This window comes from Vollenhovia emeryi, unplaced genomic scaffold (genome assembly GCF_000949405.1).
Source record: "Vollenhovia emeryi isolate VEMERY1.0 unplaced genomic scaffold, V.emery_V1.0 DF939135.1, whole genome shotgun sequence".
NCBI classification, from domain to species: Eukaryota; Metazoa; Arthropoda; class Insecta; order Hymenoptera; family Formicidae; genus Vollenhovia; species Vollenhovia emeryi.
In genome coordinates, this window is record NW_011967231.1 from 1,219,606 (window position 1) to 1,340,262 (window position 120,657).

Below are 120,657 nucleotides of genomic sequence, written 5' to 3' on the forward strand. Positions count from 1 at the left end.
ATGATGCATACATTGAACCCCTATTTTTGTGTAAATAAATTGTAGAACGAAAAGTACAGATAATTTTTGACTCACCCTCGTACATATTACTTTTCATATTTAATGCTCGCACGTTTTTTGCAAATAGGCAAGCGGATAAAACATGAACCTAATCATAGCTTAGAATTGAATAGTGATATTATTATGAATTATTTATATATGTTATAATATATTTATATATTATTTTCCTCTATAAATTTTAATTGTATAATACTTTTTTAAACAGTATTCTGTACATGCGTATGTGTGTGTATGTGTATGTATGTCTGCGTGCAGTGTTATATGTGTGTATAATCCCATTACATTAATATGGCGGTGACAGAGTAAAAAAGCTAGCAAATATGGGTTCTTATCAATAATTTACTTGTCTTGGGTATGCATATTTATAGTTGAATGATAACTGAGTAGTTTAGCTAACAGTAGAAATAAGGATTTTTAGACTAACGACAGGTATAGTAAAATAGTTGGAATTGGATTGACTAATGTCTAATTGCATGGTATAATAATTGGTGCGATTAACAGATATTTGCACGTTGCCACGGGCGGAGGGTACATGCATGGAGAAGCAATCTCGATGGTACTTTGATCAATCAGAGAATCGCTGCATGCCATTCTATTACACCGGCTGTAATGGCAATAGAAATAACTTTGAATCTAGAGATGCATGCGAGTCTGATTGTCCGCCTAAAATGGGTAAGATTTTATTTTCTCCACGTCCCTTTTGTAACATCTTTTCTTGCATCAAATGTTGTTACTCTGCCAAAAGCACGCATTCTTGTTGCATTCTTCATCACGTTAATGATACAAATTGTCTTTTTTAACTGTATGACGGAGAAAAATTCAATTTAATTTAATTATCATTGAGAGAGTAGAAGTTACATATAACCCACGGCGATATTATATCGTGTATAACACTTTGCAATTCTTTTTATCATATGTAGAGAAATTATATATATATCAAAAAGTATAAATAGTTGCATAAATTTCTCTCTTTCTCTTTATTTCTCTCAAGTTCGATAACATAAAAATTGATTATAATTATAGCTTATGCATATATTATACATACACGATAAATTTATTTCATACCAAAACTTTGGAAATTTATTATTATATTAATTAATATATCGTACTTTAACGTTTTAATGAAAAAACTAAAAATTCTTAATGTTTTTTACCTTTTAGTAATCAATAGCATAGCACAAGTACAATTTTCTAAATCTATGATCACAGAGCAAGATGTGTGCCTCCTGCCTGCTCTCCTGGGAGAGTGTCACAACTACACTCAACGATGGTACTACGATTCCTATGAGCAACACTGTCGACAATTCTATTACGGTGGCTGTGGCGGGAATGAGAATAATTTCTTGACCGAGCATGACTGCACCAACAGGTGTGAAGAAGCCATGACTACACTGCCTCCACCGGGACAAGTCGAGTTCCGGCTAGGTGAGTTTTGAATAACTTTGGAAATTGTTCACGAATAACGATACTATTATCAAATATCGTCTATTATCAAATAGAATTCTGCTTCCTCCCCGACGAACACGGTCCCTGCTCCGATAATCAAGTCAAATGGTTCTACGATAGTCGTGATGGCGTTTGCAAACAATTCCGGTACGGTGGCTGCCAGAGTAACGGCAACAATTTCAACACTCGCGAGGAATGCGAGTATCGCTGCGGAGAAGTCCAAGGTACGTAAGCCGTAAGCATGAAAAGCCGCAAAATAATAGAATCTATGAAAGCATTAAAATATCAAAAATTATATTTACAAGGGAGAATTTTGAAGTATATAAAGCGAAATTTATTTGTTAATATCTTTATTTAATTCATGTATTACAAAAAACCCAGAAAAGGTATTGTAAATGTTCAAAGAAAAATTGCAAAATTTTCAGATCCTTGCATCCTACCAGAGGTGGTCGGTCCGTGTAACGGTTTCGTGAAGCAATTCTACTATGACAAACGTTCAGATTCTTGCTACGAGTTCGAATACAGCGGCTGTCAAGGCAATAAGAATCGCTTCCAGGATAAAGAATCTTGCGAAAGCAAGTGTAAGCGGGGGACGGCTGTTACTCAAGCACCAGCCACGATAATGCCACCAAGTGGAGAACCGAAAAGTACGATCTGTTTGGCACCAGCCGATCCTGGCGATTGTGATAGCAGTATTACCGCGTTTTACTACGATGCCCAACATCAGATGTGCCAGGCGTTTATTTATGGCGGATGTGGTGGAAATGCCAACAAATTTCAAACCGAAGAACAATGCGAGCGGCTCTGTGGAAAATTCCATGGACAAGGTAAACGAACTCTATCTATGTCGCCATTTTGTTTGCAATAAATCTTTTCAAAATAACAAATAGAAAAGGCCAATGCAAGTCTAAGGCAGGTTGTGGATAGCCTTTCCTTGTAATTTTATTAAATTGTGAATTCTCAATAAATCTTTTCAGTTAAGTACCAAGTACTGGAGAGAGAGAGAGAGAGACAAATTGCTTATTCAATAAATATGTAAAGATCTAATCCCGAAGATTTACGTTTAAAAATTATTGCATAGCAATTGTCTTCATTTTTTTGCTACGTATCTTTTTACAAAACAATTCTTTAAAAAGATTAATTAATATGATTAAAATTAAATTAACGGTCTCTTTCCAGATATGTGTAATCTCGCTATGGACTCCGGCCCATGCAGAGGCGCTTTCCACAAATATTATTATGAGCCAAGTTTACGCGCCTGCCATGAATTCATTTATGGTGGATGCGATGGTAACGCTAACAGATTCAGTACAATTTCCGAATGCGAATCTATTTGCATACATCACGAGGAACCTGTACCTCCCGGAAACGACACCAGTGTTTCAAACTTATGTACGTATATTTATCTTATTGTCTCTTTAACATTTCTCGAACAACGATTCCTTCAAGCTATTAATTTTTCGTAATTATGATATTTTCGTCGAATTTCTTGTCATAAAATATATAGATTGTATAATAGTGTTTATGATGATGATTCAGCGATCTGTAAAGAACCAGTTGATAGTGGCTCTTGCACGTCCGGTTCCTGGAAGCGATTTTACTTTGACGAGGAACGTCAAACGTGTCGAGCATTTATTTATACTGGATGTGGTGGCAATCGCAACAGATTCAAGACTTTCGAATCTTGTATTAATACTTGCCTTAGGAGTAAGTTCAGGATACGAGGGCGCCAACAAGTTTCTTATTTTCTTTTTATTATTGCAGACATATAGCTTTGTTGCAGTGTCATCATCAATCATCATTTGTGTACATATAATCTCCATATATTGTTGTACATTTAAAGGCTTTTCTCGCTTTTTTCGCAATTTTTATTAAAATTCGTCGATTAAATTTAAATACATATTTTAAAACAATATTTACAACGGAACAAAAATGTAAAACATAGATAAAACTTGTATATATAAATTAATTTTCGACAAATGCAATAATTAATAAGGCATAATAACTTTTTAACACTTTGTATGTATTTGACATTTAGTGCAAATCACAAAATTGGAAACATAGAAAGTTTTGTACATACACAAAAAGTTTTAATATTGCAATGCCTATTTCTCTTCTTCGCTGTATGCTAACGCGCTATCGTATTTTTCAGCAATATAAATGTGTCAATAGCTTTTCTTTCCTTACGATAAAGTTACTCCTGCTTATGTTAAAATTATTCCTCTTAAGAAAATAAAAAAAATTGTCTATTTTTCATTACAGCGAGTAACGAAATAGATGTCGATTCGAATGATACGAAAGATCGGTGCGCAGAAGCCAAAGAAGAGTGTAATATTATCCGTTGTCCGTACGGCAAGGAGCAATATGTGGATTCACAGGATTGTGAACGCTGCCGTTGCGTCGATCCTTGCAGAACAAAGATCTGTCCTGAGAGTACTCGATGCGCCATTACGCTAGTCGCTACGCAAGACGGTACAGAATACAAAGGCGTTTGTCAATCGAGTAAGCAAAAAAATAGTTTTATATTAATTATTAATTATTATTAGTCACCGCCTTATGAATTGTTGACAAACACTATAAATCTAATATATAATTGCAGTTGTTAAACCTGGTCGTTGTCCAAGAGTATCCAACAGCACGAGATGTGAGCAAGAGTGTGCCACGGATGCAGACTGTCCCGGAGAATGGAAATGCTGTAACAGTGGCTGCGGTACGTCCTGCCTGGAACCCGCACCGGAAGAATCTTTGACAACGACATCACGGCCGACTGTTACCCCGCCGCAATACGGTGGTGAACCTGCGATGATTCAAGGACCCAGAGAGTCTAGTGTCAATGCGCAAGAAGGTGGCTATGTCACGATGACATGTGTCGCACTAGGAAATCCTAGACCAAATATCACATGGAGAAAGGATACTACATTGGTAACTCATATTACTGTGTATTTTAAGTGCGCTAAATAAGTACTTTATATCGTAGAAAAAGATAACAAATACGTTATCAAAATTTTCCGCTAGTTTGAATTATTGAAAATATTTTATGAATATCATCTATTTTAGATTGGACCTTCGGAGAAAAGACGACGTATACTACTCGATGGATCTCTTCAAATCATTAATTTATATACTTACGATAGAGGAACTTATGTGTGTATCGCTGATAACGGTTTAGGGCTGCCGGTAAGGTCGGAGTATCACTTGGACGTCACAGGTATATAAAGAATCCATTTATCTTGCAAAGAATGATCTCTACTCATTATAACTTTAGATAGAATAGCATTAATCGGTTATGGGACTGGCACTAATTTGGTCGTAATTGGTCTTGTTAATGAATGTCTGTGAAATGCATTGGAAAATATTGGAATAGATTTTTCTATTTTCATTTAACACTAATATATTCGCTGAGACATTGATTGTGGGTTTGCGTTTGAATCAAATGCATTTCGACATAACATGAAGTGAAATTAATAATGTCTTGTAGCATTAGTTATAAACTGAATGTCAATTAGTTTGCGAGTTGTATGTGGTGACGGTAAAATTAACATTTCTCCTTCTATCGTGCATGCTCCTTTTCTTGGACGCTTTAGAACCAAGCGAACTTCCCGTTGCCATCATTGGGGAGCCCGATACTCGTCTAACAGTGACGATGAACTCGCCGATAGCTCTGCATTGCTATGCCATGGGATGGCCAAGGCCGTTGGTCACTTGGTGGCGTGGCGACCAAATGTTACCTCTAAATTCAGACAATTACGAGCAAGACACCGATTACACTCTTCTGATACGCTCGGTAACTCTACCCAGCCTCGGCATTTACACCTGTCAGGCGTTTAATGGCGTCGGTACACCGGCCTCTTGGTCGGCGACCTTGCAAGCAATTGGACCCGTCTACAATGTTAAACCCGAACAGGAAGAATACACCAAATATCTCGTCCAGCCACCGAAGAGACCCACTACTGAAAAACCGCAGTATCCTTACAGACCTACCAGAACGCAATCTCCCGAGCACCAGACCTATGCTCCCGTTTATTCCTCGAGACCGCCTTACATCCCTCAGGTCATTCCTCTTGTGACCACCACTGAGCCTGGTAGCGCTAAGTACAAAGGTGAGATGGCTCATACTTATGTTTCTAGCTAATTGCATCGTTCATTGTGACAAATTAATTTGTCGCCTCGTTACTTTACCTCTCGTAAAGTTTTCACCTCGGTAAAATAGACTTTTCTTCCATTACACCTTTTAAATAAAGATTTTTTCAATTTCTTTCTCTGCGCGCCACAGTCACAATGACGATGTAATTGAATTCTTGGTTTCTTTCTCCTGCATGTACGCTTAGTATGGAATTTATTCACATTGCATTGCACTATCAGACTGAGACTGTGTTAAGGTAACGTGCTTAATGACAATTTCTAATATATTTTAAGAATTTAATACAATTAACAATGTATCCATATCGTTAGAAGAAAATGAAACTAATGTAAGTATACTCCAAATGGATTTCTCACATGATCATGGAGAGAGCTTTTTTTTATTTAATATTTATTAAAGAAAACTTTTTTACACTTTAGGAATATTAATAAACGTTATTTCTTTCACTTAGTGCCAGTCAAAGTCAACGTATCGGCAGGACAATCACAGTTCCCTGAAGGCAGTGACATAAGCATCGCTTGCACCGTCGACGGTTATCCTCTTCCACGTGTAGCTTGGTATAAGGACGATGAAAACACACCTATTCAAACGAACAATCGAATACAGATTTCTGGTAAAGCTATAAGCAATAATGCCGTTTATAAACATAAATATCTCTTTGTAAATATTACAGATAAAATTTTCTCTAATACAAATGTGTGTTAATATAAATCATACATTTTTATTTTCAGATCTCCATCGACTTATTATCAGCGATGCAAATCAGGAGGACTCTGGCCGATATCGATGCGAAGCGGACAATGAAATCTCTTCGCATTCCGATAGCGTTGATATAACCGTAGCTGGTAAGTGGCTCTGATATCAATCAAAACTTTACGTAGTTCTTAACAATTAACATGCGTTTAATTAATGTGACTGATTCTTTGAGATTATTGACAGATTATTTCTAAAGGATGCGTAACTAGCATGCATCATTATATAAATTGATTGTCATTAATATTTCGATTCTTGCTTAATATTGTGTTTCAAGACCAAGATGAAGTTATCGATGCACAGATCGAAACGATGTCGACCGACAACTCATTTCTCGTTGTGTTTTGTGTGATTGATTCTTTCAGGTATCTTCATTCATCCCCATTGCCAAGATAACACGTTCTTCGCCAACTGCGAGCTTATCGTGACTGCCAAGTATTGCACGCACAAGTACTACGCCAAGTTTTGCTGTCGATCGTGCACAGAGGCCGGTCAGCTGCCGGCGAAAGGACCTCATCTCGACAACTCAAGAAGAAGAAGGAGATCTATTCTGCGAATGCTCGTATAAGATATGAACTTTTCGGTATTTCCGACACACGTGATAGCACATATCGATTCTGGATCGTGGCCGGCGGGATTCGCGATAGAAAAAGAAAAAAGGTAAGGAAAGGAAGTGATTGCGCGTACCTGCCCTATCGGACGTGCCGGATAATCGACTTGTTAAATCACTGCCAAAGCCTTAGAGCGTTTATACATAGATATAATGTGTGTATACGGTTCCCATCTAACAAATAAGCGTCCGAAAACGATATCGCGCCACTTGACCCGCGCGATCTTGTTCTTCGACGTTTCTATCCATGTATATACGATCTGACGCTGAATCCTAGTCCGACGGAGCCATATTAGGCGGGGTAATTAACTTGTTCTTAAGAGACCAGTGGAAACGTCGCGACCGCGACCGCGTATCTTCCAAATGATATCCCGCATTACCGAAGTAACCCAATGTCGACTGATTAAGCGCGTAATTTTGCGGCTCGTATTATACGAATACGTGGGAGACATTGTTTCTGACTGGTGTTCTTTTAAGTATATATTTTATGTGTGTGTCGCCATAATAACTGTACTTCAGGTTAATCGTAGAATAATTGCCATATCTCACAGCAGCGTACCCGCAATAATATAAATTTCCGTTGTCAAGTCAACACAGCAAAGCTTTCTTGCACCGTCTTGAGAATACAATCTGAAGAGTCCTCATTGATGCGAAACGATACAGCCATTCCTTTCTCACGCGGCATAAAGTTAACGAGCACGATATGAGAATGGAACGATATACAAAGCTTTCTTGCATAGAACAGTTATCTAACAATAAGTCGAGTGTTGTCCTCGTTCATTGAACGCACTGTATTGCGTAATTAAAAAGGAACTTGTACCTATTTGTACTAAGCGTATGCGCACACGTTACGTTGTATAATATAAATAGTTTATTATGCAATATGCCATTTATACTCTATGATATTGTTACTACTTGTTTCTTGCATTCGCACATGCGATCATAACGCGTGCCGGCCCCAAGATAAACTCGTTATCTTTCGTTATCATAGAAGTTATATACATATATCATTCTTTTTCTCTAGGGAAAGAACGCTTAACACCTTAAGAGTTTAACACCTTAAATGTCGATAGCAGACACGTCTAACGAGACAAAGATAATGAAGAAGCATTAACATTTATATTCAGTTGAGAATTAAAATTTTTGTTATCGTCTCCAAAGATAAAAAAAAACTTTCAAGTGGACATGTAGCTTTGATTCGATGGACATTTAAGGGTTCTACTTCCTTTCAGATCAATTTGAACTGTACGTACTAAAATGTTTATCCGGTGAACACATGAAATTGAGATTGACTGTAAATGCCCGTTTGAGACTTCGTTATCCAATAACAACTTTGAAAGTAAAACTAGGTAATTTAAACGTAAAGCTTAGATATGTGCAAACGAGAGACATGTAATTCTATTTATGCAAGTGACGCGTAAATGTCGATATAATTTCGCGCTTGACTCACTTAATATTCTTAAATTATGCGTCTTATCGCAACTTTCATCTGTCGTGACACGCATGTACAGCCAATCTGCTAGTTTGTCCAATCAACTATTTTCGTGTACAAATTTGCTGCAATTTAACATTCGTTCCTGAAACATTTTAATCGTAACTATTAATTGTCCGCTATCGTAAGGCTGCGTTTGGAAACATCGCCCGAGTGTCCCAGTGTATCATCTTATCCTTAGTTAAACATTCGGTGAGCAACAAGGATGAAACAGTAGGGCACTTGGGTACAAGCGCAGCCTTATCGACATTCACGATGTATCAGGTAGATCGTAGAAATACCGATTAAGTTGACGATCATAAACGGGAAGAGAAAAGGTACCAAAACGCATTTATATACACACCGTAAGTGTAAGTCGTAAATCGAGATCGTTATCGGTCAGAATCGACGTGTCGCAAACCTCTAGGACAACTTCGGATTGTTCCGCACCCGCACCGAGTCACAGTAAAACGCAGTGCCTTATTAGATGACCTTCGAAAGGATTGAGGAAAGAGTGCTGAATATATACGACATCTCGTTAGTGTAAATAGCTGCCACACACCCGCGTATTTCTTTCCAGCATGACGTCTGTATCGTATCTATATAAAAGTAAATATATAGATTAGATTCATCCGGAGAGCATATTCGTTCAAGCACGAGCAAGAATAGTAGCGACGGAGATATTAAGTACTCTTCTCCTCTGTATTCTTCTTTAGAAATGACCAAGAGACATGTAAAACCGTTGTAGCGAAAAGTACCGTGTAGCGTAGTAATCCATTTAATTCGATAAAGCGGTCTAGTAAATGATATAGACAGTCGATGTTGATCAGTCGTCCCCGGAGATTCGCACTTAATTGCAGAAAAGAGAAACGGATAGAAGAACGAAGGAGTGCGAAAAGGTAATTGCGTTGAAAATCGTAAGGCACATCCTAGGTGCTACCCGTATTAAATTCGTTCTATTGTAAATAATTATTATTTACATCGTGTGATTCGAGGCATTTTGTAGCCCCCGAACATGCCCCCCCGTCATTTCACGTATAGATGTAATTTTCACACAGCGTTTAATTTCACGTTATCACTACGTGTACCACGAAAGGGTGACATATCTTGTACAGTAAGTACCGATGTCCGTAGATGCGTCTAGCAACGTTAAGATTACATCATGAACCCTTGAGACCGCGAACCTCACGGATTCGTTGGAACTTACCTCGCGCATTAATGACGTCGGTTATCGATAATGATCCGCTGTCTTCCTCGACACATCGACAAAGTGTGTCGCACTCGTTTCCTATCTTGACGTTGCGTATTTCATCGCGCGATCGATGCTACAAATTTCGACACAAACTCCTTGTAGAAGAAATTTGCCAAAAAAAGAGAGAGAGAGAGAACCACGATTCGTATCCCTCATGCGTTATTATCGATAGAGGTATAGAGCTCATCACAACAGTGCTACCGTAAAGTCTTAGCAGATGTAATTGTAATTGTAAGTACCATAGGTAATGATTAACATACATATATATAATTTTAAAATAAAGGTAGATATAAATATACGAGAGAATGCCATTATCTACGATTATTGTATGGACAATAATAATACATAAGGTCCTTAAATATATACGATTACACTGTCAAAACGATTGTTAATTTGTGATAACAAAAGACCAATCAACGAGACCATTCATAAAGCGAGTCTTTTTTTCTAAGGCGATAATACAGTAAAATTGTCTCTCAATATTATAGCGTTATTGTAATTCTGTGTAATAGTAACACAAAGGATTATTTTAATTAAGGATCTAAAATAATTATTCTGATTAAAGTCTTGGAAATTAAGAAGTCAATACGTGAAATGAGGCAGTAATTAACATACGCAAAGTCAGTTTTTCGTTGGTTCGTTGCGTGATTTCGGCATGCGATTAGGACGCATCAAAAAACGCTTGTGCTGCTCCTCGACTCTGACGGTTCTCTCTATGCGTTCCGTGGCGATGCGTTCGATCTCCGCGAACAGCTCGCTGTGCACGTCTATGCACTGACGAAAATCTTTACGATCTAGCCGATACACTTCGCAGACGTCGATCGCGACGACACTGGCTACTCTTCGTTGATCCGCCACTAACAGCGCGATCTCCCCGAAATGGGCACCGTTGTCCAAATGGCATATCTCGAAATAACAAAGAGTTAAAATTTCTTTTTCGCACTCTAAATAAACTCGGTATTGGATGTTCGAGGAACTAACTTCCTTTCCAGTTGGCGTTAAAACTGCAACAGTTCCGAAGGACAAAAAGAACATACAATCACCCTGACTGCCAGCTTTAATGATTACGTCATTTGGCAAATATAACTCGAATTTTAAGTTTTTCACTATTGACTGCAGTACGTTTCTTGGCAGGTTCTTAAAGATTGCCACGCTCTCGATCAATCGTCGGCAAGACTGAAGTGCAATCTCTTCGCGTAGCGGCTCTGTGGAAAATCAAAGTTTAATTTTAACAGTTCTTATTTTGCTAGGAAAACTTTATACTCCGTTTTCCTCTTCTTCGCGTAACATTTTGTTAACCTGTCAGATCTGATAAAATCCGTTTACTGCGAAAGTAAGTATTCTTGAAACGACAATGATAATAAGCTAGGAGACGCTTCTCCATGTGTGGCAACAATTGCTTTTGTCTCGTGTATGCTTTTACTTGATCTATTAACTCGTGAAACTTTGATTCGGATGATTTTCTCTCAGCTTTGATACGAAGGAACATAACTAAAAGATACAACGATATGCACAGGAAATGTCTAATAATGATTTCTGATAAGAAGATACGTAGATCTTACCCAATATGTAGCACACAATGAATCTGCCGATAATCATAAGAATACTATTGAAAATGATGGAGCCATTTGTCTCTGGTACAAACGGGCCGTAGCCACTTGCTAGTATATTTTCCAGTACGATAAATGCGGCGTTTTTAAATTTGAATATGAAACTGTTGTCCTCCAATTTCATCATCCAACAATCCCCGCATTCCTTTTTACATACATTATGAAGTACATTTTAATACTTGCATCCTTTAAAATATAAAAATATGGAAATGATCGCGTAGCTCGGTATTGTTGATGTGCTTACCGTCGGCGGGATGTTCATAAAGTACATGAGCAAAATCGGTATCAAGTAACACAAACAGGAGAACCAAAAGATTAAGTATAGCCCTAGCAATAGGGTGGTGGTGCATAATTCCCAATAAAAGTTTTTTATTTGAAAATGCTGAAAAAGTTGGTCGATATAAATGCGTCGTACGCCTCAAAAAATATGAAGGAAAATTACCGTAAACAGATAATGAATGTTTAAGTTATAAGTGTAATAGCGTGTCAACTTGAAGAGAGGCAGGAGATTAATTAAAGTAACGATATAACGAGGATTATTTCCAGGTAATCTTCGCCACTGTAGCGTCACATAATTATACGGAAAACTCGATATAATGTCCGGCACAAGAAATCCTTTCAGATAGGACCTGCGAAAAAATACGTATTTAGTGGCATCGAATAGAAATTAATGAAAATAATGAAAGAAGCAAAAACTTAATAAAATGTAAAATATCTCACGTAAATATTTTAGAAGGCTTCAGCTCGATAGACATGGTTTTCTTGTCATAATATCCCGTGACACAATTGAGGATTATATCTACCCAGCACATCACATAAATTGGGAAATTCACTGTATCCACACGAATTGATTCGTAATCCATTATAACGAAGCAAATCACAAAAGGTATCGTAAAGAAGGCAATTGTGTATACAGCCATCATCAAAATATCCCATATTAATCTGCGAATTTTCTCATTTAGCGAAAGAACAGTGTGTTTTTGTCGCACATAAGGTAAAGTCATTATTTGCAACGTCTTATATATAATTTCTGTTTTATTCAACACGTGCCTGGCGTAACTGAATGGATGTATTATCCACCAATATTTAGACTCAGCATGCCTTATTTTTTCAGCAGAGATTGCGGCCATGCTGTCCATATACAGATAGCATTTTGGAGTACGTTTGCTAATACCACACCAGGTTGTCCAGACATTTCTGAAAGTCAAGGGTTTTATACCCCCAAAAGGAAACTTACTTTCTCTTTTCAACGATAGTTCACATATATGCTCGATCATAATTGAATAGCAAGAATAAGAAAGATTTCTTATCGATGAGATATCCTAATGGCACATAAGGTTAAATTATTGTGGTTATATATCGAAGGAAAATTTCTATTGTTTTTTCGAATTCTATTAGCAGCTATCACTTTATTTCAAGTAACAACATGATATTTAAAAAATATCTGACAAGCTATCTTAAGAAATATTGACGTAACTAATCAATAAAGACCCAAAGAGTTTTATTAAAACAAGTAACAGTTACGCTGGATTTAGTTTAAGTTATCAGTCTTCCCGGGGGCATTTTCTTGCATCTTTTATTTTATTTTGTAAATGTTTTAAAAAAATATGAGTCGTATTACAGCTGCGTGTACATATTTCTGATCTGATTACGTAAATGATCACGAATTTCTTGAGGCAAGATTTCTTTGTGAATATAAATATGGAAATATGTATATATAATATTATGCTATTGAGGTTTATAATATCTAGAATATTTTTCTATCACGTTTATACTGTATGTAACTATAATTTTTGTGATATAATACGATTCTATTAAACTAGAGGTTCTCAATTGTATTTAACGATAAAAAGCAATGTACATATTTCAGACGTTTAAATTCATATCTTGTGCATACTTAAAAATATTTTCTAATTGCAAACAAAAAATTCGTATAAACCAGAATACAATTTTGTCAGATAAATAATAATTTGTCTAATGAGGCTCGCATTCAATTACATGTATTAATCTTGTTAATCTAACATTATTCGTATGGTTTTTTTGTTAGTGTAATTACTCGCGTGGGATGTTACATCTTAACATGACAAATCAATCTTTATTTTTCTCTTTGAAAATTTATAATTAAATAAAGATTAATAATACTTTATGTCTTTCAGATAAAGATAAGTGCAAAGTTTTTCTTTAAATTTTGAAACAATTTGTGCAGCATTCAATGAAAACGATTTTATCCTGCGAATTTAGTAAATTTCTAAGATGTATTTTACACGCGAGTAATGTAGGGTTAAATGTGAAAACCTCTAGATTATTCAAGCAATTTATGTTTCTCCATTTTGCACATGTATACATGTTATACTAATGTAACATTGATACTACGATATATAAATGCGCTATTATCTTTTGGGATAATCCGCGATCCGATAACTCGTTACATTTCTTCTGAGGTTCACTGGATGTTTCCCTTTTCTTAACATAGAATATTACAAAGACCACTACTTGGAATGTGATCGTATTTACCGATTGAAGCGGTTGATTATCACTCGTTATATTCACTGGATCAATCGAGCGTAACACGCGGATTACATAGTACAACATCCATGCGTCGGAAAGTCGATATAGTTGAGTAACATTAATTATCAAAATGCATCAACTTGTTCAGGGATACATGACGAAATGCAGCAGGAACACATTATTCAAGCGTCTCCCTTCGAGCTTTAACCAGGATTCGAACAACGGTCAACAATCAGAGTTCTGGTCACACGTATCAAACATCAAACATCTTTTAAATGTCAGTCTCTCTAATTTTACTTTTCACACGGAGCGTGAAAACCTTTACCAAACATTGTAAATTGTCCTTCGTGGATGTATCACAGTGCGCGGTATTTTCTTGCGAGGAGTTTTGTGCGGGGAATCAGCAATCTTAAACATCGATGCCGAGCAATTCTCGGCTGTCGGCCTTCAAAAAACGGCGACGTAAACTGCGACGACGAAACTCCCTCCATCAGACGGACGCGCGTTTCATCCGGAAACTGGCAGAAGTCGGGGGTGGTCGGTAGCCCTGATACCCGGAAGGATCCAGCAGCTCGGAATTTGCTGGGCCTAGGCAGGTGCAGGAGCATACGCTCACACAGTCGTCCGTGTCGTGCATGATTGGCACGTGGCCGGCCAGGAGCTTCCCGTTTACCGCCACAACCTCGCCGTCCAACGTCAGAATGTGATGCGAGGCAGATTGCATCTCAGTGTCGTCGCGACGTGCCTCGCTGGATTCCCTAAAGAGTGACGTGTTTCACAGAATATTAGTCATTAATATTTTTTCACTTGTAGGTGAAATAATTTGTTTTCTATTTACGTCGTCATGAAGCGCAATACGAGCAAATTAATACTAGCGGCGACTACGGCCAAGCCAAATAGGATGAAGATCAAACTCAAAATCACGTATCCAGGTTTCTTGGAGAGCGCTTGATCATTCTGCAATGTGATTCTTCGCATTATTATCTGTAATATTCCATTACTTGTTCCCTCATCGTCAGCCGAACGTTATTTACCTGGAGAGCGACATAATCGCCGAAACCTATAGTCGTGAGCGTTACAAAACAGTAATAAAAGCTATCGAAATAACTCCAGCCCTCGTATCTCGAAAATACTGCAGCGCCTGTCGTAATAATTATACTCGACAGCAGACCGGTCGCCAACATGAGATTCATCTCTGTGGCTTCGGTTTTCTGACACCTGAGATACGTCTTTGCTCGTCTGATGACGACCGACGCAAACTTATTCAATCGTTCGCCGATGCTCTGGAACATCACCAATCCCAGAGGAATTCCCACCATTGCGTACACCATACAAAACGCCTTCCCCGGTTTAGTTACAGGAGTGGAATGCCCGTAACCTTAAAGAAACATTTTTTTACATGTATATATTAAGATTTTATTAAGATTCTCTCTCTCTCTCTCTCTCTCTCTCTCGTCTTGTGATTTTATTTAAATTATAAATATTTCGGTACAAAGCATAATTTTTAATTAAATTTAGATTTATTGTCCAGTTTCTAGAGCGTAATAAATTTAAAGGATCTTCGAGAAGACAAGTGTGACTCACCGATCATGGCTAATACTAAAGTGGCGAAGTAGAAGGCACCCGCGAATTTCCACTGCGGCCCCGCTTTATGTGGCTTGTTTTCTATTATTACAATTTCGACCATCTTGTAGTCCTCCGGCGTGATATTGTATTTCTTCATCATATTGCGGCGTATCTCTGCGGCGACAATTATTTCCCGCCGCGCGGGAGTGGCGGAAATAATTAATGGTCAATTATCGGCGAGCTTAAAAGAAATATTCATCGGCTGTAGCAGCGAAATGAGACTCACCCGAGAGAAATTCCCACCGTTTCCTCTCGGTGTCCGATTCAAGGGCGTCGAATACCGCGGCGCCAACGAGAAGATACGTAAATGTGCACACCACCAACGACAAAGTTCTAACATTCTGTCTCTTCATTTTCGCCGTTTTGTCCTTGTGAAAGTACCGCGCGCCTAAGCGCGCTACAGGATAAAAAATTCAGCGATCACACTCTCAACGAGTTTCCCGAGATTTCCCCTGACAGTAACATTCCTCGCGAAACGCGACATTTATGCAGGATACCACTTTGCGCGCAGCGTATAAATAAACATTTATTTTGCACCGGAAAGACGAACGCAGAAAATTTATCTCGCATAATAGGTGGAACAATCGTCGGAGAACTCGAGACGCCACGGTGCACAGTGTTCGCGAGACAACAAAATCGCCGCACGCTCTTCGTCCCGAGCACCGAGTATTGATCGCGAACGAGCGAAGGGAGTCTGCGGGGATACGCCGCAGCTGGCTCGTTCGAAAGTACACGTAGGGACGATCGCGGACCCCGGTGGTAAGGTAACTCGTGCTGATGTCGCAGACGAGCGATAACTGCGGCGACCGTGTGATAATCACAGCGGACGCTGAGGTCCAGTAGTGCTGTCGCGTTTTCGCCGCGACAGTAGCTGCGTCAGTTATGCACGGACCACCGATTGATGGAAATGCGAGCCTGACCAACTTTGGACAAAGCGAGACAGCAAATCTACTGCTGATAACTCAGCAACTTGCGTATTAACTTACCCGCAAATTTAGTATACGTATGCATATTAATTTATATCTTTTACCTTAATTTAAGTTGGTTTAACTCACTCGGCAGAAGACATTTATTAGACTTGTGATTACAGTTTTTTTTAATCTGAAACAGAGTAACAAGAAGTATTTCTCTGTCCTTGATAAATAAAATATTACTTATTGGAAATGTAAGGAAGCTATATAGTATAAGATATAATTTCGTATAATCCAGATATGAGATTTTACTCGTCGGAAAGAAAAGCTTTTCTGAATTTAAGAGAGAGAGAGAGAGAGAGAGAGAAGGCGGAGGGGAGGGAGGGACAGAGAGAGGGAGAGTAAGTTGATAAAGAAATATATAACTCTTATGTTTTTCCTATCTTATTTCTAAATTAGGTTTCTTATAACATTTTCAGGGACACTGTTGAAACTCTATAAAGAAAGAGAGACGAAACAATGAGAAAGCTGAAATATTGATATAAGAAGAGGTCATTATTAGAAACTCTGTCGGACATGGAAAAGTTTTCCACGTCCACTCATGACGTTGACAAACGCGTTAATAGACCCTCAGAAATGATTTATGGAAATATAGACTTACTATAAATATAAGCTGTAATAAATTATTGAAATAATTTGCCGTTGATACCTCGATTACGCATTTTCGGAAGAGAACAGTGTTAATTGCCGTCTAATGCAACGTCACGATGATAAATCAATAGAGTGAGAAAAAAGATTGTGTCTCTTATTTTTGCGACGGACAAAAATAGCTGATAGCTGCTGGTGATGAGACCAGAATTCTTCTTAGCAAGAGGGGTGTCATATATCAACATCGACCGGTGCAAATGTTTGATGAAGAGAAAGCCTGTTGGAATTATCACGGAGCTATAAGTAGAAATATTTTGCGCTTGAACCGACAGCAAGCAAATCTTAACATACGAGTCGTTTTTTCCTTCAAAATAAAATATAGTTTTTGAAATTTTACGTCTTTAGAATTGGAATATTGAAGCCCTGTAAATTCTGAAATAATTCTAAGTGATTAAGTAAGTAGATATTGCTTTTTAGTACAAAAGTTATATAAAATATGTTTATTGTGTTTTCCAAAATTGTCTAAAAACTCAGTAGTTACAAAATCAATATTTTATTCACAATTATAATATGTATTATAATTGTAGCATAGATATAGAAGTAGCATAGATCGTCATAAATTCAAAGAATAATTTATAATTTCTTCCTAAATTAGCGTAACGTATTAAAAATGAACACAAACGAATTTCTGGTAGTTCGAAAAGGATTTCTTAGAAGTAGGTATGTATAACTTTTGTCCTCATCGAAGTAAATTGAAATTGTTTAGTACAAAGAATACCTTTTGCGTCGGAAAAAGAGCACAGAATTGGTGGCATAAAAACGAATTCTGCTTGAACTCTTAAGAGTATTTTTAGAACAGAAATGAAATGGGAAAAGAATTCATTTCACAATTTGGGAATTTGAAAGGAATTCTTTTTAGATTCTCTGTGCTATCTAGGAAATTATGTATAAAATATTATGATAATTTTTTCAAAATCAGATAAATTATGTAAATGGTACTGTAAAGTTGATAAAATTTTATCTACTTTACATATTCCTTCAATTTTCCATTTTAACGAGCGTTTTAGTGTCATCTGCAGCAATTTCACAATACTGTGCTGCACCATGTATGTCATATGCAGGAGTTTCCCCGATCCAAGCATATGCAATCTCAGAAATTACAATAGCACTTTCGTGTTTCCCTAATTATTCGATACAATTTAAGCGCGCATATATGTATAAATTTACACGTAACGCCTTGTCCTGCACTATATACCTAATATGAGAAACAATGCATAATGAAAATTTAGCTTCAAAACAGGAAATATTATAATGAAAGCAAGTAAGTTAATATTTGCTGTGTATACAATATAGAAGTAGATTGCCTGGGTCAGTTTTTAATTTTCATAAACTTTGTTTTAGATTAATTACACATAACATAATGTCTACTGTTTTAAATCGCTTCCTGGCCAGTTTATCTCCAGTGCCTTCTATCATAGATAACAAACGGTAACTAAACTTTCCATATAATTGTATTAAGCCAAATGGCGACGTAACGAGATAAGTACCCGTAGATTATATTTTGCTCTGATAATTAAACAGATGAAGTTTTAATTGCCGCTAGCAATTTAACGAATTAACGCTTCTACATCGGAGTATCATTACGTCTGTTTTGTCTTGGTCATCTAACCATAGGTCGATTCGAAACTTTTTCGTCTAATGTGATGCCTCGAGGTTACTCGAAACAATCGATTAGCTTGCATTGTTGTAGGAAATTGTTTCTTGTTTTAGCTTTCAATTATCTGAAGCCTAATTTACAATGTGCTCTCCGCACCTAGAAACATTCTATTGTATATAAACGAATCGAAACACTTAAAAAAATTGTCGACAGTGTACGATTGTACAGTGTATAATGTACAATTTATCCGCTTGCGCAAATGTTTTAAACGTATTTACTGACTACAAAGTAGAATGTTTCTAGACGCAAAGAGCACATTGTAGATTAGGCTTTGTAACAGAACACACAAGATCTGTCGTTTCTCGGGCGAAAGACGTTAAACCTGTGAGAAACGCTATGAGAAACAAATGGATTCTTATAATACAGATTAATTTCTGAGAATGAATTGTACAACGATGCATTACATTGTCGTCTCTGGGCGCTGTATTATCTACGTGTATGTTCCGGAAGTTCAGAGTTTTCTATCTCAGTGTACGATTTCTTACAATTAAACAGAAATACTTGTAACTCTATCTATAATTCAATCATGACGCGTATGATAAAATATTAAATTTTGTGAACACTTCTAGGACACGGCGCCTTTGTAGAACTGTAGAAACTTGTCATTGTAATAAAAGAAAACAGAAAAAGAACAGACAGCAAAGGGAATTAACTTTCTACGGTATACAATTACGTCGTTTTTCATCTCTTTGTCAGCGTATACGAATTCTCGTGATTAAAATAGAAATACTTGTGACTCTATTAATAATTGAATCATGACGCGTATAATAAAATATTTAATTTTGTAAACACTTGTCGGACACGGAACTGTAGAAACTTGCCGTAATAAACGAAAAAAGACAAAGAACAGACAACAAAGAGAATTACTGTCTACGGTACACAATTACGTCGTTTTTCATCTCTTTGTCAGCGTATACGAATTCTCGTGATTAAAATAGAAATACTTGTGACTCTATTAATAATTGAATCATGACGCGTATAATAAAATATTTAATTTTGTAAACACTTGTCGGACACGGAACTGTAGAAACTTGCCGTAATAAAAGAAAGAAGAAAAGGAACAGACTGCAAAAAGAATTACCTCCCACGGTACGCAATTACGTCGCAATTTTTTTTTTCCACGAAGCATTCTATTTGCCTCAGCCACCCCCATGATGCGCCAGTAAATCTCACCGTGTCGCATTACGGTACGGGCGGAATTTGTTAAGACGAGTAATTGATTCCGTATCTTTGTGTTGACTGTATGTCCCTGAATCTCTGGGTATGTTTGCACCACCAGTATGCAATAAATCGGGACTTGTCACGTGCCTGCGGATAAGTTGCTCAAGAAGCATACCAGTAACTCAAGGCTGTATGTAAAAATTGACTTTTAAAGAACAATTTAAAAAATTATACATGATCTTTCTTACATTATACGTGTAGTATTTTATATGCATGTATTTTGAAACTACCAATATCGCGACTACATTCATTGTTTTTCTGCGAAAATAAAAGAATCGAAGAACATGATTCAATTTTTATTTCAGGTCGGTGCCAACTATGTAACGAATGTAACCGCATGTTCTTGCGACGCGAATTTCCCGTGCGGAAGCAGAAGAGAAATATCATTATGAGATAATGGCGTCATCAAAGGGAAAAACGGGAGACCGACCGGTGAGAAGGCGAATAACAAGACGAATATCACGCCCTGACACTCGTTCCCAAGTTAAATCGGTACGCCGTAAACGCGCGCACACTCCATATCGACGGCAGCCATACAATTCCGTCAGCATACCTCAATTGGTCTATGAACTCCTTACCGTCGACAAATATAATCAGGGTAATACGACCGAGACATAATAATATGATTAACAGCAATGGCTGCAATAAGTCCAATAAATTATTTTGACATACTCTTAAGGATCGTCTACAATAGATGAAGTAAGCCTGGCGTCAGAAATAAGAGTAGGAGTAGAGAAATAAACCATTTCCATTTCTTACTCCTACTTCAGCTCTGACGCATACTCTCGGCGAATTAGAGCGATGTTCGACCAGTGCTATAAGTATTAAAAAAATTATGCCTGTACTTTAGCTTTTACACTGAAAGGTAAAGGTTACGGTTTTCTTACTTCTTACTGCTTGCTTCCAATATAGATGGTCCTTTAAGCACCACACGAACTTTTCAGCTCGAAACCAAGCACATTCCATAACATCTAACGTTAAGTTTTCTAATTGTATAATGTATTGCATGCAATCATAATCGATACTGGATAAAACATTATGTCATTAGCTAGAAATAACCTAAAGATACCGATTTGTAATCTAACATTGTTTCTATATATCTGTTGTTGCAGAAGCAAGACGCTTTCCGTCTCCGGAACGCTTCGAGGCACGCTCTCGAAGAATGCAGAATTCTCACGAGCAGCAAAGGCTCCCGTATGGGGCAGTCGACCATCGCGAGGATTCGGAATCCGTGCAAGTGCCCGAATACACAATAGAATCCAGACCTACATCCGTCGATAGTCTCACCGAAGCAACGGATGCTGCAAATAGCTCGGCGCCGACGAGTTCCGCGAATAGCAGCGTGTCAAATGTCTCAATGGAACCAATCAAGCTGGCAAACTCGCTCAACAGCGCCAAAGCGCTTTTCAGGAAGAGATCCCTGGTACAGCTCATTAACAGTTACATCAAAGCTGGCATCGAAGAAGGTGCATTTTTCAATGGAGTTTCTCAGCCTATATATATATATATAGCGGTAAAAGTAAATGTTGAATAATATAATAGCAGCAAAACTTTAGATTGCTCCTCTCATAGAGACCTAAAGACACTGCTATAACATAATTGTTTTCACGTTAGAAGCTCGCATAAATCTCCTTTGAGGGATTTACGAAGATAAATGAAATAAAATAATTTATCTCGTTGTTTCCCTCTTTCTCTCCCAGGCCGTTTAAAACAAGCCAAATGATTTAAAAAGCGTTTGCATACAATTTTAGAAGCAATTATTTTGAAAAGATTTTAAGAGGCCCTTTCTTCTTCTTTTTTCTTCTAACAGTTTATATAATAAACTGACAATTTTTGCGCGGAGCACACGAGTAGGTGTAACCGATGACTCCTAGAACAAATGCATCAAACGAGGGCGTTTCGAGTAGACAGGCTCGTTTGATACGTTTGTGTCACGTCAATTGTCATTACATCGCGTTGTACGTAAAAGCGCTGCTCTTAAGAGCGACGTCAAAGTTCACAAGTGATGACAAATGCAAACAACGAACGATATCCACATTGTAGGAAAGCGACAGGCGAAAAAGTATATCCGCAAGGCGCTGTCTTTCGGCGTGAGATCAGGCTACTTGATCCCGACCGACCGACAAGGTAGCATGCTCCGCGTGTGCCCGACTCTGGACACACAGTCTTGGAGATGGGGACCGACCGACGCTGAGTCTCGACAAAGACGACGCATTGCTCGACGAGGGAAGACGCATTTGACAACTATCGCCGATCGAAAAGCAATGCGTCGCGGAATTCCACGAGATCAATTGCTTCACAGCGTGGGCGACAGGCGGACGGATACGAAAAGGAGAAACAGAACGCGTCTCGCTAAAAGTCCTGCCAGAAGCTCGAGCACGCGGGAGAGCCCTCCGAGAAAATCGCCTGGTAAATCACGCGAGAGAAACAAACGGAAAGCTTCCACAAAGAGGAACAGGTTTGTTAATTATTTTCTTTTGAAAAAGACATTTATTGTATCTCTTCAATTTGACGTTTATAAAAGTTAACGCGAAACGATTGCTTTTTTTTCAAAAATTGCAATATTGCAAAATTAAATAACTACTTCTTATAAATCCGTTTCTAAAAATACTCTATCATTATTTCTTATTCCATTGTATTGGACAGTGACTTAGCGAGCTTAACTGTATTACGAAAATGGATTTAATAGACTTTAATATAGTACGGACGTTTTAATAAGCTTAAATGCATTATGAATGCCTTAAACATGAAAAGCGAGAAAAGATTAAAAAATGTCACAGTGACGTTAAATTCTCTTTTCCTCGCTGTATTCATGTGACGCACAGCGTTCGCGATATTGTTTTACGTATTACATTTTGCCGGTGCATATCTGTTTAATAAAGAAAAATTAATTTGCTTGCGTCGTGCTTGTTTTAGCAAAATTAGTAATGCGATCAACAATAAACGAGAACAGCAGCAAAAAGAAGACAACGATAAAAATAAGAAGTCAGTCAAGAGGCGACGAACGTCCTTTTCCGCGAAACGTGCTAAGAATGATCACGAACCAGTTGGGGAAAGCTATAAAGACGTTAGCGGAAGAGATCGTGATCAATATAAAAGCAATGAGGAGAACTACAGACCTGAAAGACGAAAGTCGACGTCGAGTCAAGAGGATGAATCAATGGAGAAACGAGATACCGAGGCAAATATCAACGATGACAGGATAGAAAGTAGAAATTCCAACGATGAGGACAATGACAAAAAATCTGATGAAGGGAGTGTCGAACGTGACATGAGCGGCAGAACGGCCAGAGAAATAGAACATTGAAGAATTAAACGCCGATCTCTCGAATGAGACGCCTTTTTTTATTTAGAAACGAAAATTTCCTTTCTTTCATACTCTTTGTCTTTATAAAATATATTTCTTAGATGAAATTTTGGGATTTATTCGAAATTATATTTTCATATCGCAAACATGTGTCGTCGTTCTTTTCATTACTACATTTTATATAGACTCAAGAGAAAAAAACATCTATTCTGCAAATATTTAATTTTGTTAAAATCTTTTCAGGGACTATTCCAGGATGTGTTCTTCACGTCTTAAAAATAAATTAAATTGATAACGTTCTACTGATACAGTAATACTAATGAATCGATAAATAAGCAATTACAGTTGCTTTCGAATATTAACAGGGATTCTTTAGGTTTAATTTTAATTATATATTATATTCAAAACACGGGGATGATTTTTTTTTCCTTTCGAATGAAATTCGTCCAGCGCTTATTCCAAATTGTTGCAGATTTAATTAAGCTTGGCAAAATACTGCTGTCACAAACATTTTAATGTTCCTCTTTCTGTTCCTCTCTTCCGTCCCTTTTTCTATCCATTAAATGTGTCATAAACCCGCTTATCTTTAAAAACCAACAAGGTTAATTATTAGCTTTAATTAGGTTAAATATTAGTAAAATTAGATAAGATTAAATCCGCTATTCGAATTCAACTCGTAATTGAAACAAATATCATTGTATAAAGTAGATAAAACTTCTGCGACAGGTTAAAGCCAAAGAATTATCGCGTTTGATTTCTTTATATACATATATTACTGCATGTGATTTATTAAAAACTTAATTAGGAATTAATCGATTACTCGAACGATAATTGTAAATAATTTTAAACAAAACAAAGACGAGACGTGAAGAAAGTTCCGACGGGAGACGATGTCATTGTTTTTTCCTTTCAATCTTCAACATTTTGGATGATTTTAAACAAAATTCGTACCACGATCAAGTGATAATCCAGGAAATTCAAAAAATTAGTAAAAAATATTTAATAACTAGGCAACAAATCTTTCACGCTACCTGAAAACCAGAAGAAATAACAGAATTTTAACGGTAACCCCAAAATGGCTCGCATAAAGAAGCATCGGGATACGCAAACCCAAGAAACGAGTGAGTAATTATTTCGATACGTTAAAGGAATATTGATTACTTCTTGTAATATCTTCAAGCATTTTTTATTATCTAAAAGCAGCAAAGACACAGATTTTATATAAATTTCAATTTATAATTCTTTAGTTTAGTTATAAAGTTTAGCTATATAAAACATTATTCTTAGCTAAGTTGTATTTAAGATGCAATCTCTTTAAATTTTCTATTGTAATTGATAGTATATCTGATGCCAGTAAATCATCACATTAGTATTAGCATAGTGATGGTGTGCCACAGGCGTACATTTTTATATTTTAACTATTTTTTTATTGTATAATACGAAAAACAGCATATAAAGATTTATGCGAAATGAAAATAAGTATATAATAATAATTTATTCATCATAATGTAATCTAAAGAGCAACGTCGTCGCAAGCCGAACATTCCCGAGTTGGTCTACAAGTACCTTGCTGCGAACGAAGCTTTTGACGATACAGAACATCGTCTCGTAAGCAAATGCCATTCCTGCGGCCAAGAGAAACATCATGACGAAGTCATAGATTCTCCTTCGCAAGTTGTCAACAGGGGCATAGGTTACAGAGTAAGGCCAGGACAGCGCAAGGATAGTAGTAGAGTTTCAAAATTGCCCAAAGTCAAGCGACGTCCTATCTCCAAGGATCTGCCGAGCTCGTATTTGCAAAAATGCATAGATAGTGAAGGTATTAAAATTAATTTAAACAGTATAATTATAAATCGCTATACAATACACAAATTGGATTAACAAAGTTATACAATTATATACATATACATATTCATATGTAATATAGTGTTTTAAAATTGCAAAGAATGATAAAATAGGAAACTCGAGAAAATGTTATTCAAAGACAACTTTTTACTTCAAATTTTATAAATATTTTTTGATAGATACAAGAAAGGCAAAAAAGTATATGAAAAAAGCGCTGGACTTTGGTGTCGAGTCCGGTTACCTCATCCCTTCCGATCCTACGTATAGAATTCTACGCGTGTCCTCGGACTTAATGAAAAGCGATTCGCGAAGAAGCAAAAGCATTTGCGATACGGCTCTCTCTAAGAATCGTAATATTCCGACTAAACTCGAGGACCTCCAAGTGCAAGAGCAAAGGAGGCGGCGAGGAAGGCGCGGAAGGCGTAGTCGAAGATCAAAAAGTGGTTCGAGGACGCGTCGTAGAAGCAGAAGGGGGAGGAGAAGGAGCAGATCTCGTAGCATAGGACGTAAAAGGAACAGCAGGTAAATGTCAGGCATAACATATAATTCGGAATAATTATCAAAAAGTTCAAGAGCGTACAAAAATTCTTTTAATTGCAATTTAAAAAAAATTATTGCAATCCAAAATGAAAAAACGATAGAGGACAACATGAAGTTGAGATCATTTCTTGAATAGCAACTCAATTTTTTCTTACTTTGGAGCAAATTTTTGAAGATAAATTAAAAGTGAACGTAAATTTACAAATGTATGTAGGTGGGCTAATAACATACAGCATAATTCATTAATTTCTTTACACACTTTATTAATTACTTGAATACAACAGTTTTGAGACGGTGAAACGGTAAATAGGAAAAAAAAGGATGTCTATAATATGATATATCTATCTAGTTTACGTTTCTCCAATAATAAACCCATCGTTATCTACGATCGATAGGAAATTATTTTTATCTCCGCATAATTGCTTCTTGTTAGGCGAAATAATTAGAATCTAGCGTCATAATCGCTCAGAGTGGTCGCACTGTGAACTACAGTGTAGGTCTAGAAACTCGATAAAACGGTCAAAGGAATTTCCAGCCCGCAGAATCCCGAAGAGGTTGTCGAGGATAAGGCGGACGATTACGAGATGGATGAGAACGATCCAAAGAGCAATATTCACACGGGCGACATAGAAAGGGAACCGAAGACCGTTCGATCGAATCAACCTGACAAGGAGCGATCCACGGAGAAAGTTGAGGAGGATGGCTCGGATTTATCCCTCGACGAGGATGAAACTGATGACGAGATGGCGACCAAGGAAGCTGACATTACCAAATCATAGTTTTTCAAAGTTCAATTTAAATGCAATTTCTGTAAAGCGCAATCTCTTCTCCATTTTATTCATCCGATGCTTTAGCAAATGATTGACTTTGTATAAAATTATATTATTTATCTACGTTTTGATGTTCGTTTACAATCTAATAATTACACGTATAAAATGTAATGCATATAATCACGTGGTTAGTCATGTGCAATATACGTGCTTCAATAAACCGATGTGTATTCACATCGTATAACAAAATTGTCATTTGTTGAATCTCGAGATGCATTAGATTGTATTTTAGAACTAGAATTGAGAAAGATGCTGAAAATTTATAGATCTTAAGCTTTATGTATTACTTCCCTTTTCTAAATTTATTGCCAACATCCAAAGAGCGATTTTACGATTCCGCAAATTTACACGATTGCTTGGAGAACGTCCCTTTTGCGAATTCAAGACTTTAAGTGGAGGTGAAACTTTCTCTGCGAGATCGTAAGATACCTTACAAAGATACCTTACAATATGGAAAACAGGAAAAGCCCAAGCTGGCAGGTTGCGATAAAATATCAAAATGTCTATTATATCAAGATAACATTTAAACATTTTACCAATAAATTTTGGATTATGTCCTTTCTTCATATGCTTTTGTACGAATTGGAATCAATTCGGCCGACAGTCCGAGATAGATGGGTAGGTAAGTTTCCGAAAAGTAATTCTGGCCTCAGAGTAAATAGTAAACGAACAGATGTCAATTACCCAATTTTTGTACTCTTAACGCTTATTTATGTTGCAAAAATGGAAGTTCTGCAGGATTTACCAAGTAGCTAATTATCATGTATCAATCATGTATTAATCACGTACTGCCACTGCGCAAGATCTCTTTTAACGAAGTTTTAACAAGTTTAAAGAAATACGTATTATATTTCTCCAACAAACACTTTTTCTATAATTATCTAAATATTTTTCTCAAATTAAACTTATGTGAAATGGGTATTATTAGTATCCACCTGCATCAACTAGTGGATACGAAAATCGTTAGATCCCCTTGAGTTACGTAATTTTGTGCACGTCGCGTCGACCGGAAGCTACATGCTGCGAAGCCGACGATATGCTACAGAACTTGTCATAGATACTATATAAAACTTTACGTAAGTCTACCTTTCTCAGATTACGACATCACTCTCATTCAACTGCGCTCAGAAACTTCCACTTAGGGTGTTTCCGGTGCACTCGCCAGCTGAACAATTGCATTGTAACCTTGGCCAACTCCTAAGTTGTTTTCCGTGTGATTTCAAAATTGCAATTTTATATACTAAACTTCAATTATATTCATATTTACTGACTATTTACTGACTTCAATTGTATTCATATTTACTGACTATTAATAGAGCGATGTATATTTAAAATTATAAAAATGTCTTTTTAGGTAAGTATTGTTTTTTCCCTTTAAGAGATTTATACTGCACAGTTCACTTCTTCTTCTTTAAATGGCATCTGCCTTCAAATGAAGAACAATAGGTACGGCCTGCAGTTCACTTGAATACTACAAATGCTTCGAAGCGTTTTTCTTCTCCTTCTTTCTTTACTGAAAGAAAAGAAAAGAGGAATGCTTTAAATTTGTAGTGGACCGCAGCTTTAATTAATGATACTTTCAACTATGCCGATTGGCTCTCTCTCTCTCTCTCTCTCTCTCTCTCTCTCTCACTCTCTCTCACTCTCTCTCTTGACTAACTTCATGCTGAGAGAGTATCCTTTTAATCATAAATTCTTTAGAAACTTTCAAGACAAAAATTCTAATACAAAAATGTCGAGGCTACAATAGTTTTTAAATAATAAGCAATTACATTTCACAAATGACAGGCCTGAGATTTCGCGCGCTCAGGTACGGCGATACAACAAGTGATAAAGGTGTTTCTACGAATATCGCCCTTTTTAGCATAGTGACAACTTTCACAACAGACTTAGCGATTCATTCTCGAATTAATTGTTCCTCTTATTATAATATCTTTAACCATTTCTTTTGTTAACTTTGTGTAACGTCTTATTAATAAAAGGGAGGGGTTCACTATGATGAGCATCTTGATCAGACTGATATCCTTCGATTTAGTCGATCTCCGATATTCTGAGTGAACTTGGAATTTTCAGTTAGATTCAATCTAGTCTCCTGCCTCTCTTTATCCTCAAGTTTTCAAAATAACCGGATCATCGTCTTCCCAAATATTTTTTGTCCCGTTGAACGGTGACTTTGGTTCTCGCTCGCTCGCGAAACACATAGAAACACTTTTATCACTCGTCATGTCGCCGTGCCTGAGCGCGCGAAATCTCAGACCTGTCATTTGTGAAATATAATCGCTTATTATTTAAAAACTATCATAGCCTCGACATTTTTTTATTAGAATTTTCCTCTTGAAATTTTCTAAGGAATCTGCGATTCAAAGGATATCCGGTGGTTTTAGTACACCCTGTATATTTAACAGTTTGTCAATGTCAAATTACGTCTTCTTACGTTATGTCTTCTTCGCACGAAGAAAATCTTAAAGAAGATTATAAATAAATATATAAAAATTAAAACTAAATAGCGCGCGCGAAGCGACTATATGTCTTTGTTCTTTTTAAATAAAGTATTTAATATCAAGCAATTTATATTGTTATTAAAACAAAGAATTAAATAATTTATCTATAATAAGTTAAAATCTGCAATTAGGTAATACAGTACATTTATACACGTCAACTAAATTGAGGCAAAATCTCAGTAATTAGAATTTAAGAAACAATGATTTTTGTTTCGAAACATTTTCTCGATTGAACGGAGCCAATCGTTATCTTAAGTAATACTAATGAGCCCGCTGAATTATACACAAAATGTATAGTAACAGTCACTTCCCAGCGAGAAACGAGTCGTCGATCGACGTCGAAAACGATAGTGAATCGACATCGAAACGTGAAAGGTGACGTCGATTCGACATCGGTCGACGAGGCGTCCCTCGCGCGGAAAGTAATTCGAAATATTAGATACAGAATTTTCAACAGATTTTCAATTCGACGATACAACGAACTCGCAACGGTCGTGTTTGTTTTTCCCCTACGCAGTATCACGCGACGTTCCGCGTGCCATTGTGTACGCGAAGGTCGCAATCATTCGCTTGCCGAACCTCGGGCCGGCAGGCCGCGTCGAGGGTCGCTCCGTGCGTCGTATTACTTTTGCGTTATCAGTTTCCGAGACGCGATCGCGATGAGCGTGGGGCTAAAACGTTATTATTTCGTACACGTTTATCAGTAACAAGTAACGTTCTTCGAGTTATTATTAAGTTTCTGAAACTTGTAATGAGAAACGATTTGCACATTGAGGCGACGGCTCTTTATCAACGTAGATACTTGACGAGAGTAACTCGTCTAGAGTACGAATGTAAACCGTGGTACTTTGCCGCGATTATACGTACATACATCTCGTTTACGCATCGCGCTTTGAATTATCTGTCGATTTCGTAACCTGTTTGTTATTTTCGGTAAAAGAGAGAGAAATTTGATGTGCCGTTTTAGTGTTTTACGTTGTTCGCTGTGATTCGTTCCGTCGTACTTCGCAGTTCGTACATGCAGACAGTAGAGAAAGTTGCTTATTACGCGTCGTTACATTATACCTTAAAATATGATCGGAAATGTGTGTCTCAGTTAAATGTTACAATTAATAACGACTATTAATGTGTACATCGCAGTGAATGGGGATTGTAAAGTATCGTTTGGTTGCGGACTAAATAACTACTACTTTACCGCAGATGCTTGGATTCCGATGTCCGCGTCGCGTTTTAAATCGCTAATTTAAAAGCTTTATCTATTGCTATTTCTCAATTAAAAACGTCAGATCACGTGCCAGTTAAATGCGCGACGGAATATCACACGATATACGTTAATAATACTTGAAGTACTTGACGGTATTTCACGTCATTCGGGAGTGTCACGAGAAATTTCGCGCGAGTGTAATTAATTATTTTCGCGAGTGAATATTGTGTGAGTGCCACAAGGAAATCTAAGAGGAGGAGGCGGTTTGGGAGGCATCGGGCGATAGCGGAGCGATCCTGAGGTGAGTTTTATATACTTTATATATGATTTGCAAAATTAAGCACCTACTTCCCGTTTGTCTTATCTATTCAAACAATTGGAATAAGTTACAGACAAAATCATACTCTGAAATTTTGCGAGTTTATATTCGAAATAATAAGAAGACGTTTTTAGAAAGAAAATATAAAATATGTAATATGATAATTTCGATTTTAAATAATTATTCTATAGTAATCGTACGTCTATATTTTACCGCTCAACGTAGTTTACGACGTTGGCTCCAATTCCGCTATTACGCGTCGTATCGGTGAGTGATAAATTACCTTTTATGTCAAATTGACGTAATGGATCTATATAAAAATTGCATTAGGTCTACACTACGTAAGGAATACATTGGAATTTAAGATGGAATTTTATATACCCATACTTTCCCCAACTCAGTAAATAGCATGTCAATTACCTAAAACACGGCTCTTTTGTTGGAACAGTACGGTCGATAATCGATTTAAGTTTTGATATCGCAAGTTTTGATAGCGCATCTTTTTTAAATTACCGTAAAGAATTTACTACGAAGAACATCACCTCAGCCAGGGTTTAAATAATAAGAAGTTATATCCTGTTATATTATTAAATAAATTCTTATTTTTGAGACTGAGCTTTACGTTGCTTTGAGACTGAGCTCTACATTCAAATATAAACTCGCAAAATTTCAGAGTATGATTTTGTCTGTAACTTATTGCATCTACGTGTCTCAAACTGGTGCGCGAAGCACATAAAGTTGTAAATTGAATTTAGACGTTTAATAAACTGCAAACGATAAAAATACACGGTCTAAACGACAAAAATCTGATTTACAATAGAGACGACTTACTTCCATATACAATATATAATATATAAAATATCCGAATTTATTATTTATTAAATGCATAAGCACGCCATATCGTATCGTAAATAGGTGCAGACATTTCTCGTCGTTTCAGTCCTCGACGGTTGCCTTCCAAGATAAGTTTCGTAAATCGGATAAAATATTAAACGGGATTCACACAAAGTTTTATATATATCTCTTTATATAAAATCAATATTTTTTGCTCACGAGGAGAAATTAAAAGTTCCATTAAAGAGCATAATTCGATTATACCTGGCGCCCGTCCGTGCGAATCGCATCTACGAATTGCACTGGTCCCCATCCCCGCGGTTACAAAAGCCGTTAAGAGTCGCGCGACCTTGACTAGCCCGTGAACCCCAATCCGAAAATTTACGGGCGATCGCGCACATTCTTTCCCCTCGCCTTTCTTTTTATTCCCCGCGATCCCGACGAGGCGCCGAACCACCCTCCGTGCCGTTAGGTTCACCATCGTCGCGCATATTACGCTCGCTCCTGCTCGCTCTGCCGCCTGTGCGCTGCGCCGCGCCGCGCGATGCACACACGAAGGGGTGAAACGGATCGATCGCAGGGCTGCATCGCGTCTCCTCGACGACGACGACGAGACGCAACGCGGAACGTTTTCCGCTTCGACACGCCCGGCACGTCGTCGACACCGACGTCGCCGACGTCCCCGTCGTCCCCGTCGTCCCCGTCGTCCCCGTCTTCCCTGTCGTCGTCCTCCTCGTCGCGATTACCCCCGTCGTCGTCGGTCAGCGGATAGACGGATAGACGGCCGGCCGACGATTGTGCATCACGTGGACACGGAATTCACCCCGATGTCTTCTAGCTGCTCGCGGGGTGGTTGAACGTCACGGTCGCGACGACGACGGCGACGGCGGCGGCGACGGCGGCGGCCGATGTTGGCAGGCGCGCCCGCACACTCTCCCTCGATCGTCACTGGAGAACGATAGAAGAGCGACGGCGGGCTTCAGTCGGCACGCGGCGTCGCGACGCTAACCAACCCGCGTGCATCGCGCTAGATGTGTGTACTCGTGTGCTCGTCTCCTAAGCCCGGGACTTAGTTAAACAGTCAATTTTTCCTGACACAAGTCGCGAGCCTCGATTGTCGATTGATCGAAGGGTGCAGGATCCGAAGGCATTAAATACAGCGGAAACGCAGCATCCGCGACCGTTGAATCGCCGACCCAATCTTCTCTCATCGGTAAGTCTCGCTGACACTTACTCGGCTGCTCCCGACTGAAATGACCGATGAAACTGTTGATTGTAGCGTGTAACAAGTCTAATAATAAATAATAGCCAATTTTGTCTTTCGCGTAAATTGTGCTTGTGAGAAACGTCCAGTGGTCTCGCAAGCTCGGGCCTTCGCAGCTGGACTTTGGATCGCGTTTCTCGAGATCGATCGGATAAGTTGAAGCTTGGCGAGAAAAGTCGTTGTATCGTTCGCCAATTATTTGCATCAACAAACGCAGCGTTTCTTTGTAAAACGACATAGCCCGACGAGGCCACGGGTACGCCCATGCGTGAGGTCAATACAGTACATTCACTTGTATTATAAATGCAAAGAGCGCAACGATTAAACGTTGCAGGAATAATTAACACGCCGTACACATCAAAGAGAATAATTTTGTTATATTGGAGACGCTTTTGCGTATAATTAAAGGCTCGCGCGCGCGTCTGTGCTTCAATTAATTGTTTCTCCAATCGTTTTAAGATTAATCGTCTCCTACCTTCGCCTGCTAATCAACCCCCGTGTTTCGAGCAGCAAAGTGGCACATTGACAACTGAGACGTTATTTTAGCGTATTTTACATCTACACCGCTTCCTCGGTGGCGATTATTAACGTTGTCGTTAAATTTTCAAGCGTATGAATTTAATTATTTTAATTTTATAAAAAAATACTCCAATTTTACAAATGCATTCGAAAGAAACAATCGTATTACTTGGAAATGCAGAATAAACGACACGTTGCTTGTCTCACTTGCACCTTACGAGAAGCGTCTCGAAGTAAGGGCCTCGTCTTAGGGAAAGCTAAATTCGATTTCGCGTGTCATGCCTAGCCTTTCTTTCCGAGTGATTTAGTAATAACATCTGTACGACCAACTGTTCGTGTACGGGCACGTTTTCGTTTCTTTCGAAGATGACGATCATCCAATTTCGAGAGCCTCGTAGAGAGGAACACGAGAGGAATACGAGAGGATCGATTTGTCATGGCAATTATTCTCGCGTGGATATTACGGACAGTGAGCTGGCGCTAAAGGAGAGGAATATGCATTATGCATTGTTAATCTAGGCCGTAGCCGGCCTCGCCAATTACCGCGCAGACACCGTTCCCGCACGCTACCGGGGTGATAACATTGAATTTCGTTTTCCGAGTTCGACATCGGACCACGTGATAACATAACACCTGCCACTCGCGCCGCGATGACACGTATTTCTGACACGTTCCAGTAAGATGAAGCGGGTGTTCCCTCGCGTGACACGCCGCAATTTCCATATGCTAATTTAATCAAGTGTGCCAGAGAGTAATTTTTTATAGCAAAAAAAAAAAGAACGATGTCTTCAACTGTAAGAGGATAATTGCGTAACTGCACGACTTCGCAACATAATAGCGTGCTCTCGTCCATCGATTTTATCGAAACATTAAATTTCCAAAGTGGACACACGTGGTCTTTTTCAGACGTACGGCGTACAATTTAATCGGAGGGTTTTTCCACGTACGTATCACGCGACAATGTCCCGTTTCTCGCGCGAACGTAGTACAGCATGCGCTAACGAATCAGCAGGCGAGATAATATAATAATTATATCGCGTCTCTATCTTGTTCTCCAAGGAAATCAAATTTTGGGGTCGAAAGAGCGTGGAGTGTATTGTTACACGTTCAGAATTATAATGGCGAGTGAAGGAATATTACATTTAATTGGCACTAGCTTGAATTACTCGACGCTGTCCGGGCTCGCAAAGTATCAAGGGAATGAAATCGAGGGAGGGGTTGGGGCGTTCAGGTTTCGCGGTAACATATATTTTTCGCAGGGTTCCTACAAAGTGACTATGCAAAATTTGATCCAGATCGGCCAAAGGGTTTAGGAGTTAATAGGAAACACACACACAGGCATTCTGTTTCGTGTATATATGTAGATTATCGCGGTGTAGAAAAAAAAAACACTGTCCCCTTGGATGCATTCTCTTTTCTCCGTAATTAAACAGTCCGATTGCGTTATCTACGTTATCGTTCAATGTCATCTTGTACACTTGGTACGCCTTATATGTTTTACGCGCTATATATGCCTTCCTGATGCAATTGCCTTTACCTCGCTGCCTTACTGCCCTGCCACTAAACACAAAGACGCATACCGCTGTATCTTCCCTTGAAAGAGAAAAATAGAGAGCTGCGAGAAAATAATTTCTTTTTCTAGAAAACGCGCTTAAAGGGAAACGCGCCAAAGGAACTTGAAACCGGTAAATCTGAAAAAAAAAGCAGTTACTACATTCACGGATATGCGCATTTGCCAGTCGATATATAGTATCGTACGGAAGAGTCGCTTTGCAATTTGTTAACGTCTTATTTAAAAAGGAATGCACGAAATTGTAGACGTGCCGGTCTGTTTACGCTCGTTTACGCTTTCCGTTTCCATGATCTGTTTCATCTCATTTTTAAATTATGCCCGTTCTGTTACTCCAACTTTTACTTTTCCTCTGTCGCGATCGATCATCTCTTGATGCACGCGTAAGAGCTGCAACGATTCATCATTCACTCCCAGTCTGCACCTGCGGAGAGATAATTTGCTTCCTTCTTATAAAACTTATAAATAATTCTGCATATTATTTGCATTGCCGAAAAACTTGCGCCAGATAGTTCGGTCTATTTCTAGTTTAACATTACATTAGATTTAAATATTTACGAGAAAAAATGCTGCCACTTTAGAAATCTATGTCATTAATAATCTACAGATTATAGAAGTATATCTTGAAGTTATCTTTCTGTACCTCGTACGTTAAAAGGTTAGATTTCGCTTCTCCAAGAAAATAAAAGAGCCAGAAAATTAAATTAGTTTGTGGATAGAAAGCAGAAGAGCAAAGTAAAAGGTCGATGAAAATGTGCCGTTTATGATAACGTACGAAAGCCAGTCGATCGATTCTAACGGCATCGACGAAACACGCAAAAATAGATGGAGTATAGTGAAAATAGAAATACGATCTTTCTTATCGTTACGTGTAAAGAGCAAACAATGAAAAAACAATGAGAGAATTGACGTTTTTACGTCGATATTTTGTGCGGGTGCATGCATTAATCAGTACGGAACATCAACAACGTGCGTATTTGCCCTTTGTTAATCTCATCCTTTCACATCGAAGCTATATTGGTCTCGGTCCATTTTGAAAATTGTTGACGTTTGATAAAATGAACTCTCAGTGGAGCGCGCTAACAGCTCCGTTAGATATACACGTAACACAATAGCGACAGACGCTTCAAGAGAAAGAGGCAGTGTCGTCTCTACTTTAATCTCTCAGGGTACATAAATCTTCGAATTGACAGACGATATCCAACCTCACTCCAAGGTTGCAACCTCCGATTTCCAAGCTTTTAAAGAGGCGACAGAACGTACTGCACGCGATGGAATTCTCTTCAGAGTTTTCAGGTTTTTTTTTCTTAATCAAGAGCCCTAGTACCATTAGGAGAGTTAAACCGAATTTTATTTTGCGGATTAATTGCTGATACAATTACGTCTGAAAATTGAGAAAGTGGATGTTCGGCAAACGCTCTCGTAATAACGAATTTGCAAAATGCTTTTTCGTGCCGTTTGTCTCCCACGATAATACGAAATCAATTATCCCCAATAATAATGCGAAATTAAAATTTCATCCTACATTCGGAAACTTTTTACTCCATCCCGTACAAAAACGTGCCGCGCATTTATTCGCGGTGTAATTTAAATAAAAACTGCAACTCCCTGAAATTCAACCTACGTGAAATTTTTTTCTCCCAGCGTGTCGAGCGTTTCAAAGGGTGACGGTGTCTACGTTCGATACTAAGGGGGTATTGCTCCACTATAAACCCAGATTCTATTTTTGGCCACGTAATCTAGCCTTTAGACCGCGCATCATACTATTCACAGTATTCACGTGGTCGCGCGAATGTGTCGCATATTTTTTTAAATCCAAAGTAGAAGATCCGTGATCCACGACTCTCGATCGCGGGGCTCGGAATGATACTTCGCTATTTTATCATCCGTCTCGAGAGAACCCGAGGAGATCGAGTGTGTATAAAAGAGCTCCTTGCCTTTTCCTTTGTTACGCCCACTTTGCCTTGTTGTCTCAAGCGATCTAAAAGCAAAAGGCCGACGTTGAATATCACGTCAAAACGCATTTAATGTGTTTATCAATGTTATATATCGCGGAAAAGCTCCTAGACTCTTGTGAAAATTCTCAAGTAACCAACATCGTACGCCTTTAATGAAAACGACATTAATTGTGACGTAAAAATTTATCGGATGGGCAAAATGAAAAATCATTTTATTGAAAGTTTTATTACGTACGGAATTCCCGGCTACTTTTAATACTAAATTTCCGCGCAATTACTTATAAATCTTCAAATATAGAAAAATTATAAAGTGCATTAAAAGATACGATGTCCTGGGAACGATTCAAAAAGATAAAAGGACTTTGAGAAGAAATGAATGTTAGGGAGGAGGAAATCACGCCGAATAGCCCCGTCGAATTACGAATCAGTCGATGGCATAAATCTTTCACGCGCAAATAAAACGTCGATTCAATGGCGCGGAAAAAAAGTATGTATTAGACATTACGAACCGATATGTACTAAACAGTATTTCTATCGAGCGAGACTTTTGATTCTTCTTTAATTTATCCATTCGATAGCGTGATTTGCAATGGCTGGGAATAATCTTCATTATTTAAATTCGACGTGTAACTATACGGGAGCAAATTATAATAAATTAGGGCAGAATGGACTTTCTTGTACTCTTAAGATAATGTACGTTTTTAATCTTTGTCTTAAAGTAACGCACAATAACTGTCTTGTAACTTAAGAATACAAGACAGCCATTCTGCTCAGACCCTTATAATAAATGAGATACAATTACATATAATAAATGAGATACAAATTACATGGGCTTTAGAAGATGTCGCTTACAACGTAACTGTAAAAATGAATAAAAGTACTAAATATTTAAAATCGTGCATGCGCGTAGCGCATTCCACTTTGCGTTTATAAATAATGTTCTGAATTTGGAGCGCACCGTTAACATTAATAATAACACTTTACCCGAGTAGTTTGCGGTCTGCCCATTGGTAATGCAAGAAGTAGAAACTATTAACGTTAACAGCGTGCATAAACGTGTAACTCAGACTGCCATAAGCGAGGATACATGGCAAAAATTACTTCCGACAATAGCCCTTTCCGTAGTCTACTTTAGTTATAGACTATTCTGAAACTACGGCGAACTCTATAAATGTGCATAACAGCGACATATACAGCGAACGGTTGATATAATCGTCACCCAAGTTAATGAATAAACTATAAATAAACTAATATTGAAATATCGAAAAATGTCATGTATAATATAATTATTTGCTTTCCATATCGTTATTATACAATTTCAGAAATTCTCATAAAATAGCAATACGCGAATTATCACTTGACATTAAAAAAATGAAAAGAAGAAATACGTTACGTTGCCGATATTGCGATGGCAGATCTGTGCATTTCACATCGCAGAATTCAGTGTAATCGTAAAAACGGTCAAACATAAAAAGACTCGAGTTGATCGACGTATGAGGCATTGAACAACGGTCGCGAGAACAATGGGAACAAGTAGCTTTTATTATTAGCTTTGTCGCCTACATCGGTTTTCCTGCAAAATGAAAGTTGATCCTTACGGCTAAGCCCGCGCTCTCGACCCTCCTACGTACCATCCTTTTTTTTTTCTTTCGCAAAACTCACAGATGCCGTAAGAAATTACGCGACTTAACGTCAGTGTCAATCTTGGAGAAACATCTCGTCGACTAATCCCTAATAATTCTCCATTACATGGAGAATTACGCCCAGTTATCGGAGAATTCCATCCAGACGCCACTTGAATTGAAAGAGAATCAAATTTCTCGCCCGGCAGAAACTCCATCTCCACTACATGTCGGTACGATGCATAACACTTTTCAGCAACGAGCTGGTGTTTGCGCCCGCAAAAGGGGATTTGTACCGTATCGATTCGTGATTACACGGCGATCCTCGATATAGAAACTTTTGCAAGTGCTGTTATCTCGTCAGATCGTTTCCGGAACAATACAGCATTATATGGTAGCGTGTTTCCCCCGTATTGTATTATATATTAAATAGGAATAAATATTTATCGTGTCTTTTGGTACAATTCCATTGCTTTCTCCGTATTTGAAAATGTGTATTCAATAATAAAAATCTAAATTGCACAAAACATCTTTAATCAAACGCAAATCGTTTGTCGTTGTTCTTATAATATTGATAAAAGAATTGTGAAGAATATTTACAAAGTAACGTCTTTGTAAATTTATGTAAACGTTGTGTCACGTATTCACATATTTAATGCAGGACAGTTTCTGATTCTTGAGATCCGTTTAAATAACCAAATAAAAGAAATTTGACGAACAAACAAATTAAGTATGCGGATTTTATCAGAAAAAGAGAATACGCGAAATATCGAAAAATTATGGCTGCATATACCGTTGCAATGTTATACCTAAAAGACACAGACGATATGCAGATTTGCGCGATTTATTTAGTGCATATTTATTGTACGTAATAGATAAAAAATAATTGAAAATAGATATACTTTGATTGGTTACTAGTTATAACAATCTCTTTCTCTCTCTCTCTCTCTCTCTGTCTGTTTCAGCCAGAGAGAGAGGGGGGGGGGAGAAAGACTACAATGGCGAAAAACCATGTCAAAATCGTTTAGTAATACGAGATATCTATGAAATCCGTTTAACACATTTAAAATGGTATAAAGAGAAATAATCCTATAGCACGTAATCCTAGTAAATGCCACGAAAACAAAGTAAAAATGTTTGCAGTAAATACGAGCGGCCAAAAACAAGCGGAAAAATATACGCACGTTATGCAATTATAAGTCGCGCTTATAACGTAGAATGAACGTGTCGTCGCGATAACGAAGTTTGCAGCAAATAAATGTTTCTAAATTAAAGTGGTACTTTATCCTTACAAGGCTTTGTTCTATCGCAAATTTCGCAGACCTCGCTGAATACTAGTGCCTCCAGTTTTCGCCTATGCTCCTTATCATTTTCGTCCGATGCTTTCATGGAAAATATTAACAGAGCCAACAACGAGAAAGTTTACCGATAGTAACGATAAACATTTACCAATAATGGTAAATAAAGTCGATAAATGTGATACTAGATAACGAATATAATAAAATACATATCTTTTTTCATTATACGAGAACATATATTTTGTAAAAATATATTTGTAAAAATAAAATGTTTGGCATGTGTTTCAGTTTAGCATAACTTGTAATAATATTGCAAAACGTCGTAGTCTGTTGTAGGATAACCGTTACTCTCTCGCATTCCTCGTTGCATAATACTTGTACAATGTTTACTCAATATAGTCGACGTTATTGAGATTCTGAATACGTGATGTTAGTCGAGCTCCAACTTTCTTTACAAAATTTATGATCCCATCATCTTTTGCACGAAAGCGAAGAACTTCATCTAACAAACTTTTTGAGACAATTACGGCTACAATAGTTAAAACGTATTGAGCTTTGCGCCAGTCCATAAGTTTTAATATTTTGCGTAGCTCTCTTATTGGTTACCACTTTAGCACTATGACAGTTCACAAAAGAGCCTCGCGTAATTTGATTGCAAGAGATCTTGATGATTTAATTGCACGGTCACTAGCGGAATATTTTCTCTCGGAGAACTCGTAAACTTTCGCTTATATCACAAGACGGAATTCTCAGAACGGGAAAACTTGGCAGAATTCGATTTAAAAAACAGGGTAATTATAGAATCGCATGAATGAATTCTCATTCCAAGCGAGCTTTCCAACGAGGTGTAACACTCGCATTGTTAGTTTACTTCGTGGAAATAGATTACAAAGACGTTAAAAGATTCAATAACTATTCGCGACAATTTGGATATCAGTTTTACGTTTTGGCCCACACATTTATACAACCGTCAAATTCTCGTTTGTTTATAACATTCTTCATTAATATAGTCTTTCGGAACTTTATGCGCTGAGTATAATCCATTCTCCAACTTTTAATCTTTGATACATGAACTTTAGTCTTTAATGTGTCACTCATTTAAGGTGTTGCGAGCACGTCAATTAAATCGTCTACCGAAGCGTTTTGTGTTCGCCAAATCAATCTCGTTATTCCCAATTAAAAACATTGAACAGCTGCTGGTTATGTAATTCGTCGCTAAATAAGAAAGTTGATTATCTGTTTACGTCGCATGAAGATGAAAAAGAAAAACGTAGTGTACAAGACATGAAATTCTTGCGACAAAGGTGCGGTGTGAGCGTGAAAAAATCGAAAAGAACTAAAAAATTTGCAATTTTTTAAATTTCCTTCTCTGACACTGAATCAGAGCTTAAAGTTTTAATTTACATATTATATATATTAGCCTGTCTTTACTTCCATACATTCTATTTCTTTTTACAGCGTTAACTTAAAAGTGGGGAAATTATTTTCTAGAGAAAATTACTTTCCAGGGAAATAAATTGAAACTTATTTCAGTAAAAATTTCTAAATTTGATAAATTTTTTTTCTGTAACATAAAACGCGTTTGTGCTTGTTCAACAAATTTAATTGCTCCATGTACACAAAGTTAAATGGCTTGATGAAGTGAAAGATTGGACAACGCATAATGCGAAATGCGAGGCTACGCTGGAATTCCTCGTTAATACGAGAGATATCGCAAATATCGATTTATTCGGCATGATTTTGCAAGGCTAACCAAGATCGGGCCTCGTTACGCTAATAAGTGCCAGAACTACGGTATTGTTTAACCTTGCATTACATGCCATTTGTATAAATTTCCTTGACGTTATCGGACTCTCATCGACGCCGCTTGAATTTATTCGGCCATAGCAGAGATATTTCCATCCTGCTACTCGAATAATGAAGTTTGAATCGATTGATGTTAATATTCCGCACATATACGTGCAAACTAGATCTATTCTACCAAGTATGCAAATTGCATTGCAAGTTATTGTGTGGGTATAACAGATAAGTAGCACATTGGAGTAGGAGATGTAAGTACGAAATATTTATTCTTGTATATTATATTGTGCACGACTGGCGTGCAAATTTATGGCGAATAAATATCAATCATAGCAAACTACGGTTTTTGTGATTAATACTTCAAACAAGTAGAACAGACTGTAACCTTCGGTCGATGCCATGCACGGGGCTTTGAAGATGTTTTTGAAGAGCACGGTAATGATAATGGCATGTTTCGCGCAAACTGTGAAATTGACGTTGCCACTAATCACAGTGGCAGAAAAAGCAAAAGGCAATTTGTAACGAGAATTTGTGTACACCGCTTGCACACGCGCATACCTAATCTACAATTGTTCGACCGATCATGTAATTAGCGTTCTTGTGATGTATTCCAACTAAATCTCATTAATCTACATAATTTAAATTGCAATAGTGCATCGTCAAGTAGACACGAATAGACTTTACAAGCGTTGCCTGTGTTTATTGGCCGCGCTCGTCGCGATATTTATGAATGAAACGTGTGATAAAAGTGCAACTCGCGTGAGATGATATCGGAAAAAAATGGTGACGTTTCTAATCTGGATATTTCTAAAAATACAGAGCGATCAAAATTTTTTATGCTGTATATAGAAATACATAATATCTTTATTATGTACAGTGTCTAATCTGAATATATCTACAAAGTGTTGCTACGAGATACCGCAATACTGTCTTATTTCATAATCTATCGATAATGCGACATTGCTATCAACAAATGGAATCACCACTTCCGTTCATACTGAATGTTCAGCAGAAAACTAATTGCAATAATTTTTAATGGGGAAATGTTAAGAACTTTGTAACATTAAAAACATAAACTCTCTTATAAATAATATCAACGTGTAAATTTTTTTAGATTTTTCATCGGTTAGCTTTTGAAAACATTTGTAACAATGTTCAAAAATTTTTAACGTCACTTTTATATCGTAATAAAAGTTTTATCGCGTAATTCTCTGTGTATATTTTACACAGCGAAGCAGTAGTAAATAACAAATACTGAAATCAATTCAGTTCCATACAGAACGCATGTCTAAAAGATATCTTTAACATATCTTTAATTGATTCTCTGTCTTAGCTGCCGATACTTTTACTTGCACTTCTTTTACACAACTTCTTATAGACACCTAGTAAACTAAACTGTTTTATGAATGGTATATCTTACATTTTTGTATTTTGTACTGTAACGTGCATTGAACACAGCTATACAGTTTGAGAATACCAACTTGTCATGTTAAAGAAATGTGATACTACAAAAACGCTCGTGTCGTATACGTTGCGTGCAAATTTAAGAAGTCTTCTTCCGTGGAAAGAGTTACGTTCCGTGGATACATGTTCGTATATGTCAGTATGCATTTGTACCCCGGAGTATTTTTTAATATTTATAAAGAACTATGCATGGCAAAAGAAAATGTCACGAAGCAAAAACAAATTAAACGGGAAGTGATGCTCAATCTTTCTGTATTTCGTCGATCCCTTTCCTCAGAAAAAAGTACCTAAACAGTTTCACATGATTACTGTAACAATAATCACTATGTTATGAAACAATATTACAATATTGAAATGTACATTGAAATGTCTTGCTGCTAAAAGAGGAAATAATTTAAAAACTGATTGGAAAGATCGTGTTAGCATTACATTAGCATTACATGAGTAAAAGCTCATGCTCTTTGAGTTTATGTTTATAAGAGAAACGGATATAGTATTGTACTCTCGCAAATTACACACCTAAACAAGATGAAAGATAAACGACACCAAGTCCGTCGTGTCGGTACAATGTACGAAAAACAATTAAAGCAAAAAACATAAAGTCTACATTTCATGTAGCTAGCTATAGATAGGCTTCTAGTGTAGGCACTATAGAGCTGAGCACTTCTACTAACAAATCGATGAAACCTATTAACGAAACGATATCAAAAACAGCCGTGACCTGAAAATTAGGCGATTTCTGTCGCATTTGTTCCTTCTTTGTTATCTTGTATTATTAAGAAATGTTTTCATGCTACGTTTTATAAATCTCTTTAATAACATAAACTCGGAAAAATTTATAACTCGCTATATTAATTAGTAATTTCTAATGTTTCTTGATTTGTGAGGAAAAATTATTTGTTTCTAAAAATTTCCAAAGAGACTACTTTTTGGAAAGTACAATAAATATATCGTTCTACTTTCACTTTAAATAATATCGTTTACTTTGTTCAAGGGGTTTTAAGGAAATTATTCTTTAAAAATTGTTTTGCCTAAAAATTAATTTTTGAAGCAAATATTAAAGTAACATAAATTCCACCCAAAATATTACAAAACAAACTTTAATTTCAATTTTCTTTTAATTCTATACGTAATATTTAGAAGAATATGTATAACGCTTTGAGATCTACAGAAATCTCACATCTATTTGTACAAGCCGTTAATAATTAAAGATAGGATATAAATACAATATAAGCAATTATAATAATCTCAACAATCTCAACGCGGCGAGTTATCCGAAGTTTCTGATTTTTATCGCTGCATCTGCCGGAAAGCCGAAAATAAAGATGCGGTCCAGCGTACACGCTTGTATCATAACGAATACTTTGTGTCAAATGTGCGACGGTACATGGCGATATACTGGCCGGAGATAACTATGAGCGCCATGGGAATACACCGAGGAAAACCGGGCAACAAGTTAGGAAGCGAGGCAAGGTAGGCAGGCAGACAAATACGCAGGCAGGCAGGTAGCTAATAGGAAGAAAGGAAAGGGGAGCGAGAACCAAGGACGATGCTAGTTGACCTGAATAACATGACCCGTATTTGCTGCTGCCGTAGATTGCAGGATACACCTCTGCCTGCCGGCAGCCTGTGGGAGGTTGTCAACCGACATGGGCGTCGCTCCGAGGGAGCTCATCAAGAGCCAATTAAAACTTGTACAGCAATCTTACGAATTAATCGAATTAATGTTAAATCCGTTGGCAGACACGCACGACTTACCGTTGTCCGGTAATAATAATTCGCGGCGATTGAACCGCTGGAAACGATGGAACTCACGCGAGAATGCGAATAATGCGGCTACTGACTGCCATGGCTAGTGGTAGCATAGCTGTATTTAATAAATGTAATTTTTTAAAATAGAGCAGAGAGATAGAGAACAGAACAGAAATATTCCAAGAACGTGAAATTTCTTTCAAACGTTCATAGTATCCAGGGGTAGCCATTCAATTCGATTAGCGTACCGTTGCTATAACGTGAGGACTTTTTACCCCGCTGGGAGATGCATTAAATTCTAATTAGGCTTTCATATTGTAATAGAATCTCAAATATTAACACAGTACTCGACGACTTCTCGAATCTTCGTAAAATTCCACATGGTTTCCACAAATGGACGAACCGAATAGTATTTGCTTCGAAAGGAAGAGTTTTATATACGCGACGATTTATATAGTCGATTATAGTCGCCTGTATTTTGCCTGATTTAGGCCTGTTATAAATATCAGGTTACAATATTTAACTTCACGATGTAATTCTGTCAGACACATACATATCAAAGTCATTGCACAAATAAAACAGTCGCTATATTTATTTTACCGTATGTACGTTATAAACATAATGCAAATATTTATACATACGTACACACGCACACACCTACGTCCGTGTGTGAATAACGTGGGTGAAGAGTCTGCATGCACGCTTTATTTCGTGCAATCCCAGCATGAAATGTATTTGCCACCGACGCATCTCGTTCAATTTTGCTACGTCTACTGCGATGCGTAATTCTGAACGAACGTGACTCTCATATACAAATGGAGATTTACAAAGCCTTTTGTGCAAGCAGAGAACTCCTACACGTATCCGCCGTGATTTGCGTGTATCCTACGAATCAACCGATGTCACGCGAATTCGATCGAAAACTTTCGACTATTGAATATTAGTTAAATTTCGAAGTAGATTAATTTATTGCACAGGAATAGTAAAGAAGGGAACGAAAAAGGAAGAGGAGGAAGAGAAGGAGAGAGAGAGAGAGAGAGAGAGGGAGAGACAGGAGTTAACTTTAGGATTTGTGAAAACTCAATTACGTGAAATGAATATTTATAATACATGCTAAAGTTCTTTTCATTTTCATATAAATTTCCATACACATTTCCATATATCTTTCCATACCCTCTTTTCATTTACATGTACACGATTTACATAAGTATAAGAATTGCGAAAAATTATACATCAAGATGTTATAAAACCATGAATATACCTCTCGAAAAACAGAAACTTTTCATAATGATATTACGATCGGAATAGATCACCGTCTCTAAATCTTAATTTGCAATACTGTGTGCACGAGGAAGGAAGAGGGCAAGCACGTGCATGTTCCGTTATTCCTCCATGTACGCGCGCTTGTTTATAAGGATGATCGTTTATTGATGTACTCGTTGGAGATTAAAAATTGATCGCGTCCGTGGCGACCATGGTCGAGCTATCCAGTACAGGGTCAAGTGTACCAGACACATCGCCAATTGTTTGCATATCCATATCTACGAATGTCAGTAGACTCACACACGTGCGCACGTGCGCGCGTTGGAATGTATCTTCTTCATGTCTTGCGAGTAAAAATACGGCATGTTAAAAATAATATTAAATGTTACACGTGGATGCGAATAATGTTTCACGTTGGCCGATCGTTAATAGCGAGATGCACTAGCGCGAAGCATAATTGCTTTTGAAGCTTTTCGGAAGTACGGATAATGTAATAGCGATCAGAGAGAGATTAATAATCATTTTAGAGCAGGTACATATTGCACTCTTCTAAACGTACGTAACTCGCCGAAACGTATAAATGTTATTAGAACCTTTAATTCTAATTTGATATTCCAATAATAAATATGTACGGCGGTTATTATTGATTGTCTGTAATTCGTTGAAAGTATTAAAAGACGAGCTTTATAGATAAAAAAATTGCATATTAGTGAACACACGGAGGCGGTGCCACGTCATCTCACGGGCGAATTTTAGCCGTATCAATGTATCGTCGATCGAAGCTTCATAAAAGAATTATGAATCCGATTTTATCAAACCCAAATTGACCGGCGCACTGTCACGTTAGGTCACATGACATGTCCAAAATAAAATTGTAGATAGTGATTTGCAATAAAGTAAAAATGAGAAAAGGAATCGAGGGAAGGGAGATGGGTATTTTTTTTTCGGAAAAAGAAGAAAGACAGAGGCGGGTATTTTCCTGGATGCTGCGGTAAATAGATAATCGAAGTGAAAAGCAGCTTCAGTGACCATGGCCTTCTGGGAAATCTGAGAAACGGCTAGGGAGGAAGCGTTGGCAACGGGTTCAAGGCCGGAGACGCGCCGTGCCGCGCCGCGCCGCGCCGCGACGCGACGCGACGTTGGGCGTCACTTCGTCTCCACGTGCCGCAACTATAACTTTTATTCCGGTCGACAAAACCTGCCCTGGACAATGAAAAACACAAGAGATCCGCTTTAACTCTTTGACACTTCAAGTTAAACAAATGTCTTGATAATTAAACTGCAAATTAAGATTGTGAAAGACAAAAGTCCATTTAAATGAGCTTAAATGTGCAATACATGTATGTTCTCTTTTCTATAAAGAGGACTTTGTAGGGGCTACTTTTTAATTTGGGCACAGGAACGCTCGGTCTGTCCCTGTATGAACGCTGACTAATTTATCGAGGGCCAAATAATCGAAGTTTACCACGTTCATTTACATGTGCCACGATGGCAAGCTGCCAACATGAGTACAAACAAATTATCGCGTGACCGATAGAGTGTACACTCATCGTGGGCGTAAATAATGCGTACACAAATAAGTCGAAAATTATCTCGTTAGAAGATGCAAAATCAACATTGCGATGGCGACTTGATCTTTGTGCAGAGAGAAATTAACTGCTGAATTTATCAAATATTCCAGTCGTTTTCAAGCAATTCATAAAACAGCGATTTGCATTTTATGATACCAATAGATAAACTAAATTGTTTCTAATTTAAATGCCTGTCAAATCATCGCCAGGTTGAAGACTGGTCGTTTGTCTTTTGAATTTACATGTCGTCCTGCATTTGGAATTAAACGCGCGTAACATTCAGAATAGATGGAGCGTGGATTCTACAACTGCGATATAATTTGTGCGGTGAAACAACAAATCCTTAACGCATCGCCAGCCAAGTGGGTGTCATTGTATCGCGGCGTGTATATCGATTCTACATTACTGACCCACGTGTCGAGAACATAAATCACGAGTCGAGCATCCAATTGTAAAACTATAAATTGAAAATACACGAATTTTTCGCGGTACTAATAGCCACGGTATCAGCTCTTAATTAATCCCGCGCATGTGTCTCGTAAACAGCGGTTATTAAATGGACAATTTACATGTCTCGGTGGATTCGAGGGGTTTCAGGAAGAGGGGGACTTGAGATCGATATCCCGCGTAGTCATGCGAGGTTCAATGTTCCCGCGAAGGCCCTTGAGTGTACTCTCAAGGTATCGTCGCTACAAGCGCGCGTCGACCTAGAACATTACGCGTAGAATGATATGCAAATGAGCTCCAATGAGTGGAATAATAACAATGTCTCCATAAACTCGTTAACAGAAATTTACCCGCGAGTATTACAGTAATTACAAGTCTTTTGCCATCTAATTATTTGCGTAATACAAATAAATTTCGCTGTCTTGCGAGGTTATTATAGCTAACACACGCTAATGTCGCAATCAATTTTTTAATAATTATTTAATCCAATGCAGGTTTTAGCTCAGACTGCGTTGTGCTACATATACGGATTCATTAACATATTTATAGGCGCGTTAACTCTTTAATAGAGTGCGCTCATATTTGCAAGCGCTAATGATAAAGTTGTACAATGGATAATGATGTCGAATAATTTATTATTAGCAGCATGTTTAATTATCTCTAATAATTTTACATTGTGCGTGACGTATGAAACATTTTCCAACGACGCCATTAATAATATCCTTGTACAGCACATTTGTATTTTAATCTACATATATTATGCATTATATAATGATTTTGTAATAATTTCCATTTAACAAAATTTCCTCATTAAACAATAAAAAAATATTGAGCTTGTTAAAGTAAAATAATCTTTTGAACGTATGATTTATTAATAATCGCTCGCTCTGATTTTACCTCTGACACGGCTAACAAGTCAATGTGCGCATATGCGTTTTTCGAAAACGTTATCGGTCCAATATCAAATTACGAGGTTGTTCTCGTGATTGCGCGATTCTGTTTAGCGACGAAGGCAACTAAATCCCAATTTGCGCCGTTAACGTTCGATTGACTGATTATTTACGACACGCGTGTCGTCACGAGATACTCTCGCCGAGCGAAAAGGGTGAAGAAGCTGCGGTTACTAGTCGTGGGTGTTTCGTGGCGCCGTGATGGTGGTGACGCAAACATTTGATATACTACATCAAATTCACCCCATCCGTAACGCCATTCACAGCAGCTCGCGTGCCTAACAGTGTGTATCGAACAAACAATACCGGTTAAAAGCCTGTCGAGAAATACTCTAATAAGTTCCCATTCAAGTTAATAGTACAATAAATTTATATATTTTATACCGAATTATGTAATCGCACATATTAGCGATGACAATTGAATAATTATCCGAACTGTTATTGAAAGTATGACAATTTTGCAGGATTATTGATTGCGCGCGATACTTATTACATATTTGCGACGGTAATAAAAACGTATAAAAGTTAGTCTGTAATTACAAAAGACAGACATATCACCGATATACTTTTATCGATACCAAATCTACGATAATAATTAAATAAAATGTTTAGCTCGTAAGTTTGATTGAAGAAGTTAATTGTTCAGAAAGATCCTTTGGCAGATCATCAGAGGTGCTCCAGGCCAAGTTTAAACACCATACATTATTGAGATTAATTTCATTTAAATTTAATGAATAAAGTTAGCTTGTTACGTGCAAGGTAACATAACAAAGTTAAAGGCCAAACGAACAATAAAGGAAGTTATAGTTGAAGAATTTGCTTTAATTTCAGTCTGTTTTTATTGTATTAGTTTATTTTTATGGTACACTCTTCTTTTTGCGCTTCAATTATTAGGCTGAAGAAAAGACTTAATACAGTGGAAACGTCCACAATGTTTCCTTTCAACCGTAATCTCCTTTATTGTTCATATTTTAGCCTTTGACTTTTCTGTACTGTTTCACATTTAACTTGTTTCGCTTCCGAGTTCGGAGTTCTTTGCTGAGATCGGCGAAACTTGGAAAAATACGCGTCGCAGTGCACATTGCCACTCTAGATCGAAACCTCAAAACAGTTTCGCAAAGTCTCGCGGTAATCATTAAACTCGATTCGTTGTTGCACAACGTGCTCTTGCAGGCAATTTCATTCTTTATTTCAAGATACAGTTTCCCTACGAGAGGAATAAGCGTTCTTTTATTAGTTCATATGCCAGACTTTTTTTTATACAAAAAGATCGCGAGACATCTAAAGGACGAGACGTATGATGATAATGAGATGTCACCGATTTATTTATAGGATAAATGCGAAATTGAACCGAGATTGCCTAGTATCGAATGAAAATTGGTACGCGATTCACCGACACGATTTATAAGTGATACCCGAGCGGATACGCTTGGGAAATATCCTGCGCCCTCAAATTAATCTCCCCCCGAGTAGAGAATCCGCCGTATTTGCGCCACAGTCAGAAATGCGGTTGTAAATTTGCAACACCAGTAAACGCGGTAGAGCAGAGGGGTCAGGAATGCTACGTGAGATTCCAGAACGATCGATATGTTGACGGTGAATTAATCAATATACGAGATGATGATTTTCCATCCGACAAGCCTGCATAGTTCGTCACACATATCTTGTCGCACATATTCTAAAGTCAATTCTCATTGTCCATATACCATACAATATATAGAACAGTAAGAGAAACGTATTACGTTAAACGTGTTATGTAAGGAACTAGAATAGAGATGTATATTCACGCGAGAAATATATTAAATTTCTCTCAAACTGAGCAAATTCGATTAAGCGTAAATGTAAAACTGAAATTTTATTTTAGGTCATTTTGCATTAGCTAACTTGAACCGCTTGGCATTTTTTAACGTAATAAATGCATAAAAATAGAACGAATGGCGATAAAGAATGAGTCACTTCAATGATTCAATAATTGAATTTTTCAGCCCTTGTCACTTGGTTACATTTCTGCTAGAAAATATTTCTACCCTTGAATCGAATAAAGATATAATCATCAGTGATAAAGAGTGCGACACAAAAAGCAGTTTTTTGTCAAGGCCGAAAGATAGATAATACAAAGAATATAATTGACTTTACGATAATACTATACGATAATCGTTATGCTATAAATTTGTGTAATAGCATAATGGATGTAAGAGAATAAGGATAATTTTTTAGACTCTTAGCCTTTATTTGGTTTAGATACGACTTTTATCGTCTGCAAACATTTCCAGTATTATAGAACTGACATATTATGATTGTTGGAATTGTCTTTATCATTCATTAATTAACAACTTTGAAGACAACGACACGATTTGGCTCTATTGTACTACTGAGTTTCCTTTTTTGTTTTTATCGTCTACTATAAACAATCAATAAACTAATGTGTAAAAATTTTAAGTCCAATTTTAAAGCTTTTTTCAATAAGCTTCACTCAATTCGGTCTAATTTTAAATATAATGAAATGAAAAATGAAAAAATAATATAGTGAAAAATATAAATAGATCTTCGCAAAAAGAATGCACCTTAATAATATTCACTGTATTATGTCAGTACGAGCACGTGTCATTTCGTGAGACTTTCGCAAAATTGAATTAATAAGTTTTATCATTAGCTCGCAGTGTCAGTCAATTTCAATATACGTAAGTTTGTTGAAGTCCATTCAAGTTTTATCATCTATAAAAAATATACAACTTTGTTCTCGATGCGCCTGTAGCGATTTACCGAGTCACGTTCTCTCGGATATCAATTTGAAATTATATCAATTACGAATGAATCCAAGTTTAACATAAAACGAATAGTTTTAAAGCATAAAGCTAAAAATTATGCTTTTATTACTTTTTTCTAAAAGTTCGTTTTTTATTAAAATTTTTCTGGACCGTACTAATTTGAAACATTTAACATGCGGCACATAGTGTGGCCTTGCGTTGGGAATATTTTGACAAATTCTTTTTTTTTTACTAAATTTACTTTATTCCGATTTTATATCTCTTTTGATATTAATTTAAATTTATTTTATGGTTACATGCGATATTTTCCAGTATGATTACGAATTTATGACTACACGAAATAGTAGCATTAAACGAGCAAAAGATTTCGTGAATGACCCTCGTTCTTTTGTGTGTTTTTTTTGCGAGAATGAGTAAATATTTTCTCTGTGAGCTCGTCTGTCTCGATACGAATAGCTATATAGTCTGCCTACCTTCGAGGGTTGCGAAGATAAAAAGTTAAAACAGCGTAGAATACTCTCACAAAAGGACACTGCGCATTGCTCTTCACCGATTTCGATAAAACTTGCAACAATAACAGGGGATATTATCTAATCAATACATGCAAAGCCGTTTTCCAATCCGCTATTTCCCTTGAACTATACTTCTTATTTTCCAACGCGACGTGTACAATTGTAGAAATCACTTACTCAACTAAGGATTTTAAACCATCTCTTTGTCTCACAAGCGACGTGTTCCCGGTAAGCTTAAATGTAAATTTAAACCTCTTTGTGAACAATACGCTCGGGGTAATAAACAGTTTTAACGCTTTTCTTATTGTATTTTATAAGTATTATAAATATTATAAGTATTATAAGTATCATAAAAATTGTTCGATAATCACAATAGTCATTCAACAAAATGTTTGCATATTATGCATCTGTTATAATCAGACGCGAGACAAATAAATATTTTGCGTAAGGGAGGACGTATTTACAAAATTTGAATCAACTGCAAGCGCGTGAATGTAAAGATAAGATCAATTTAATCATCTTTCGTTTCAAATTATAACATTGAATTAACAATTTTTATTTCTTTTGATTTCTTTTTATTTCTTAATTTAATTAAAGTATTAATGATATCACGGTCGTGTTGCGAGCGATTTGTTATCAATTCAGAGGAGAAAATAATGATTTAACCGTTAACAAATAAATTTTCATGCGTTCTCACGCACGTCTTCTTTACCGAACATTAAATTTTTTTTTAATCAAACTGAAATATTCAGATTTTTTTGGACAATCCGGCAATTTTTAATTAAGAAGGAAAATGATATTTCAAGTATGTCATGGTTACCAATATTCATTATTTAAGTTTCGCACCATCCGCGAATTTCCTGTTTTCATTGCAAGAAACGTCGCATTCCAGCACGTAATACTAGGAGTCGCTCGTTTCTCGACCGGATATTAACACCGGATGTTGACGTTCAGTCAATACCGACAAATTCCAGAAATTACGTTTCAGAATTCAGAAGCATCCACATATTGGATCACTTGCAAAACTCTATAATATAGATATGAGGGATACCGATGCAAATAGGATTCTATTATGGCGATATTAAGTATCAATAACAAGCAATGCATGTTTGCGCATATTTAAACGCACTTTAATACGCAGGCTATCGCGAACGATGGTAAATCTATGTATATTTACACCTGCCGAATGACATCGCCGTATTGTAACTTGTTTCTTTATCATTTTATGAAATACGCACCATTCTACAGCACGTAAATTATAACACGATTATACATATATTATTCATAAAATCAAATAATTTGCAAACGTGGCGTACAAAACAGGATTCCGCAAGTTTATGGACTATAGAGCTTCCTTGTCGTTTAGCCGCGAAAATGTTCGCTCTGCCAATTTCCACGTGAAAAAAAAGATGTTCAAACAGATATTAACTCTTCTATGTTCATTCGTACAAATGCAGTCGGGATTAAAACGAGCTGGGAGGGAATGTCGTATATCTCTGCTTTGCGATATTGCTACGTGGCATGAAAATATTTATTCTTATGGCGATTTTGCATGACAAATGTAACAGTGCTGTTTGATACGAATCGTTTATAATTGCATATTAATGTCAAAGATTTAAATTATTAGCGCTTATATTATTTATACGAGAAGATACTACGGACGTTTGTTTTGCCGTCAATTTCACTGAAAAACTACGGTAACTTGTATCTTCATCATCAGCGTAACCTTCGATGAAATCCTCTTGCACGTGTAATTCCCGGCATTCTTCCCTAATGGGAAAGCGGTATCAAGACTGTTATCCTCACTGACTCATGGCCAAATTCGTAACATTCTCCCGCAATAATCCTGCCGTGATTATCAACCAACGGAATCTTGTCAAACGCGACATTTGCCCCAAGAGACATTCGCTCTTTTCCTTTGACGCAAGCTCTGCATTCCTAAGATAATTTTTCGCCATTATTCATACAATGTGCGGTAAATCGATTGGTACTCGTCGATAAATCGATGTGCATGCATGTACGTCACGCAACGTAAAATTTAGAAAGATGTGAACAGATCAGACGACGTAAGTAATCATCGTTGTATTTACGTTACGTAAGATTTGCCTTAGCAAGCACGTAACAAGGGCAAGCGGTATGGTCGCGGTGGAGTTGAAGATTTATCACGAAGATATTTACATCGCAAGGACAAGACGATTAGAAATGCATAACTCGATGGGATTTAAATCTGAATATTCATACCGTCAATGAGTGTAATAATGAGTGATGGCGTCCCACGCGCGGAATAAATATTCCGCTGAAATCGCCGTAATACTATTAAAAAAAACTCATGTATATATTAAACAGAATCTACATATTTCGCTTGATCGGATAATCACTTTACTCGTCAATGAAAACCTCGCGCAATCTTTTGAATGGATTTTTGCAGCCGTTGCCGCAATCAGGATGTACGTAAACGTGTGCGTATTACATATTGTATTGTTTTAATAAACCTTCATAAGTTATTTCCGAATGCTACGATTATTTTTATATTCTGCCAGGATTAATTAATAACATTTTGCACTTTTAATGTGAGCGTTTCGTGAATCATGCAAATAAATCAAGCAAAATTGATATTAATAATTGAAATAACAGAAAAGAAAGACACTAGGGGTAATGGGAGCCGTCACCTGATGGGTGATAAATAATAAATATAAAATTCAAAGTATATATATTAAAGAGGTGGTATCATAAGTTTACAAAAAGTTAGACGTTTTGGTAATGAAAGTGACTCTCTTCAGTAACATTCTGATTAAAAACCGCCAAGTCATTATTTGAACGGTGATGAGTCGTTGCAAATGAAGTTAATTGGAATTAAAATATATAAAAATCATAGAACGTCAATTAAGATATACGCAGATTATGCGTAATATAAAAAGCTGAACACTTATGTAACCGTAATCCATCGTGATTTTACAGCAAAGTATCTCGACAGTCTAATACTTATTGTTAGTTGGGTATCGGAGGGTCGTCTACGGACTAAAGTTAAATAAAAATAATAAATACCAGAGGTGCGTCAGAAAAAATAAAAAGTAAAAGATTGTAAAGAAATTAATAAAAACAAATGAGACAAATAAAGTAATAAATTAATTATTGAAGGGAAACGAAATAAAAAGGGAAACGCTTACTGTGGAAAAGACGACGGAAATCCTGCAGCACAAATGAAAGAAGCAATAAGCGGATGTCCGATTTTTTTCAAATCGACTTTCCGATCGTTTTCCGATTTATTTTTATTGGGGATCGAAACTGCTGTCCGTTACAGCCCGGTACACAACCGGGATGTGCAATATGCATATGACGAAATTCGTCGAAATCTGATGCGTCACTCCTCGCCGCTGTAACGCAATTTGTTTTCCGTTTCGATGATTGACTTTAGCCTCCACGTGCAAAACGTCAACCGGAAAATGTTCCGGCACCGTTTCCATATTCCGTATTTCCAATTAATGTTGGTAGAAAAGGACGCACGAAGAGTTCTCTCAAATCTCCTCTTCTGCCGTCACTCTGTTCTTCTACATAAAATGTACAATAAACCATATATTATGTTCTTGTACATATACGAGATATTTTTTTTCTTCGATGAAATCTCTTTTATCAGAGACTAAAGCCTAATTTCTTACGGAGAATTGTTGAACGCATGAACTGTAAGTCAATTCGAAAAGAGTCACAAGGAAGACTAGGCTTGTTCATTTTTTGAAAAGTTTGACAAATAGAAATTGTAATACAGCAACGTGAATAATTTAATCTGAAAATATTACAGTAAAATAAATGCGGTAAGAGTAATATCGTTATATCTTCTCCGCTATGTTTTCGTATTGTGTCTATTTCACGCAATTGAGCGACGCAGAATGTAACAAGACCGACTCTCAAGGTTCTTATCCCCTGCCAGATGCTTTCAACGGCAAAAGCACTGTTTCATAACTTAACCATATAATACATGCAATTTACTTCTTTAATAGAAATCCTCAAAGCTGGAGCAAAAGGAAATATAAGTTTCTCCGTTTTAAGAAAGGGAGAAAAGAAATATCCGCGAGCGCGCGCGCGCGCGCGTTTGATCCACTTTCGCGGTTCTCATATCTGTTAACGTTGAACCGATTGAAGCAATAGCGTTTCGAAGTTTATAACATTTGATGACACTCGGCAAGAGCATAAGTAAGAGCAGGTTAAAGGGAACGTGCCTTTTTCTTGTGACGTGTAAATAAATTAATAAAGCCTGAAACTTACGTTTCATTAGCTACAATATAAATCCGTTGCCACCGCATCACACTATCCACATAACTCGGCATCTCCCTTTACGAGATGGAAATTCTTTTTGCCGCGATTTATTCACGGTACCCTTCGCTACTCACTCGGTCGAATAATCGATTGACGTGTAGATCTTACTAGTGACAAAGGTGGAAATGAGGGGGCGAACATCCTCGTTTAGCCAGCAAGAGATAAAATCCTGCATCGCGGAGGAAAAAACTGTCAATATTTCTATCACAATTACCTTAACCACTTTATCGATCGTCGCGGGAACACTTGCTTTAATGATTCAATGAAATCCAGCTATAAATTGAGGAGTCATGATTGAAAAATAAAACGTCAAGTGAGATTTTATTCAACATCACACTCGTTTAAATATCGTGCATTGAAAATTGCGCTTTTGAGTAATTCTATAATCTCATAGTAAAATAATTCTGTTTTTGTTCCGTTCCTCCGATTTTTTCTCCGTGCACAATTTTTCCACAAATTTGTGATACTAAACATCCAGAATGAGAAATTTACCGAGTGTTCTCATTTTCCATAAGCCGCTTCTGTTTACGTAGTCTTTTAATTACGAGCAACATAATACAATCACGATGGTCCAATTGTTTAATTAATTAACCTCTCGTACTTTATTTACTTCTCCGTTACTTATCAGCTAATGAAATGCAAGAAGACCGAATATTTAGTAAAGACATCACGACAGATTACACATTTCTTTAGTTCTATTTTTGTATTCAGTTACTAATTCGAATTACAACTGTAAATTCCCTTTGTCTCTCTTTTTGTGTTTTTTTTTCACTCGAGAAATATCGCTCAAAAGTACCATTTAGATATATTTTGCACATCACGTGTGAACAATCGGTCAAAAATATTGCAACAGTGAGCAACTTAGTACAAACTTACTAAAAGTTATAGCTTTAAGCTGAGATTAAAAAAACTTGCACAATCTTCTCTTGAACGCACTTCAAAATATAATGAAACCATACGTATAATGTTTCACAAGAAATTACAAGGCTGTTATCAGCTTTCGTTCATTCAACTTTTGTTACGATACGCGAAATAATTAATTGAGAGACTAAAACACCCGAATTGATTTTATTAAAAAGCACTTATAATAGAAATGGTTCATTGAATAGCGGAAAAACATGTCTCCTGCAAAACACTGCGCTCCGAATACATCTCGATGTCGCGAAATTAATTAAATATTCTCCTCGCCGCGAGAATCGCTGAGCTTGTCGTTCAGCAAATTACCTCCGGTTGATTTTGATGATGTCGAAACTCTCATAAGATTCAAATACGCATCCTCGCCATTCAGAATCCATCCGCCGTGTCAGCGTGAACATCTGCATTCCGATTCATTCGAATTGCAAATGTGAGATAATGACAACTAACGCATGGCCGAATTTAATCGAGCACGACGGGTCACTCTCTGGAAGCGGAAAGCTCGCCTCTCGTTCGTTTTTAAACGATTCCTACGAAATGATTCCTATCGGATACTGCGCGATATCCATAAGTACTTTCTTTTTTTCCGACCGTAGCAGGAACGCTCCGTTTCTCCGCTTCTTTCATTTCCCAAACGTTTTGTGAAAAATGGTAATGTTCAGAAAATGTATCATCGTTTCTGCCTGCAAACACACTGCTCTCTTATATTTAGTTATTATACTCGCTTATATAACAATTACTAATTGTTTGAGCATCGTGAGATGATAGAGAATTTATTAAAATACAATGTAAAATGTAATTGGCATTTTCTGCAAAATCGTCTCAAGATATAAAATTTCAAAGCTAATATAAGGAAGAAAATAGTGTGTATTTTTGTAAAAAGAATTGTCCGTTTAAATTACATTTATATAAACTCTAATATTCGCACAAACTGAATGCTGAAATCAATTTTCCGATATCCAAAGGATCGTCTACAATAGATGAAGTAAGCCCGGCGTAAGAAGTAGGAGTAAGGAAATGAATAATTTCCATTTCTTACTCCCACTTCAGCTCTGACGCTTACTCTCGGTGAATTAGAGCGCGGTTCGACCAGTGCTACAAATATTTTAAAAAATTATGCCTGCACTTTAGCTTTTACATTGATAAATAAAGGTCACGGTTTTCTTATTTCTTACACTTGTTCTACTGCTTATTTCCAATGTAAACGGTCCTTTAGACAAAGGATAATTATACAATAGTTACATTTATACAATAGATACAATTTCAAAGAAAATATAATTAGAAATGCGGGTATATGTTTGTTTCAGAAAGTGAGCGGATATAACAAAGTTGTGAGGGAAAGATGAAGAATCAAATGAGGTGAATTGAAAAGAGTTTCGAGGGACGTACCCCATATTCCTGTGTATCAAGTCAATTTCCGCTTCTCGATGCGGACATCAAGCTCGACGTTACGATAGCTTATAATTTTTTAACGGATCAATCGCCTTAACCAAGTCCAAATACCTTAGTCGCGAATCTCCAAGGGAGGAGTTTCTCCAATACGGTAGAAGGTTTGTCGAAGATAAAAGTCACGATGGCGCCGCAGGAAATTGCTCCCCTCAGATAATCCAAAATGTAACGGAAATCGAGGGATTAGGACCAGTGTATTCTGGCCGAGGCATTTTGCTGCTCCGATGAGATAATCGAATCGTGAACACATGATTGACACTTATGAAAAATCCTTCTTTCACTCCTGACCAATCGATCGCGAACGACAAATCATTCGATCAATCGTTCGTACTATTGACCGAGCTGCGTCGCGGCAGCCTGAGAGACTTGGCGTCATGACATCACACGAAGGAGGGTGCGTCTACGACGAGGGACACCTGACCCGGAGAAGACCGCACAGACGAGGATAAGAACGAATTTTTCCTCTGCCGTGAGAGCGACAATGTCAACGCTACCGTCCACCACCTTCGCCGGGGAATTGACGACCACGCTCATACCCACCGCCGCCAGGATTGACACGCAGCTGGACCTCAATCGCGTCTCGTTGGTCCTGGCGGTCTCCATAGTGTGCATTCTTTCGCCCATCACCGTTACCGGTAACTCCATCATCCTCGCCGCCTTCTACAGGTACAAAAGACTCAGGACCGCTTCCAACTACCTTCTGGTCTCATTGGCCATTAGCGATTTCGGGGTAAGCCTTTCTTAATTTGCATCATGTGTTCTTAGTTGTTAAACGCGTGCACTTGTCGTACACATAATGTACTAAAAGTCAATCAGCGAATTATCACTGAAAACAGTGAATAGTCGACAAGTATACCACTGCAATTTTCAGTAGTATACTTTTCAGTGATAATCCACCGATTGACTTTTAGATAGTAAAAAAGGAACAACTATAGAATTTTACATAAAGGAGCCAAATCAAACTTAAAGAGTTCCCGAGAAAAGATAACATAGATGTAAACCGATACTTTACATGAAAGAAATTTATTATTATACATATATGTACGCTAATTATTTAACTAAACGTAGAGGACAGTCCCCTACTATGAGAGAAGTTTCTAATATGAGATAGCGAGATTGCTGCTAAATAGGCATCTGTTGGTTCCACCATGAATTTATTGCCCTTGGAGTGAAATCTACAGTAGAAAATTCATTGTTAGGTCGTGTAATCGTTGCGAAAGAGGATTTGTGATCGAACTTGTATGTTGAAAACTTGCTATTAGAAGCCTATCTCATAATAGGGAACTTTCCCTTCTACGTTTTATTGCGTCTCGCGATACGTGAACAAATCTATTTATCTATATGAGTAGCTGGATTATACAGCTGAGAACAATTGCCACTGATGCTCTATAGTACTCTCACGTGTAAACTGGTATCAAACGACGCCAATCTCGCTGTATCGTCGCAAGTCCGATTTACGGACTGACGTTTCCTCGCGGCAGCGAGACAACTTAGTTAGATCCGCAATAAACGGACGACGCCCGTTTTCGTTGGTAGATTGGCGTGTTTATGCCAGTCGGGATGCAGCTGGAGCTCACCGGACTACCGGAAAACGGCGATTCCACCCTCTGCGTCGTCCCGTACTGCATTGTGATCGCGCTCTGCAGCGTAAGCGTTTTGGTCACCGTCGCCATCGCGGTGGACCGTTTGACTTCGCTGGCGCAGCCACTGCGATACAAGAACATCATCACCCACAGCAGCGTAGAAAAGTACATCGCGGTCTTTTGGATATACGCGATCGCCGTCGGCCTCTCGCCCCTCATCTATGCTCAAATCACCGGAGGGGTGCAGTCGCACAGGTAACGACATTTACTCGGCGTTGACATTTCCATAAAAGAAAACTTCAGTAAATACAGGCTGGCAAGATATTACGGTACACACCAGTCAAGCGCAATTCATTTAATAAATATAAATGGCGACTGGTCGCGGTATTAACTCTCCACGGATTTCAGATAAATTTATTATTGAGACCCGACGCAACGAATGTACGAGGGGGACTTGTAATCTGGGAAATGTTATCTCAAGTAAAACTACCTAATTGAGGTTTAGGTAGAATAATATACGAACCATTTAGTTTAATCAGAGGTATATCGATATACGCGCGGGTTTTCTCTGCTGTATCTCATGTCGTTTCGTTGCACCTTTCACCACCAAGTTTTCCATAGGAAAATTACAAAGGAGAGAAACGATACACGTGCAATTAGTGTGAAATTTCGAATCGCGCTTTTCCATCTCGGGATAAAGTGATTCGCTTCCATTAGAACTTTCCAAAACAAAATTAGCTTCACCGCTATAAAAGTCTATTTTAATTTTCTCCCATACGAATAGAATTACTTGTACCGGAAGAAATGTGCAAACAAAACGCACTTGCATTTGTCGAAAACATATCTCTCTGCAGAGAAAAGGACAACTCCCCATGACGTATGACGTATCAGATGTATATTAAGTAGAATTGTCACGAAAACGCTATTTAAAATGCACAGGGACAATTTAATCATTTGAATAGTGAATCCAAGCCCGACACCTTACTCGAGAAGTTCAGCGACGTTAATATCTCGTTGATTGAAATTTAATAAATTCGTCCTTTACGTCCTTTTATCGGTAGCACTCGCGCTGATTATACCGAACAAATCCTTTAACGCGCTGCGCTCCTATGAATAGAATTGCGGGAAATTCTATTAAATTAATAAATTGCGCAATGAAACCAAGCCCGACAACTTATTCAAAAAGTTAAATGACGTTGATATCTCGTTGAGTGAAATTTAAGAAGTAAAATTCGTCTTTTGCGTCTTTCATCAGTGGCGCTCGCACTGATTATACCGAACAAATCCTTTAACGCGCTACATTGCGCTCCCATGAATAGAATTGCGGGCAATTTTATTAAAGTGCTATCCGCAAATATCAACATGATTTATATGCATCACAAATAAACCTGTGACACGTGGCATGTCGAAGGAGGTGGATACATTGCGTGACTGGAATAATAACTAAAATCTAGATAAGTGCATTTATGCGCTGCATACACAAGATTGTAAGATATATTGCCGCAGATAGAAATCGAACAAAATGCTGTTACTCGGCACAATATATCGTGATGCGTTTTCAATCATATGTTTAATTACAACGCTGTCCATTTTTAGCAGCTATCAAAAAGTACGAATATACTACAGAGAGATACTTTTAGTATTTTTTTTAACTAGAAAGCAAAAGAATATAATATAATCGGATAATAAGATGCAATCTACAAAGTGAAAGTATTATTTGTAACTGGGACCTTTATTTAAAAAGTTACTTGTTAAACATTGCAGTCTTTCTGTTATCCTTGATTTGCAATAACTAAATTTTCATTTTTTTAAAGTTATTTTCATATTCAGCTTTACAATTAGTACCAGAAATTAGTCTAGATAAATATATTATTCCCCCCTCTCTCACTCTCTCCCTCTCTCATTCTCTCACGCACATATACAACCTTCGCTTTATTAATTTGCAGTTATAAGTAACTCTTCAAAGGCAAACGAAAGCAATTAACTCGGTATTTAGCAAACTTTTAACGCGATTTCACAAACAGAATTTCTCACAGTACTCAGTTCCATCAAGGCGCAATCGATGCGGCATAAAAAACAGAATATCAAATTATGCCGTTGTTAGAACTTGCCGCGACATTAGCTCCGCTACCTTGTATCGCTTGCATTGCCCGACGAAGTGGAAAAGCTTTTTACCCTGCAATGCTACAAATGGTGCGTAAGCACCGGTTAAGCGCCGCACTAAAAACGTAGATAAGAAGAGCGACGGGAAGGTGCTTTAACCCTTTGATATGTACCTTCCTGCAAAGTAATCTGGGAGAATCTCCCCGATCCGTTTATCTCGCTGCATTCATACGTTACGTTTATGAAATAGCAATACCAGAGAATTTATTAAACGGATCTTATGCGCAGCGTGTATGTTCGATACTCGCACGATCCTTTCGCCTGAAAAATATTCTGGTATATGACCGAGCTCCGAAAAATATTCTCTTTTAATTTAACGAATCGCAAAAAAAGGGGTAAATAAACGTTTGGAAAAAAGCATTGATATTTAATACTGGAGAGGTGTCGAATAATACCGTAGTTATTTGATTTGCGCGTTTATTTTGCGCGATGAAATCTTGGACTTTTCAACTTATCTTGCAGCGGAATATGCAGATTCGACACGGCCGTGCTACCGCCGGTCAGGGTGTTCCTGGTCGTGGCAGTTTGGGCACCGAGCGCCCTGGTTCTACTCGGCTGCTACATGTACGTCTATCTTGTCGCGCGCGCGCATGCACGCGCGATTTACACGGTGGAATTGTCGTTTAGACATCAAACGCAGACACTGGCGCTGCCCCGTTACGGACAGACACTGGCAGTCACTGTCGGCGCGTTTCTCGTCCTGTGGCTCCCATTCCAAGTGAGTATATCGCAGCGCACCGCTCAAAACGACAAACGGGCTTTCATTGCCGCGGAAGGACCGTAAGACTCTGATTTACACCGTGCTGGTGCGACGTCCCGGCTAGGAGACGCGACCGTACGTTCCTACATTGCGCCGTGTCTGACCATTAAAGCCCGTCACTACTTAAACGTCACGTCGGACGTGCGACGACATCAATTTCATTTCGTCGTCGCCGTGCTTACGTGCTCGCCACACTACGGGGGAACGAGATTTGAGTTTAATATAGTGTTGATAAAGCGGGGAACTCGACGAACAAGCGTGTATATTCGATGATCGCGTATCAGCGGCGGTGCAATAATGCAATTCGATAAAAAATAATTCGTATGAAAATATTTTCTACGATATAAACGTGCGATTTTGAAATATTCCCATGAAATATTCTCACCAAAGCTAAACCCGAAGGAACATAAGTAAAGGAATACCTTTTTTGAATATTTTACTCAAAAATTTTCGTAGCTTAGAACTGATAAGCTTTCAAGATTAAGCATACATTGATTTAGTCGAAATTTTTAACAGGTTGATTTGGAAAACAGAGGCATTGAAATATTGGATTAGAGTTTACTCGACTTTAATTTGTCTCATCTTGTCTTAAGGGAGCGAAAGTTTTGTTGAACGACCAAAAGATCAACGCAATTTGTCAAGTTACTAAGCGTTAGAACATATTTAGCGCAGTGCGAGATGTGAAGAAAGGAGAGAAACGCGATACTGCGCCGCGGTGATCTTCTTGTTACACTTTACGAACGACGCCTCGTAAAAGAGGAAACAGGAAACAATTGTAAACGTTTCCTCGAACGCCGAGTGCGCTAGATTTCTCTTCAGCGTGAAAAATTTGCTGTAGAAATAGAGTTTTATTCAACGTGTCCGTAAACGATGAACAAAGAATGCGTATTAATCATGTTAAATTATAGATTATAGATTACAGATTAACAGCACCCGTTTGAGGACGGTCCATTTTACGACTCTTCACTTTAACGAGCTTCCCAAAATTTCCTAAGCAATTACCTTAAGTTACTGGTAATTACTCTAAACGTTTAAATGAAATACGAGTGTAAACTAGAGCTCCCTAGTACACGTGTACTAGACTGCACGTGTAATCCGTGCATTCAACTTATCCGTGTTTTAACCCGTGTACACGAATTTAAAGAATCTTTATTTACGTGAATCCGTGAACACGTGTACACGAATATCCGCGAACGTACACGTGTACACGAACATCCGTGTATGTGACATATGTAAACGTGCAGCCGTGTGTACCTCAATGTATAGGGAAATATTTAGAGAACTATTAAGAATATTCTTAAAGTCGCCAGCAGTAATTATCACGAGACACGGTAGTGTCTCGCGCCAAGTGTAAGTAAATTAATAACATCGGTGATTTTTGTCGACCGTGTCTGGCAATTAAAATTCTTATTGCGAAAAATATTACCCCAGCCAGGATTCGAACCTGGGATCTGAAAAAGTCGAAATAGACGCGTAAACAACATCTTAAAGTTATATACACGTTATTGCGAATAGTATTATCACAGCCCCGGTGGTCGAGCTGGCTAAGACGCCCGTCACGGATTGTAGGGAGGTCCCAGGTTCGAATCCTGGCTGGGGTAATATTTTTCGCAATAAGAATTTGAGATATCTCGTAGATGATATATCCTGAATATTTTAAGGATATCACATTTCTGAAATCTCCTTAAAAATGGTTTATATATTTCTTTTTAAATAATGGTTTATTAATTAACTTTTCCTCAAAATAAGTTTTCTAAACTTATCCAGTCAAAAAGAAACAGTACGAAACAAAATAAAAAAGATAAATATGAGTTTACAATAATAGTATTGGGTAAGTTTTCCACTTTTGAAAAATTTCGAAATAAAGTAAGGCAGATTTGAATGAATCGGCGCGACGAACGTCTTCTTTGTCTTTCAGCTTGACTGTAGGAACCTATTCTCTTTGTCCCAGTGCAACGTAATTGTAATTGTAGCAGCCGCGAAAGAAACAGGATCGCACGACAATGTAAAACATAAGATTCTCCCCATCTCTAACACGTCTCTCCTCATTCGCAGACTTGCATGCTGGTGGACATCTTCTGCGGCACGAATATCCTGTCGGAATGGGCGGTGGTGTGGCTGGGTCTGCCGATCCTGGCGCACAGCGGCGCGAATCCCTGGATCTACGCCTTTCATCACGGCGAGATGCGCATCGCCGCCGGGAAAATTGCCGAGGATCTGATCAGTCTGCTCGGTATGACGCCGGGCCGTTACGGCTGCTCGCCGATAAGATGCGGCACCAACACGAACCTCGAGCTGGCCGAGGTGAACAATGAAGAGAGCAACGAGAGCAGGCGGCACCCCGTAGAGGATTGTTTCGCCGGCGCCAAGCACCACAGCGTTCTCTACAGCCGAAGATGCCTGGAAACATCGGGCAGGCACACCGATATCTCGTCCGAGAAGCACGACATCGAGCACGCCGCGTCCTGCAGCAGCCGAGCCGGCGACATCATCGAGGAGAACATTGACGACCTGACGAAGATGCTCGATCCGCGATACATCATCGACCGGAATCACGTGATCGACTCGAATCACAACATCGACAAGATCAAGAATCTCAAGTACCTGCTGGACCCGACCTTCAACAAGATCAGGCATCTCCGACGGTTGAATCACAAGCGAATGAACGGGAAGAGCTTGCCGTTGATTTCCGAGCCGAGATTTATATCTTATCAGAACCTGAAGAGCGACGGCGCGCACAGCAGCCGCAAGTTCCTTCAGCTGAACGCGCTGTCGGATCCGATACTGAACGTTGACACCTCGAAGGACTCGAACCAGGTAATGTGCCACGTAAACGCAGCTTATCAGAAGCGGAATCCGAACATGTCGCTGACCATGTCGGACTCGAATCTCAGAGCGACGACGGTGCGCGCGTCCGAGGCGGGCGCGAGATTCTTCCCGACGGGTGAGAACGGCGCGGAGGGTCGCGGCTACTCCGTGCAAAATCTCAACCGCGGATACGAGGGCGCGTTAGCGAGGCACGCGATGATGCTCTGCCAGCAGATGGAGGAGCAGCAGAGATCTAGCAAGGCTTCTTCCCGTCTTCCGCGACACAAGTTCCGCGGTCACTTCGGACGCGCGAGCCCGAACGTGAAGCACAAATTGCGTAACGGCTGCTCGTCGTCGTCGGTGCCCGGCAGCGTCAGGCCGGGTGCCGAGGCGATTGTGACGAGGCGAAGCGTGTCGCCGGGCGTCCCGCACGTGACCATCACGCCAAACAAACTGGCGAATCTCATTAATCTGGACCCGCCGTCGAGAACACCCGCGCACAGGATGAATTTTACTGCCAGAACCATGCAAACCCATAGGAACTCGGAGGCGTTGAAGCACTCCGAGTCGAGTAACGTGATCGGCGATCCGGTGACGCACCGCGCGACTCTACTGGAGCCCTCGAACTTGATGGACTCGCTGGTCGTCCCGACGATACACTCGGAACCGCTGAGTCCCATAGACCCTCTCCCCACGTCGTCCCTTCAGGCCGAACAGGCGCGGGACCTCGGGATCCCGAGGCCCGCCGTCGCGCAACGCGCTAAATCGCCGCTGGGCAAAAAGAGCAGTCCCGTAAGACGCTCCGATCCTATAGTGCCGACCGTACTGCTGAACATCGAGGACTTCAGCGAATCGTCCGAACAGAGTGACAATCAGACACGGGGTCAAGGGAACGACCTCCCGTCCGGTAACGCACTGACGTTAGAACCGATAGATCTCTTCGAAGCGCTGCTGAGGAACTCGGACAAAGGTAGGGACACGAGATTACCGGAGCCCATCTTCGCCGAGCATGACTCGACTAGATTCAGCTCGAGACGGCCGTCCGACTCGAAGTGGTCCGAGTCCTCCAGGAGCCAGGAGATCTTATCGAGCGCGACCGAACACCAAACCGCGTTCCCGTCGTCCTACTCGGTCAACGACTTCCAGACTTGCAACAGCGGCAGCGATCTCAACGATCTCACGTCGCTGGATCCGTTCATGTGCCCCGACGCCCTGTCGTCGTCTCTGCGCGAGTCCTTCTTCAGCGCGCCGTCCATGCCCGACTCGGACATATTCACGTCCTTCGAGGAGAGCGACGAGCCGGTCTTCACCCCCGACTCCGAACGGAACGCGTCCGCGTACAACTCGCTGTCGACGGTGAACCCGAAGAGGTGCGTCGTCGAGACGGCTTTTCAAAGCAAATCCACGGAGTCGGTGCACCGCGCCAGGCAGCCCTCGACGCGATCCTGCGCGATCCTCAAACTGGAACCAGCCGTGCACTCGAATAGATTGCGCGTCAGGCCCTGCGCGGATTACATCCTGAAGAACCCGCCGGTCAAGAGGAACCCGCGACTGGCGCCTCTCGCCATCCCCACACCCACGGAAATCTGCACCCCCACGTTCGACGTCGTGTCGGAGATCAAGAGCGACAACGGTGTCGGCGTTAGAGTTTAGAGTTTGAATCGTCCGCAGGATAAATGGGGGGGGTCTGCGAATATCCTCGCACGGGAATAGTTTGTCGGTCGAACTTTATTCTCGAAAGGATATAGAGTTGCAGATTTGAAAGCCTCGGAAGCCTCGACTGTGGCCTCGAGATTAAAAAAGAGAGAAAGAGAAAAGTATCCGAAGGAGATAGAGTGCACAGGGAGGTTTTACACGCCAGATATCGCGTGCGCGAGCTAGCGAGTCATTCGAAAATGCTATTGTCGTGTGGTGTGTGTTTTTAATCATTTCCCCTATTCGCGATGTACCACTCGATGACGCAACCAAGTTGCTCGTGTACCATGGGCCGTAATTTGTCGTTTTTGCCGAGTAAGGCTCGCTTTTAGATCATTTGACATTTTTCACACACGACTCTTTTGTTTGCACTTTTACATTTTTCTATCCTGTCCGATACTTCGTGCTTTCATACTTGTATTTTTTATATCAAGTAATTTCTAGCCTTCGAAATAATTAATCGACTAAATTTGCAATTCTATCCCTGAGAATTTAAGAACTCGATGAACTCTTAATTAAGGACGGTTTTGATAAGCAACGTTATGAGACAGCGCTATGCATAAAAGTATCCCGTTACATTGTATGAAATCCTGAGAGAGTCTCGAAAGATCGATATATTTACGATTGAACTGACTGGAGTGCAAGGTGTTTTCAAATTACAGTTTGGCGCGAAAAGAGAAAATCGTATGATTGGCGTCGCCTATTTGCTGTCAACTACGTTTTACGTTATTTAATAAATGGACACTGGACGTAAAAGAGCGATGCCGAATTTGTCGCAACATTCGAACGAATCACCGTTTTACCTAAATTAATGACATTTAATAGTGTAAGCTAATGACTCGTTTATTCATCCGACCAAAACTGTAAATAATATTACGCCTCAACTGCGAAACGATATTTAGTACAGAAGTAGGAGGAAGTTATCTCTGTGCGGTCCAATTGCGTTGTCGGTTACGTATATCGTACATGTAAATACGAACGTGCGATTGCGTTTATATTCCGTGAATCGATCCGTGAATCGAACGGCTATTCAAAAGTTCCATAAATGGTGTGCCAAGCAAATTATATTGAATCCCAAATTTCGTGGGTCATCGAGTTACACGCTCGTAATTACGCTCGATTACCGCTCGTGTACCTGACGAAAGATTATATATTTGTTGATTGGTAGAGAGACACATTGAGGATATACTGCAGAATATTTACTGAAATATTTTTTAATAAGATGCAGAACTGACTAAAATCTAACATAATGCGGATAGCACAATATTTTTTTATAGCCAACGAAATTTTCCATTCTCGTTTAACCTGGCCTTATTTTGCGCGTTTCGCTTTTCCGATAGTTTTTTTTTCAAAGATAATCATTTATTAAAATGTTTTCCCATCAATGCGGAAAATAGTACATTATTTCCAAAGAGAATAATATGAAGAATTTTACCTTTAATTTGGGTTTATGCCAGAATTAGAAATATTTTTCTCAAACCGAACGGAATCACTTTCTCTCTTGGGGGTTTTTTTAATTGATAATAATGCATATAAATGGTGTAATACGCTAAATTGAAGCAGTTGAACATGAGAATGTTGTAAATAGAGATAGAAAAAATAGAGATATCGATGACAAAAATATATATATATATAAAGAAAAGGACCAAAAACTAAAGCAAATTTCAAAAGACAGCCAATATATTTAGATATCATCATTTATCAAAATACAGTAATTGAAACTACCGTGTTATTTTCCGTACGGCATTTCCTTAGATACTGTGCGCAGTTATATTGCTATTTCCCGTTATTTTGCAACCATCTCTTTGAAATTTTATCTATTGCGTCGCCGTAGGAATTGCTTTGCTAATTAATACAAAGGATGAAATTATCCAAGGGGCACGAAACATGAATAATCGTACTTCTTACAAGTGAATGCCAATTAAATACTTTTATACGTAAAATCGAGAAAAGTCGCGTGTAAATTACGTTATTTTTATCTCGACGAAAGTTTTTTCAAAAGAAAAAGGAAAGAATGTACGCATGCAAGTTTTCTATACTTCGTGTACCTAACGGTGTCCCCGCCCTTGAAACAATTTAAAAGCCAAAACCTATATTGAAGAATATTTTACGACACATCTGCGTATACAGCGGATTTAGAACGAGGACATTTATTTGTCATATGTTTCTTCAATTTTGTTTACATTGACTGATCTCGCGTGATTGTCTTCCATATCGCACAATTTATAGATGCCAGTCTATACCGAGATATCGGACCTACCCGCTTTCTCTTTTCTATTCTTTACGAAGCCATAACGGCAGGCATGGCCGATGAATGTTCCTTTTAATTAATAATTTCTCAGAAATACTTTGACTCTGTTCTTTCCGAATGGAATTGGAGGCAACGTTGGAGGGGCGAATTTTTTAAAGATTTTTTAAAATCCTTTATCTTTGCATACATTTCGTAGCACCGAATCACTGTGTTACAGCAAGATCGTGTTTGTTGTAGCACTAATCTCTTCGCAACTTCTCTCACGGGACATCGTTGTAATATACAGTTTCTATAGAAGTATAAAACTCGAATATTCACAAAAGTGACAAACACTATATATTTTTATGAAGTATCTTTACTCTACGCGTGTGTGTGTGCGTGCAGCAGAGTGTTGAGTGCATCAGTATGTTGTTTATGTGTATATGTCAAGTGTGAAACTGAAGTCTCGATTCGCAACACGACTCTGATTGGAAAAAGAGATGACAAATGTTCCTTCTTTCTATATCACGCGAACGTGATTTCGAAATAACAATGCCGTTTTTCCATTCTAATAAGCGAAAGCATAAAACACCAAGGAAGTATTGATTTAGAAGATAGCAAATGAAACTTTATCGTCTTAGAAAAAGAACTGTCCATGCTAAATATACGTGTGATCTTTTCTCTTACATTCGCCTAAGAATCAAAAGTGGAGAACGGAATTGGATGTAAACGGAAACGCGTCAATTCCGTCGTGTAAAATGTATGAAGAGACGTAAGTCGACAAGGTGGACGGTAACGTTGAAAGCCAGGCGAGAAATGAGCTCGTCGTACGACGTCGAGTCGACGCCGACACCGTCAAATTGACGCCGATTCGACATCGCTTCGATACAAATCGACGAATCATTTCCCACCGGGGCGAGTCTCTTTTATACGTCACACGCGCTAAAATGCGCCGATGAAAAATTTTCCAACAATATTAACATAATAAGAAATTCCACAAAGAAATATAATAACGATTAATATTGTCTAGTCGGTGTAAAATCGTGTGTCGATCATATATTTATTGTTATTCTTGCGAAACCATGTACGTGAAGACGCATGCTCGGAACCGCGACGAGGGAAACCACTCGGGTGCCATTGTAATGGAGGAAAGTCCCCCTATTACGAGATAGGCTCGTAATATGAGATAGCAGTGGGTTTTCGACGTCCAAATTCAATCGCAAATCGGTTTCGCGGCGACTACACGATTTAACGATGAATTTTCCACTGAACAGATTTCGAGGGCAAGAAATTGACGGCGGAACCGACGCCTGTTAATTTAGCACAAATCCCGCTACCTCATATTAGGAGCTTATCTCACTACAGGGAACTTTACTAATTTTACGATCGCGTGTGTACACGCTCGCCCATTCCACATATCCATGCCACCTCACATACATTGTACGCGTGCGCGAGATAAGAAAAAAAAGAATACAGGATTTAGACTCAAGTCTAGCGGCTGCACGGCGTTTCATGATTTTCCTGCTTCCAACAAATTCGACTGTCCCGCCGGGATTCTGTTTCTTTGACGCTCTTCGCGGATTTTCTAACGAGACTAATGTCGATGCTCGCACGAACGTGTGCGAAATTTACGTTGAGACGCGTCCTACTTCGAAGTAGACAACATTGTACCTTTTTGTAATTTAAAACTTGCGACGACTCGATTGAAAACAGCAGGTGACGCCGTTGCGGGTATCGACGCGTACTTCGCTGCGTTGTTTGTTTTGTTTCCGTCTCTCTTTCTCTACCAATCTAAGGGCGTTGAAGGTCCAGCGACACGGACAGTAGACAGTTGAACGTGAACGCTCGGCGGAGGTACACGTGTTTCGTCGTCTTGTTCAGGTGAGAGCCAGTCGTCGTACAATTTCTCTTCAGCTGTACTCGACCAGAGCCAGAGCCGGTCTGCGTCGAACAGTGCTTTTCATCGGCCTTTCAGTTGCGACGAGCGTGCGTTCTTGCCGTAAGTTCTCCATTGTTTCCGGCCCGGTTTCGTCGACGTCGCTGAACGTTCAAGCTTAGCTTACTTCGTTCTTTGTCCCTTTCCAACTGTTACTCTAGGGCCGCGTTCGACAGCTCGCTATCAACGCTACTGTCGTTCCATCTTCGACGCATAATGAACAACGAAGACAGAATCTCGGCGCTAAGCAGTGAGCTTCCCGAACGCATCCTAGAAAGAGACAAGCGCGAAAAACTGAAGGCTACCCAGGTGGTCAGCTGACGTGACTTGTTGTCAAAGGTTGAGCGACGTTTAGCGAACCGGGCCTTACTGAAGTTACACGCTTGAGTACAGTTGATACGCGCGCTTCTATGGATAATCTGCACGTCATTACGTAGCCGCCTAACCCGTTAGCGCATTTGTAATCGAATGTAAGACTCGGTCTACAACGAGTCGTTGGTCAGAAGTCGGAACTGTATGTCGGTCCTCTTCCTTTCTAGGTTAAGGCCCGGTCTACAATGAGTTGTTAGTCATTAGTCAGAAGTCGGAACTGTATGTCGGTCCTTTTTCTTCCACCCAGAAAGGAAAAGGATCAACATATAGTTGCGACTTCTGACTAACGACTAACGACTCATTGTAGACCGGGCCTAAAGGCCAATGTCCACGATCCAAGAACTGTGTCCAAGTTCTAGTTTCAAGAAATGCGTAGCCAATCAGCTTGCAGCTATTCCATACAAGCTGCATGTTGATTGGCTGCGCATTTTTTGAAACTAGAACTTTGACACAGTTCTTGGATCGTGGACATTGGGCTTTAGGAAAAGGGACCGACAGTTCGGACTTACGACTAAGGCCCGGTTTCACCAGCGTCGTTGAACTTTGAAGCTTAGCTTAATTCGTTCTTTGTCTCTTTCCGGCTGTGCGACGTTTGGTGAAACCGGGTCTAAGGGCGAGTTTCACAAACGCCGGTTAACTGCTAACCGAAGGTTAATTGATTCTCTGTCTCTTAGATAATAAGATAGAAAGAAGATAGGGAGTCGACTGAACTCTCGTTAACAGTTAACCGACGTTTGTGAAACTGGCCCTTAGGTTTCACCAACGTCGCTTAACTTTAAACTTAGTTTAATTTACAACAATTAATATCAATTTCTTCGCCAGTGATATTCATAAATAAAAATTGTTCCACTTATTTAGTTTAATTTGTTCTTTGCCCCTTTCCAGCTGTGTTACCTTAGAAAAAGCCGAAGGACGACTTAAGCTAAGCTGAAAGTTAAACAACGGGCCTTAGGGTGAGTTTCACGAACGTCGGTTAGCTGCTAGCCGAAGGTTAATTTATTCTCTGTCTCTTCTTAGGTAATAAGATAGAAGCAGATAGGGAGTTGACACTGAACTCTGGTTAATAATTAACTGGCCCTAACAATGAGTTGTTAGGGCCAGTTTCACAAACGAGTAGACAGGGCCTACAGGCTAAAGTAGGGTGTACGCATCAGGACCTGAGCGGTCACCGGCTCTCTTCTGCTTTTAAAACAACGGCTGCGTTGAGCAGAAAAAGCTGCTTTGCAGCAGTCGTAAAATTCGTAAATTTAATTGGAGTGTGCTCTTAGATTCTGCCATAATTAAGAACACCCGCCAATTAGATTCGGGACTTTAACAGCAGTTGCGAAGCAGCTCTTTCCACCGAACGCGGCCAACGTTTCGTGTTTTGAATCTTCGTCTTAAAGTAACGCGCGATAGGGACCTGAGCAGACTGGCTGTCTTGTACTCTTGGGACAATGTTTTGTGTTTTTACGTCTTCGTCTTACAGTAACGCACAATAACTGTCTTATGACTTGAGAATACAAGACAGCCACTCTGCTCAGGCCCTAACTGTCTTGTGTCTCGACGTAAAAACAGCCGTTCGGCTCACGCTCTCATAGCGAGTGATGAGATACGTAATTCTGCTTGTCTTCATATTTGTAGATTTTACCTATGAATGATGGCGTCGAAGAAAATTAGAAAGGATCATCATGTGAGGATCACCGAAAAAGACGATTCGAACGAACCTCTCAAATGTATCTGCTTTAGACCGTATTCCCACATTATATGCAACGGATGCGGATTTTGGACCAAGGGAAGAGTGAGACACGATTGTCCGCAACACCCTAAGGTTACTGTCGTTTCGTTTCCCTTCGCCCTTTAAAGTACCTTTCTCCGTTGGTTGAAAACGTTACTCAAACGGCAAATTTCAGTAGCATTACTCATATTGTCACGTTGTTATTTACTAATAATTGTACTAATTCGTCTCTTCTTTTACAGATTGTTTTCCTGTACGATCACTCTCAATGTCCGCGCTGCAAGAGCTACGCCTTTATGCTCACGGAGATCTAAAACATTGTCGTTTTCGTCGGAGCAGTGAACTCTTGGAATGAGTGATCTATAGTTCTGGCTGTTGCCGAGAGAGAGGTGCGTTGGGTGAATCCTTGTCTCCTTCTAGTACTACCTGATTGGATAATCGTATATAAGTGACGCCCTTCTTCTCGTCATTTATATGCGACTATCCAATCAGGTAGTACTAGAAGGAGACAAGGATTCACCCAAACGCACCTCTCTCTCGGCAACAGCCAGAACAATAGATCACTCATTCCACTCTTGCGTCGGACTGAGGTTACAAGTTAATTGGTTACTGTTTTAGGTGAGCGGGAAATACGAGCACCTAATGTATCTGTTTAAGACTCTAAACTGTCAAAATGCTTTACAACGTGTTCACGCGCACGGGTATCACAAATATCTTTATTTTTTACCCTTATTTTCATAATACGGTGCGTGACGAGGTGCTGGTATACCGTTTCAATCTGATACTAGTATCGCGAGGAAAACTGTTATTTTAATGCGTCATTTTTGTCGCAAACGTAGTAATAAGAAAATATTTTGATAGTAGCGTCGGACAAGAGCGTATTTTTGGAAACCAGTACTTTATGTTGTACTAAATGCCTTATATTTTCTGTTCTGAGAAAAGTTGACTTTTTAAAATGCTTTCGGACAAAGTGCCTGTATCGAATTACACGTTTAAGATGGATAGGTCTAAAGCAGAGCGGTCTGTACAAACATATAACGGCGGGGGTTGATCAGAACAGGCTTCTGATTTGCTGAGAGGTAGAAGTGCAACTTTATATGTAACGTACGTTATTAGCGAATAAGACATTAAAGACATTTCGAGACGGTCGGCAACGTTATCTCGCCTACTGTATTCTAATACGCAGCAAGCGCTAACTAACAGCAACATCAATATTCTAATTTTCTATTCGATGATATGAACGTAGACTTGTGATACAGTCCTGCAATAATAGGTAAAGGTTAAAAATTGTCCAAGTTAACACGAACGAGACGACAAATAAACTGCGAATCACGAGTGGTGCGGTAAAGTAATAGCGAATGTCCAACGAATTTCTGCGAATCACGAATTGCGAGTGGTGTGGCGCCCAGCTTTACATAGGAATGAAATTGATAATATTGATGTTGCGTAAGTGTTGGTTGGCGCTTGTTGAATAACTACTTTACTGTACCATAATACATGTACAGCCTCAAGAGCTTTCACAGAGAGATTGTGTTTTTAAGAGCAGAATACATGTAAATTTTACGTATTTAAACATTGCTTTTCACGTACGAAGAAAAAATTATCTCTCGGGCGAGTAATTTTAATCAAATTGTATCACATCTTTTTTGGCAGATTGTCGCATCCGTTCTCGTTCTAATACCGCTCTCGCGATGATTTAACATGAAGTAATTGTTACAAGAAACTGGGGTCTTGAGTATCAATGCGAGTAGCGTGAAAGAAATCTCGACGACTACGAAATATCCTATAGCTATAAATTATTATGCGTGGTGAACCAGTGCAATAAATTAGAGCAGGGAAGGTATAATTTTTTTTCAACCTAACTCGCTGCACTGGTTCACCAGTGCAACACTAGTTTCCTCGCTGAAACGTTTAATGTAAATGTAACATAAATCAATTTGTTTGGCTGGACAGAGGATAGTTTAATGTTTTTATTCTCGACATCCCTCAGCCTCTCTTCGGAAGACATGTCGGAAAGGATCGGCGGTTGACTGCGAGCGTTGCGGGCAAGTTGATTCTTCCCCGTGGATTCAACCAATCACGTTGAACCGCTCGGTTTGCCGCTTTGCTCGGCTTGAACGAGGCCCAATATCCGACGTTGATTTAAACTGAAACGGGAAGGCTGTAAGCAGTTTACGGCAGATCTTGTATGGAATTTGCAATTCATTGCTCGTGGCATTATTGACTCTCGTGTAAATGTTCTCGCGACTTGTGTGCGTTTCTATCAACGCAGGTGTCGACTTTAATCTCACTTTGATTTCGTTTTTATCTTTCTAACTCTTCAAACTGGACAGAAGGATCGAATGTTAAACCAACCAGATGAAAAACTATGCCGACTCGACAAATCATTTCTCACTGGGAAAGTCTAAATTAATCTACCAATAGGGAATATGTCGGATTAATCTTTAATCTCGATTTCACATTTTCTTTTTATATTTTCTAATTGTTAGAACGGAGAGAGAGAGAGAGAGAGAGTTCAACCGAGAACAAAAATTAAGTCGCGCAGATTCCCAAACGAACCTTAATTAATTAATCTAAATTCTCAGAACTAAGGCTGGATTAAAAAGCCAGCGAAACCAAGACAGATATTAATCCGCGTTGGTAGACTAGGCACTCGGAGCGAACGTTAGTTTTCAACTTGACTCGCGTTGTCGTTAGTTGCCAACTTGACTCGCGTCGTATCGCATGAACCGGGCTACAGTTGCTTCGCGAGCTGCGTATGTGCAGCAACGTCGCACGTCGCCGCCGCGGCACAGGACGAGCTGGATCGCAACGACGCGACGTCTCGAGCGGTAAGCGGAGTCGCGATTAACCGCGCACGTTGATATCCCATAGATTGTCCGCGATAGACTCGACGGCCGGCGCGTATCGGGCGACTCGTCCGGCCGCTTCGGTTGTTCCGCTCGGATCGACCGAGATCCATCGCGCAGGCAGTCGCGACAAGGCGACGCTGTTCTCGCGTACTTTTTCGGTATACCGTGCCCCGCGGATACGCGCATTTCAATCCTGACAGGACCTCTGGTGACTGTATTACAGCGTGAGACAACAATTGATCTTAATACGCGTGCATATGTGCCACCGATCGGCGGCGGGCGCGGGCGCGGGCGCGGGCGCAGAGCGTCGGTTCGGCGTGGCGCGTGAAGTTGGCCGCGCGTCATTCGAATTAACTCCGCCGCTTGGAATTCGTGCAACGGACGACGGGGCGGACGCGAGCATCGTCGAGCGCGTCGCGTCGCGGCTCCGTGGTGTTACCGTCGCCATTGCTCGTCGTTTTCTCGCCGAAAGTTACAAAGTGCGTGCGAATTGAGATCGGGAGTGCCGTGCAAAGTCGCGATCGTCGCGATCGTCGCATCGTTAGGTTAGGGCTAGGTTAGTCGCGCTGGATCACGGTTGAAATTACGTTTCGCGAGTGTATTGCGTGTATGTGTGTGTATGTATGTGTGTGTGTGTGTGTGCGACATTCAACGACGGATTCTGAGAGGAGGAGGAGGCCCGGGAGGGCATCAGGCGCCGGCGGAGCAACCCTTGGGTGAGCAATCTTTTGTTTATTCGTTGTTGTTTGTCGTTCGCAAAGTTGATTCAATTCCCACGATTGCATTTTCGGCATTAATGCCCAGTAATGCCGCAAATCTGTACAATGCCCAGTGGACATTATTTTATCTTATTTTATCTTTATAATGCCCAAACTAATGCTAGAAAAATGCCTAGTAATGCCCAGTAATGCCGCAAATCTGTATACAATGCCCAGTGAGCATTATTTTATCTTATTATCTTATTTTATCTTTATATAATGCCCAAACTAATGCTAGAAAAATGCCTAGTAATGCCCAGTAATGCCGCAAATCTGTACAATGCCCACTAATGCCCATTACTTTATCTTATTTATCTTGTTTGATTTTATTTAATCTTATTTTATCTTTATAATGCCCAAAGAAATGCCTAGTAATGCCCAGTAACGCCACAAATCTGTACACCGCAATACCATCTCGGACGGTTTCCCCCTCGCTTTTTCTCGTGTCGCGACATGCCTGGAATAATGTATTTTGCAAACGTTACGGTTCAGATAAAAATTACATTCTCATCTGTATCGAATTAAAAGATTTTTTTTTCGAAACCACGTAGTCTTTCTACGAAATATCTTTTGCGCGACGCGAGAATGAAATATTTGGCGTGCGCAAAAATCACCTTGCGAAATACCAATATTAATATTCGGCGACTGTTTTTAATTAATTACTCTTTTATTTTACAGATTAATTAATGCACTCCGCTGCTGCGCATCGTACCCTACCGGTGAGTCTTGATTAACTTGTATTAATTACCTATCATCCAGCTAATTAAACTTGTATTAATTAGCTATCATCTTAACTTTAAAATAATGAATCCACAAAAGAATGTTACACGTAAAAATAACGTTCTAAAAATCCGTTGCTTTGAGAGTAATTTAAAATCAGATTAATTATGCACGCACAAAACTCGTCTGTTCATTCTTTCTTTCAACGGAACGGACTTCGTATGTCTTGAAAAACGAAATGGCATTTACCGGGAAAAATGCCTCGATTGTATCAACGAGGCATGTATGATAGAATGTATTTTGGCTAAACCAAACAGAAATTCTAGTTAGCACGATAGGTCTCGATATTTCATAACCAGAAGTTGGCTAGACTTCACTACACATCTGGTAAATCCTAAAGGAATTCTGATTGGTCCATTTTCTAACAAACGACTGGTTGAATCTACCAGATTTGTTTTTCGTCGCAAGATTCGTTAGCATCGTCAAAACTTCGTAGACTTTATTCGCGAGCAAAGGCTGGACAAACGGACGACAGGGATCCCTGTCGCGTAAATGGCGTTGGTTTCGTGTCGGAAAGAAAAGGCGGAAGGTGACATTTTGAAATCGTGTATTTCCAGTACCAAATATCCAATACATTTCGTTCTTACAATTACATTGCGAAACTCAGCGAAGTTCGTAGTCGACGTTGCTGCGGTAAGAAAGTTTCTGTTTCAAGTCGAAAGCAGATGATTCTGTATAAATACGGTAGACACAAAATGATATGACGCGACTCGGACAAACAGCTGTTGTTCCGAAGGTATAAAATCACGCCGATTAAAAGACATCGGCACGAATGCCAATTAGCGAATCGTCGACTTGGCGAAGCCTATCGTGTCCCACACTCCGGAAGTGTGCGGCTGCATCGGTTTGCAAATACTTTATACGATCTACCGGCCGTTGAAAATCGGCGGATTAAACATGAAAGTATATCGATTAACGCATAATAATAATCCGTAAAGTACGCTGCTATAACTATATTACTATATCGTATTGCGATAGAGATACATCTAATGAGTTAATCTAACGTTACGAGCTAACGGGGGGGGGGGGGGGGGGCGATAGTCGAATGGACGAGTCAAAGGACCGAAAGGTTGCGATCGACTAACAACGTTTAACTTATGCCAATCTACTTGCGGTACGTGTGCGGCTTCTCTAATTCGTTACAAACTTCCTTCCCACCTCGAAACATCGCACACACAGCTCCCCTTTCTGCAGGAATCCTTAAATGCGACACTTAGGATGACTCATCGCACTTATATCGCTTTATTTGCTTGCCGTGTGTTCGGCGGGTAATTTTATCTTCGCGAAAGCGTCGAGTTCGCTCAACAGTTTTCTCGGACAGCAAGCGACCGAAAGTATTTCTAACGAATTAAATCGCGGGGCCGAGAGAAAGCTTTTCGTCCTCCCTTCAATTTCTATTAAGCTTCAACGCGGATATGTCGTCTTAAAGCTAATTGCAAAGGTATTCAATAAATATATTAGAGATTACAAATTTATAATAAATGGTATTCTTCGCTGAAGGTCACGAGTGACCGTCGAGCTTACGAAACGAGCTACTAATCAAGAACTGAAACGATGATGAGGCATCCTACGCTTTATTGGCAGCTATAACACGAGTATACAAATGTAAAACGAAGTTACTCCAACCGCGATAACACAGGCTGCTTGCTATCTCGCGGTTCTATCTGGTGCAAAATTCAAATGGGAGTGTCTTAAGGTAGCGAATGTTGAATCGTTGTACTACAATATAAACGCACAGCGCGAATGTTAGGATAGGCTCGCGATAATTTCTAAGTCTCGATAACGATTCGGGAACGATACGCATGTATGTATGTACGGGAACAATGCACTTTATATGTGGCCACTCCGTTGGAGTGAAGATTCGTTATCCTGAGTTTGGCGTCTCGATCAAGACTTACCCCGAGATTACGCGAATGCGACAGAATTGATGCAAGAAACAATATGTAAAAAGAAAGCAATTCCTCGCAAGTCGAGTGATTATCAATAGAGTTAGTTTCAAGTTAGCATACGTGTACAGCATTTTCTTAAACATACACAACTTTTACATTCGTAGACACCGTTACATTACGACACGCTACGTGGGAGACTGAAATGAAAACGAACGTCACAATTCTAGTTGCAAAATTCATTTATTTTGCTCTACGAACGCAGTCAGGATTCAGGGGGGGGAACAGAATTCGCTGATTAGCTCTGTACAACGCATACCTCTTGGGATTCATTGGTTATTCGGATAACATATATGGGGGGGAATCCGTCGACAGCGCGATTAAATGTAAACGAAAAAGTCAAACCAAACCGTACCACTCGTGTTTTCACAATCTAACGTACACACATGGATATCTGCGAGAACACCGCGAACAATGATAATCGTAACTTTCCCTCGAGGGAAGAACGTAATGCGATTCGTTGAAAGCGTAAGTGAGAGGAGATGGGGGAAATGCGACGGGCTCGTAGGAACAATTGAGGAGTGGAAATCAAATATCGACCGAGTCCAAGTGCAAGGACGATGATCCGCGTGTTATAAAAAAGAATCCTTGGAGCAATTATTAATTTATGTCTTCAGATATATAGAATGTTAAATGATAATTTATCAGAATCTCGAGAAAAGTTTAAACTTGAGCCGCCCCATTGGCGCAGTCGCTGTAAATTAAGAAGCTCGCTTTAACTTTACATTCAAAATATTTTCACATCACGTTGTATTATTCAAACTGCACAGATGGCACGATTGTTCTTGCTTAAAATAAATACGCCGTATTCAAACAAGCTTTTCGTATACATGCATACAATTGGACGATTAATCTAATAAATTAACAAGGGATACACGCGCAAAAGAATTTTACGAAGGGAAAAGTTTGAAATTCAATAGAAAAATGTCGATATCCGACTTCCACTCTTCCCCCCTCGGGGATATCTAGCCTTAAGAGTTAGAAAGTATCGATCAAGTCCTTACGTCTCTCCTACAATTATATTGATGTGTTACAGATAATATAGCCAATGAATTACAAACAATAATATCGCTAATGAATACGATGAGGTTACTCCTGTTCTACGTTGGATTTTTGTTTTCTCTGTTCGATCGTCTCGTACAATTTCGACGCTTCGGAAAGGCGGGGGCGGTTTCCCGTGAGTTTACGATCGTAAAGGCGCGATGTTGCAGGATCATCGTTTTCTACCTCTCGCCAGAGGTGGTAAATCTATCGCTAAGTCACGAAACTATAAAACCGCACGCGTCGTCGCCTCAGAACGGCACGCAATCCCGAATCTTAGTAGTATTGCAGAGATTGATCAGAGTTTCAGTCGAGCCATTTTCGTACAATGAACAACGAGGCAGTGTTACGTCAAGTCTTTTGCTCATTCGTGGGCTTTTTGTAGAGTTAAAAAATTGTTGAATGCGTTCGGGCCTCCGTCTTGAATGTTAAAAAAAGAGATGCCGCGATTCCGGAAGAATTTTGCAATGTCGCGAGTCGCGTTTATAAGATGTACGATTTTAGGATTTATTCACATTTTCATGACGTTGAATATAATTTTTTTTAATAGTCTTCCTTTTCCAAAGGTAAAAGTAAAATCGTGATCGTCTCAGAGTCTCTCAATATTGAAAATTACAGAATAACGTGTACAATAATTGGTATTTTCACGTGAATTTTCCCCGAATAAATTCGAGACTCGGTCGTCAAAATAATATTAGCTCGCTTTACATCTTTTCCGAGATAAATCAGGCCCGAATGCAACAGCGCTGAACTTTGGGAGTCGCTTCCCCGAGTTGAAATATCGTTAGCCAACAAATTGGGCCTCGACGCATTCCGTGCTATTCGGGGAACTCGGTAAATCAGTTCAACTATCGTTGGGATTAACACGCGCCCAATGCCGTACGGACTTGAATAAACTTTCGTCCAATTACAAATTGTACATTCCGAGATCGCAAGACAAACACGTTTTCAGCAGCACACGCAAATATCTAAATTCAGTCGTGTATTAATAAAACGATCGCCATGGCATTGAGGACGTTTAAAGATTACGATAATCTACGTAATTGAGCGTGGGCTCGTGCACGAGCGTGCGATCGAGATGCGCGCTTCGGCCTGCCCGACTATCGACGCAAAACGGTAGTATGAATGATATGGAGGTGATGATTCGGGCGATGTCGTGAAAGTCAGCCGGGACGGGGCCTCGGGCGCATCTCCGCCTCACCCTCGAGTTCACCATCGTCGTGAATCCGTGGCAGTTTTTTGCTTTTTGCTTTCGGCGCGCGATATTAATCGTCGTGCGACAAACGGGAAGCATCCGAGAGACTCGCGCGCATTCCGTGCGTTTCTCTCCCTGCTGCTGTTTGATTTCCCGGTCAACCCGCGCGATTACGGGACACAACGCCTGCCGGTGTCGTTATTTCAAGATCGAGTTATTTCAGAATTAAAAACGCGTGCACGTTCGACGGCGCGGATAAGTGGGTCTCGGGGCCACCTGTGCCGCGCCGTCGTACGTTTACATGTGAAAGAAACGACTCGATCGCTGAACTTGGGACTGTCGGCGCCTCGGTGGAACGCGGTGGAAAGCGCGAAGAGCTCCGTATGCTTCGAGATGCGAGTGACACATGTAACGGCGGGAATACAATACAATCTGTCGCAACCGTATCGAGCGCCTCTTCGGGGGGGGACGACTTATAAATAAAATATGCGAGGTCCGTCAAGAGTATACACCGTAAAATATCAAACCGCGCTCGTTCTCCGTGCCCGCTTCTGTCGCACACGCTGGCGCGAACGTACCGAGACGCACGTGGCACCCACGTTTACTTCCGGTCTCATCGCGTATCTCCCTAGTCGGCGAACGTAATATGTAGAGCAAACAACGCGAAATCGTCTATCGATCTATAGAAGTCTCCGCCACTTCTCACCCTCTCCTCGCTTGACTTCGACTAGACACGCGGACATCCTAAGTCTGAAATGAAGAAGAAAAAAAAACAGAGAGAGAGAGAAAAAATATAACCGCAACGGAATATCACACCCGACGAGGACGAACGCTACTGATAACAACGAATCGTTTCGAGCACAACCTATGTCTAGTAATATTCTTAAATCACAGTCAATTTAACAGGAATGGAGCATAATGAGCAGCGGTGAAAGTAATCGGTAATCGATTCTCCGCCGAGAGCGCGATCCCACTCTAACCGCTCATCATTATTTTTCTTAGTATTGTTTCCATACGCGTTTTCCTTTTAAAAACCATGTTGAGCATCACAAAACTGAGCGACAGTCTACACGTAATATAGCCGCATTATCGCTTGGCACGTAATCCACGCGGACGGCTGACGCAGGGGTAGCCTTGCCCAGCGCTCTATCTATAGTGATTTCACGTGAAAGCACACGGGAAGTGCACACCAAAAGCTACCGCGTGTAAAATTATAAAAGCACGAACATTGTGACCGATAAGGTAATTTCGTGTGTACCACATTTTTGCGATATCACGTGTTTACATATACAAAGTATATAACGTATACATGTTGTACATATAAGCTCTAATATTTATATGTATTAATATCTGGTATAAGCAATTATATATGTATATATAAACACAGTGATACATAAGATATATAATATATATGTGTATGTATGACGTTATCAGTGAAAGTGCACATGTTTTGCATTTTACACTTGGATACTTGGGTATGTTTCGTGTGTAGCAGCTTTTAGGGTACATTAGTGCAGGCGATTAAACTTGCCATTAGATTAACTGCAAAGCGATAATATAAACGTATTCCGCGTGTGTAGACTTTGTAACGCAATATTAATTTATTAGGAATGACAGAGTAAATCTACGAATCGATATGCTCTTCCGCGAGTGTTTAAATTACACGGTTAAATGTAGAAGAGAGTGGATCCAATTGGCTACGTAACCCCTTGAAATTGCGCGATCACCGGGCCGGTTCGTTCAAATAACCGTATAGAGCCATTCACCTCTAAAACTAAGCAGCTGCGAGCTGAATCGCGAGACTACAGAATATTTAAAAGCTAAAGTGCACTCTTCTTAGGCTCTTTGATGAACGTTTCGCGACATCAGCTAGTTTCTTAACGGTTCCGCATTGCGGTATTTGTTGCGAGGCAAGTTACATTACGCGAATCATATTAGGCGGACAAAACGAGGGCAGAAAGCGATATCGATGCAAAAAGTCCTAGTCTTAAAAAATTTTTCCTTTATAATCTTACATATAACAAAAACGCAAGCAAACTAACGTAATTGAGTCAAGTTTCATTGTGCGACGTATCTACAATTATTTAGCCGAGATGCACCGTTTTATCAATTCGCAAAGTTAAATATGCTGTGCGCAACGAAGGTCTATCGTATAATCTACAAGACGACGCGACTGTTAAAGGCTGTAATCAATACAGTCTTAAAATAATTATCCTTAGTCAGTTTCGCGGTTGCAGCAGTAAAATAAAACATCGACCAGATCTCGTAAAGTTGATTTGTAAAATTATCGAGAGACGGAGAACGTTGAAGAAAAAAAAGAAACGAAACGAGTGAAGCGTGGTCTCACGCCGTGAAATTCATTTGGCACAGATACAATCGATATTTTAACGTACTGCAACTCTATTGAAATTACCTATCCTATCAGTTTTTTTTTTCATGTATAGTCGTTCTGTTCAGACGGTATAAAAAAGATACACACACGTGTCGAGTAATATTAGGAACAAAAAGCCCCACGAGAATCGTAAGAGTAGTAGTGACTGTTCACAGCGGATGACACTGCGTTCGGTTTCATCACTTTCAGATCGTGTGAAATTACAGTTAAAAAAAAAACAAACATTTGCAACTTCAACTATATTCATGGTCTTTCCTCGTGTAAACGTTGTCGCAGTAGTCTAAAGTCAAAGAGTCAACCATGAGGGAATCGACGATAAAAGCTGACTTTACGCCGATTAACGCATAAACGGCAACGATACAAGTAGAAGTTGGTCGTCAAGAAAAGTGAGATGTAGTAACGTCTAAAGAAAGAAAAAAAAACCCAAGTCTGAAGTGTCTTTCCATACCATACTATTTTCTTTCTGTGCCTCTCTCTCTCTCTCTCTCTCTCGTTATAGAGCCGCCGAAACAAACGGTAGTTTCACGAGCTGCATCTTAAAGTAGCGCGTTACATTTTTTTTTGACATAGTACGATTTACATAAAGTATACGTGTGGGATCAATTAATATCAGTTTATACCTGCGAATAAGTACTTGTGGATTGGGGTTATGCATGAAGGGCTCCTTAAAACTGTATATAAGAACAAAGTTAAGACGTCGCCGCTACGACTACGGGAGGAACAACGTCGGATTCGCCGGCACCGTCGGCCACGGCGGAGTCGACGACTTTTTTAACTTTTATGGACTCCGCACTACTTTCCGACAAACTCTCGGGCTCACCGTTCTGCGCCACGGCCGCGTCCTCGTTCGTCGCCTCCTTCGACGGCCCCTCATTCAGTCCGTTGCTATGTAACTTGTCGTCCAACACTGGCACATCCGTATTCCCGTTTTGCGTGGTTCCGTTGAGTTTTTGCTTTTCCGAATCCACTGTATTCTTGTCCTTCGTGTCCACTACATTCCCTTCTTTCACTGTCTCCTCTTCTTTTATTGTCTCCTGCTGCGCGGCCTCGTTCTCGCGTTTCTCAGCGTCGGTCGTTTTCGTTTCCACTGTCTGGGCTACCTTCTCATCGACCTTTTCAGATTCCGCGGTTACTTCCGAACTCTTCCCTGCGTCAGTTGACGCCGTTGCTTCTTTCCTCACGTCAGTAGCCGCTGCTTCCGCCTCCGTGACCGTTTTCTCCGCGGCTGTTTCTGCGGCCTCCCCGTTTTCCGTGACATCGGTCGTCTCCACTTTCGTTACCTCTTGCTCGCTCTTCGCTAAAACATTCTCGCTCTCGCCCGAAGTAATCTTCGAGTCCTCCTTCACCTCGTCTGTTTTCACGGCCGAGCATTCTTCCGATTTGTTCGCTGCATTCTTGTCGCAAGTTTGCGACCCACTGCCGTCTGCTTTCTCGTCACTTTCAATCGTTTGAATTTTCTCGACACCCTCAGCCGGCACATCCTTGTCTGCAGAATCCTCGACCTTTTTCTCGGAAGACGCGGCAGTGGTCTCGGACTTTGACGCGGACTCTGGTACGGACACGTCCATAGAGTCATCGGCAGTGATTTCAGTCGCGATTGCGTCTAAAGTCTCCTCAGTCTTCTCCGCCGCGGCGCCTTTGTCGTTGTCTTTTGGCGCAGCGTCATCGTTCGCGGTGCATTTGGCACTTTCAGAGGAGCCTGCGTCCTCACTCGTATCCTTAGATTTGGCATCAGATTCCTTCACCTCCTGCTCGGCATTTGAAACATCTTTCTCAACCGCCGTTGACTCTTTCGCTTGTCCTAAAGAAACCGAGGCGTCTTTCGACGGCTGATCCTTGGCGCATTCCCTTCCTGCCGGTTCAATTACTTCTTTCGCGTCGTCCTTCTCAACTTTCTTATCGCTGACATCGGACATCTCTACGTCCTCGGAAGTGTCCATTGGCTCACCAACGGCAGCCGTACCTTCGTCAACCTTGTCATCTGCCGTCTCTAATTTTTGCCGTTTCGCAGATGTCTGAAACGTCAAGTCCAAGAAGGACTTGACGGTTGTATACGCAACTTTTTCCTCGTCAGTTAGTGCAGCATTACCCTCGCGTACTACGATCACTGTTGACAAACCTGCTTCCTTGGCGGCTGCAGCTTCTGTTATCGATTGAAGGAAGAAGAGAGTGAGCGAAGAAAGGACATTTCGCAAGTCGTCGTTGAAATGTGACATAGAAAATCTGACTGCTCAACTTAAATCGATATCTTCTCTCTCCCGTTCGAAGAGAGAAGGAATGTACGAACCTTTTACGACATCAGTGAGAAAAATCACATCGGACGGTTTCTCGCCGATTTTACTTAATATGTTTTTATAGCTGTCGCTTTCTTGCTTCGCGCCTACTTCTGTGTCGAAGAAACCACTGAAATACTAAAAGGGAGAAAATGGTTTATACAAACGTCGCCAAGATGCTTACGATATTTACGATAGGATATACAAGTTTTGCAACGTAATGCATTATCGCCGAGTACCTTAAGCAAATCGCCGTGTACGGAATATCCGAAAAGGAGCTTCTGCGCCTCGACGCTGCCGCTTGAGTAGACGTATATCTTTTTGCCGTTGCTTGTCCAGGATTCTAATGCTTTAGGAACATCTTCGTAAACGCTAAACAAGACACACTCTATTGAAGCATGACGTTAAGACTAGCTTAAATTCTTTCAATTTTCTCACATTTTATAGTCCACGTTTCTTATTGAATCACGACCATTTTCATCATCAAAGAGTGAGGACAAGTGTCCACGGGCAAATGGCTCCATTTTTTCCGCTCTCGATTTTGGTCGCAAAGTAGGCACCAAACGAAAGGACTCGTCAAGCTAACAGTTAGTCCCAGCGTGTACCTATTTAACGTTCCAGAGATATCGGACGCCAAAGATGTCATTAGCATCGACCATTGGGAAAACCTTTTTAGTCGACTCCAGCTCGGATCCATCGAACAGTGCATCCGCTTGGCCAAGAGCCTTCGGTTGCAGATCATTTTGGCAAAGCGAACACGTCAGTGACAGAAGGGATGTCTTTTTGTTCGGAAAGGTATTGGTTTGGGAATTTTTTCGAGCCCGATATCTCTGGAACGTTAAACAGGTGCACTCTGAGACCGACGTATCTGCGATCATCTTGGCGAGACCTTTCGCTTGGTACCTACTTTGTCACCAGGATCGAATGCGAAGAAAGTGGAGCCGACCTTGTTCTCACTCTTTAACTCGCGAGTGCCATTCTAAAGAACCCTTAACTACACTGGTGGGGTGATTAAATATATTTGTACAATTACATAATTACGCAAATATTTCTCACGTGGCGCGAGCGACGTTACCGTAGCTTCATGTAGACCGCGGTTCACTTGATGCTGCGAACGCTTCCAGTGTTCTACTTCTGCTTCTTTGTTGGTTAAAAGGAAGGAGAAAAAGAACGTTGCGATGCATCGAGTGAACCGCAGCCCTTTTCTCAGCGCTGGACCGTATCTCTACGAAACTAGCCCGCGGGGTAGTTTCGTAGTTATGTAGGCCAGATCTCGCCAGTGTAGTCGAGGGTTAAAATCGAGGGTCGACGTTATTTGCAAAACTACGTTCGGCGTAGTAAAGGTAGTTGTCAACGCATCCGACGGCCGGGCTGCGAAGCATTCGCGGGTTAAAATTAAAGAATACAGAATTCGCGTTTACGTACGCAGTAAAAAAAAAGAAGAGATCTCACATGAAGAGTGAATAATAAATGAAACGTGACTGAAGTGAGCCCAAGTGCTACTGTTCATCTCACTATTTGTGACGGTTGTACGGTGGTTTGCGCAATTGTTTTGCGTACGTATCGAATAGGTGTCTCGACATTTTCATCTAAATGCACGATGCCATTCGTGTAGACGGCTGATCTTATATGCGGCAGACTTGTGGGGATTTCGCAAGGGCAGTACGGCGCGCACGTGGAATGAATCTAATCGTCCGATACGAAAGAAGATGGAGTAACTTACTGTCCTTTAATAACTTTGGCAATCTTATACGCATCACGCAACATGTGTCCTTGCAGTTGCTTTAGTGCGCCCGTCTTACGATCGTTATCCATTTGCCAGAAAACATTTTTCAAAAGCGAGTCTTTCTCCTCCTCGGGCTTATCGCCGGCAATCGCTACAAAGCCGTCTATCTTATCTTCCTCGTCCTTTTTTGCCTAAAAAAAAGGACGCATTGATGAACCATTGGCGACCGACACGGAATCGGCGAAGGGAACGTTTGAGAGAAATGGGACGTTACAAATATTTATCTCGAAACGTTTGTAGTGGAAGTTCTTAAAACGATCAGAGGGAAGTCGCCTATTATGCGACAAGCTCCTAATATGAGAGAGCAGGGTTTTTGCCAAGCAGGCACCATCTGTTGGTTCCGTCGTGAATTCGTTGCCCTTCGAGTGCAGTCTGTTTGGTGGAAAATTTATTGTTAGATCGCGTGATCGTTGTGATTAAATTTTCACATTGAAAATCTGCTATCTCATACTGGAAGCCTATCTCGTAATAGAGGACTCTCCTGTGAACAGTACAAGGAAACAGATGTGCTGCTGACCATACGTGCACATGAAATAAAATCTGGAGGATGGGATGCAGAATTTAATACAAAAGATACGTCTCTACAAATCAATTGTGCTCGTGCTAGGCTGAAGATTTTAACACTGTCGGGGGGACGAGAGGGGGGGGGGGAAGAAGGGAGTAAAGTTTATTATCCGCACGAGACGGCGGCTAACAGAAGATCTTCCCGCGTACTTGTCCGATCTTGACTATTTTGAAACAAAGGACTTTACCCTGGAACCTGACGGATCAATCGGTCCCTCTTTCACTCGCGTCGCAAATAAAACTTGTCCCTCGCGTTGCGTTCGGTTGAAAACGTGGAATTGTGCGTGAGGGAGCGGAAGGAGGACTCGGGGTACAATGGGATACAAATTTCTGGCGCACATATTTCTCTCATTCGACTTGGAACAAAGGCGAACGTCATATCCGACCGTTTTCCTCCCCGTATTTACCTGCTCCTCCTACTGGTCAATGTCTCGTATTTACCTGTTCCTTCAGCTTGCCGTAGTCCTGCTTGAACTCCTCGTCCTCCCACTTGGTCTCGATGTAGTCTTTCAGAGTCTGGCGCACGTAGGGAAAGAGGGTCTCCTGCAAGAGAAACAGGTCGCGTTCGTAAGACCGAGACACGCGGCCGCCAGCGCCGGGAAAATCGCGCGCGCGCGCGCACGCACGCGGGCGCGCGTATGCGTGTGCGTGCGTCCCGTTGTTTTCCCGTCGGCGTTCCGCGCGGCGTCTCGGCGCGTCGCGTCAATATACATGCCGGCGCCGACGACCGACGTCTATAAAAAGACCGTAGCATTTGTTTTTTAAGCCAGCGTCTTCGGCGGCTCCTCCTCGGCCGTCCGTCGCTCGGAGCCTGGAGCCCCGAGCGCCGCGGGCTCGGGCCCTCCGACCGCGAGAGCGGGTCGCCTTAGCTCGCGAAATCTCTCGGTCTCGCAAACACGGTGGCGGCGGCGGCGGCGGCGGCCGGCGACGGGCGGCGGGCGGCGGGTGGCGGGCGGCGGTGGCGGCGGCGGTTCACGGTCGGCCGAAAACTCGCGATTCGAGCCGGCACACCGCCCCGACGCGAGGACAATAACCCGGCGTAGAGTTCGACCGCGCGCGACGACACGGCGAGGAGAGAAGACGCGAGACGTCCTCTCGCCCGACACCCGGACGACTTCGCGGGGGACGGAAACGGGGAGGGAGGGGAGTTCGGCGAGGAAAGATGAAACGCCGCCCGCGGGGTAGACCTCGACGGGGAAAGAGCCGGGCGCCGCTCCCGAGAGGCGACGCGTCGCAAGAGACAACGACCCGGCGCCGCGGCCCTCGATCCCGAGGCGAGGACGCGAGGCGTTCTTTGCTGCTCTCGCGCGGCCCCTCGCCGGCCTCCATTTACCTTGACGAAGCCGATGCTCGTGGTGGTGCCCTCGATGTCGACGAGCACCGTCCTCGCGAGCGAGACCTCGTCCTGTTCCTGGCTGCGCTTTTCCCCGGCCATTTCCACAAACCGACTCGCCCACGACCGTAGGATTAATAATCGGCGGTATCTATATATATATATGTGTGTGTAGGCTCCCCCTCGGTTAGGTTCACTGGCTGTGTGCGTGTGTGTCGGCGACGACGCGTTCTCGTTGGGAGCCGGCGAACGAATTCGCTGCTGGCCGTGCGCCAATGTACGCCGCCGCGCCGGTATATGCGTGCGAACTCGCGCGGTCCCCCTCTGCTCGCAGCCCGCGCCCTGCCGTACCCAGTAACCACGTCCGTACCCAGGCGTCCCGGGTGCCCGGATTTTCCCTCGACCACGACCTCTCGCGGAGCGGGAAGAATTGCCTCGAGTGCCCTCGAATGGCCTGGAAGGCCCTTTTTCTTCGCCGGTAAACAAATGACCGGAAGAAAGATTTTTTTTCCCTCGATCCGACTGGCGATAAATTCTTTGTCCCACGACGTTTCGACCATGGGGTCTCGGTCCTTTTCGAGCGTAACGGTCGCATGACTACGCCGTCGGCGTGTCGCGCGTCAAGAAAACGCGGTCGAATTTCGTACTAGGAAACGCGGGGCAGTTAGACTAGTTTCTACTTTGAGCCCGGTCAGCAAAGTGTTAACAGATTGGCGTCAGAAACCCACACCAAGGCCATAGCCATCCGCGTCCACATTTGGCTTTAGTTTTGGCCGAGCAGGTTCGGTTACGTGAGCAGATTTTGTTGTATTTATGTCTGACATGTCGGCCAACGTTCAAATACATCGGTTCCTGTATACAATCTGCAGTGTCTCTGCCTTGAAAATTTGTACTGGGCATTTGGCTACCTGGGTAGCTCTTACTTTCTTATACGTAAGACTTATTCAACCTGTGAATGTCGACAAAGAGCGCGTCCAGCTACACCTTGATCCTCTCGGGGCAGATTGTTCCAACCTCCTGACAAGTTAACTAATAGTTAAATCGTACGCCTTCGTTTGTAAAATTAAAAAAGACAGACATATAACTTGACCATTAGCTCGCCAAAGGGTTGGAACGTCGGTCAACACTTTGCTACCTTCCACCTCGCTTCTATCTCCAACAAGGATTCCGCGCGTCGTCGGGCGGGAGAGGCGCGATTTTCGGGGAAGGAAAATTACAGGCCGCGCGGCCAGGGGTTCCGCGGCGAGTCGCGACGACTCTGCCGTCTCGAATACAAAACCGCGGGGGCCCGTGTCGGCGCGCGTAGACACTCGCGATCGCGCGGCGGTGTGAGTGTGCGCGCCGCGAATCGCTCGTTCCACCTCGGGGTCGCCGTCCAATGAGCGGCCGCGGCCGTCGCGAGTCGGCGTGCGCGCGACCCTCCCGCCGTCGCGAGGATCCCCGCGGCCACCGGCGGCGGAGGATCCTCGAGGAGAATCATCCACCCTGGGTCGAGTCTCGGTCGCGGCGGCGCGAGGAAAAATCGACGTCGTCCCCGTCGCCGGCCGTGTCGGCGAAAACGATCCTCCGGCCGATTCCCGGCTTCGACCCGCTCGAGTATCGACTCGCTGGCGAGCCTCCCTCTGTCCCTCTCTCTCTCTTTCTCTCGATATCACTCCGCGAGAAAGTAGTCCCGTCGCGGTGTTGTTTTTTCGCACGTTGATTTTTGATGGGCGACACGTGACTCGCGACGGCCAGCGTTTCTCTCTCGAGATTCCCCCGGCCCGAGATGGACGTCTCGCCGTCGCGGCCGCGCGATCGAGGACCCGTCCTGATCGCGCGGTCGGGCGCGGGCGATCACCTGATTTTTTTTCCACCAGCGCTGCGTCCATTTAAATCTCTGCGTGACGCGCGCACGGTAGTAGCCATTTAAATTTGAATAAGGACGATCACGCGCTGCCTCGTCATCCCGGCGACGTATCGATGTAGGCTGTCGATGGCACAGGGACGATCTGTCTACGAATCAAATGAAGGGACTCGTATTTAGTCGTAAATGAACGGCGCGGCATATTTATCTCGTGTCCAAGAGATCGGAGCTTCGTATTCTTCTTTTAAAGATACCGATGCAAATGGTGTCTGCATTGTTTCCCGAAAAAATAACGAGTGCGTCTAGTATTTGTATCTAAAATGAAGGGAATTCACAAGAAATGTAACCGTATCTGTTTCTCCGTACTGAACAAATTGAAGATTTACCTGGTGTCTTCGATGAGTAAAAGCCAAGACGCTCTGTAAAAGACTGAGAGATACGTTATGGATATTCTCACACAAATATATTTTACACTTGCATAGCTAGAAAATAACATACTTATTCGTATAACGTACAGTGACAGATATTACAATGGGAACGTACAATCTAAAACCATTAACATTAACACAGTGATGAATGTATGTATAAAAGCATTATAACCAAGTATCATATTATACGAAAATCGTGCGCCATTTATGTATAATATGTATAAACGCAAACTATTTTCGTTATAGAAGTCATGTCCATTTAATAGATTGCACTTGCACTGAGAAAAAAAGTTGTTGATATTACTAAATGTTTAATTGCCAGTATTTCTTTAATTCAAACATATATATATATTTTTTTAAATTAACAAATATTTGTTTGACAGCCCGTGACCGCAGCATATAGTTGAATTAAGAAATATTTTCTTGATTCAACACCCTTTTTCTCAGTGTACGATCTAGAATTGTAAAAATTGCTTCGTGCATATATTATACGTATGAAATAATGCACAACATCGATATATTATTTCATCTGATACATTTCCGCGAGCGCTCTTACGTCCCGTACATCTAACTGCGTCATCTCCGCGGCATTACGTGGATTCCAATTTGTTTAATTTCTCGCCGAGATGCGCGTTCAAGTGAATTCTGATTTCCTGCGTGTCGCCGCACTTCTCCCCGCATTCCGGGCACTCGGTCTCGTTGTCCCCGTGCGCCTTCTTGCGGTGGTTCGAGCGGCTGCCGTAGCTGGCGAACGTCATGTCGCAATCCGCGCACTGGTAGGGCCGGTCGCTCGTGTGAATGCGGCAATGAACGTCCCTGACGTCTTTCTGCCTGAAGCTCTTGTTGCAGTACTCGCAGGTGTACAGCTTTCCGTGCAGCAACACGTGATGGTAGAGGGTTTTCATGTCCGCGAACATGACGTTGCACTGCGCGCACTTGTACCGCTTCTCGCTGCTGTGCTTGCTCTTGATGTGATTGATGAGCATCTGCTTGATCTTGAACTCGGTCTTGCATATGTCGCACTGGAAGACACGCGGCATAATCCTACCCTCGTGCACCTTCTCCTTGTGCGCCTTGAGCGACATTTGATGGCTGAACTTCTCCTGGCACTCGTTACACTCGTACAGCGGTTTCTGATTGAGTATCAGGGGGTCCTGGCGGTCCAGCTGATGGGTCCCGGTCATGTGGTGCTTCAGCATGCGGTAGGTCGGCAGATCGCTGCGGCACACGGGGCACGTGAATATACGCGGGAGCGATATGTTCTTGTCCTTCTTCCAGTGCTTCTCCAGGTGCTCGTTGAGATTCTGCTTCTTGATGAACGCCTTGCCGCATATCTCGCAGGTGTGGCGGGTGGGTACGTGCGACTTCTTGTGGAACTTGAGCGAGTGCGTGGTCATGCAGCGCAGGCCGCATATCTCGCACTGATACGGCTTCTCGCCCGTGTGCTTCCGCTGGTGCTCCCGCAGTCGCGTCTTTAGCTGAAACGACTTGCCGCACACCTCGCAGATGTGCGGCCTCGCCCCCTTGTGCACGAACAGGTAGTGCTCGTACAGCGAGTTCTCACCGCTGAAGTCCTTGCCGCACGTGCTGCAGACGAACTCGTCCATGTTCTCGTTGTGCCGCATCTCGTGGAACTCGAGCCTCTCCCGGCGCATAAAGTGCTTGCGGCACTTGAAGCAGTGGTACTGTCGCTGCGCTATCGCCTTCGTATTCGCTTCCCCGTCGACTGTCGGACTCGCGCTCGCGTCCTCGCAGAAGGCGCACATCGCCGGATCGTTGACGGCATTGGGATCCACGTGCTTTATCGCTTTCTTGCAGACGGTGCACTTTCGTCTCTGCCTCGTAGCCTTCTGATTGCTATCCTTGTCCGCGTCGACGCTCGGCGTCTCTTTGTAACCCGAGTGCCCGTGTTTCCTCTGATGCTCCTTCAAAGTCGGCTTCTTCGCGAACGCCCTGTCGCAGTCCGCGCAAACGTACCGCACCGGGCTCTCGTGCACGTGGCTGTAGTGATCCCACAGCAAGCTCTCATTCCTCGTCTCTTTGTCGCATATCCAACAAACAAATTTATCCATCTTGTTCAACCTGTGCCTCTCCATGTGAAACTTGTACTTGGTCTGCGAGATGTAACGGGCTCCGCACAAGTTGCACACCGGTTTTACGCGACTGTTTGGATTATCGGCGCCATTCGCACCGTCCCTGCATTCTCCTTCCACGTCAGCCTCCACGTCACCGTACGCCGCGACATTGTGTCCCGATTCGATCGTTATCAAGCCAGCCACACTGGACCTGTCGTAATCGCTGCTCAATTCATCTTGCTCCTTGACGTCTAAATTTGTCCCCGATGTCTCCAACTTGGTAAAATTCTTGTCTCTCTCCACCGTATATTCCACATCGTTCTCCTCATTACCTATCTTCTCGTCGAGATATTCTATGCCGTTGCTCATCGTCTGGAATGTCGTCGAGTCAGTCACGCTCGATCTGTCGCAATCGCTGTTCAATTCGTCGGCGTCCTGCTCCGTTACACCCAATCTTGCCTCTAATTTTCGCAGCTTGGCAGGACTAACAGATACTTTGGTAGAAACGTTTCTCTGAAACTTCCTCTTTTTGCCCTTCTTCGACTCGTACGGGTCTGCATAGTTGGTGTCATTTTGCGAGCTGCTGTGCAATCCATTGACATTCTGTCTGTTGTCGACGACATCGAAATTCAATTCGCATCCATCGCTTTCCGTATTTGATTTCTGCGCGCAGACACTGGCGAGCTCCACTATGTCTCTAGGCACCTGACCCTTTTCTCCCGCCAGCTTCTCCAGTTTGTCCACGGCGGCCAGTGAAATTTCAAACGCGTCGCTGCCTTCTGAATTGCTCGTCAGTAAGAGTATCAGGTCTTTGTGGCAACTCGGACAGGTGTATATCATGTCGCTGTGCATCTTGGAAATTACCACGTTCTGCAATCTCTCGTTCCTGTTGACTTCGAGGAAAGAGACGGTCTCTGTCTCGCTCTCCTTCGAGCACGCCAGTATACTTTGAATGAAATCATAATGACTGACCACCTTGTTGTAACAGTCCAAACATATAGATTTCGAGCGATCGTCTTGCGAGACCTGTAAAAAATTCATAGTAGCGACGCACACTTGTTTACAGCAGGGCCTCGTTTCACCAGCGTCGCGTAACTTTAAGCTCGGCTTAATTCGGTCTTCGTTTCTTTCTGTTACTTCAGAAAGAGACAGGCGTGAATTGAACTAAGATTAAATGGCATTCGGTGAAACCGGGCCTGACTAAGATCCTAGCTTCATTCATTCTTTGTCTCTTTCCGATTGTTACTTCAGAAAGGGACAAACGTGAATTAAACTAAGCTGAAAGTTAAACAAGGCTTGGTGAAACCGGGCCCGACTAACTGGCATACCTTAATTGGCAAAGTCTCGTTTATCATCTGCGCCACATTGGTCACTTCATCGAATATATGCCTCAAATACTCAAATTCGGACTTGATGCCGCACAGGCGGCACGTGTCGTATTTCATTTTGACAATTGTTTGTGGAAACCTCTTCGACGCGTTCTTACAAGTAATCTCTCATCTTCGTTCTCATACTAGCGCCAATAGACTTCCTCGGGAATACGACCTGCAGTGTGTGAAAGAGAGAGAGAGAGAGAGAGAGAGGAGAGAGAAATGACTTGAGAATTTGACGTAAAATAGAATCTTGTTAATTACAGCTGTAAGAGAAGACGTAATTATCTTGGATCGTTTACGTGTACAATCTCTTGCGAAGTGATTTCGTAGTCAAAATGCAAGTTGTAACGAATGTCGGTCTGTCAGCTTTCACACGTACCAGTTTTCACACGTGTGGCTCAGGCGCATTATAGACTCCGTAAAATACATTCCGGGGAACGAAAATCGCTCGTTAAAATTTTAACGCGCCTCGAGTCGCTATTAGCGACGTACTGTCTTTTTTCTTTAATATCGAAGCGGCCAATGGTCGCATAGGTTAGAACTACGCGCATTAAGTATCTGGAGCATCTAGGAAGCACGCGCCGCGTTCTTTATCTTATTATCTTTTGGATACGCCATCTGCGGTCGGCAACAAGATTCGGAGCTGGACATTGGACAGTCGAGGCCCACGTGACAGTGAAAATTACGCGAATTAATTAGCTCGCGATTCCATTTACTCTTCCGCAATTGTTCCAACAACTTTTGATGCTCGAAACAATATGCTTTTAATCACAGGTTCCGGGCATGTAAAATCGAGACCACCACACACTTTGCCCCTAGGTGCGAATCTGGACTAAATATATTCGATTTTATCGACAAATTTTGCCTTTTGGTGCGAGTCCAGACTAAATTTGGACAATTCTGTCGATAAAATCGGATATATTTAGTCGAGACTCGAACCAAGGAGTAAAATTTGTCGATAAAATCGGGTATGTTTAGTCCAGACTCGCACCTATAGGGGCAAAGCCGTCGGTAAGGTGCAAGGTGTATGGCGGTCTCGACATTCGTCCGGGCCTTTGGCGATCTGTCCGTGGCGGTGACGTCGCGTCGCGCTCCGAGGAGTCCGAGGCCTCGCGAGACGTTGTCATGGCCGGTAGCTACAAGAATTATATGAAACTGCTGGAATCGTGGCCGTTGGACAAGAGCAAGGCTGGCAGGTAATTACGATGATAGCAGGCGAAGCGTTCGGGCTTGTCACGAACTCACGAGCCTTGACAACGTGTCGCTGTATATTTGCTTCTAAATATATCACTAGCTAGGTTAGAATTGACCCTTGGCTCTCGATAATTGTTGACGAGGAGAAGGTATATAGTTTCCATCAGTTGACTTTAATCTCGGTCTGGAAAGAGTAAGTTAAACCGAGATGAAAGTTAATCTGCGTCGATAGAAGCGGGCGTTAATTTGCGTGCTCAAGTTTCCCCGTCTTCCTAGCGATCCGCTTGACTCGGTGGCTTTTCAGGGACCTGGGGCAACACATTCGCGACCAGGTGAAGATCGCGTTTGCGAAGGGCGACGCTGCCAGGCAACCGAACCCGGAACAGTGCGATCGATATTATTCAAGCCTAAAGAGGATCTCGTCAAATTATTATGGGCAGCTTTATCAGCGCTCCCTGCTGAGCACCGCGAGCGGATTGACCAGGGAGCAGTGTAATTTGGCACTGACTCCGGAAATGCTCGAGTATCTGAAGGAGGAGGACAAGGGAGTATTTCGCAGATTATATTGGACGATAAAGACCCTCGGCAAAAAATGAGGCCTAGGCTCGTGTGTTTCGCGCATAAGTTTGGCAAGGATAGATGCTCTGTCGACAGGGCGCGTGTATTTCTAGCGAAGACCAATGTATTTCCGTATTTAGTAAACGCTAGGCAGTGTAGTTTTAAGCATGACGGCCTCCCCGACAGGAGTCTTCACGTGCCTGTTATGGCACAGGAAGTGCTGACGTCCATGGCCTTGTCGCCGGGCAAGACGTACGTGGACATGACATTCGGCGCGGGTGGACACGCCGCCAGATTGTTGGAGCACTCGCCCGATATAAAGTTATTCGCGCTGGACAGGGATCCTTCGGCGTACGAATGCGCGAAAGACCTGGCACAGAGATACCCGGGACAAGTGGTGCCTCTGTTAGGTAAATTCTCCGAGTTGCCGCGGCTGCTCAAAGAACACGACGTCAGGGAAGGTAGTATAGACGGCTTTTTGTTCGATTTCGGATGCTCGTCGATGCAATTCGACGTAGCTGGTAGAGGGTTCTCTTTAGCGAAGGACGGGCCGCTGGACATGAGGATGGACGGGTCTCGGTGTCCGGAACAGATTACCGCCGCGGACGTGCTGGAGCGGGCCACGGAGCAGGATCTGGCGCGTATCATAAAGGTTTACGGGCAGGAGAAGCGCGCTAAGAGAATCGCGCGCGCCATCATTGACGTTAGATACATGTGTAGAAAATTGGAGACGACGCGGGAACTGGCCCAGCTGGTCGAGTCCACCCTGGACGGCGAGATCAGGCGGGACAGCCTCGGTAGATTCGCGCACAGCGCCACGAAAACGTTTCAGGCGCTTAGGATCTTCGTGAACAATGAGCTCAACGAAATCAATTACGGTATACTTGTCGCGCAAGTCTATTTGAAACTGTTTGGCCGTTTACTAACGATCTCTTTTCACTCGCTCGAGGATACTGTAGTCAAGAGACATATTTCGGGAAACATAACTGATAATCTGGCGAATACCGTGGCGTTGAAATACGCGCATCACGGTAAGATGTTCGATAAAGGCGAGGTCGAAAAGTTGACAGAGTCACCGTGGAAAATGATGCACACACACGTCCTGACGCCCACGCCCGAGGAAATTCAGACAAATCCGAGATCGCGATCGGCGAAATTGCGCGTTGTCACGAAAGTGAAGTAAACGTCTTTTATGAACAATGTATTAAAGCTCGTAATAGTTGACGCTTTCTTATGACTGTACAAACTTGTTGCGACGACACACCTGGAAAATGTACACGACACGTTTGTTTTAACAGGACGTACTGCCGTCATGCTGTACATAATAAAGAATGTGAGCCGAGAACAATAGAAGAATTTATTGGCGATTATGTATAGACATATGAACTTGCTGAGGAATTGTTAATACGCATTATGTATTGCAAAGATGCTCTTCGTTGAAAAAAGAAAGTAGGTATTTAAAATAGGCCTTCTATTTCATCCGTTTCGCCGTTCCAGTCCATGTCGTAGATACTTGGTCTGGTCGACAGTCCGGGCATCATCATAATCTGAAATGCGTAGTGAAGTAACGTAAGAATTTTGTAGACAATTTTGTTACCCACTGGATAGCCGAGAAAATTATTCACCTCTCCCACCATGGGAACGACAAATCCGGCGCCGACCGAAACGAATATGTCCGTGATATCGAGGGTGAAGCCGGTTGGTGCACCTTTGATACTTGGATCTCCCGTTAACGAATTTGATGTTTTCGCCATACATATTGGGAGCTTGTTATACCCTAACTTGTTGTAGTTTTCAATTTTTTTCTGCACCTGTAACGGCAAACGTTTATACACTTGACGTAATATTAGAGTGTCGTACGTAACAGATAAGTTTGCCGAAAGAAAATTTAGTAAAATTGCCTTCACATGGAACACGTAAGATCCAGATATCTTTAATAACATTGGCAATATTTTGTGGCAGCAGTTTATACGCATGCCGTAAAAATATTTGCTTACCTTCTCCGCGAGAACGACCTGGCCAGCGCCGTATATCTCTTTGGCGATCTTGGTAATCTTTTCTTCGATGCTGCTCTCGAGGTCGTACAACAGCTTGAAATTAGTTTTCTTTTCGGTAGCGGCTATCACTGCGTCCGCAAGGGCTACGGCACCTGCCCCACCTTCGGTCCAATGAGTGCATATTACCGCATCGGTTGCACCGCTCTGCAACGCCGCTTGCCTAACGAGATCTAGCTCCGCTTGAGTGTCGGTACTGAAAGATTAACATGACATGCTCATCAGTGCGATCGATTATATTAATTCACACGCAGTTTGTATCCATATTGTTTATAAAATTTACATAGGATGCTCATACGCAGGGAGATTTTTCTCTTAAAATTTACCCTGAAGATCGTGTAACAACATAGCATTTTGAAGAACTTTATGAGAGTTTTGAAATTTTACCATACATTTCACCAGTAATTATACTTGGTACACATTTTACTAGTAAAATATATGGTAAAATTTGAAAAACTCGTAAAAATCTCGGAAATGCCACGTCGTCCCACGATTACATGACTTTCAAGATAAACTTTAAGAGAAATTCTCTCCGTGTATATACAGAATTTATTTTACGACGATTATATAATCATTGTGAAATAAATTCTTATAACATCTTGAAGTTCTCGGCTAGCGTGAAAATTTGGTAGCCTAGTGAAATAAGGATCACAAGAAAACGTTCATAGAAATAGTGCAAAGAAACCGAAGGAGAAACCGCTGACCAAAATCTTGAAAACCAATGCCCACTAATGCCCAGTGGGCATTACTTTATCTTATTATCTTCTTTTATCTTACTTATCTTGTTTTATCTTATTTTATCTTATTGTATCTTATTTTATCTTTATAATGCCTCAGCAAGACGTAATGCCCCAAAAATGCCCTAGTAATGCCCGGTAATGCCGCAAATCTGTACACCACAATGCCCTCAGCGGTTTCCCCCTCGAAAGAAACAAATACGGAGTCAAGACTAGCGTCCTTGTAAATTCGACTTTTGCTGCCATCATTTATTTACGAGAGAAAAGCACACCTGTGAGAGTTGATGGCGACCACTACGGGCATGCCGTATTTCAGACCATTGCTGATGTGTTTTTGCAAATTTGGCAGGCCCTTTCGAACGAGTTCGATATTCTCCTCGATATACTCTCTCTTCAGCGGTGCCCCGGTCGTTACTGCCGGCCCACCACCGTGCATCTTCAACGCTCTGATAGTCGCCACGAGTACGACGGCATTCGGTACATATCCGGAAGTACGACACTTGATGTCGAAGAACTTTTCCATGCCGATATCCGACGCGAATCCGGCTTCCGTTATTAGGATACCTTCCGGCCCGACCAATTTTAAAGCGATAGCGTCAGCGAGAATCGATGAACAACCGTGGGCTATATTGGCGAACGGTCCAGTGTGCACCATTACTGGTGTACCTTCCAATGATTGCATAAGTGTTGGTTCTATAGCATCTTTTAGCAGAATCGCCATTGCTCCCGTCATACCCTGAGGATCGAACAAATATTTAGACGGGCCGCAGATTGTTTTCCTTGTGCGCGATTACGAAGATACGAAGAACATTGTGAACGGTTTGCCCACGTCTAGTTGCAATCGTGTGCACTTAAAATTATTAAATATAGCTCGACAAGATAGACGACAAAAAGAATGATTGCTTCATACAAATGGTAGTAATGTCCGATAAATAATTTTAGGTACGTTCTACGTATATAAATTTTATAATTGTACTGACGAAATCATCAGCGGTTAAAGGCTCGCCGCTTTTGCTAAATCCGACGACGATGTTACCAAGCCGCCTCTTCATATCATCGACGCTGGTTGACAGTGCGAGGATTGCCATTATTTCAGACCCGACGGAAATGCAAAACGACGTCTCTCTTGTCCTGCCTTTCTCGGTCGGGCTCTGGCCAATGGTGATTTTCCGCAAAAACCGATCGTTAATATCCACCACTGTGCAAATGATATCAATTGTAATACAATATCGTTTTTTTAGTATCTACCGTTCTTCAGGATATACCGCTCTTATATCGCACCTCGCGTCCACGTGATATTGTTTGGATCAATGTCGAGCCGTGCGAATCGACGTTGCTCCTCCTCCGTGAGTGAGTTCGGGTCGGTTTTCGTGATGCCAAGTTTTTGCAGTCGTTTCAGCTGGATCTTGGAGAACTTTCTGACACCCTTGATCGTCGGCACCAGCCGATCGTACAGAGCCTTGTCGTTCTGGGTCGATTCGTGGAAGTATCGCGCGTCAATTTGCGCCGCCATAAGATTGTTCGCGGCGCTAACAGCATGAATGTCCCCGGTCAGGTGAAGATTGAATTCCTCCATCGGTATTACCTAGTCAACAAAGTCATCCCTAGTTAGTCCACGATAATGAACAGCGATAGTGTCTTCGTAAACCTCGATAGTGCCGTTATCCGAAGAAAGCCTCTGTACCTGCGAGTATCCTCCTCCGGCGGCTCCTCCTTTAACGCCGAACGTAGGTCCCTGGCTGGGTTGTCTGACGGTGAGGAAAGAATTTATGCCTCTGTGCGCCGTTAGTGCTTGCACCAATCCGAGGGAAGTCGTGCTCTTTCCCTCGCCGAACGGCGTTGGCGTGATGCCCGCCACCACGACGTACTTGCCATTTGGTTGATTCTTCAGTCGTTTCAGCACGCCGAGGCCGACCTTGGCCTTCTTGTTGCCGTAAGGGCTGAACTCGTTCGCCAGCAGCCCGATCTCGTCGGCCAGCACGGCGATCGGTTTCGGCTCCTGACTCCTGGAGATCTCGATGTCGCTCGGCACAGGTTTCACGAGATTCAACTTAAGAATCCGCAATTTCCAGTGGGTACTGAGAAGCTTCTCCGCCGACTTTTTCGCGGATATCACGGTGTTTTTCATCAACATCGCCACTGTCATTGGCCCAACGCCGCCCGGCACCGGTGTAATGTACGAAGCTACTTTAGCAGCTTCCTGGTACGCGACGTCGCCCACTAAACGCTGTCCACTTTTCTTCGTGGGATCTGAAACGTTTCTAACGTTACATCGATCGGGCCAGTAGATTCTTTGATTAGGTTTGTTATGTCTCAAGGGTTTTCTATAAAATTATTTTAAATATAAAAGGGAGAATGAGAGGATACACTTTAAAATGAAATTACACATGTACCAAACTAATACAATGTATCTATTTGGTGATAAGTTAATTCATGTGTATTATCTCATATTTTTCGGAGATTAATGCTTTACGCACTTGTTTTATCGGAAACTAACGCGTTTGCATGACGCACGAACTCGAACGCGACTGATCTCGAACTAAAATATCGTCTATGTTTTCGGTATTTTTGTTTTTCTTTTTCTTTGTGACCTGAGATGTACGGATTTGGTAATATTTGCCTCGTGTCGTAGTGGTAGAGCGGGAGAGGAGAAGGGAGTGGGAGCTAGAGAAAAAGAGTGATAATGTTAATGTATGATACGAGCGTAATACACACTAGCGCGTTCACAGTGCACTCTGGCAAGTGCACACGTGATAACTTCATCAATTTCAGAAACATTTCCCAATTATTCAAGACATTTCATACAGAATTCTCCGTTAATTTTAATAACAGATTCTCTGATCGATTTGAATTCGATTAATTTATCTTTCAAACGTGTTGTGAAAAAAAAGACAGAGCCGCGTACCTGGTATAGGATTGATGCCGCAATCGATAACAACGGCGCCCGGTTTAATCCAATCACCCTTAACTAATTTGGGTTGGCCTATGCCAACCACTAAAATATCGGCTTGACGCACCTGAAAAGAATTTAAAACAATATCACAAGTCTTCATATACAGAACAATCTATCAAGCCGAAACTTACACACTCAAAATAATTCTCGTTTTCTTATATACGCAACAATTTTGTAATCTTCTTGGAAGTATTTAATAATCTTAAGTTTCGGCAACATTACAGTTTTATTTAATTACCGAAAAATATTATAATCCACTTTAAATATACTACTATTTACTATACTCTTCGATTTGAAAATAAGTTATTTTCTATCCAATATTCCAGTTTCTTCTCCATTCAAGAAAATTATTCTTAAATAATAGGAATACGTTTTTCTTGTTGAGCTAAATGACTTCATTCAAACAAGTTTTCTCCGTTACAAGTAATACGAAATCGTGAAATTGAACGATTGCTTACAACGTCAGAAAGATTCTTCGTTTTAGAGTGGCAGACCGTTACAGTGGCATTATGCCATTTTAATAGTTCGGCAACGGGCGTGCCGACAATCTTGCTTCTCCCTAAAACAACGGCTTGGGCACCGGCGATAGTCACGCCGCTCCTAAAAGTTGCGTAATTGCATACCAAAATCAAATGTCAAAATAATTTACTGAGATCAATAGCAAACCTCTTAATTAATTCGATGCAGCCGTTCGGAGTGCATGGCAAAAATCCGGACATGTCGCCGATCGCAACTCGACCTTCGTTGATAGTATTTAGTCTGCAATTGAATAATTATATACCCGGATGAGTAAAACGTTATTAATATACCAAGGGAAATTAAAACATTTTTTTTTATTTTTGAAAAATTCCCCTTGGTTGATTACCACTGGCGACAAAAAGCTACTCAAATTGTTTATATATACATATATTGCAATTTTGTGATAAGAATTGTTAATAGGGTAAAGATTTTCGCTAAAATTATCATTACGGTATACAATATTTCTCTCTCTAAATCTCTAAAACGGAACATATTGTCCAAATTTGCGCTTATTACTATCGTATTACTATCAAAGTGGTATGTCAAAGGGCACGTTGCGTCTGGTTTCTCTCTTGTTTATCGCCGTTACAAAACTTCTTCGATATATCACGCTTTCGCAATAACGTATATATCTACATATCTGCTGTATACACCAAAGATATTATCAATGACGAGAAATCATTAATTTAAAAAGGTCTTATTATATTAAAATTGAAATTCTGTTAATATTAAAGTTAAATTATTACGAGATATGCGAATAATTTTACTTAAAATAGAAAATTAAACTAGTAGCTAAACCAGATATTAATGAATCCAGAATCGATATTGTTAAATTGAGAGAGAACATTTGATACTGTAATAATTATAAATTTTTATTTGTACGAACTACGAGGAGCCTCTCAAATAATCACGCGTTTGTGTGCGAATTTTGGGGTATGTGTGATCTTTTTATTTTTACTATTTTAACACAGAATATACTTTCTCAACAAATGGGAATAAAGGTCTATTACACGCCCTGCATAAAGAAATAAACGTTAGTTTAAATAATAATTATATATTTACCCATCGACGTCTTTTTCCGGCGATACCAGATCGGTGATTAGGTGAGAATTGATTTTATTGATACTGTCAAGCGGCATTTGCACAATAATCCCGTGAACGTTGGGATCATTATTCAGTTTGGTAACTTTGTTGATGAGCTCTATCTCCGTCGTGGTGTTAGGAAGCTGACAACGTTGAACATCGATGCCTATTTCGCGGGCCGCGTTAGTTTTCATCTTTATGTAGACATTCGAATCTTCCCTTGCGCCTACCTGGACGATAGCCAGGCCGGGTGCAAAGTCAGGCAATTTCTCTTTTATGGCGCTCACATCTCTGATTAGGCCGTCTCGGATTTCTCTAGAAAGTTTTATTACGCGCGTTTGTTAGATTCGCATAAATTGCATTTTGTGAAAAATGAAAAAGGAACGATGTTCTTTAGAAAAATTTTAAAAATTTCTGTAATTTATTCAAGATTAATAATTTCTTAAGGCTTTTAGGCACCTCTATATTGCTTATTCTGCGGGAGATTTATTTTCAATTAGTTCTATCTTTATAATTGCACTGTTTACTACAAGCAAATGTACTTGCACGTAATGAAAAGTTTCAATCTACATTTGAATTTCGCGGGCAATTTCTAGATACCTGTTATAGATACATATAATAGATATTTATAATGATATTTTATATTTTTTATATGGATATAGTGACACAGCGAATTGTCGCGAAATTTCGATACTTACATTGGCGTTATCACTCTGCTATTTTCTTTTACATTTCATTATACATAGAAATACACATCTTCACATATTAAAAATGCCATAACCTCATAAAGACACATAGTACTGTGCGTATATCGTATGCATATTATTTGTGTTAAAACTGTTTATGCATTATCCAATATATTATTCTCATATGTTCCTATATTCTGATTAAAAAACTTTGTGAATATTTAATATTCTGCTGATATTAGCCTCAACATTTTTTACACACAACTTTGCTAAATCGCTGTGTCACTGTATCGAATACAGCAAATTGCCCGATCGAATAAACGAATACACTATCATTTTTCTCTACGGTGCGACTTACTTGCGCGAAATATATTAACGTTACTCACTTTGCCAATTGGGTTCCAGACAATACAACTCCTCGTACGTCCGTGGACATGGCTCTGGTTAGAAGTCTGAAACAATTTTTTTGAAGTTTTTATAACTTTGTAGCTGGCTAATCGTAGCTAGACTTAGTAGATTTAAGATTAGTTAGCACTACTTGTTCACGCAAATCGGCGAATTTGCCCACGAATATAAACCTCTATGTTTATTGACTGACTGGAGCAGATCAAATGGTTCTCGTTAGTGTCTCCGACCGGTTTACAAGTGGTTCCCTGACTTATACAAGGTGTCTTAAAAGTACGTATTACCCTAAAATTAATTTACTCGAGTAAATTGTCAAATTCTTTACGAGGAGAATAACTTTCCGTCTATTTAAAATCCGATTTACAATAATCACCGTTATAAAATATTTCATTAAACTGTTTTTAGCGAAATTGTTATGTAACTTAATCTTGAATTGTACGAGCTTTTAATTATTTATTTTCTAAATTCAAATTTACTGACGGCTTCAAGTGATACTCTTAATTATGCGAGACAAACGTAAATATTGCTTCGAGTAGATTTATCGATACACATTTTTCTGAAACACCTTATACACGCAGTTATCGGAGCCGTGTTACGTTACATCACTCACGATGTGATTCTTATACATGCATAACGCGCGCGATACAAAACGACGTAAAATTACCGTCACACGAAAAGATCGAAATTCAAATTCTGATGATATTCTTTGTGACGGAGCTTCGCCGACTCAGCGGTTCTCATTTCATTTCGCGGACGTTTTAATATCTTACTCTGTTTATACGCTATAAACGTTTTATAAAATACTTTCTTTAATTTCTAATTATAAGATGCTTGTAAAGTTGACGACTAGCCATGATTTTTATTGCGATTTTTTTTTATTACAATTTTTGCGTCTTTATAAAACACTTTAATGGAATTTGAAACGTGAATTTTTAAGTAAATTCTTTTTGATATAGAAAACGATTATTAATTAGAATAAAATATGATATCGATTAAATAAATGTGTTAGTCTTACTTAAGGGCTCCGGATATTCGTATCATGGGACGATTTAACGCAACGACTCGACGACAACTGCTAGTTGTACTTAGTTTTCGCCGATAGATGCAACTTTGCTAAAGTGCAAAAAGTAATACTAGGAAATATCGTGTGTGTTTGCCAATTATGCATATTACGATATTCGGCGCGATAAACTCTGACACGTACAATCAGCCGTGCACTCGATCGAGCTGGCATAATTATGCCATTTTCATAGATTTCTATATTTAATCTGTACACGCTGTATGAATCTGCGCGATGCTTCTTATTTAATTATCTAAATATTCATTCAAATGAAAATCATTTATTGTTATACGCAAATTTGTACAATTATGCTATCGCCGTTTGATCAATCACGCACGGTATGTGAGGCGCATATTTAAATGCAACACACTCGTTATCTCGTACGCCACAGACGTGGATACTTCATCGTAATCAAAATCTATTCGTTATAAACATAATGGCACTGAACGCATTTCTATTTTGTCTTCAATGATATTATCTAATCTTGGGATCGCGCAAATATGTTTGCCAGTAAAACATGATCATATGATAAATACAAATAAATTTTCTTTGCAATATTTTTGTTACACGAACAGCAATAAACACAAAACAGTTATTTGTAGCAATTACAATCGGACGTCGAAAAGTAATGTTAACTATTGATTGTAATTATTTTTCTGGAATTGAAGTTTAGCATTATTAAGATTTCGGTACAGCCATTTTGCACGAAAGATGATATAAATAATAATATGGTTAAGGCGCGATAAAAGAATTTGTATTTAATCAAATGATTCGGTTCAATTCAGGGAGATTTTACTTATTGTTAGAATTTAATCGATTTACCAGCGGTTAGTCTGTGTCGCGCATCAACGTCTTCATCTCTTCGTGGTGATTGGCGGATCTGTAATATCGTTAGGCCGCGGTTTTGATCGGCCACTGTGCAATCTCGCCACTGGAGAACAGAACAATCGTTGAAGATTAGTAAGATTAACCAAGACCCTCTTTCCGCCTGGATTGCTTATTCGCTGAAAGATCGCGAGTCCGAGAAAGGACCGTGATTTTGGTATAAACGCACGCTTTGACATAAACTCATTTTCTTATATTTGTGTATAAGCTTAATCGCAAAAATTTCTCTCTTTCTCTTTCACGCAATAATGGTATTCTTTAGTTTTAGTTGTGAATTTTTAACAAGTCACTTTTATTTTCATTACTTGAAAATTAATTGATATATTGGTCGTAGCGGAAATCCGGATTTTTGAATTATACACGGATGCGAAAGTTGTAGAAAAAGTAGAATTTAAGATAAAATAGAATGCAGATGTTTCTTAAAGTTAATCTTGTCATATAATTCAGATATACAGAAGGTATAATCAGTGGAGTATCACGGAAAACAGTGAATATTCACTGATTCACAGTTGTAAGTATAGCACTGAATTATTCAGTGTACAACTGTAGTCACAAGGAAAAAAGAATGATATTGTATCAACAAGATCAGTGCAATTGAAATAAAATCGTTGAAATAACATCAGTATTAATAAATGAAAAACATCAGATTGTCTTAACAATCTGAATATTTAATTTAATGCTTAAAATTAAAATCCATAGCAAATACAATTGAGTGAATTATTTACGTTTGTGGCAGTCCGTGACATTAACGTTTAATTCAAGCAACTTCATTTTGTTTAATTCAACAGCATTTTTTTTCCGTGCAGTGATAATGCACTGATTGACTTTTAGAGAGTGCCCTTTTCTATATTATCTGATAGATATTATATACTTATATTCAGTTAAACTAAAGTTGCTCTGGCATATTTAATTCCAAATGTAGCTGTTTTAAGTAAAAGTTAAACGGAGTTGTCTACCGTTCACATTTCAAAAAAATTATTCAAGCATCTATAAATATTAATTAAGCTAAAAGGACATTGCTGAATTGCGCCAAATGATTGATAACGGTTAATAAAATACTATCATTAGTTTCGGCCGATGGATCTAACTTAAGATAAGATATATCCAGCTCATCGAAACGCTTGTCCCTTACGGCGCATCGATCTCGTACTCCTCCGAGACGCGTCCGAATCGTTCCAAGTTCCGACGATCTCCTGGACACGACCTTCGGCAGCTTTGCGCCTTGCGGGCCTCCTGCTCGTAACTTAAGCTTAATTAATTCCAAGTCGCAGCGGCTAGATCACATGGAAATTGGCGGTCTACGCGAAATTGTCAGATCGATGCTGGCAATCGGCATCCATAATTGCTTGACGCTAGTTCCGCATAGGACTCCATAATCTAGCCGCCCCGCCTTCGAGGAAATCCCGTGGGTGCTTATATCGTCTTTGCTGGTTGGATGGACACTCTCTCTCCCTCCTTCTCTCGGTCTGTCTCTCATACTCACTCAATTCACTCACGGATCTCTCATCGTGTCGTTTTTTCACCCATACTCTCATTCATCCTCGCCCTTCTCAACGATTCAATCCACGAATCTTGCCAACGGCAATCTCGCATGGAATAGATACCGCGTCACGAGGCATGTCTTTCGAATTTAGCTATTCTTCCTAACTACCCCTCAAACTACTTCGTCTACTTAATGTCACTACATTTCTGTCGTTACGGTTCCGAGCGAATTTGAAAGTATTCACTTATACAGATTAGATGGTCCAGCTGCTAGTAGGCTGACCGGTTTGAAAAGAGAACCAGAATCAAAACCGGAATCGCAATAAAAATCTTTGTAGAAGATACATAATGAAACACGTTTTTCGCCGTGTTTCCGGCTTCCTTGATCATTATAAAATCTGAATATTATTGTTAAACAATTTATCTGAAATTAATATATTTTATCGGAATCTTTATTGCTCAAGAATTTGGTATGCCTTTCTCTCATCATGGTCTCTCTCTTTCTCTCTCTTTCTGTCTCTCGTGGTAATTGAAGCCTCTTGATCATCGAGGTCAGCAGAACTAATACATCTACACATCGCGAGAGAAATCTTCGGCTGCGGCTATATCGAGCGACGCAGCTTGCTACGAAAAGGGGTAGAGTTTGTAGCTTCGTCGCGGCGTAGGGATACCTACAGATTCCAACTTCTGCGGATAGTTGGGCTTAAGGGTTTCAGGGAGAAACTAGCCTTGGGGTGACTGGAGGCTACGGATGATCGGGGCTGAAGCAAACCGTCGGAATGGGTGGCGCGAGGGGGTCGGCGAGGAGGATGGGCGAGGGGCCCAAGGTGTAGGGTGAAAGGTCGCTGCAGATCTCGGAGAGCGTAGCAACTCGGACCGCAAATTCCTTTACGGTGTTCAGTGTGCGGCGCATTCGCAGTTAGAAGCAAGGAATCGGCTCGTTTTCGCTAATAGGGCGCGTCCAACTTCGCGCCGGGCAACCCGCGCCGCTGAGCTTCGGTGATACTTCGAAGGGCCGCGCGTTGTCCCAATTCTCCGCTACGTTTCCGAGATTTCCGTTTCGGGATTTCTATGTTTACCGCGCCGCCGGACACGCAAAGCTCCGTAGAGACCGCTTGCGAACGCTCGCGTATTGATGGTCCATTACGTTCGTTTAAATTATCGATTTAAACGATCGGCCATGCAGATATTATCTTTTCTCAGTTTTCGATCCATCCTAATGAAATGTATCTTATAGTTTGTAATGTTAACGCGTTTAGGATTATTTTATTTTTAAAATAACTCAATTATAGTCTCATGTATATGTATAGACTCTTGCAATTGATTTAACTTGAACTTATAGTTTACTTAATTAAAAATTGTGCCTATATTTTATTATTATTATTTTATAATAATTTATTATTTATAATTCAATTTTTTAAATATAATTTTAGGGTATCACTAATGACGGTTTATTAGTATCATTTATTGCTTAATTTGTTTCAATAATGCAATGCGATCTTTATTTATTCAAAAATGTATTCAATATTTATTAATACAATTATTGTTAGATAAGTCACGCTATATTGAAAGTGCGACAGTATCGGGACGCTCATTCTCTCGGTACGTTTATCAAATTCCAATACGGCCGCTTCGCAATTTGGTCACTATACAGGTGAGACTCGTGACGTATTTTCCATCAGCGATCCTTAGTGGGGTGCAAGGGGAAATTAATGACCAGTCGCCACTCCCCCGCATCTAGGCGATATCTCGAAAAGAGAAAGAGAGAGGGGGGGGGGGAGAGGCAGAGTATTACCGGATTGAACGCGACCGGCAATAAATAGATGATTGAACGCAGTCCCGGCGTCAGGCGGCGGAAGGGATATGAAATTAATACAAGTCCTACAGGCCTACCCTTGGAAGGCGTTTATACCTTCTCGCGGAGGTATTTCTGGCATCCTTAAGCTCCTCGAGCGGAAGGACCCTTCGATGCGAATATCAAGGAAATTAGAGACGTTAGTAGGCAGGTCTGAATTATCAACGCTTCGCCAGACAGTCGTACGGCACTGTCATTGGCACATTCCGTGATTCACGGTGATCATTACATATATCTGCGGCTTCTGTGCGATTTTACAGGCTCTGAAGAGCGCACACGTCGCGCGGTAAACGCGGTTTTTACGCCTCGTGAGATCGCGCGTCGAACAAGGAACAGAGAAAGGGTTGGATCTCGCGGAGAAAAGTTGGATCTCCGTAAAATTGCCGCGATGAATTATCGCTCGCGAAAATTGCACTAAAGCGAATTAAGCGTCGCGAAATACTGCGCTCCCGCGATCGTTGCTATTTTTCCTGCCGTGGTAAAATCTATGGCGAAAGTTTGAAGGCTCTACGAGATTGAAAATGCGTCGGGCGCGCGTAGCTTAAACTACGGGAAGTTTATATGGGATAACTTTGCGGCAAGCTCACGAAATAGGATTGACATTATCGCTCTGAGTTTCGCTACTCATGCTGATTGGACGCGGAAAACCGATAGCTGCGTAATAAGTCCGTCTCGAAATCGAAAGTGCGTTTTTATACAGCATTACATTTCTTATGCAAAGATCAGTTTTTTGAATGCCCGCAAGCATTACACTATGTTAGCAAGACATAGATATTCAAATACTAAATGGTTTTGTTGAAATCGAATGCAAAAAGGGAAAGAGATGGACGCCAGTCTTGCATTCAATGATATAATTCACAGTTAAGTAGCAACGCGATTAAGATTTATTCGCGTCGAATAGGATACAGCCTATATTTTGGTGACAATAGAACAAAAGTAGCTCGTGCTATATTTCCACTTTCTAAAAAAGAGATGTTACCAGCGCGAATGTCGTTAATATCGAGTTGAGGCCTCTTTTCCGCGATTGATTGGTTTTCTCGAAGCGCGGTGTGCTTCACTTCTCTTTTAGATTCATTGTGAATGAAGATTTGCAATTTAGAAATATACATTTGCATACACTAACTATTGAGGTAAAATCTCTAATCTTGGTAATTACAATTTAAGTAACAACGATTTTTGTTTCGAAACATAGTCTCGATTGAACAGAATTAATCGTTAATTCAATACCAATAAGTCCGCAGCGTGATACACAAAACGTAGTAACAGTCACGGAACAAAGTAATGTATTGTAGAATATTAAGTACGGAATTTTCCATTACGTAGCGGGACAACGAATTCTCAACGTTTTTTTGTTGTTTTTCACTCGGCGCGGTATCGTACGACGTTACAATGTTTATGCGAAGGTCGCCGCTGGCACTCGCTCGCCGAACGTCGAGCCGGCAAGCAGTAGCGTGAGTCGCTCCGTGCGTCGTATTAATTTTGCGTTATCGGTTCCCAAGACTCGATCGCGATGAATGCAGGGATAAAACACTATTGATTTGCACACCTTCATTAGTAACAAGTAACGTTCCTTGACTAATTACTAAGTTTCTGCAACTTGTAACGAGAAACGAATTGCATGTTGAGGCGACGGCTCTTTATCACCGTATACATATTTCACGAGACTAACTCGTCTAAAATTTGAATGTAAACCGTGGTACTTTGTCGCGGTTACATCTCGTTTACGCACCGCGCTTTTAATTATCTGTCGATTTCGTGTAATCTGTTCCATTTTCGAGAAAAGAGAGAAATTTGTACGACTCCGGCATTCGCGCTGTAATTCGCTCTGTCGTTCTTCGCAACTCGAACGGACAGGAAGTTCAGAAAATCGCTTATTGCACGTCGTTACATTATGCAAATGATCTCGATTAACTGTTGCAATTAATCACTACTATTTATCGCAGGAAATTTTGTTCACATAACTTATCTCGAGGATTAGATTGAATGACAAAGATTGTAAAATATCGTTTCGTTGCGGACTAATAACTTCTTTACTGCAGATTATGCCTCCGGTGCTCGCGTTGCGTTTTATATCGCCAATTCAAAAGTGTTTTATCCATTATCCTATTCTTCCGAATCAAAAGTGCAAATTGTTAGTTTGAGTAATTTGTATGACAGAAAGTCACGCGATATTTGTTAATACTGTTTCGCGGTATTTGACATCGCGTACGGGAGTGTCCGCAAATTTCGCGCGATCGATGATTTTCGCGAGTGAGTGTTGTGCAAGTGCCACAAGGAAATCTGAGAGGAGGAGGAGGAGGCCAAGGAGGCATCGGGCAACGGCGGAAAAATCGTGAAGTAAGTGTCTTACATTTTTATGTTATTTGCTACTTGTGCAAAGTAAAGTATCTGTTCTGTGTTTTTATTTTATTTATTCAAATAATTCGCACGAGGATTCAAATATGTGTTAGAGACAAAACCATACGTATACAATTTTGTGAGTTTGTATTTAAAAGAAAGAATTTTTCAGTATTCTATATAATTATTATAATAAATATCTATTTTAAAAAATATAAAATATAAAGTATATTTAATACAATAATTTCGATTTTACATAATTCGTCTATAATAATCATATACATATTTGTATTGTTACAGTACAACATATATAGTGAACGATGTACAACTCTGCTGTTGCGAATCGTATCAGTGAGTGATAAATTACTTTTTATTTTAAATTGACGTTTCGCATACAATTATCTCTTTGCATGTATACAAATTGTTAATAATATACAATGCTCAACCACAAACTGCGCGCGCGAGGCGCGCGTTTTGTCATTTCTAGTCGTTATAAAAATGTCGTAGTTACTTTTGTCATTGGAGAGTTACTTACTCGATATTCTTTAATAATTCTGCTCTTCAAATATTCCATTTTTACGCACGGAACGTGTGTCCAGGCAGAATTATTGTGCCGCGACGTAGGAAATATTAAAGAAACTTGCGTCTTCCTCAGTAATATGAGCGCCGATTGATCGTTACGATGGTCGAGAGAGTGGTTCGGTCAATAGTTGAGAATTTCGAGGGTACCCTAACTGTGTTCAGGGTAGGGGCAAGAAAGATAACTTTGTAGAGAGGGTAAGACGTGGCTTGCTGGGGGTTGATTGGGCGACCCCTTCACCACCCTTGCTGGCCCGGCAACGTCACCCTCCATCCAGCATCCTGTTTTCTCTTCTCTATGATGAAAGCGATTTCACCCCTCCCGTACGCTTTCTAGAAAAATGGCCGACTAAATACAATTTGAAGGGGTCCGGGCAGTTCGATCTAACGGCCGAACGAGGCGAATGCGGACCGTTTCTGGGCAAGTGCCGCGAAAAATTTTTAATCTTAGAGAATACACGTTTGCAATATGATATGGCATCTTTATATGCTAATGATCTTATGATATTGAATGAAAACTGTTAGATGTTATTTCAGGAAACTGCCCGAAGTCTGAATTACAGTTAATATTAAATATAAGAATTACTTAATCGTTACAATATTGATGCGATAAGCCTAGAAAATATAAAGAAAACTGAAGAATAAGTGTTCATATTTTATGAAACAGATAAATAATGTATTAATGACCGCTTGTTTTTCGTGGTATAACACTATGTAATACATACATGGAAGTTCCAAAATATTATAAGATCATGAAAAAACCTTTCTGCCCGTCCCCTGAAAGTTAAATTATACTAAAGGTTAAATTGATATAAAAATGCCATTGTTAATAACAATTCGAGTAATCTTGAACAGGGTGCGTAATGAACAAACATTGCAGGATCGGGAATTAAATCAAATCGTAGTTGTGGCTTGAAAGAGGATAAAGGAGGTAAAGAGGGTAGTTGTATCATTAGGAAACGAGGTTGAATTTTATCTGACGAGAGTTACGGTGAATAACGCAGATTTACAAAAATTGCAAAACACGTTGTTTAAGAAAAATAGGCTTTTGATACAGATTGGAAAATCGAACGATAGTTACCTATGAAATTATTCTGCGAGTCTGAATCGCGGCCTGATTACTTCGTTAGTTATGATTATGTAAGATTGCCGAATAATAGAAAATCGTGAAAGCAATTTATATGATTAAATATATAAAAACAATATTACATGAACGTAATAAAAAAATTATAACGAAAGATATGTAAAAGTGATGGATATAATAAGAGGATAATAGCAAATAAAAGATAACAAAGAATTTATTATACAATATTATTAAAATTAACATGATTTATTAAATATATTTATAGCGTACAAAAGCTATAACCTTTTTACAAAATTATTGTCCTACAGAGAATAAAATTGACGGTTTTCTGTATTTTACAAGATACACAAGACTTAAATATGAATACAAAAGCGCGTAATGAATTTCATTAAACACATTTGTGTTAAAATAACATCTTTTTTGTAATATATTCGCGCCAAAGAAATTTTTATTTTGAAATGAGACTTTTATTTGGATGTAATTATTGAACAAGACCGATCGAAGCGAATTTATGTATCGAGTGCTAATGCGTACCGATTCGAAGCCGTTTTGTACTTGTAGCAATTGTGAGAAGTTCATGTCAAAGATAAAGTTTCGGCCGCGAACTTTAAGGAATATCGAGGTGCAGTCGTGCCGAAGCATCGAGATCTCTCGTAACAGAACAATAGTAGACGCCGGATTCCCTTCTTAGATAGTATCTACATCGACGAGGGTGGTCACTGCAGGAAGGGTAACTACAACCCATTTCTGACCTCTATGAAAGTCCGCGCTTAGATCGTTTCGGGATGCCTACCATCTTACTAGCCATATTGAATTATGGTTATTACGAGATCCCGTCCTTACGATACTTCGTACCCTTTGAAGTCACCGTAGTTTCAATTCCAGTCGCTTTTTTGCATGCGGTCGAGGGAGCCGTTTGATGAAGAGAATTTCTACGTTCTTAGACTTTCGCGTGTTTGACAGATTATAACTTTACGATGCAAAGGTATAATCTCTTCTCTGTATTTATACGTTTAATGAGAGGAGAAAAAATGGAATCGGGGATACCGCGATACCGCGATAAGAAACATTAATGGTCTAATTTAATTCTAACGATAAAGAAAAATACTATAGAACTGGAATTATAACTGAAACTGATAAGCCCTCGCATTATGTATGAATCTCTTTTACGTGAAAGCCAATTTATTTTGCGTCGAAAGTTTTAATCTCTCTTAAAGCTGCGGATTTTGTCTAATCGCGAATACCCGACGGGATTGAAATAATTCAAGCCCGACGTCACTCGTCATCTTGGGTGCTCGGTCAACGCGTGCTTATCTAAGTAAGAACTCACTGACTCGAGACGCGCGTCGCATGGGAGATTCCGTTCAATCACGATCTTCCGGTATTCCCGAGGGTGCGATTACTTGGCCAGGGATACATCGATGCAGACGTATCGCGCGATGCATCCCTCCGGCCTCTTCCTCTCTCCCGGCTCCGATATTCCGCGAGCTTCTTGCCACCCTCGCCCCCTCCCCCCTCGCCACTCGCCGTCCACGCACCCCCGAATAACCTTAGTTACTTTGCTCGACTGTTACGTACCCGAAGCCAGTGCGCTGCCGAAGTACGAAACTCCCGGCTCCTACGAGAGTCCTAGGTAATCACCGAACTTCGCCGCTCCCTCGGGAACGGGCAGCGGGGCCTCACCCCACGACTCCGATCCCGGCACCAGGAGCCGATATAACTTTGTTCCTAGGGGTGCAGTACCGCTTCACGAGCCAAGGCGACTCCGTAGCCATGGCTCGCTGTGGATTTCCATCGCCTTGTGCGACTTGCATTATCATTGCTATGCGTATTCCGCGTATTCCCGAAGAAGGTCTTTCACTTGAAAAATACTTTGATTGCCGTACTACATCTTCCTTTTTACGAAATAATGAAAATTGGATTTCTCTCTCTCTCTCTCTCTCTCTCTCTCTCTCTCTCTCTCTCTCTCTCTCTCTCTCGCCGTTACAAGTTTTTTTAATCGGTGTCATTTTAAATACAACAGTTGTTAGAGGTTTAAACATTTACAATACATTACACTTGCTTTATAATAGCATTTGTCGCTACTCCGAAAACATTTGAGATTAAACAGTTTAATTTTTCAGACATTAGCATTGTCCTAAAATGAATTAGAAATTTCCACGTAAAAAATTGATCGCTGTACTAATTCTTTCGACTTATAAAGATTGTAGATTAAATTAATATTGTTAAAGATTTTATCTATGTTATATAGAAACGTATATCTAATTTATCTACGTCAAAGTTAGCTCATATCAAGAGTATTCAACAAAAGTAAATATCACTTTCTTCAACAGAATTTCATGTACTGATATTGGATCGTCACAATTTGTAAATTCGTTTTACTTTAATAATTCTAAAAAGTCAGACAATCCCGTAACTGTTGGCTACACTCAAAGTTGCCCGAACTAAGTATGACTGGACCGATGTAATTAATTCAATTTTAACATTTAATCAACAATGTACACTTTCAATTTAAGCTTAATGAAAAAATTGAAAACTACGTAATCTTTGCTTTGATACAAAATTCAGAGAAGAGGGGCTTGATTGCAAGACCAATTTAGCAATTTGTCACACAATTTTTTAAACGGCGTTAGAGAGAGAATTTAGAGCTCAGGTTTGAAGACACTCGGTTGAAGCGTTCTTGACAGAAAATGGTGATCTGCCCTTGTTACGACCGGTCTACGAATCTCGAGAATTTCACTCTTATCGCGGGTATTCTCGGCGAAGCGGGTCGATGAACAATAAGGTCGTTGGATGGATCCGCGTATCTCAACAATGGCGGCTTATTATCTCGAACAAAAGCAGAGTTATGCTTCCCCCTCGTCGGAGGTGGATGCTGGTCACCCCCAGGAAAGACGACGACGACCGTAAGCCTACTAATGGATTCCTTCAGCGGCAGCTGTCGCCTTAAGATTGACCGACTTCAACTGAATTAATCTCAATGTCCGTGCCACGCCGTTTTCAGTAAATTACGGCCGCGAAGAAAACATGCCCCTCTCGTTGCGCCCCTAATAAAACTTGTACGAACTTGGCAGAAGACTGATAGGAGTTTAGTCGCGTTACAAAACAAATTATTCATTGTGCAAAATTATTTTCTTAGTTAATTTATTAATTTTATAACATGTTCTTGACACTGACACGTTCTTAATCTTCGACAATATTACCGAAGTGTTTTTCACTCGAGATGACACTAAAATGAGCCCATTGATACTTTTACGATGGAGAAGAATCGAATTTGACAGAAATTCTTGGAAGAAAACGCATTTGTTGATTAAACAAAGCAAATCCCGTAACTTGTCCGGCAACTTACTCAGAGATGGCGTATGGAGCCATTTTGCGAATTGCTCCGGCACGCAGAAGGAGGGTTAAATTATTGATCGTAGATGCTCTGGCGCTTTGCTACAGCCATCTACTCAACTTGGGGGGAAGTTTCTGTTCTCCGAGGTCTGAGAATTGGTCGGTAACTTACACGTATCCGTTAAATGTACCTCGCAGGATTTCATTCCTTTTTAATTCATATACTAATACGTTTCAAGATACTTCGTCGTTCGGTAAAGACACACGCGTCTACTTATTCTATCTCAAAAGCACGGGTTAGAGGATTGAAAATCCGATTCTAAACTCGTAAAAGAAAAAGAGCTTCTAAGATTTGCGTTTTCTGTAGCACTTTCTATGTGTATCAGATGCGACGTCGCAAATTTTACATGATTGTTAAAATTCTCACTCGCCACTGTGCGAATCGAATCCCGTCTTACTCCCGTCGCGGTGCTTACTGATCTAACTACGGTTCACCGCAAAGACCGATGAGAGATGAATCCCTCGCGAAGATGCGACTTTCCGAAACCAGTCCTTGCCCATTACCGGAATTAAGAGCTGGTCAAACGCGTTCGCTTCCGTAACGGAAGAACTGGTCTGCGACTCGTGGTGCGCGCAGCATCGTGATGGACCAGAGCGGCCGACCGGTTCGCGTTGCGCGAGAAAAGAATATCGGAGATACAATTTGAGACCGGACATCGAGATGACCGACCGGTCCAGCAGATGTTACTTCAGCTGCTGGACTAGTAGCGATTATTAAACGTTAAATGAAATGAAAGGAAGGCGAAGAATGGGATGCGGATTTTGTGGGATAAATTTCGCCGTCATTCTTCCCGGACCACATAGAAATTTGTTTATTTGATTAAAAAAGTACACCAATGCATTTATTCGTTGCTCGTGCAATATGTAACAAATGACGCGTACAAAATAAGTTATGTACCTCAGAGCCATGCTATCGTATATTCGTTGTCTGCTTTTTAATATTATGTATTAAAAAGTGCATCTTATTTATACAAAATATAGTTTTTTTATACACAGTCGAGAATATAAGAATTGAAAGTTTCTTTTAGTAAAGATATCTGTAGGAAGTATATAATAAAGTATGCGAGAATTTTTAACCATCAGTTTTTTTATAAGCT

The 120,657-nt window shown here is 40.5% G+C and overlaps 10 protein-coding genes across 16 annotated transcripts in view; 5 read left to right on the plus strand and 5 right to left on the minus strand.

Annotated features, from left to right (window-relative positions):
* The window catches only part of LOC105567708 (papilin), an 86,619-nt gene extending 76,504 nt beyond the window's left edge, over window positions 1-10,115 (plus strand). For 2 of the 5 annotated variants that reach the window (XM_012022784.1, XM_012022783.1), the window contains exons 27-39: window positions 562-732; window positions 1,270-1,485; window positions 1,560-1,730; window positions 1,932-2,333; window positions 2,686-2,898; window positions 3,046-3,213; window positions 3,769-4,008; window positions 4,106-4,428; window positions 4,564-4,714; window positions 5,091-5,606; window positions 6,099-6,260; window positions 6,379-6,492; window positions 6,766-10,115. In XM_012022784.1, the coding sequence (XP_011878174.1) occupies window positions 562-732; window positions 1,270-1,485; window positions 1,560-1,730; window positions 1,932-2,333; window positions 2,686-2,898; window positions 3,046-3,213; window positions 3,769-4,008; window positions 4,106-4,428; window positions 4,564-4,714; window positions 5,091-5,606; window positions 6,099-6,260; window positions 6,379-6,492; window positions 6,766-6,968 (3,050 nt within the window). In that variant the 3' untranslated portion in view covers window positions 6,969-10,115. The remainder of the gene's footprint in view (window positions 1-561; window positions 733-1,269; window positions 1,486-1,559; window positions 1,731-1,931; window positions 2,334-2,685; window positions 2,899-3,045; window positions 3,214-3,768; window positions 4,009-4,105; window positions 4,429-4,563; window positions 4,715-5,090; window positions 5,607-6,098; window positions 6,261-6,378; window positions 6,493-6,765) is intronic. The other 3 variants (XM_012022788.1, XM_012022785.1, XM_012022786.1) reach the window with 3 other exon arrangements.
* Window positions 10,116-10,228: 113 nt separating this feature from the next.
* LOC105567707 (potassium/sodium hyperpolarization-activated cyclic nucleotide-gated channel 1-like) lies at window positions 10,229-12,654 on the minus strand. The gene is made up of 6 exons (XM_012022782.1): window positions 12,064-12,654; window positions 11,786-11,972; window positions 11,588-11,725; window positions 11,296-11,488; window positions 11,033-11,224; window positions 10,229-10,938 (listed from the first exon to the last, which is right to left on the minus strand). Exons 1-6 carry the CDS (start codon window positions 12,618-12,620, stop codon window positions 10,355-10,357), a joined length of 1,851 nt encoding a protein of 616 aa, XP_011878172.1. The 5' UTR covers window positions 12,621-12,654; the 3' UTR covers window positions 10,229-10,354.
* A 251-nt stretch (window positions 12,655-12,905) lies between these two features.
* Window positions 12,906-16,248, minus strand: LOC105567706 (two pore potassium channel protein sup-9). Its single transcript, XM_012022781.1, has 5 exons — window positions 15,704-16,248; window positions 15,436-15,591; window positions 14,886-15,229; window positions 14,690-14,808; window positions 12,906-14,609 (listed from the first exon to the last, which is right to left on the minus strand). Exons 1-5 carry the CDS (start codon window positions 15,828-15,830, stop codon window positions 14,342-14,344), a joined length of 1,014 nt encoding a protein of 337 aa, XP_011878171.1. The 5' UTR covers window positions 15,831-16,248; the 3' UTR covers window positions 12,906-14,341.
* A 4,211-nt stretch (window positions 16,249-20,459) lies between these two features.
* On the plus strand, window positions 20,460-26,968 carry LOC105567761 (protein starmaker-like). The gene is made up of 7 exons (XM_012022874.1): window positions 20,460-20,572; window positions 21,087-21,440; window positions 22,018-22,432; window positions 22,891-23,240; window positions 24,801-25,100; window positions 25,306-25,648; window positions 26,202-26,968. The coding sequence occupies exons 2-7, from the start codon at window positions 21,137-21,139 to the stop codon at window positions 26,443-26,445; spliced, it is 1,956 nt and encodes a 651-aa protein (XP_011878264.1). The 5' UTR covers window positions 20,460-20,572; window positions 21,087-21,136; the 3' UTR covers window positions 26,446-26,968.
* Window positions 26,969-32,501: 5,533 nt separating this feature from the next.
* LOC105567709 lies at window positions 32,502-67,777 on the plus strand. Its single transcript, XM_012022789.1, has 5 exons — window positions 32,502-32,567; window positions 58,646-59,517; window positions 60,324-60,625; window positions 62,996-63,251; window positions 65,349-67,777. The coding sequence occupies exons 2-5, from the start codon at window positions 59,269-59,271 to the stop codon at window positions 67,752-67,754; spliced, it is 3,213 nt and encodes a 1,070-aa protein (XP_011878179.1). The 5' UTR covers window positions 32,502-32,567; window positions 58,646-59,268; the 3' UTR covers window positions 67,755-67,777.
* A 34-nt stretch (window positions 67,778-67,811) lies between these two features.
* LOC105567710 (uncharacterized protein CG13380) lies at window positions 67,812-76,008 on the plus strand. Its single transcript, XM_012022790.1, has 5 exons — window positions 67,812-72,025; window positions 73,220-73,287; window positions 73,958-74,144; window positions 74,294-74,397; window positions 74,618-76,008. The coding sequence occupies exons 3-4, from the start codon at window positions 73,974-73,976 to the stop codon at window positions 74,363-74,365; spliced, it is 243 nt and encodes an 80-aa protein (XP_011878180.1). The 5' UTR covers window positions 67,812-72,025; window positions 73,220-73,287; window positions 73,958-73,973; the 3' UTR covers window positions 74,366-74,397; window positions 74,618-76,008.
* Window positions 76,009-78,971: 2,963 nt separating this feature from the next.
* Window positions 78,972-92,316, minus strand: LOC105567711 (enolase-phosphatase E1). The gene is made up of 6 exons (XM_012022791.1): window positions 90,972-92,316; window positions 90,080-90,181; window positions 89,012-89,205; window positions 87,528-87,660; window positions 87,303-87,426; window positions 78,972-87,158 (listed from the first exon to the last, which is right to left on the minus strand). The coding sequence occupies exons 1-6, from the start codon at window positions 91,071-91,073 to the stop codon at window positions 85,705-85,707; spliced, it is 2,109 nt and encodes a 702-aa protein (XP_011878181.1). The 5' UTR covers window positions 91,074-92,316; the 3' UTR covers window positions 78,972-85,704.
* Window positions 92,317-93,258: 942 nt separating this feature from the next.
* On the minus strand, window positions 93,259-97,283 carry LOC105567712 (zinc finger protein 420-like). 2 transcript variants are annotated; one of them, XM_012022793.1, is made up of 3 exons: window positions 97,073-97,283; window positions 96,649-96,865; window positions 93,259-96,346 (listed from the first exon to the last, which is right to left on the minus strand). In XM_012022793.1, exons 2-3 carry the CDS (start codon window positions 96,763-96,765, stop codon window positions 93,836-93,838), a joined length of 2,628 nt encoding a protein of 875 aa, XP_011878183.1. In that variant the 5' UTR covers window positions 96,766-96,865; window positions 97,073-97,283; the 3' UTR covers window positions 93,259-93,835. The 2 variants fall into 2 exon arrangements, with proteins under 2 accessions (XP_011878183.1, XP_011878182.1); XM_012022792.1 differs by having other exon boundaries at window positions 96,955-97,283.
* A 464-nt stretch (window positions 97,284-97,747) lies between these two features.
* On the plus strand, window positions 97,748-99,790 carry LOC105567714 (probable methyltransferase-like protein 15 homolog). The gene is made up of 2 exons (XM_012022797.1): window positions 97,748-97,889; window positions 98,192-99,790. The coding sequence occupies exon 2, from the start codon at window positions 98,480-98,482 to the stop codon at window positions 99,626-99,628; it is 1,149 nt and encodes a 382-aa protein (XP_011878187.1). The 5' UTR covers window positions 97,748-97,889; window positions 98,192-98,479; the 3' UTR covers window positions 99,629-99,790.
* Window positions 99,789-108,003, minus strand: LOC105567713 (C-1-tetrahydrofolate synthase, cytoplasmic). 2 transcript variants are annotated; one of them, XM_012022794.1, is made up of 13 exons: window positions 107,898-108,003; window positions 106,864-106,929; window positions 105,771-106,106; window positions 104,856-104,948; window positions 104,648-104,789; window positions 104,142-104,253; window positions 102,921-103,486; window positions 102,518-102,821; window positions 102,217-102,434; window positions 101,509-101,972; window positions 100,443-100,695; window positions 100,071-100,256; window positions 99,789-99,992 (listed from the first exon to the last, which is right to left on the minus strand). In XM_012022794.1, exons 1-13 carry the CDS (start codon window positions 107,921-107,923, stop codon window positions 99,903-99,905), a joined length of 2,856 nt encoding a protein of 951 aa, XP_011878184.1. In that variant the 5' UTR covers window positions 107,924-108,003; the 3' UTR covers window positions 99,789-99,902. The 2 variants fall into 2 exon arrangements, with proteins under 2 accessions (XP_011878184.1, XP_011878185.1); XM_012022795.1 differs by lacking the exon at window positions 107,898-108,003 and adding an exon at window positions 107,016-107,113.
* Window positions 108,004-120,657: the final 12,654 nt, after the last annotated feature.

Bases quoted from the DNA above. Each gene is read 5' to 3' on its own strand.
- LOC105567707 (XM_012022782.1), bottom strand. From the start codon at position 12,620: ATGATCGAGCATATATGTGAACTATCGTTGAAAAGAGAAAGTAAGTTT. The intron at 11,489-11,587 runs GTAAGCACATCA...GTATGTAAAAAG, and splicing joins TTATGAACATCCCGCCGACG to GAATGCGGGGATTGTTGGAT. The intron at 10,939-11,032 runs GTTAACAAAATG...GATTTTCCACAG, and splicing joins GATTTTATCAGATCTGACAG to AGCCGCTACGCGAAGAGATT.
- LOC105567706 (XM_012022781.1), bottom strand. From the start codon at position 15,830: ATGAAGAGACAGAATGTTAGAACTTTGTCGTTGGTGGTGTGCACATTT. The intron at 15,592-15,703 runs GTGAGTCTCATT...TTGTCGCCGCAG, and splicing joins ACGGTGGGAATTTCTCTCGG to AGATACGCCGCAATATGATG. The intron at 14,809-14,885 runs GTAAATAACGTT...ATCACATTGCAG, and splicing joins GCGATTATGTCGCTCTCCAG to AATGATCAAGCGCTCTCCAA.
- LOC105567761 (XM_012022874.1), top strand. From the start codon at position 21,137: ATGCAGAATTCTCACGAGCAGCAAAGGCTCCCGTATGGGGCAGTCGAC. The intron at 21,441-22,017 runs GTGCATTTTTCA...TCCACATTGTAG, and splicing joins CAAAGCTGGCATCGAAGAAG to GAAAGCGACAGGCGAAAAAG. The intron at 23,241-24,800 runs GTGACATGAGCG...TGTAATCTAAAG, and splicing joins TGATGAAGGGAGTGTCGAAC to AGCAACGTCGTCGCAAGCCG.
- LOC105567709 (XM_012022789.1), top strand. From the start codon at position 59,269: ATGTCAACGCTACCGTCCACCACCTTCGCCGGGGAATTGACGACCACG. The intron at 59,518-60,323 runs GTAAGCCTTTCT...TTTCGTTGGTAG, and splicing joins TGGCCATTAGCGATTTCGGG to ATTGGCGTGTTTATGCCAGT. The intron at 60,626-62,995 runs GTAACGACATTT...CTTATCTTGCAG, and splicing joins GGAGGGGTGCAGTCGCACAG to CGGAATATGCAGATTCGACA.
- LOC105567710 (XM_012022790.1), top strand. From the start codon at position 73,974: ATGGCGTCGAAGAAAATTAGAAAGGATCATCATGTGAGGATCACCGAA. The intron at 74,145-74,293 runs GTTACTGTCGTT...CTTCTTTTACAG, and splicing joins ATTGTCCGCAACACCCTAAG to ATTGTTTTCCTGTACGATCA.
- LOC105567711 (XM_012022791.1), bottom strand. From the start codon at position 91,073: ATGGCCGGGGAAAAGCGCAGCCAGGAACAGGACGAGGTCTCGCTCGCG. The intron at 90,182-90,971 runs GTAAATGGAGGC...TTTCTCTTGCAG, and splicing joins CGAGCATCGGCTTCGTCAAG to GAGACCCTCTTTCCCTACGT. The intron at 87,661-89,011 runs GTAAGTTACTCC...TGTCTTGTTTAG, and splicing joins GCCAAAGTTATTAAAGGACA to CGTTTACGAAGATGTTCCTA.
- LOC105567712 (XM_012022793.1), bottom strand. From the start codon at position 96,765: ATGAAATACGACACGTGCCGCCTGTGCGGCATCAAGTCCGAATTTGAG. The intron at 96,347-96,648 runs GTATGCCAGTTA...AATTTTTTACAG, and splicing joins ACGAGACTTTGCCAATTAAG to GTCTCGCAAGACGATCGCTC.
- LOC105567714 (XM_012022797.1), top strand. From the start codon at position 98,480: ATGAGGCCTAGGCTCGTGTGTTTCGCGCATAAGTTTGGCAAGGATAGA.
- LOC105567713 (XM_012022794.1), bottom strand. From the start codon at position 107,923: ATGATACGAATATCCGGAGCCCTTAA. The intron at 102,822-102,920 runs GTACAGAGGCTT...TTTGTTGACTAG, and splicing joins CCGGAGGAGGATACTCGCAG to GTAATACCGATGGAGGAATT. The intron at 101,973-102,216 runs GTCAGTACAATT...TTCGATCCTCAG, and splicing joins CTTTAACCGCTGATGATTTC to GGTATGACGGGAGCAATGGC.